Source organism: Anas platyrhynchos, chromosome 37, assembly GCF_047663525.1.
Source record: "Anas platyrhynchos isolate ZD024472 breed Pekin duck chromosome 37, IASCAAS_PekinDuck_T2T, whole genome shotgun sequence".
Classification (NCBI taxonomy): domain Eukaryota; kingdom Metazoa; phylum Chordata; class Aves; order Anseriformes; family Anatidae; genus Anas; species Anas platyrhynchos.
In genome coordinates, this window is record NC_092625.1 from 3,868,753 (window position 1) to 3,983,310 (window position 114,558).

General features: G+C 55.2%; 12 protein-coding genes and 4 long non-coding RNA genes across 24 annotated transcripts; 7 read left to right on the top strand and 9 right to left on the bottom strand.

Annotated features, from left to right (window-relative positions):
• Window positions 1–954: 954 nt before the first annotated feature.
• Window positions 955–8,658, bottom strand: TP53 (tumor protein p53). 2 transcript variants are annotated; one of them, XM_038171818.2, is made up of 11 exons: window positions 8,543–8,658; window positions 7,468–7,562; window positions 7,304–7,355; window positions 6,030–6,224; window positions 4,996–5,182; window positions 4,110–4,222; window positions 3,564–3,673; window positions 2,704–2,825; window positions 2,188–2,267; window positions 1,846–1,928; window positions 955–1,266 (listed from the first exon to the last, which is right to left on the bottom strand). In XM_038171818.2, exons 2-11 carry the CDS (start codon window positions 7,527–7,529, stop codon window positions 1,176–1,178), a joined length of 1,095 nt encoding a protein of 364 aa, XP_038027746.1. In that variant the 5' UTR covers window positions 7,530–7,562; window positions 8,543–8,658; the 3' UTR covers window positions 955–1,175. The 2 variants fall into 2 exon arrangements, with proteins under 2 accessions (XP_038027746.1, XP_038027745.1); XM_038171817.2 differs by having other exon boundaries at window positions 6,030–6,227.
• Window positions 8,659–10,800: 2,142 nt separating this feature from the next.
• Window positions 10,801–15,378, bottom strand: LOC140001079 (uncharacterized). The gene is made up of 7 exons (XM_072032219.1): window positions 13,709–15,378; window positions 13,393–13,454; window positions 12,876–13,029; window positions 12,194–12,680; window positions 11,893–12,017; window positions 11,471–11,582; window positions 10,801–11,257 (listed from the first exon to the last, which is right to left on the bottom strand). Exons 1-7 carry the CDS (start codon window positions 13,824–13,826, stop codon window positions 10,801–10,803), a joined length of 1,515 nt encoding a protein of 504 aa, XP_071888320.1. The 5' UTR covers window positions 13,827–15,378.
• Window positions 15,379–15,488: 110 nt separating this feature from the next.
• Window positions 15,489–19,601, top strand: LOC113840613 (uncharacterized). The gene is made up of 5 exons (XM_038171820.2): window positions 15,489–16,530; window positions 17,425–17,486; window positions 17,768–17,921; window positions 18,106–18,735; window positions 19,534–19,601. The coding sequence occupies exons 1-4, from the start codon at window positions 16,185–16,187 to the stop codon at window positions 18,672–18,674; spliced, it is 1,131 nt and encodes a 376-aa protein (XP_038027748.1). The 5' UTR covers window positions 15,489–16,184; the 3' UTR covers window positions 18,675–18,735; window positions 19,534–19,601.
• A 7,889-nt stretch (window positions 19,602–27,490) lies between these two features.
• On the bottom strand, window positions 27,491–31,737 carry LOC119714796 (uncharacterized). Of its 2 annotated transcripts, none has more exons than XM_072032282.1 (8): window positions 31,578–31,737; window positions 30,995–31,056; window positions 30,689–30,842; window positions 29,176–29,432; window positions 28,953–29,038; window positions 28,630–28,772; window positions 28,196–28,292; window positions 27,491–28,049 (listed from the first exon to the last, which is right to left on the bottom strand). In XM_072032282.1, the coding sequence occupies exons 3-8, from the start codon at window positions 30,759–30,761 to the stop codon at window positions 27,566–27,568; spliced, it is 1,140 nt and encodes a 379-aa protein (XP_071888383.1). In that variant the 5' UTR covers window positions 30,762–30,842; window positions 30,995–31,056; window positions 31,578–31,737; the 3' UTR covers window positions 27,491–27,565. The 2 variants fall into 2 exon arrangements, with proteins under 2 accessions (XP_071888383.1, XP_071888382.1); XM_072032281.1 differs by lacking the exon at window positions 31,578–31,737 and adding an exon at window positions 31,339–31,543 and having other exon boundaries at window positions 27,492–28,049.
• A 5,297-nt stretch (window positions 31,738–37,034) lies between these two features.
• LOC140001080 (uncharacterized) lies at window positions 37,035–40,428 on the bottom strand. The gene is made up of 8 exons (XM_072032220.1): window positions 39,937–40,428; window positions 39,593–39,654; window positions 39,157–39,310; window positions 38,717–38,973; window positions 38,423–38,508; window positions 38,100–38,242; window positions 37,665–37,761; window positions 37,035–37,518 (listed from the first exon to the last, which is right to left on the bottom strand). Exons 1-8 carry the CDS (start codon window positions 40,220–40,222, stop codon window positions 37,035–37,037), a joined length of 1,569 nt encoding a protein of 522 aa, XP_071888321.1. The 5' UTR covers window positions 40,223–40,428.
• Window positions 40,429–40,608: 180 nt separating this feature from the next.
• LOC119714795 (uncharacterized) lies at window positions 40,609–45,132 on the top strand. The gene is made up of 3 exons (XR_011806257.1): window positions 40,609–41,298; window positions 41,512–41,894; window positions 44,527–45,132. It is a non-coding gene; the product is annotated as an uncharacterized lncRNA (long non-coding RNA).
• Window positions 45,133–45,345: 213 nt separating this feature from the next.
• LOC113840538 (uncharacterized) lies at window positions 45,346–49,901 on the bottom strand. Of its 2 annotated transcripts, XM_072032308.1 has the most exons (8): window positions 49,487–49,691; window positions 49,139–49,200; window positions 48,833–48,986; window positions 47,175–47,431; window positions 46,952–47,037; window positions 46,629–46,771; window positions 46,195–46,291; window positions 45,346–46,048 (listed from the first exon to the last, which is right to left on the bottom strand). In XM_072032308.1, exons 1-8 carry the CDS (start codon window positions 49,599–49,601, stop codon window positions 45,565–45,567), a joined length of 1,398 nt encoding a protein of 465 aa, XP_071888409.1. In that variant the 5' UTR covers window positions 49,602–49,691; the 3' UTR covers window positions 45,346–45,564. The 2 variants fall into 2 exon arrangements, with proteins under 2 accessions (XP_071888409.1, XP_071888408.1); XM_072032307.1 differs by lacking the exon at window positions 49,487–49,691 and adding an exon at window positions 49,726–49,901 and having other exon boundaries at window positions 46,952–47,431.
• A 231-nt stretch (window positions 49,902–50,132) lies between these two features.
• Window positions 50,133–51,533, top strand: LOC113840539 (uncharacterized). Its single transcript, XR_011806265.1, has 3 exons — window positions 50,133–50,371; window positions 50,626–50,816; window positions 51,012–51,533. It is a non-coding gene; the product is annotated as an uncharacterized lncRNA (long non-coding RNA).
• A 1,653-nt stretch (window positions 51,534–53,186) lies between these two features.
• Window positions 53,187–58,770, bottom strand: LOC140001119 (uncharacterized). 2 transcript variants are annotated; one of them, XM_072032295.1, is made up of 10 exons: window positions 58,573–58,770; window positions 58,334–58,418; window positions 57,985–58,046; window positions 57,679–57,832; window positions 56,018–56,274; window positions 55,795–55,880; window positions 55,472–55,614; window positions 55,038–55,134; window positions 54,351–54,891; window positions 53,187–53,838 (listed from the first exon to the last, which is right to left on the bottom strand). In XM_072032295.1, the coding sequence occupies exons 1-9, from the start codon at window positions 58,618–58,620 to the stop codon at window positions 54,408–54,410; spliced, it is 1,416 nt and encodes a 471-aa protein (XP_071888396.1). In that variant the 5' UTR covers window positions 58,621–58,770; the 3' UTR covers window positions 53,187–53,838; window positions 54,351–54,407. The 2 variants fall into 2 exon arrangements, with proteins under 2 accessions (XP_071888396.1, XP_071888397.1); XM_072032296.1 differs by lacking the exon at window positions 58,334–58,418 and having other exon boundaries at window positions 58,573–58,656.
• Window positions 58,771–58,960: 190 nt separating this feature from the next.
• On the top strand, window positions 58,961–63,066 carry LOC140001120 (uncharacterized). Its single transcript, XR_011806260.1, has 4 exons — window positions 58,961–59,361; window positions 59,616–59,806; window positions 60,002–61,584; window positions 61,799–63,066. It is a non-coding gene; the product is annotated as an uncharacterized lncRNA (long non-coding RNA).
• Window positions 63,067–66,242: 3,176 nt separating this feature from the next.
• LOC106020682 (uncharacterized) lies at window positions 66,243–70,448 on the bottom strand. 3 transcript variants are annotated; one of them, XM_072032249.1, is made up of 8 exons: window positions 70,126–70,309; window positions 69,778–69,839; window positions 69,472–69,625; window positions 68,072–68,328; window positions 67,849–67,934; window positions 67,526–67,668; window positions 67,092–67,188; window positions 66,243–66,945 (listed from the first exon to the last, which is right to left on the bottom strand). In XM_072032249.1, the coding sequence occupies exons 1-8, from the start codon at window positions 70,238–70,240 to the stop codon at window positions 66,462–66,464; spliced, it is 1,398 nt and encodes a 465-aa protein (XP_071888350.1). In that variant the 5' UTR covers window positions 70,241–70,309; the 3' UTR covers window positions 66,243–66,461. The 3 variants fall into 3 exon arrangements, with proteins under 3 accessions (XP_071888350.1, XP_071888349.1, XP_071888348.1); XM_072032248.1 differs by lacking the exon at window positions 70,126–70,309 and adding an exon at window positions 70,365–70,448 and having other exon boundaries at window positions 67,849–68,328; XM_072032247.1 differs by lacking the exons at window positions 69,472–69,625; window positions 69,778–69,839; window positions 70,126–70,309 and having other exon boundaries at window positions 67,849–69,442.
• Window positions 70,449–71,477: 1,029 nt separating this feature from the next.
• On the top strand, window positions 71,478–75,500 carry LOC140001097 (uncharacterized). Its single transcript, XR_011806244.1, has 3 exons — window positions 71,478–71,741; window positions 71,937–73,414; window positions 73,629–75,500. It is a non-coding gene; the product is annotated as an uncharacterized lncRNA (long non-coding RNA).
• Window positions 75,501–77,371: 1,871 nt separating this feature from the next.
• LOC113840540 (uncharacterized) lies at window positions 77,372–82,453 on the bottom strand. Of its 2 annotated transcripts, none has more exons than XM_072032261.1 (9): window positions 82,355–82,453; window positions 81,881–81,942; window positions 81,575–81,728; window positions 79,906–80,162; window positions 79,683–79,768; window positions 79,360–79,502; window positions 78,926–79,022; window positions 78,239–78,779; window positions 77,372–77,736 (listed from the first exon to the last, which is right to left on the bottom strand). In XM_072032261.1, the coding sequence occupies exons 3-8, from the start codon at window positions 81,645–81,647 to the stop codon at window positions 78,296–78,298; spliced, it is 1,140 nt and encodes a 379-aa protein (XP_071888362.1). In that variant the 5' UTR covers window positions 81,648–81,728; window positions 81,881–81,942; window positions 82,355–82,453; the 3' UTR covers window positions 77,372–77,736; window positions 78,239–78,295. The 2 variants fall into 2 exon arrangements, with proteins under 2 accessions (XP_071888362.1, XP_071888361.1); XM_072032260.1 differs by lacking the exon at window positions 82,355–82,453 and adding an exon at window positions 82,116–82,322 and having other exon boundaries at window positions 77,373–77,736.
• Window positions 82,454–87,324: 4,871 nt separating this feature from the next.
• LOC113841461 (coiled-coil domain-containing protein 81-like) lies at window positions 87,325–91,333 on the bottom strand. The gene is made up of 7 exons (XM_072032246.1): window positions 91,125–91,333; window positions 90,774–90,835; window positions 90,468–90,621; window positions 88,802–89,058; window positions 88,579–88,664; window positions 87,822–88,398; window positions 87,325–87,675 (listed from the first exon to the last, which is right to left on the bottom strand). Exons 1-6 carry the CDS (start codon window positions 91,237–91,239, stop codon window positions 88,044–88,046), a joined length of 1,029 nt encoding a protein of 342 aa, XP_071888347.1. The 5' UTR covers window positions 91,240–91,333; the 3' UTR covers window positions 87,325–87,675; window positions 87,822–88,043.
• An 844-nt stretch (window positions 91,334–92,177) lies between these two features.
• LOC113840541 (uncharacterized) lies at window positions 92,178–102,416 on the top strand. The gene is made up of 11 exons (XM_038171811.2): window positions 92,178–94,884; window positions 95,139–95,200; window positions 95,564–95,717; window positions 95,913–96,169; window positions 96,314–96,399; window positions 96,576–96,700; window positions 97,011–97,122; window positions 97,335–97,977; window positions 100,896–100,987; window positions 101,158–101,454; window positions 101,971–102,416. Exons 1-8 carry the CDS (start codon window positions 94,767–94,769, stop codon window positions 97,789–97,791), a joined length of 1,371 nt encoding a protein of 456 aa, XP_038027739.2. The 5' UTR covers window positions 92,178–94,766; the 3' UTR covers window positions 97,792–97,977; window positions 100,896–100,987; window positions 101,158–101,454; window positions 101,971–102,416.
• A 4,992-nt stretch (window positions 102,417–107,408) lies between these two features.
• Window positions 107,409–111,528, top strand: LOC119714802 (alpha-1B-glycoprotein-like). 2 transcript variants are annotated; one of them, XM_038171813.2, is made up of 6 exons: window positions 107,650–107,817; window positions 108,628–108,669; window positions 109,425–109,721; window positions 109,994–110,335; window positions 110,908–111,012; window positions 111,085–111,528. In XM_038171813.2, exons 1-6 carry the CDS (start codon window positions 107,787–107,789, stop codon window positions 111,183–111,185), a joined length of 918 nt encoding a protein of 305 aa, XP_038027741.2. In that variant the 5' UTR covers window positions 107,650–107,786; the 3' UTR covers window positions 111,186–111,528. The 2 variants fall into 2 exon arrangements, with proteins under 2 accessions (XP_038027742.2, XP_038027741.2); XM_038171814.2 differs by lacking the exon at window positions 109,994–110,335 and having other exon boundaries at window positions 107,409–107,817.
• The last annotated feature ends 3,030 nt before the right edge of the window (window positions 111,529–114,558 follow it).

The following is a 114,558-nucleotide window of genomic DNA, read 5'->3' on the forward strand; positions in this document are numbered from 1 at the left end:
ACCCCCCCCCGACCCCCCCCACCCCCCCCGCAGGTCCCGGGGGGGGGATGGGTGCGGGGGGGCTGTGGGTGCCCCCCCCACGTCCCAAGGTCACCTCAAGGGGACCGAGGAATTTTCCAGGCTGAGCCTTGGCAGGAGCCGGCCCTTGGGGGGGGGGAAGAGAAGGGGGGGGACACATCCCAACCCCCCCCCCCATACTGAGACCTCCTCGTGCTCCTTAATCCCCCCCCCAAAAAATGGGATCCCTAAATTGCCCCCCCGCCACTACCCAAACCGGGGATGTCCCCAAGCTGCTCCCCCCTTGTGCTATTTACTGGGAGCCCCCCCCCCCCAAACTGGTACCAGACCCCGAACTGGGACCCCCCCCCAGTAATGGGGAGCCATAAAAGGACCCCCCCCCCCAAATAAAGTAACACATTCTGGGGGACCCTACCCCAGTTCACCCTCCCCTCCCCCCAGAGCCCTGTAATGGGGAACCCAAACTGGGACCCCCCCCCCCCCCCAAAATACCCTATAGTGGGGAACCCCAAACTGGGACCCCCCCCCCCAATGGGGAACCCCAAACTGCTCCCCACCCCAGGGGAACTGTAAACTGGGACCCCCCCCCCCAACTGGGCTCCCCCCAGTGGAGAACCCCTAAATGCCCCCACCCCCCCCCAGTACCCCATACTGGGACCCTACCCACATAACCCATACTGGGGAACCCAAACTGGGATCCCCCCAGTGGGGAACCCCAAAATGCCCCCACCCCCCCCGGGAACTGTAAATTGGGACCCCCCCCCCCAAAAATACCCTATACTGGGGGACCCCAAAATGGGATCCCCCCCATATCAGGGAACCCCAAACTGGGATCCCCCCAGTACCCCATACTGGGACAACTGGGGAGTCCCTCCCCATAACCCCATAGGGGGGACCCCAAATCCCCCCCCGCCCCCCCCGACAACCCCCCGGGGGGGCGGTACAAAAAGTTTTATTCTAAAAAAAATCCATCGCAAAGGGGCGGGGCTAACGCGAAGGGGGCGGGGCTTAAAAACGAAGGGGGCGTGGCTTAGCGCAGGGGCGTGAGGGGTGAATGGGGCCAGGGTGAATGGGGGGTTGGGGTGGGGGCGGGGCTTGGGGCGGCAGGGGGCGGGGCTAGGCGGGGCTTGGGGGCGTGGCCAGCACGGGGGGCGTGGTCAGTCGGAGTCCGGGGGCTCCCCCTTGAGCAGCAGCTTCTTCCCGGAGCGGGGCAGCGGCCCCTCCCCCCGCGGGCGGTGCCCCTTCGACCTGGGGGGGGGCGGAGGGGGGGGTCAGGGACCCCTACCCAAATTCCTACCAAATTTCTACCCCCCCCCGGCCCCCAAAAGTGACCCACGCGTCTCCAAAATGAGCCACAAGTCCAGGACCCCCCCATCTCCCCCCCGGAGGACCACCCCCCAGGGACCCCTGTGCCCACCCCCCCTAACCTGAAGGTATTGATGACCCCCCCCCCCCCTTCCTCCCCCCCCTACGGTGTTGCTGACCCCCCCCCCACTAACCCCTGTTTCTCCTCTCCCAAAAGGTGCCCCCCCCCCCCCCAACAGGGGACCTCAGCTCCCCCCCCCCAGTGTGTTGGTGACTCCCCCGCCAGGGAACCCCCTCCGCAAGGGTGCCCCCCCAAAAAAAAGACCCAAGTATCTGGGACCCCCCCCCCCCCCCCAAAAAAACCCAACTCTGTATTCCCCCCCAAGGACCACAGCGCCCCCCTGCAGGTACCCACGTCCCGTCCCCCCTCCCCCAAGGTGCCCATGTGCCCCCTCCCCAAGTGTGTGCCCCCCCTCCAGTGACCCAGCCGCCCCCCCTGCCCCCCCCCCTCCCCAAACTCACGGCCGTGGCGCCGCCCCCTCCTCGGCCATCTGCAGGGCGTCATTGATCTCCTTCAGCATCTCGTAGCGGCGGCGTCCACGCACCTTTGGGGGGGGGGCACACAGGGTCCGGGCTGGGGTCCAAACCCTGCCCCCAGCGACGCCCCCCACCCTTTAACTCCCCCCCAACCACCCCCCCAGGACCCCCCCCCCAGACCCTATCACCACAACCCCCCTCCTCCCCATCCTTCCCCCAACCCAGGAGCCTCAGTTACCCATGGGACCCCCGGGCTGCCCCCCCCCCGCTAATCCATGAGCCCCCCCCCCCAACCCAAACCACCCCCAGGACCCCCCCAGCCCCCACCTGCAGGCAGAAGATCTCGTTGTCGGGGTTCAGCACCCGCTTCTTGGGGGTCTCCGGGGCCTTGGTGGGGGGGGACAGGGCTGGGGGGGGGGCAGAAAGGGCTGGGACCGGTGCCAGGGGGGGCCCCATTGGCCTGGGGGGGGGCCCCAGTACCTGGGGAGGGTCCCCAAAGGCCAGGGGGGGGTCCCATTGCCCAGGGCAGGTCCCCACCGCCCCCTCCCTGCAGGCCCTGCCCCTCAAAGCCCCACCCCCGGGGCAACTTGACTCCACCCCCACCCCAATTAGCCCCGCCCCTTTCCACCTGACCACGCCCCCTCCCATAGCCCCGCCCCCCAAACCACCTGCATTGCTCCGCCCCCAGCACTTAGCCCCGCCCACACCTCCAACAAACCACGCCCCCTTTGCCTGGCCCCGCCCCCAGCCCTCCCCAGCCACCCAATCCCTGCCCTCCCATCGCTAGACCCCGCCCCCCACCCGCCAAAGCCCCGCCCCCCTCCACCAGACCCCGCCCCTCACCTCGCTTGGCCCCGCCCCCGGCCCCGCCCCTCTTGCGGAAGTTCTCCTCCTCGATCTTGCGGTCCCGGCCGGGGCAGGCGCACACCCGCACCTCAAAGCAGCGGCGCCCCAACAGCTGCCCCCTGTGCCCCCCAAAAATAGTGCCTGGGGGGGGGGCTCTGAGCACCTGGACCCCCCCCCGGGACCCCCAGCCCCCAGAACCCCCCAGAGACCCAGCCACGGACCCCCCCTCCCCTCCCAAGACCCCCAAATTCCTGCCCCTAAATCCCCCCCCAAAGTGGCATGAGGTTTTGGGGACCCCCCCATGAGCCCTCCCCCCCAATTGGACTCATGCAAGGACACCCCCCCAAAGACCCCCCCCAGTATACGGGGAACCACACAGCCCCCCCCCAAAAAACAGGCATTTTGGGGCATCCCCCTCAAACCCATCCATTTTGGGGGACCACCCCCAACCAGGCATTTTGGGACTCCCTCAAACCCCAGATATTTTGGGGTGACCCCCCAAACCCCATCTATTTTGGGGCACCCCCCGCAACCAGGCATTCTGGGGCTCCCTCAAACCCCAGATATTTTGGGGTGACCCCCCCCCAAGCCCCATCTATTGTGGGCCCCCCTCCCACCCAAACCAGGCATTTTGGGACTCCCCCCCAAACCCCATCTATTTTGGGGTTCCCCCAAACCCCAGATATTTTGGGGTGCCCCCCCTCAGACATTTTAGTGCTCCCCCCCTCAACCCCAAGCACTTTGGGGCTCCCCCCCCCAACTCAAACCCAGGCGTTTTGGGGCTCCCTTCCAAACCTCAGATATTTTGGGGTGACCCCCCAAACCCCAGATATTTTGGGGTGCCCCCCCCAACTCACCCCGGCCCCTCCAGCGTGATGATGGCGAGGATGGGGCGCCGGTTCATGCCCCCCATGCAGGAGCTGTTGCACATGAAGCTGTACAGCACCGTGGTGCAGTCCGAGCCCACCTGGGGGGGGGGACACAACAGCATCGGGGGGGGGTGAGTACACCCCAACCCCCCCCCCCAAAGCCCCCAAAGCCCCCCAACCCTGCCCTAAGCCCCCCAACCCTGCCCCAAGCACCCCAACCCTGCCCTGAGCTTCCCAAACCCACCCTGAGCACCCCCCCCACAAAAAAAAAAAAAAAAAAGGAGCATCCCATAAATTGCCCCCCACCCAAGAAACACCCCAAAACACCCCAAATCCTGCACTCCCCCCCCGAGCTGCCGCCCCCCCCCTCCAGCCCCCCAAAAAGCCCCCCAAGAACCTCCAGATGCCCCCGGGGGTGGCAGAGGGGAGGCCCAGGGAGGGGTTATTTGGGATGGGGGGGGCGTTTGGGAGGTGGTGGGGGGGTTTGGGGGTGCCTGGGGGGGTTTTTTGGGGGCGGGGGGGGTTTGGGGGTACCTCGGGGGGCTCGTAGGGCACGGCGACGCTGTGGCGCTTGGTGGTCTCGTCGTCGTGGTACCGCGCCTGGGGGTTCCCCTCCACCCGGATCAGGTGCTGGGCGGGGGCCAGGCCTGGAGGGGGGGGGGCGGGGGGGGGGCATCAGCCCACAGCCCCCCCCCATAGCACCAATTACCCCAACTTCTCCCCCTAAAGCCCCCCACCCGGTCCCAATTCCCCCAGTATCTCCCCCTGGGATCCCCCCCCCCCAGTGACCCTGCAGGACCCCATCACCCCCAGACCCAGTTCCCTCAATGCCCCCCCCCAAACCTCCTTCATCCCCACCCCCATTCTCCCAAGGACCCCCCCCCAATCATCCCCAAACCCAATTCCCCCCCCAATTTCTCCCTGCCCCCCCAATCACTCCCATAGCCCCCCCATTCCCCCCCAATTTCCCCCATGCCCCCCCCAAATCACCCCCAGACCCAACTCCCCCCATGCCCCCACCCCCCCATTTCCCCAAGGCCCCCCCCAATCACCCCCAAACCCAACTCCCCCCATACCCCTGCCCCCCCCGACCCCCCCAACCCCCCCAAGGACCCCCATAATCCCAATTTCCCCCATACCCCCCCCAAAGACCCCCCCCAATTTCCCCCATACCCCCCCAAAGAACCCCCCCCAATTTCCCCCATACCCCCCCAAAGAACCCCCCCAATCACCCCCAAACCCAACTCCCCCCATACCCCTGCCCCCCCCCGACCCCCCCAACCCCCCCAAGGACCCCCATAATCCCAATTTCCCCCATACCCCCCCCAATCACCCCCCCAATCACCCCCAAACCCAACTCCCCCCATACCCCTGCCCCCCTCCTGACCCCCCCAGCCCCCCCGTGCCCCCCCCAACTCACCATCGGTGCCCTCCCCATTTCGCTCGTGGTGGGGGCAGCGCCGCACCACCTCGGCCACGTGCTCCGACTTCTTGTAGACGGCCACGGCGCGCAGCACGGCCCCCGGGGGGGGCGCGGCCCCCACCCGCACCTGCACCGGGCAGGGCTTGGCCAGGCGGCAGTACAGCTTGTTCAGCACCGGTGAGTACTGGGGGGGGGGGGCACGGGGGGGGGGGCACGGAGTCACCCCCAGGACCCTGCCAAGGCGTGTCCGTGGCCCCCCCAGAACCTGCTAGAACCCCCCCCCTAAATAACTGAGACCCCCCCCGAAATAATAGGGACCCCCCCCCCCGGTGCATAAGGACCCTAAAAATATAGGGACCCAGCTAGGACCCCCCCCCCCAATTAATGGGCCCCCCCCAAGACCCCTGAAGACTGCCCCTCCCAAACCCATTTGGGACCCCCCCAACCTTTATGGGGTCTCCCCCAATGACTTGGGACCCCACTCAGGACCCCCCCCCCAAACAACTCCAGCCCCCCCCAGGCCCCTCCCCACCTCCCTCCTCCCTCCCCATTTCACCCCTCCCGCTGACCGGGACCCCTTTATGGGGTCTCCTGGATGACCCCACAACCCCATAAACCCCCCCCAAAAGATCTTGCCCCTCCCTGTACCCCACCCAAACAACTCCAGCCCCCCCCAAACAACTCCAGCCCCCCCCAGCCCCCCCCCACCTCCCACCTCCCTCCCCATTTCATCCCTCCCACTGACCGGGACCCCTTGTGGGACCCTTATGGGGCCTCCTGGGTGACCCCACAACCTCCCCCAAAGATGCTGCCCCCCCCGTGCCCGCCCCCCCTACAACTCCAACCCCCCCCCAAACAACTCCAGCCCCCCCCAGGACCCCCCCACCTCCCACCTCCCTCCCCATTTCCCCCCTCCCACTGATTAGGACCCCCTGTGGGACCCTTATGGGGTCTCCTGGGTGACCCCACAACCCCGTAACTTCCCCCAAAAAAATCCTGCCCCCCCCCTTGTGCCCCCCCCAGCCACGTACGGTGCAGGTGACGGATTTGGCGGTGCCGGTCTCCTGGAAGCCCAGCTGGAAGTCGTAGTGGCCCCCGTAGTCCTCAGTGGATGGCACCATGGAGGACGGGGACGCCCGGGGGGGCTCGGGGGGAGCCGCCGGGGGGGGCTCGGTGCTGGGGGGGGGCCCGGGAGGGGGCTCGCTCGGCTCCAGGGGGCACAGGTCCTGCTGGGGAGGGGGGCAGGGGGCAGCCTTGGGGGCACCCCAATGGCAGGGGACCTCGTGGGGAGGCCCGGGTCCCTTTTTGGGGTCATTCAGGACCCTTTTGGGGCACCCAGGTCCCCTTTTGGGGTCATTCAGGACCCATTTGTGTGCCAGGGTCCCTTTTCTGGGGACACCCATGTCCCTTTTGGGGTCATTCAGTACCCTTATTGGGGTCACCCAGGTCCCTTTTGGGGTCACCCAGGTCCCCTTTTCGGGACTTCCAAGCCCCTTTTTGGGGTCATCCAGGTCCCTTCTGGGGTCATTTTGGGGACAGCTAGGAGCCAGGGTTCCTTTTGGGGGACACCCAGATCCCCTTCTGGGGTCATCCAGGACGCTTTTGGGGCACCCAGGTCCCTTTTTGGGATCATTCAGGACCCATTTGGGTGCCAGGGTCCCTTTCTTGGGGACATCCAAGCCCCTTTTTGGGGACACCAAGGTTTCTTTTGGGGGACACCCAGATCCCCTTCTGGGGTCATCCAGGACCCTTTTGGGGCACCCAGGTCCCTTTTTTGGGACATCCAAGCCCCTTTCTGGGGTCATCCAGGCCCCTTTTGCGGACAACTAGGTGTCAGGGTCTCTTTTTGGGGTCATCCAGGTCCCTTCTGGGGATGCTCAGGTCCCTTTTGGGGACACCCAGGTCCCTTCTGGGGTCATTTTGGGGACAGCTAGGTGCCAGGGTTCCTTTTGGGGAACACCCAGATCCCCTTCTGGGGTCATCCAGGACCCTTTTGGGGCACTCAGGTCCCTTTCTGGGGTCATTCAGGACCTGTTTGGGTGCCAGGGTCCTTTTTTTGGGGACAACCAAGTCCCTTTTTGGGGTCATCTGCGACCCTTTTGGGGACACCCAGTTCCCTTCTGGGGTCATTTTGGGGACAGCCGGGTGCCTTGGCCCCTTTTGGGAAGAACCCACAACCCCGGCTTCTTTTTTTTTGGGGGGGACCCCTGGAAATCCAGGACCCCATTGGGGTCACCCAGGTGCTGGGGTCCTTTGGGGACACCGGGACCCCCCCTTGGGGACACCAGGACCCCTCCCCACTTACCACAGCCAGCGGATCGTCAGGGGGGGACAGCGAGTGCATGTTATCAGGCAGCCTGGGGGGGGGGGTGGGGGGACAATAAGGTCACCGGGTGGCGCCCCCCCCTCCCTGTCACCCCCCCCCCGTGTCCCTGTCACCCCCCCGTGCCCCCCCCTGCCCCCACTCACATGTTCCAGAGCTCGAGGAAGATTTCGGGGGGCTCCAGCAGCGGCTCCAGCTCCTCCGCCATGGGGGCGGTCCCCGGGGGGGGCACTGGGGTCCCCTACGGGGCGGGGGGGGGACACAGAGGGGACGGCGCTGTCACTGGGGGGGGACATCTGGGGGTCCCCTGTAATGGGGGGGGCACCCAGATCGCCTTGGGGGGGGGGCATCTGGGTCTTTGGGGGGAAATTTGGGGGAGGGGGGAGCCTCAAGGCCCTCCCCTTCCCAGTTATGGCTGCACAAATGGGGGGGGCTGACCAGTATGGGCCAGTTTGGGCCCCCCCCAGCCCTGCGGGGGGGTGGGAGCAGCTGGACCCCATAAAGGGACCCCAAAAGGACCCACCCCATACACAGGACCCCATGGGGACCCCTCCCCATACGAGGGCCCCAAAAGGACCCCCCCCAAAGAGGGACCCCAAAGAGACCCCCCCACAAAAAGGGACCCCAAAGAGGGACCCCATGGGAACCTCCCCCCAAACAGGGATCCCAAAAGGACCCCCCCCTATTGAGGAGACCCTAAAGAGACCCCCCCCACCCAAACAGGGACCCCAAAGAGACTCCCCCATAGAACGACCCCAAAAGGTCCCCCCCACACAGAGACCCCAAAAGGACCCCCCCCACAGAGGGACCCCGGCTGTGAGGACCCCAAAAGGTCCCTGTTGCCCCCCCCCCCCAAAATACCCCCTTGCACCCCCCCCAACCAACCCAGGAGCCCCCGCAACCCCCCCCCCAGCCCAAGGCCCCCCCAAAAAACCTCCAGGAGGGGCTGTGGGGGGGTCCCCCCAACCCCCCAGCATCTCACAGCCCCCCCCAACCCCCCCTCCCCACCCCCACCCCCCCACTCCCGGCCCCCCCCAAAAACCACAGGCCTGGGGGGGGGGAGGGGGGCTCAATACAGGGCCCCTGCAGCGCCCCCCGCGCCCGGGACCCCCCCAGGGGGGGTGCCCCGAGGTTCCCCGTGCCCCCCCCGAGCCCCCACCCCCCCGGCACCCCCCCAGCCCCCCCCCCGAGCCCCCTCCGGGCCCCCCCGGCCCCCGCCACCTCCGTTCACGGCGCCGCCGCCTCCGCTCCACGCGCTGGGGATTCCCCTGCCCTCAGCAGGCGCCGCCCTGAAGCCGCGCCCGCCATCTTGGGTGAGGGCAAAGGGCCGGGCAGCGCTGGGAGATACCAAGTGGGGGGGGGGAGGGGTTCCCCTTTTAATTAATAGTCATTAATAAGGGCGCAGAGAGTCCTTATTACACTGCCGCTCCCAGCCGTACACTGCCGCTCCCAGCCGTGGCCGGGTTTGCTTCCCTAGCCCTGTTGCGGGATACTGGGAGCACTGGGGGATACTGGGAGCACTGTGGACTCCCCCCCCCCCCCCCCCGCCCGGCCCTGAGGTGTCCCAGTGCCACCAGTAACGGGTTTCAGGGAGTGCTGGAGGGAACTGGGAGCCCCCCTCAAGCATCCCTGTGGGATCCCAGTTACACCAGCACAGTGGGTTAGGGGTACTGGGAGCACTGGGGTCTCTCTCACACATCTCTTGAGAGTCCCAGTCACACCAGTAAGGGGGTTTGGGTGCTGCTGGGGGGCACTGGACTTGCCCCTGTCCGTCTTCCTGGGGTTCCAGTTGCACCATTAGGAGTGTTTGAGGGCACTGGGAGCACTGGGGTCCCCCTCACTCATCCTTTCACTGTACCAGTCACACCAGTAGGTGGGTCTGGGGGCTCCTGGGGGGCATGGGGGACACCCTTATCCTTCAATTTGGGGGTGCCCCCCACTGCCACCCCCTTGCCATGTCACCCCAATGTGGACCGCAAGACTTTGGATGGTGAAACTGGGAGCCTTGGACCCTTAAGATGGGGCCTGGACGCTAAAAGGTTTGGGGTACTAAAAATGAGGGTCTGGGCCCTTAAAACGTGGCTGTGGGTGCTCAGACAAACACTTTGAAATCCCAAACCAAAAACTGGGACTGTGGACCCCACCATGGTGCTTTGGGGCCCTGAAATGAGGATTTGGGTCCTACAATGAGCCCTTGCTCCCTCAGAGGTCCCATTATACCCTAAAAATGAGGCCATGCCTGCTTCAAAGAGGGCTTGGGGCTTACTGTGGAGATTCACCCCCAGAAATGGGACTCTGTGCCCTAAAGAGAGGGGCTTGGGCCCTGAAGAGAGGGGTTTGGCCCTGAAGAGAAGGGCTTGGGCCCTGAATAACAGGGTTTTTTGCCCTGAAGAGAACAGTTTGGGCCCTAAAGAGAAGGTCTTGGGCCCGAAAAAGAAGGGCTTCGGCCCTAAAAATTGGGGCTTAGGCCCTGAAGAGAGGGGTTTGGGCCCAAAAGGGAGGGATTTGGGCCTGAAGGAGAAGAAGGGTTTGGGCCCTAAAGAGAAGCTTCTGGGCCTTCGAGAGAAGGGTATCAGCCCTCAAAAAGGGCTTTGTGCCCTGAAGAATGTGTTTTTTTATCCTGAAGGGAAGGGTTTGGGCCCTAAAGAGAAGAAGGGCTTGGGCTTTAAAGATCAGGGTTTGGGCCTCAGAGAGGCCCAAACTCTGCCCTTTGGGCAGTTTGGGGTTCGGACCCATAAAGGAAGCTTTGTACTCTTACAATGGGGTGGTGGACACTCAAATGTGGCTTTGAGTTCAAAAACGAAGGCTTTGGGCCCTCAGAAAGGAGCTTGGGGCATTAAAAACGATGCTTTAGGTGAGTGCTATGGGGCCGCTGCCCAGAGCAGCCTAAGTACTGGTATGCCATCAGCACCGCTCAGGGCACAAATCCGGAATTGCACCACAAGGGCCTCTGTGACGAAGATTAACCCTAATTAATTATCCCTGCCAGGGTGAAATAAATAAACTGCACCACACAAGTCCCATTCCTGCCCCTTCAGCATCTGCAGCCGCCTGCCCCAAGTCAGCCGGATGCAAATCCTTGTTAGTAAGCACTGCCTTGTCATGTCCCTTGTCAGTGGACAGAGGGCAGCATGTCCCACGGCCTCTGGCCTCTGTCTTTCTGCTCCCTGGCATAACAGCCTGGACCTGGGCACCTGGAGAGTGATCCCTGTGCCGTGGGTTGGGAACCAGCTCCTGCTGGATGCCCCAGAGCTCCATCCTGCCCGAGCGTGCTTCAGCTGCGCAGCACGTACCTGCAGCTGTGTCCTGAATCTTTCTCATCTCGGCTCCAACAGCCTTTGATCTTTGCTCAGACATGGAAACTGCTACTAAAACCAGCAAGGAGGTTTTCTCCTCTCTCTTTGTGTCCATTTGTGACGTGTCTGTGCCGTGTAGTACTGGAAATGAATTTGAACACACACCCCAATTGTTTTTGGGTTTTACTTTTTGAGATACTGCTTCCATAGTTCCAAGATCTCAGCTTGTGTGGGGGGTCTGTCCTCTCCCAGGCGCCTTGCTCTTGACGGTTCGGACACCAACGTCTTGGATGTACCGTCCAGGGTGGGCAGCAGCAGGGAGGTGTTATAGCGAGGCCTCCGGGGCAGGCTCTCCTCAGAACTCGGTGATGATACGACGATTGTAGGGAGTCTCTTTGCAGCTGGAGGTCTCAAAGGGAAAGGCAGCTTCTTGGAGCTTGTCTTTGTTGGAATCTTTGGCAGTCCACCAGCATGGAGGACTGTGTCCACTCCTCGCTCTTCTCCAGTGAGCCCCGGAGTTGTCGCTGCCCACACTCGGTCCATCCCTCGTGTTCCGTTTCTGGCTGTGAGTTTGTCCTGGTCTTGGCTGGCCAAAGGCTGTTTTTTGGCAGGAGGCAGCCCTGGGATTGCTGGCAGCTGGCTGAAAACACATCAAAAATGACTGCATGAGCACACGATGGCACTGGGGCCGCATCCTGCACCCTGAAAACGTGACCCTGCTTGCATACCACCGGCCCCATCCACCCCTCCGGGTGCTGCTTTCAGCACTGCGGGGCACCCCCAGCCCGCAGTGTTTGGGCTGGGCGAGGGGCTCCCTGCTGGGGAGAAGACAACCGTGAGCCTCTGGCCTCACCTGATCCCAGATTCCTTCTTGTCCTCCTGTGCTGTTTCCTTCAGCCTTTGGAGCTCGTGTTTCGGGATACTCGCGCGCACGGTGAAAGGCATGTCGAGCAATCCCCCTGAGGCTGGAAAGGACGGACATGGTCAGAAGTGGGGTGCTGCTGCTGCCGACATCGGTCCCAGGGGGGTGCATAGGGTCTAGGATCCCCATCCTCCTGCCTTCCCCATGCACAGGCACTGTGGCCACTTCCCATCCCAGGGCTCAGTTTTGGGGAAGCCACCAAGAAAGATGTGGGGACAACAGGCTGTGCCCAGCTGGCGGGCAGAGTTGTGGCGCAGGCTGGAGCCTTGGGAGCACCCACACCAGGGCATGAGCCCACTGGATCCCAACACTGGGCCACCCGTGCCACGGGAAGGAGCCGGCCGCTGCTTTACCTTTCTTGCCCTGGCTGAGAGGTGGCAAGACCCCGTCCTTCTTCTTTTTCTCCTTCCCAGGGAGTTTCTCTGGGGCCTTGGATGATTTCCTGTATGACGATTTGGGCACCAACTCCACTGCAAACCTGCACGCAAGGAGAGGACCCTGGTGTGACATTCGGCACGAGCTGCCCTTTCTGCTCTCTGTCGTCGCCTGCTCATGGGCACGTTTTCACATTCCATAGAGGCTGCTTTTGGCCAAATGGTACCAAAAAGGAGCTGAGCAGCTGCACTGAGCAGCCGACTTTGCAAATATACTTACTCGGGGAAGATGACGACACGGCCAGAGGATGTCAGGGAGGCTATGACTGCCAGCCGGGACACCACGGTGTCCATCAGCTGCGGGACCTGCAGGGGGGAGAACAGAGGTGGGAGAATATCCCTGGTGGGGGGGATCCCAAGATCCCAGAGCGGGCAGGACCGTCCCTTTGGCCTGGCCTGAGCCATTCCGACATGCTTTCGGATTGCCTGGAGCAAAACAAAGCCCCTCACCTTCAAAACGGCATTCTGAAGGTCCTCCTTTCCACACAGCATCTCCAGGACATCGTAGTAGAATTTCATCTCCACCCTGGTGCCTTCTATGAGGAGCACGCCCAGGTCCCTCAGGACGAGGGCGACGTTCTCCCCCTCCCGCAGGCACTGGGAGATGAGGGCCATGGTGCCTCGCATGCAGCTCTCAGCTTTCTGCCAGGACACGCAGGCGTCCGCCGCCACCTCGGCACGTCTCAGGGGCTCCAGCTTCTTGTGGGCTGGAAAACCACACGGGATGGATGTTGTTAGGCACCCGGCAGCCTTTCATGCATCTCCCCCACGTGCTGCTTGTTGCAGCCATCCCCCCAAATGCCCCAGCTTTGGGCTGGCTCTGTGGCTTGGCTTTTGAGCACGCAGGCCATGCCCCACATGCCCCGGCCGTGCAGCCAGCAAGGTTTCATCCAGCACCTTACCTGGCAGGCTGCCGTTGCTGTCCTCAAGGTGGTGCGTGTTTATGAGGTTCGTGGCCAGGTGAAACACCGGCCACTGGAAAATCATCGCCTTGTCCCCAGCTTGGATCCGTTTCTGGATTATATCGAAGGAGCCCAGAGTGGGGATTCGGACACCCTGCGAGTGGAAGGGAAGGGGCAAAGGGTGAGGACAGGCCGGAGGAAGAGCTGGAGGTGGCCCCATTCCAGTCCTTTCCCTCCCCTTGCCCTTCCGAAAACGCTCTGCTGCAGTCAAGGCAGAAGCAGCCTGAGGGGACCCAGGGGCCTCCAATGACTGGGATCGGCCCTGAGACACGACACCACCTACCACAAGGGATACCGTGCCTGCGTGGTGCCTGTCAGCCCCTCGGTGGGGACTTTTGGGGTGAGTTCCCTGCTTTCCGGGGAGGGGAAGGGTCACTACAGCCCGTGGCCCCGAGCTGTGGGGACTCCCCTGACTTGGAGAAGCCAAGCAGAGAAGTTGGACTCGGCGCCGACCCACCTTGTATTGCAGGAGCTGCTGCAGCACGTAGTTGGCCACCGCATTCCAGACGTCTGTTTGCTCTGGAAAGCAAAGGAAAACCTGGTCACAGTGTGTCTGGTGGTCCCACACCTCCAGCAGCACCCCGAGACCCGATGTTTGGTGCCTGCTCACGCTGGGTCTGGTGGTCCCACAGCTCCAGCAGCATCCCCAGAGCCGGGGTTCGGTGGCAGATGAAAAGCCCCAGCGGAGACACCCCGCCATGGCTCCGCCACTGGGTCTCGCCCAAGGAAAGCCCCAAATGTGGTTGCCAACACTACTCCTGTGGTACCCGTACCTTTGGCGGTGATGTTGGGCATCAGGCACCTGCGCTGCATGCCGTCCCACAGTTCTACCCGGGACGACTTAATGCAGGAGGGCTTCCTCTCCTTGGCAGAGGTCGCGCTCAGGCTCATCTCTGCACTCGTCCTCTGAACGATCCAGAGTGCAGGAGCCCGCGCCCACGTCCCCTTTTATACTCTAGCCAGGCTGTGTCATGCCATTGTGACACGGCCACCGCTCTATTGTGACACGGCCACCGCTCTATTGTGACACAGCCACTGCTCTATTGTGACACGGCCACTGCTCTGCTGACCAGGGAGATGTGGGTCGTGAGGCGCCAGTACCTCCCAGTCCATACCAGGCCTTCTGTAATCATGGATCAAGAAGTTTCGAGGCCCCTGGATCTTTCTCAGATAACCTCTGACGACCTTAATGTTGCGTCCTGTTAATAGAAGAGGGCGCGATGGTGGGTGGAGAAGTGTGCTTTGGGTGGCTCTGTCCTTCTGTGGATCTCCACGTGCAACCTTTAAGCTGGTCAAGGAGTAAATAGCATACCTACGGGCACAGTAACACGGCCATACCTCGCTGTTTTGGGCCACCTCACTTGATGTGGGGTTGCTGTATGATGGGGAGGACTGGTTTTGGGAGGAGCACGAATACTGCAGCCAACTCAGCGGTCTGGTCCCGTGTGTACAGAGCTCCTTCTATCACGGTGAAACCACTGAGGTCTGGGGGACTGGAACTCACCACATGTCTGCTAGGAAATACCTAGCCTTCACTTGGGCTTTTGACCCCATTTCCACAGCATTCTCCTGGAGAAACTGGCAGCTCGAGGCCTGGACGGGTGTACGCTTTGTTGGGTTAAAAACTGGGCCCAAAGAGTCGTGGTGAATGGGGTTAAATCCAGCTGGAGGCCGGTCACTGGTGCTGGCCCCCAGGCATCAGTACTGGAACCACCAGCAGTGTTTTTTGCTCCTGGGCTCTGCCAGGCCCACCCAAAAAGCCCTTCTCTTCCCAACACGCCTCCAAAGCTGCAAACAAACCCTCTCCCCTCCGGCCACGAGCAGCCTCCTGCTTTGTTAGGCCTTCCCCACGCTGACAGGAGACGTGGCCTGCTGTGTCTGCGTGTCAGCAGAAGGGGGGACAACGCTGCAAAAGGGGGGACTTGTGTCTAAGGGCTGCAGGGAACGCAGCCACTCCATCGAGCAGCACCAAGGGGGCTCCCAACAGCCCCACTGCCCCCCAAACTCTGCCTTCCTACAAGGAGACAGCACCCAGCAAGGACTCAAATGTGAATCTACAGCATCTCCCTGCCACTGCCTCAAAGGAGGCTGGAGCAGGGTAGGGATCATTCCAGTGATTCTATGGTTCAAAACATTGCTTTGGTCTGAAAACTTACCATTTGAGACCAAAAGTAGGGCTTTTGACCCCCAAAGTGAAGCTTTAGACAATAAAAAGAACCTTTGGGCTGCGAAAATGGGGTCTCAGGTCCTAATAGGACTTCGGGTGTACAGATGAGGCTTTTGAGTCTAAAAATGAGACTTTGGATAATAAAGTGATTGGGTTCAAAAAAAAAAATGATGTTTTGGACATAAAAAGCTGGGGCTTTGAACATGCACATGAGGTTTTGGTTCACATATATGAGACTTTGTGTGCTAAAAATGGAAGTTTGGAAAAATAGAACAGGCTTTGGATGCTAATGTTGGTCTTGACCCTGAAAATGAGTCTTTAGACAGTAAAATGAGGCTTTGTACTGGCCGATTGATGGTTTTAACCTTAATATTGAAGCTTTGGACTTATCAAATGAGCATCTAGGCCCTAAAAACATGACTTTAAGTAAAGAAAACATGGCTCTGGCCCCTAAAAATGAGGCTTTAGTTACAAACAGATGACACTCTGGTGCCTAAATTGAGGATTTGGATAACAAAAATGAGACTTCAGACTCTAAAATGAAGCTGTGAGCATAACACTGAGCTTGGATTCTCAGTGGAGGCTCTGGACACCGAAAATGAGGCTTTGAATTCCAAAACCGGAGCTTTGGACCCTCCAAAAGTGGCTGTGGGGTCAAGGAATGAGGCTCTGCATCCTAAACATCAGGCTTTGGACTGAGCAAATGAGGATTTGAGCCCTAGCCTTGAGGCTTTGGAAACTGAAAATGAGGCTCTGGACTCTAAAAGCAAAAGTTCACATGCTGGTGAAGTCCTCGTGAGTGACCTGCCCCTTCTTCCCAAGGCCATAAACCCGCTTTTTCTTCCCGAGCTCTAGCCAGAGCTAGAGTGTCAGAGCCTGATGTTTTGGGCCTGAGGGCCAAAAGCCTAATGTTTTGGTCTGAAACCCTCCATTTATGGCACAAGGCCTCCAACTGTTCAACCCCTCCTGTTGAACTCCCAAGGCCTAACGCAAAGTACCTAGAGCCTCATTTTGGGTTAAAACACCAGTACTGAAAGGTCAACGCCTTTATTTAGAGAACAGGCCGTTTCATAATCTGCTCCATGAGCTGCCCTGGCACCAAGAGCAGACTGACAGGCCTGCAGCTCCCCGGACCCTCCTTCTGCCCCTTCTTTTGGATGGGCGTCACATTTGCTAGCTGCCACTCAGCTGGGACCTCCCTAAAACAGCCCGCCCTGGGCTACTTCTTCCTCCATTCCCTTCCTCAGTCCATGTCCTGGCGGCCATGCCAGGGGCCTGCAGAAATGGGGGAGCCGAGGTGGGAGGCAGCAGAATTAGGGAGCCTTTTGGAGCCCCTCTGGCCTGGCCTTCGGAGTGCGGAGCTTCGTTTTGGGGCCCAGAGTCCCACTGGGGAGTCGGAGCCCTCCTTGCGGCAACCATGCACTGCTTGTGAGTACCCAAATGGTTTGGGCTGAAACCCTCCTTTCTATGGCCCAAGCTCTCCTTTAAGTGTTTAAACCCCACACTGCAGTGCCAAAGCCTGCTTTGTAGTATCTAGAGTCTCAGCACCAGTGTGGAAAGCCAAAAGCCTCATTTTGAGAGTGGAAAGCAGCCATATAATGGCCAAGGCTGCCTTTTTCGATTCCAAAGCCTCTCCTGCTGCTTCAGAGCATATTAGAGGGGCCAACTTCTCTTTCGCAACCTCCAAAACCCCATTCTTTGTGTCAAAAGCTTCAATGTTGTGGACCGACAGCTGATTTCTAGGGTCAGCATCCTCTGCTGAAGTGTCCAAAACCTGATTTTTGGGCATGCTCTGCCGTTACTTAGTGCAGACGCTCGTTTTTTTTTGCTGGTGGGGATGTGATTGGTAGTCGTGGCAGCAATGGCTATGTCTCAGTGGAGTGGTGGCCATGTCACAGTGGCCCTGTGATACGGCCTGGCTGGGGCACAGAAGGGGAGGTGGGCGCCGGGGTCCCGCACTCTGGATTGTCCGGAGGACGAGCGTAGGCATGAGCCGGCGTGTGACCTTTGCTGACGACGTGAAACCCGCCTACATGAGGCGGACCAAGATAGATTTCTGGGATGGGATGAAGCATGGATCCTCGATGCCCAAAATCACTGCCAGAGGTATGGGCACCCCCGGCACAGCAGCGGCGCGGCTGATGTGCATTTGGGGCTTTCCATCGGGGTTGACCCAGCTCTGTGGTCATCTCTGGGGGGTCTCCGTTTGGGGCTGGAGATGTGACGGCTCTTTTCCTCTGCCACCAAAATGTGGGGCTGGGGGTGCCGGAAGGCTGGCAGCCACCAGACACAGAGCGTGACCTGATTTTCTTTGCCTTCCAGATCAAAAATCTGTCTGGGATGCAGTGTCAGCCTACATCCGGGACCACCTCCAGCTGCGCCAGGTGGGTTGGCACCCACGTCACCCTTTTTCCCCTCCTCAAAAGTAGACAACTCACCCCAAAAGGCCTCACCAAGAGACCAATAGGTATCGCATAAGTGCGGTGCTGCTTGTGGTAGGCGGTGTGGTATCTCAGGGCTGACCCCAGTTGCTGAAAGCCCCTGGGTCCCTAAGCCTGGCTCCCAACAGTGGGAAGGGCAGAGCAGGACCCCGGATGGGACCATCTCCGGCTCTTATTCCAGCTGATCCTTAACCTTCGGCCCTTCTGTTCTCTTCCACTTGCAGGGTGTCCATATTCCTGCCCTTGGCTCCTTTGATGTTGTTACCAAATGTGTCAAGGTTCGGAATGAGACAATAATTTTCCCGATGCATGTGTTTTACCTGGCCAGGAACCTTATAGTTTCTCACAACCTCACGGACAATAAGGAATACCTGCCAGGTAAGAGGGTGCAGGAATCCCTTGCTGCATGGATCTCAGGTGCTTCTCAGAAGCAAAGCATCCCCTGCACAGAGCAGGTCCCAAACCGAAGCCTTTCTGGGTGACGACTGCCATGAGCAGCACCTGGGGAACACGTGGAAGGGCCGCTGGTGACCGACTCCATCCCTCTCGTGTCGTTTTCCAGGCCATAAGGAGCTGGAGCCCCTCCAATTCCCTGAGGTGGCTGCAGCTGCCTCCATGTCCTGGAAGACGGTGGAGAGCTGCATCCGAAGCACCACGTCCCTCATCTCTCACAGCCTGGGGAAGGGGGAGAACATCGCCCTCGTCCTGAGGGATGTAGGGGTGCTCCTCATCGAAGGCACAAAGGTGCAAATGAAATTCTATTACGAATTTCTGGAGATGTTGGCTGGGAAGGAGAACCTTCACAAGGTGATGTTTTATTTTCCCCACGACCTGGGCAGCCTCACAAGGGGGCAGCAGCAATGCTTGCCCTTGGCCCACCAAGACCTCTCGGGTTGGAGCTCTTGGCCAGCCTCTTGGCCAGCCTCTTGGCCAGCCTCTCAGCTGCTAAAACCGAGGCCCGAGTCTTTCTGGTCGCTGATGAAAGAACCTCAGAAGAAAGTGCTGTCAGCACACAGCAAGAAGTGCCCCCAGCCGCTGCCAACCATATGTGAGGCGCCCATGTCACTGCAGCCCCATCCACCAAAGGGCAGACCAGGGATCTCCAGGACGGAGAGGCCCTGGCCACACTGATCAGGGCTGCCGTGCCCTGAGGAAGTCGTTCCTGATCGTTCCTCTGCAGGTGGCAGGACAGGTATGGAACTCAAAGAACCATAGGATCTTTTAGGTCCCAGTAAACGATGTCTGGAAGTACCAGCTCTCCACGTTTTTTGAATACGTTAAGGGATGGTGACTCAACAACATCCCCGGGCAGCTGTTCCAATGCCCTACAAGGCTTTCAGTGAAGAAATATTTCCTAATATCCAACCTTCACCTCCCCTGGTGCAACTTGAGGCCATTTCCTTGGCCTGCTGCCTGTTGTGTGGGAGAAGAGACCGATCCCTACCCTGCTCCAGCCTCCTTTGAGGCAGTGGCAGGGAGACGCTGTAGATTCACATTTGAGTCCTTGCTGGGTGCTGTCTCCTTGTAGGAAGGCAGAGTTTGGGGGGCAGTGGGGCTGTTGGGAGCCCCCTTGGTGCTGCTCGATGGAGTGGCTGCGTTCCCTGCAGCCCTTAGACACAAGTCCCCCCTTTTGCAGCGTTGTCCCCCCTTCTGCTGACACGCAGACACAGCAGGCCACATCTCCTGTCAGCATGGGGAAGGCCTAACAAAGCAGGAGGCTGCTCGTGGCCGGAGGGGAGAGGGTTTGTTTGCAGCTGGGTGCTGCTTTGGAGGCGTGTTGGGAAGAGAAGGGCTTTTTGGGTGGGCCTGGCAGAGCCCAGGAGCAAAACCCTGCTGCTGGCCTGGCTCTGGTGATGGGATAAAGAGAGGGAGGGAAATGGCGGCCCTGCCCTCGGTGTTGTGGCCTGGAGCCATCCCCGGGGTCTGCGTGTGGGCAAAGAGCTCCAAAAAGTGGCAGTGCTGACTCAGAGGAGTCTCTCTTGTTTTGCAGAAACCCATCAGTCTTTGGACCACGAGGAAGGAGATGGTGGAAATTATAAAGAATGTCCTGTGAAAGATGCTTGAGGTCTCCTTTGTTCACGATGCAGTCTCACTGGGATCAGGATGAAGTTTCCCATCGGGGCTGTGGCTCTGCCATCAGCCCAAACCATGCTGGGATCAGGGCCATTGCAGGGAGGTGAGGATGGCGTGGAAGCCCTGCTCTCCTCCATCCCAGCCTGGCATCTCTAGCACGTCGGGGACCCTGCGTACGCCCCCCGTGCCTGACCCAGGAGGGCTGAGGTTGGTTGGTGGGAGGCCAGGGGTGATCCCACTGGGACCGACAAGTGGTGGCTGCTCTGTGGATCCCTGTGATGAGAGAGGAAAAGGATCCTGATGGGCATATTACTTCATGAGATCCTGGGGACAATGGATCTGGGTGTGAAATGTCAGTTCTGCCGATTTTTTTCTGGTGTGGTGACTTAGGAAGTGAGCTCTTAGTTGTTCTGCTTCCTATTTTCAGTGTGGTTTTTGGCTTAGGGTCAGACCAGGGCTATTTCAATCCAGACTAGAGAGGGAAACAAATTTAAAGTCTGTGTAAGAATGATACGTCTCAGACAAAACTGCACTTTAGGAATTTAAAAGTCTCTGTCCTGCCTCCATTCAGACTTCTTTCTGCAGCATTATACGTGGAGGTTAAACGAAGGGATGTGCACCTCCACACATGCTCTCCCTCTTATGGAGGCTGTCACGTCCAGATGCTCTGCAGGCGGAGGCAGCTTTCAGCAGAAATCACTGGTCAGATCAAAACCCAGCCCAGACGACCACAGCCTTCATGGCGCTCGTTCAGGGCTGGGCTCAGGACCCTGCTGACCCAAGGCACTCGGATCACTCTCCAGGTGCCCAGGTCCTGGCTGTTATGCCAGGGAGCAGAAAGAGAGAGGCCAGAGGCCGTGGGACATGCTGCCCTCTCTCCAGCGGGAGAGGGAAGTTGGCTGGGGAGAGGTGGAGATGCTGGCAGCTGGGCGATCCCTGCAGCTCTCAGCAGGGCTCTTGTGTTCAGTTTGGAGGCTGCTGGTGGTTGAGGTCCGGAGATCGCTTGCTTTTTTCACATTAGCAAAAAAAAGGCACCAAACCAAACCAAAAAACATAGTGCTGGCAAGTTTGCTCTATTTATTTGGCTTTAATTTTTATTTCCATTTTCCCCAAAGAGCTATTTTAATCGGGACATGACATTATAAACAAAGATTTGCATCCGGCTGACTTGGGGCAGGCGGCTGCAGATGCCAAAGGGGTAGGAATGAGAATTGTGTGGTGCAGTTTCGCATTTATTTCACCCTGGGAGGCATAATTAATTAGGGTTAATTTTCATCAGAGCTGCCCTTGTGGTGCCATTCCGCATTTGTGCCCGCAGCAGTGCTGATGGCACACTGCTGCTTTGGCTGCTCTGAGCAGCAGTCTCATGGCACTCACCTAAAGCACCATTTTTAATGCCCCAAGCCCCTTCTGAGGGCACAAAGCCTTTGTTTTTGAAACCAAAGCCACATTTGAGTGTCTGCATCCCCATTGTAAGAGCCCAAAGCTTCCGTTAAGGGTCCAAACCCCAAACTGCTTTTGAGAGCCCAGTACACTGCCTTTAAGATCAAAGCATCTGCTTTAGTATCCAAAACCTCAAGTTAGGATCCAGATCCTGCTTTTTATGGCCCAAAGACTAATTTTTTAGATCAGGGTTATTTCCAGTCTCCTATACCTCATTTTGGGGTCCAAAACTTCCTTCAGAGGGCTTCCACCATCAGTTTTAGAGCCTCCTGCGCCCTATTTAGGCCCCAAACCCTTCTCTTTAGGGCCCAAATCCTTCTCTTTAGAGCCTGAACCCTTTCCTTCAGTGTCAAAACCCTTCTCTTGAGGGCAAAAAAAAAATAAAAAAAAATCTTCAGGGCACAAAACCCTTACTTGAGACCTCTAACCCTTCTCCTTAGGGCCCAGGCACTTCCCTTTAGGGCCCAGGCCGTTCTCTTTAGGCCCCAAATCCTTCTTCTCCTTAGGGCCCAAATCCTTTTTCTAGTCAGGGCACAAAGCCTTCTCTTTAGGGACCAAACCTTTCTCTTTAGAGCCCAAGCCCTTCTTCTCTTTTGGGCTCAAACCCTTCTCTTTCGAGCCCACACCCTCTCTTTAGGCCCCAAACCCTTCTTCTCCTTAGGCCCCAAACCCTACTTCTCCTTAGGCCGCAAACCCCTCACTTCAGGGCCCAAACCCTTCTTTTTCAGGCCCAAACCCCTCCCTTCAGGCCCAACACCTCTCTTTGGGGCCCAAACCCCTCTCTTTAGGCCCAAACCCCTCTCTTTAGGCCCAAACCCACTCCTTCAGGCCCAAAACCTCTCTTTAGGCCCCAAAACCCTCTCTTTAGGCCCCAAACCCTTCTTTTTCAGGCCCAAAACCCTCTCTTCAGGCCCCAAACCCCTCTCTTTAGGCCCAAACCCCTCCCTTCAGGCCCAAAACCTCTCTTTAGGCCCCAAACCCCTCTCTTTAGGGCTCAAACCCCACTTTTTCCGGCCCAAACCCTTCTGCTTTTTAAGCCCCACACCCTCTCTTTAAGGCCCAAACCCTTCTTCTCCTTAGGCCCCAAACCCCTCTCCTTAGCCCCCAAACCCCTCAAATTTAGGCCCCAAGCCCGTCTCTTCAGGGCCTAAGCCCTGGTCTGTCGGCTCCAAGGGTGGATTGTTCAGAGGACGAGCGCAGGGATGAGCCTGAACGCGACCTCTGCCAAGGAGAGGAAACCCTCCTGCATGAAGCCGACCCGGGTAGAGCTGTGGGACGGCATGCAGCGCAGGTGCCTGATGCCCAACATCACCGCCAAAGGGACGGGCACAGCTGGGCACAGCCTTTTGTCCCCACATCTCGGTGGCTTCCCCAAAACTGAGCCCTGGGGTGGGAAATGGCCACGGTGCCTGAGCAGGAGGATGGGGATCCGAAACCCTCTGCACCCCCCTGGGACCGATGTCGGCAGCAGCAGCACCCCACTTCTGACCATGTCCGTCCTTTCCAGCCTCAGGGGGATTGCTCGACATGCCTTTCACCGTGCGCGCGAGCATCCCGAAACACGAGCTCCCAAGGCTGAAGGAAACCAAAGCACAGGAGAACAAGAAGGAATCCGGGATCAGGTGAGGCCGGAGGCTCACGGTTGTCTTCTCCCCAGCAGGGAGCCCCTCGCCCAGCCCCAAACACTCCGGGCTGGGGCCACCCCAAATTGCTGAAAGCAGCACCCGGAGGGGTGGATGGGGCCCGTGGTGTGCAAGCAGGGTCACGTTTTCAGGGTGTGGGATGCGGCCCCAGTGCCATCGTGTGCTCATGCAGACATTTTTGATGTGTTTTCAGCCAGCTGCCAGCAATCCCGGGGCTGCCTCTTGCCAAAAACCAGCCTTTGGCCAGCCAAGACCAGGACAAACTCACAGCCTGAAGCGGAACACCAGGGATGGACAAAATGGGGCCATCGACATCTCAGGGGGTCCCAGGAGAAGAATGAAGAGTGGACATTCTGCCCACCCTGGACAGCACATCCGAGACGCTGGAACCCAAACCGGCCAGAGCAAGGCGCCTGGAACAGGAGAGACCCCCCACAGAATCCGAGATTTTGGAAATTTGGAAGCGTTACCTCAAGAAGCAAAACCCAAAAAGGATTGGGGTGCGTGTCCGAGTTCGCTTGCTTTTTGCACATTAGCAATAAAAGGCACCAAACCAAACCCAAAACCGTAGTGCTGGCAAGTTTGCTCTATTTATTTGGCTTTAATTTTTGCTTTCATTTTCCCCAAAGTGCTGTTTTAATCGGGACATGACATTAAAAACAAGGATTTGCACCCGGCTGACTTGGGGCAGGCGGCTGCAGATGCCAAAGGGGCAGGAATGGGACTTGGGCCGTGCAGTTTGTTATTTATTTCCCCCTGGGAGGCATAATTAATTTTATAATTAATTTATAATTAATTAATGTAATAAGTTAATTTTCCTCAGAGCTGCCCTTGTGGTGCCATTCCGCATTTGGGCTTTGGCTGCTCTGAGCCGCAGTCCCATCGCACGCACCTAAAGCACCATTTTTAGTGCCCCAAGCCCCTTTTGGGGGCCCAAAGCCTTCATTTTGGAACCCAAAAGCCACATTTGAGTGTCCACCACCCCATTATAAGAGCCCAAAGCTTCCTTTCGGGGTCCGAACCCCAAACTGCTTTTGAGAGCTCAAGGCACTGGTTTTAAGATCCAAGCGTCTGTTTTACGATCCAAAACATCAAATTAGGATCCAGATCCTGCTTTTTATGGTCCAAAGACTAATTTTTTAGATCAGGGTTATTTCCAGTCTCCTATACCTCATTTCGGGGTCCAAAACTTCCTTCAGAGGGTTTCCACTATTAATTTTAGAGCCTCACGCCTCCTATTTAGGGCCCAAACCCTTCCCTTTAGGGCCCAAATCCTACTCTTTAGGACCCAAATCCCTCCCTTTTGGGCCCAAATCCCTCCCTTTTGGGCCCAAACCCCTCTCTTCAGGGCCTAAGCCCCGATTTTTAGGGCCCAAGCCCTTCTTTTTCGGGCCCCAGACCTTCTCTTTAGGGCCCAAACCGTTCCCTTCAGGGCAAAACGAAAAAATGATTCTTCAGGGCCCAAATTTCCCCCCAAAGACCCAGATGCCCCCCACCCAAGGCGATCTGGGTGCCCCCCCCATTACAGGGGACCCCCAGGTGTCCCCCCCCAGTGACAGCGCCGTCCCCTCTGTGTGTGTGTCCCTCCCCCTGTAGGGGACCCCAGTCCTGGTGTCCCCAAGGGGGGGGTCCCGGTGTCCCCGAAGGACCCCAGCACCTGGGTGACCCCAATGGGGTCCCGGATTTCCAGGGGTCCCCCTCAAAAAAAACGCAGCCGGGGTTGTGGGTTCTTCCCAAAAGGGGCCAAGGCACCCGGCTGTCCCCAAAATGACCCCAAAAGGGACCTGGATGACCCCAAAAAGGGGCTTGGATGTCCCCAAAAAGGGACCTGGTTATCTCCAAAAAGGGGCCCTGACACCCAGCTGTCCCCAAAAGGGACCTAGATGACCCCAAAAAGGACCTGGGTGTCCCCAAAAAGGGACCCTGGCACCCAAACCGGTCCTGAATGACCCCAAAAAGGGACCTGGGTCCACAAAAGGGTCCTGAATGACCCCCAAAAGGGACCTGGGTGCCCCAAAAGGGTCCTGGATGACCCCAAAAAGCTGGGCTTCCAGGAGACCGGCACCTCCAAAACCGTCACCTGCACCGTACGTGGCCGGGGGGGGCACAGGGGAGTGGGCAGGATTTTTTTGGAGGGAGTTACGGTGTTGTGGGGTCACCCAGGAGGCCCCATAAGGGTCCCACAAGGGGTCCTGGTCAAGACTGCTTTCCGAGAGATCCCAGCCAAACTGGGGTTTTAGCCCCCCAAAAAAGGCATTAGGCCCCCAAAATTGTCGGTTTATCCCCAAAATGAAGCATTAGGGACCTGGGTGACCCCAAAAGGGACCTGGGTTCCACAAAAGGGTTCTGAATGACCCCAAAAAGGGGCTTGGATGTCCCAAAAAGGGGACCCTGGCACCCAAAAGGGACCTGCGTGCCCCAAAAGGGTCCTGAATGACCCCAAAAAGGGACCTGGGTGCCCCAAAAGGGACCTGGGTGCCCCAAAAGGCGCCTGAATGACCCCAAAAAGGGACCTGGGTGCCCCAAAAGGGTCCTGGATGACCCCAAAAAGGGGCTTGGATGTCCCAAAAAGGGGACCCTGGCACCCAAAAGGGACCTGGGTGACCCCAAAAGGAACCTGGGTGCCCCAAAAGGGACCTGGGTGACCCCAAAAGGCGCCTGAATGACCCCAAAAAGGGACCTGGGTGGCCCCAAAAGAAACCTGGGTGACCCCAAAAGGCGCCTGAATGAACCCAAAAAGGGACCTGGGTGCCCCAAAAGGTGCCTGAATGACCCCAAAAAGGGACCCGGGCCTCCCCACGAGGTCCCCTGCCACTGGGGTGCCCCCAAGGCTGCCCCCTGCCCCCCTCCCCAGCAGGACCTGTGCCCCCTGGAGCCGAGCGAGCCCCCCCCCGAACCCCCCCCCCCCCCCACTGGCCTCCCCCCCTCCAACAGCTCCCCACGAGCCCCCCCCATGGTGCAGGCCTACAGGGGCCACAACCACCTCAGCTGGGGCTTCGAGGGGACCGGCACCCCCAAAACCATCACCTGCACCATAAGTGGCCGGCCGGGGGGCACAAGGGGGGGGGGGGCAGGATTTTTTTGGGGGGGGTTACGGGGTTGTGGGGTCACCTCAAGGAATTTCAGCTTCCATCCTTGAATCAGCTGAACACCCAAACTGAAGTATTAGGCCCGCCATATTGGGGGGTTAGGCCTGAAAATGAGGCATTATCCCCCAAAACTGGGGGTTTAATCCCCAAAATGAGGCATTAGGTCCCCAAAATTGTCGGTTTACCCCCAAAATGAAGCATTAGGCCCCCTAAACTGGGGGGTTTAGCCCCCAAAATGAGGCATTAGGCCCGCCATATTGGGGGTTTTAGTCCCATAATGAGGCATTACGCTCCCTAAATGGGGGGATTTAATCCCCAAAATGAGGCATTAGGACCCCAAAACTGGGGGGTTTAGCCTGAAAATGAGGCATTAGGCCCCCAAAATTGGGGGTTTAGGCCCAAAATGACACATTAGGCCTCCAAAACTGGGGGGTTAGGCCTGAAAAGGAGGCATTAGGCCTCCAAAACTGGGGAATTTAACCTGAAAATGAGGCATTAGGTCCCCAAAATTGTCGGTTTACCCCCAAAATGAAGCATTAGGCCCCCAAAACTGGGGGGTTTAGCCCCCAAAATAAAGGGGGGGGGGGGGGAGGGGATGAGAACCTCATGATCCGGAATAAAGAAATTTATGGCACTTAGGCAAATTTTTGGTAATGTATGAGAAACAAAAAAGCAAGATGTCTTCAGATCTGAATAACTCACCGTTTTTTTTTTAATTTTCTTTTGCTTTTTCAAGGTCCTTTTAACCACCCAGCTGGAACTGGAATTAGGCAAAGCCTACACTTTGCAGTGGAGCTAAAAGCCTGCCACCATCCCGGGTGGCAAAGCTGAGCCAAAATTCCTCACGTTCGCGAATTTTTCCCTTCTCCTCCCTCAAAATACTTTGCACTATTAAAATTTATTAGTTATAATCCCTTGGTTTGACGTTTTTTCCTTGTTCTGAGCTGTGGAATTCTGCCAAGCTGGGGCGTGGCAGGAGGAGGGGACTGCAAAGGACCTCAGGGACTCCAAACTTACAAGGAGCCTTGGGCCCCACTTTTTGGGAGGTGCTGATGGTTTTGGGGGCTTTGAACCTGTCTGGAAAGCAACCTTCACCCCCCTCCTCACGAACGAGCCTCGTAAATAAAAACAAAAACTCAACAGTTTTTTTGGGATTCCATCGTGTTTTCCTCCACCTCCTTCCTGAGGCAATCGTGTCAGGAAGAACGATGGAAATCTGCGAAGAAAAAGAGAAAAAAATAAGTTTTTAGATTTTTTTTGGCCTTCTTTACCCTCATGGACAGGCTTCAAGCCCTGACACCGATGTCAGGGCCACCGTTTCCCTTGTTTTTCACCTCATATTTTCCCCAGGCCCTGGTCAGCAGCGGGGTTTTGCTCCTAAATTCTGCTAAGCCTGCACAAAAAAAGCCTTTCTTTTCCCAAAAAGCCTTGAAAGCAGCACCCAGCTACAAAAAAACCACCCTCTCCTCTGTGGCCAAGAGCTTTTTGAGGCCTTCCAAACCCTAAAAAACATGGCCTGGTGTTGTCTGTGCGCCAACAGAAGAGAGAAATTTGGGCATTTGAGTCTAGTGCTGGAGGAGACAAAGGTTTGGGGTGGATTGAGCCAACCCGTGGCTCAAAACTGAGATCCCTTTGGAGAGACCCCGCTGTCCCCAAAAAACTCTGCTTCCCTACAAGGCTTGAGCCCCCCAAAATGATGCTGATGTGGATCACCCACCTCTTTTTGCCAACTCCGATGGCCTCCTCGCTAGGTCTGGCGATCAAAGCCCGGGTTTTAGGGTGGCCGGGGCCACAAAACGGAGAGCCCCGGCCCAGTTTTCGGCGGTTTGGGTTGGGCTGACACGGGTCTTCTGGGCACGGGTGCCACCGGGCGGGTGCTCTTGGTGCCGTTCATGGATAACATGTTCTTCTGAGGTTCCTTTAGCATTGTCCAGAAGGTCTCAGGCCTGTTCCTTAACCTTTCTGCCCCCTCTTTTCCCGGGGGCTGCAGCCTGTAGACGTTGTAGGGGGGCTCCTCGGGGAGGCTGGCCTCCGAGCTGGCCGGGGACAACACGCTTATCACAGGGAAGGACAGCTCTGGGGGTCCCGGGGGCCGGGGGGGCTTTTTGGCTGCCGGGTTTTCCCCCACGCAGGGGGGAAACATCCCCACTGCTCTTCCTGCTCTCTGCCTCGAGGCTCCGGGTGTCTTTGCCTGTCCCGTTTTGCCTTTGGGTGACGATTTTTCGGCCTTGCGAGGAGTCCCCGGGATGGCCGGCAGCCTGATGGAAGAACCAAGAATCCAGGATGGTTTTGGGGTCGCATCCTGCACCCCCCACCCCCTCATGCAGCGCTGGATGCTGCAGCCCTGAAATTTGGGGGGGCTCCCGACGGCCTCATCCCACCCATTTGGAGCCCCCAGCCTCACCTCAAGGGAGCCTTCCCTGCCTTCTGCGCCTCCCCCTTCAGGGCTGCTTCTTCTGTCGACCCCGTGGGGGCAAGGGAAGGAAGCCCGAGACCTTTGCCTAAAATTTGGGAAGGAGAGGTGTTAGAAGAACATTTCCGTGATGCCGCCGTCCCCGGGGACACGCCGGGTGCTGAGGCTGCTCCCCGAGACCCTCCTTGGCACCAGCCCTCGCCCAGCTCCTTTCTAAGCCTCAATATTTTTTTTTTGGGGCCGAGTTCTGGGAGAAAGGAGCTGGCTACGGCCAATTTTAGGGGGTGTCTTGATCCCCGTCCTCCTGCAGCGCCCAGGGCCGGGCACATCAGGCACCTCGCACCCGGGGGCTCCGTTTTGGAGGCGCGGTGACAAGATGTGGTGCAAGGCAGAGCTTTTGGGTGCTCCACGATGGGTTTTCTCACCAGGAGTCGGTTCCCCGTCCCTTCGAAGGGAACCAGCAGCTGCTTTTCTTCCCCCAGCTTGGCCAAGAAGAGGAAAAGCCCCTTCTTTCTTCTCCTTGGAGTGCTCCTGGGGCGTTTTTTTGGGCATGCTCTCCATCTCAAACCTGGCAAAAGAAGACCTCAGCGTGACCCCAGGGCGCGCCACAATCACCCCATTTCCACGTTGCCATCAAAGCCCCATCCCCAAATTCCTTCCTGGACTTTGCAATGGGCTCGTCCAGCAAAGAAGCACCCATGGGTGCAAGGAGAACCCGAGCAGCGGCCACAGCCACAAAAATACTCACTCGGGGAAGACGATGACACGGCCAGAGAAGGTCAGGGAGGCCAAGGGTGCCCCCCGGGACACCACCACGTCCATCAGCTGGGGGACCTGCAAGGAGATGGCAAATGTCCTCTGGCCTCGGTCGTGGCCAAAAACTCCAACCCAAAAGGTCTCGGTGGGCCAAGGGCAAGCGTTGCTACCCCTTTGTGAGGCTGCCCAGGCCGTGGGGAAAACAAAACCCTCACCTTGAAAAAGGCTTTTTGAAGGTTCTCCTTCCCGGACAGCTTCTGCAGGAAGTCGGAATAGAATTTCATTTCCACCCTCGTGCCTTCGATGAGGAGCACCCCCACGTCCCTCAGGACCAGGGCGATGTTCTCCCCCTTCCCCACGCAGCGAGAGATGAGGGACGTGGTGCCCTGGATGCAGCTCTCCACCCTCTGCGAGGACAGGCAGATTTGGGCGGCCACCTCGGGGTAGTGGAGGGGCTCCAGCTCCTTGTGGCCTGGAAAACGACACGAGAGGGATGGGGGCGGTCACCAGCAGCCCTTCCCCGTGGCAGGCGTCACCCAAAAAGGCTTCGGTTTGGGACCTTGTGGTGGGTTTTGGATAGAAAAGGTTTGGCAGCAGGGGGGCACGGGGAGGGGGGTGCTGTGAGAGGGATCTAGAAGCTGCCCCGTGTTGGGGAAGGGTCCTGCTGCTGGCCAGAGCCTGGGCAGTAAGCGAGGTTTTTTGTGCCTCTGGGAGAGCAGATTAGAGAGAGAGAAAAAAAAAAAACACACACAAAAAAAAAAAACAAACAAACAAAAACACAAACAAACAAACAAACAAGCAAAAAAAAAAACACAAACAAACCACCAAAAAAACACCAAACCAAAAAAAAACCCCACAAACCAATAAAAAACAAAACAAAAAAAAAAACACAAACATACAAAAAAACAACAAAACAAACAACAAAACAAAACAATCACAAACCAACAAAAAATACAAAACAACAACAACAAAAAAAAAACACAACAAAACCAACAAAAACAAAACAAAACCACAAACAAAAAAACACAAACAAAAAAAAAGAAAAACAAAAAACAACAACAAAAAAAACAAACTAACAAACAAAACACAAACAAACTTAGAAAACAAAACAAAACAAAAACAAAACAAACAAACAAAACAAACAAACAAAACAAAACAAAAAAAAAAACACAACAACAACAAAAAAGAAAACACAAACAAACAAACAAACAAACAAAACCTGCTGGGGGATGGCAGCTGGGGGAGCGAGGGGTGAGGAACAGCCTCACAGACCCCCAGGGCAGTGAAGGAGGAGGGGGAGAAGCCCCCCTGCAGCCTGTAGGGGGGTCCCTGGTGGAGCAGAGCTGTCCCCCTGCACCCATGGGTGCCACACGGAGCAGATCTCCGCGCTGCAGCCCCTGCAGAGGAGCCCACGCAGGAGGAGGGCGTCTGGGGGGAGCTGCTGCCTGTGGGGGACCCAGGATGGAGCAGTTTGGGACGGGGGGGGGACCCCGTGGGACGGAGCCGTGTGGGAGCTAATCCTTATCTCAACTTTGAGCCCTTTTCACATCTTTTCTCCCCTCTTTGAGGAGGGGGAGTGAGAAAGGGGCTGTGGTTGAGCTCAGCCGCCCACCCGAGTCAAACCACCACGGTCCTGCTCCATGCAGGGGATGCTTTGATTTATTTTTTGGGGGGGAAACACCTGATATTGAGGGAGGGGGTCAGCAGGGGATTAACCCCCTGCCCTACCTGGCAGGTACTCCTTGTTGGCGGTGAGGCTGTGGGTGACGACGAGGTTCCTGGCCAGGCGGAACGTGGGCATCTGCAAAATCAGGGTCTTGTTCCCGTCCTTCACCAATTTGGGGACAACGTCGAAGGAGCCGAGGGCAGGAATTCGGACGCCCTGGAAATGGCAGAGAAAAGAAAGAAAAATGGTTAAGGATCAGACGTCACACCGCCTACCACAACCGCGCTTGTGCGATGCCTGTGGGGCTTTTTGGGGTGAGTTTCCTGCTTTTCAGGAGGGGAACGAGGGGGACGGGGGTGCCAACCCACCTGGTGCAGCAGGAGGTGTTCGTGGATGTAGGCTGACACCGCATCCCAGACGCTTATTTTCTCTGAAAGGCAAAAAAAAATCTGGTCACACACCGCCTCTCGTGGCTACCACCCTTCCATCACCCCAAAACCCGCGTTGCATAAAGATCCATCACATCCCCGACCCCAAAAAACAGAGACCCTACCACACAGAGCCAGGTCTCCCCGCCACGAGAAGACCCAAATTTAGGCGCCTACCAAAACCCACGTTACATAAAGATCCATCACATCCCCAACCCCAAAAAGAGACCTCCACACAGAGCCAGGTCTCCCCGCCACAAAAAGCCCCAAATTTCGGCACCTACCCTTGGAGGTGATGCTGGGCGTGAGGCACGGGACCTTCATCCCATCCCAGAAGCGGACGGGGGTCCGCCTCACGTTGGGCAGCACCTCGTCGGCAAAAGTGACGCGTTTTTGCATCCTTGCGCTCGCTCTCCGGATATTTCTCCAGAGATGAAGGGTCCCTGCGCCACCCCCCACCCCTTTTATACCCTGCCACCGCCCCCCGCCCCATTGTGACACGGCTAATGAGGTCATCACTTACGTCATAACTGCCAACAGGGCCACCGTCACCATGACTGTAATACACCATAAATGTTTGCCCCTCCCTTTAGTGACCAAACCCCTCCTTTTAGGGCCCAAACCACTCCCTTCAGGGCCTAAAGCCCTCCCTTCAGGCCCAAACCCCTCCCGTCAGGCCCAAACCCCTCTCTTTAGGCCCAAACCCCTCCCTTCAGGCCCAAATCCTCTCTTTAGGCCCCAAACCCCTCTCTTTAGGGCTCAAACCCCACTTTTTCCGGCCCAAACCCTTCTGCTTTTTAAGCCACACACCCTCTCCTTAAGGCCCAAACCCTTCTTCTCCTTAGGCCCCAAACCCCTCTCTTTAGGCCCCAAACCCTTCTTTTTCAGGCCCAAAGCCCTCTCTTCAGGCCCCAAACCCCTCTCCTTAGCCCCCAAACCCCTCAAATTTAGGCCCCAAGCCCGTCTCTTCAGGGCCTAAGCCCTGGTCTGTCGGCTCCAAGGGTGGATTGTTCAGAGGACGAGCGCAGGGATGAGCCTGAACGCGACCTCTGCCAAGGAGAGGAAACCCTCCTGCATGAAGCCGACCCGGGTAGAGCTGTGGGACGGCATGCAGCGCAGGTGCCTGATGCCCAACATCACCGCCAAAGGGACGGGCACAGCTGGGCACAGCCTTTTGTCCCCACATCTCGGTGGCTTCCCCAAAACTGAGCCCTGGGGTGGGAAGTGGCCACGGTGCCTGAGCAGGAGGATGGGGATCCGAAACCCTCTGCACCCCCCTGGGACCGATGTCGGCAGCAGCAGCACCCCACTTCTGACCATGTCCGTCCTTTCCAGCCTCAGGGGGATTGCTCGACATGCCTTTCACCGTGCGCGCGAGCATCCCGAAACACGAGCTCCCAAGGCTGAAGGAAACAAAAGCACAGGAGGACAAGAAGGAATCCGGGATCAGGTGAGGCCGGAGGCTCACGGTTGTCTTCTCCCCAGCAGGGAGCCCCTCGCCCAGCCCCAAACACTCCGGGCTGGGGCCACCCCAAATTGCTGAAAGCAGCACCCGGAGGGGTGGATGGGGCCCGTGGTGTGCAAGCAGGGTCACGTTTTCAGGGTGCGGGATGCGGCCCCAGTGCCATCGTGTGCTCATGAAGACATTTTTGATGTGTTTTCAGCCAGCTGCCAGCAATCCCGGGGCTGCCTCTTGCCAAAAACCAGCCTTTGGCCAGCCAAGACCAGGACAAACTCACAGCCTGAAGCGGAACACCAGGGATGGACAAAATGGGGCCATCAACATCTCAGGGGGTCCCAGGAGAAGAATGAAGAGAGGACATTCTGCCCACCCTGGACAGCACATCCGAGATGCTGGAACCCAAACCGGCCAGAGCAAGGCGCCTGGAACAGGAGAGACCCCCCACAGAATCCGAGATTTTGGAAATTTGGAAGCGTTACCTCAAGAAGCAAAACCCAAAAAGGATTGGGGTGCGTGTCCGAGTTCGCTTGCTTTTTGCACATTAGCAATAAAAGGCACCAAACCAAACCCAAAACTGTAGTGCTGGCAAGTTTGCTCTATTTATTTGGCTTTAATTTTTGCTTTCATTTTCCCCAAAGTGCTGTTTTAATCGGGACATGACATTAAAAACAAGGATTTGCACCCGGCTGACTTGGGGCAGGCGGCTGCAGATGCCAAAGGGGCAGGAATGGGACTTGGGCCGTGCAGTTTGTTATTTATTTCCCCCTGGGAGGCATAATTAATTTTATAATTAATTAATAATTAATTAATGTAATAAGTTAATTTTCCTCAGAGCTGCCCTTGTGGTGCCATTCCGCATTTGGGCTTTGGCTGCTCTGAGCCGCAGTCCCATCGCACGCACCTAAAGCACCATTTTTAGTGCCCCAAGCCCCTTTTGGGGGCCCAAAGCCTTCATTTTGGAACCCAAAAGCCACATTTGAGTGTCCACCACCCCATTATAAGAGCCCAAAGCTTCCTTTCGGGGTCCGAACCCCAAACTGCTTTTGAGAGCTCAAGGCACTGGTTTTAAGATCCAAGCGTCTGTTTTACGATCCAAAACATCAAATTAGGATCCAGATCCTGCTTTTTATGGTCCAAAGACTAATTTTTTAGATCAGGGTTATTTCCAGTCTCCTATACCTCATTTCGGGGTCCAAAACTTCCTTCAGAGGGTTTCCACTATTAATTTTAGAGCCTCACGCCTCCTATTTAGGGCCCAAATCCCTCCCTTTTGGGCCCAAATCCCTCCCTTTTGGGCCCAATCCCCTCTCTTCAGGGCCTAAGCCCCGATTTTTAGGGCCCAAGCCCTTCTTTTTCGGGCCCCAGACCTTCTCTTTAGGGCCCAAACCGTTCCCTTCAGGGCAAAACGAAAAAACGATTCTTCATGGCCCAAATTTCCCCCCCAAAGACCCAGATGCCCCCCCCCCCCAAGGCGATCTGGGTGCCCCCCCCATTACAGGAGACCCCCAGGTGTCCCCCCCCCAGTGACAGCGCCGTCCCCTCTGTGTGTGTCCCCCCCCCTGTAGGGGACCCCAGTCCTGGTGTCCCCAAGGGGGGGGTCCCGGTGTCCCCAAAGGACCCCAGCACCTGGGTGACCCCAATGGGGTCCCGGATTTCCAGGGGTCCCCCCCAAAAAAAAAGAAGCCGGGGTTGTGGGTTCTTCCCAAAAGGGGCCAAGGCACCCGGCTGTCCCCAGAATGACCCCAAAAGGGACCTGGATGACCCCAAAAAGGGGCTTGGATGTCCCCAAAAGGGACCTGGGTGTCCCCAAAAAGGGGCCCTGGCACCCAGCTGTCCCCAAAAGGGACCTAGATGACCCCAAAAAGGACCTGGGTGTCCCGAAAAAAGGGACCCTGGCACCCAAACAGGTCCTGAATGACCCCAAAAAGGGACCTGGGTGCCCCAAAAGGGTCCTGGATGACCCCAAAAAGCTGGGCTTCCAGGAGACCGGCACCTCCAAAACCGTCACCTGCACCGTACGTGGCCGGGGGGGGGGCACAGGGGAGGGGGCAGGATTTTTTTGGGGGAAGTTACGGGGTTGTGGGGTCACCCAGGAGGCCCCATAAGGGTCCCACAAGGGGTCCTGGTCAAGACTGCTTTCCGAGAGATCCCAGCCAAACTGGGGTTTTAGCCCCCAAAAAAAGGCATTAGGCCCCCAAAATTGTCGGTTTATCCCCAAAATGAAGCATTAGGGACCTGGGTGACCCCAAAAGGGACCTGGGTTCCACAAAAGGGTTCCGAATGACCCCAAAAAGGGGCTTGGATGTCCCAAAAAGGGGACCCTGGCACCCAAAAGGGACCTGAATGACCCCAAAAAGGGACCTGGGTGCCCCAAAAGGCTCCTGAATGACCCCAAAAAGGGACCCGGGCCTCCCCACGAGGTCCCCTGCCACTGGGGTGCCCCCAAGGCTGCCCCCAGCCTCCCTCCCCAGCAGGACCTGTGCCCCCTGGAGCCGAGCGAGCCCCCCCCCGAACACCCCCCCCCCACTGCCCCCCCCCCCCCCAACAGCTCCCCCCGAGCCCCCCCCATGGTGCAGGCCTACAGGGGCCACAACCACCTCAGCTGGGGCTTCGAGGGGACCGGCACCCCCAAAACCATCACCTGCACCATAAGTGGCCGGGGGGGGGCACAAGGGGGGGGGCAGGATTTTTTTGGGGGGGTTACGGGGTTGTGGGGTCACTCCAAGGAATTTCAGCTTCCATCCTTGAATCAGCTGAACACCCAAACTGAAGTATTAGGCCCGCCATATTGGGGGGTTAGGCCTGAAAATGAGGCATTATCCCCCAAAATTGGGGGTTTAATCCCCAAAATGAGGCATTAGGTCCCCAAAACTGGGGGGTTTAGTCCCCAAAATGAGGCATTAGGCCCGCCATATTGGGGGTTTTAGTCCCATAAATGAGGCATTAGGCTCCCTAAATGGGGGGATTTAATCCCCAAAATGAGGCATTAGGACCCCAAAACTGGGGGGTTTAGTCCCCAAAATGAAGCATTAGGCCCGCCATATTGGGGGTTTTAGTCCCATAAATGAGGCATTAGGCTCCCTAAATGGGGGGATTTCATCCCCAAAATGAGGCATTAGGACCGCAAAACTGGGGGGTTGAGCCTGAAAATGAGGCATTAGGCCCCCCAAATTGGGGGTTTAGGCCCAAAATGACACATTAGGCCTCCAAAACTGGGGGGTTAGGCCTGAAAAGGAGGCATTAGGTCCCCAAAATTGTCGGTTTACCCCCAAAATGAAGCATTAGGCCCCCAAAACTGGGGGGTTTAGCCCCCAAAATAAAGAGGGGGGGGGGGAGGGGATGAGAACCTCATGATCCGGAATAAAGAAATTTATGGCACTTAGGCAAATTTTTGGTAATGTATGAGAAACAAAAAAGCAAGATGTCTTCAGATCTGAATAACTCACCGTTTTTTTTTTAATTTTCTTTTGCTTTTTCAAGGTCCTTTTAACCACCCAGCTGGAACTGGAATTAGGCAAAGCCTACACTTTGCAGTGGAGCTAAAAGCCTGCCACCATCGCGGGTGGCAAAGCTGAGCCAGAATTCCTCACGTTCGCGAATTTTTCCCTTCTCCTCCCTCAAAATACTTTGCACTATTAAAATTTATTAGTTATAATCCCTTGGTTTGACGTTTTTTCCTTGTTCTGAGCTGTGGAATTCTGCCAAGCTGGGGCGTGGCAGGAGGAGGGGACTGCAAAGGACCTCAGGGACTCCAAACTTACAAGGAGCCTTGGGCCCCACTTTTTGGGAGGTGCTGATGGTTTTGGGGGCTTTGAACCTGTCTGGAAAGCAACCTTCACCCCCCTCCTCACGAACGAGCCTCGTAAATAAAAACAAAAACTCAACAGTTTTTTTGGGATTCCATCGTGTTTTCCTCCACCTCCTTCCTGAGGCAATCGTGTCAGGAAGAACGATGGAGATCTGCGAAGAAACAGAGAAAAAAATAAGTTTTTAGATTTTTTTTGGCCTTCTTTACCCTCATGCACAGGCTTCAAGTCCTGACACCGATGCCAGGGCTGCCGTTTCCCTCGTTTTTCACCTCATATTTTCCCCAGGCCCTGGCCAGCAGCAGGGTTTTGCTCCTAAATTCTGCTAGGCCCGCACAAAAAAAGCCTTTCTTTTCCCAAAAAGCCTTGAAAGCAGCACCCAGCTACAAAAAAAACACCCTCTCCTCTGTGGCCAAGAGCTTTTTGAGGCCTTCCAAACCCTAAAAAACATGGCCTGGTGTTGTCTGTGCGCCAACAGAAGAGAGAAATTTGGGCATTTGAGTCTAGTGCTGGAGGAGACAAAGGTTTGGGTTGGACTGAGCCAACCCGTGGCTCAAAACTGAGATCCCTTTGGAGAGACCCCGCTGTCCCCAAAAAACTCTGCTTCCCTACAAGGCTTGAGCCCCCCAAAATGATGCTGATGTGGATCACCCACCTCTTTTTGCCAACTCCGATGGCCTCCTCGCTAGGTCTGGCGATCAAAGCCCGGGTTTTAGGGTGGCCGGGGCCACAAAACGGAGAGCCCCGGCCCAGTTTTCGGCGGTTTGGGTTGGGCTGACACGGGTCTTCTGGGCACGGGTGCCACCGGGCGGGTGCTCTTGGTGCCGTTCATGGATAACACCTTCTTCTGAGGTTCCTTTAGCATTGTCCAGAAGGTCTCAGGCCTGTTCCTTAACCTTTCTGCCCCCTCTTTTCCCGGGGGCTGCAGCCTGTAGACGTTGTAGGGGGGCTCCTCGGGGAGGCTGGCCTCCGAGCTGGCCGGGGACAACACGCTTATCACAGGGAAGGACAGCTCTGGGGGTCCCGGGGGCCGGGGGGGCTTTTTGGCTGCCGGGTTTTCCCCCACGCAGGGGGGAAACATCCCCACTGCTCTTCCTGCTCTCTGCCTCGAGGCTCCGGGTGTCTTTGCCTGTCCCGTTTTGCCTTTGGGTGACGATTTTTCGGCCTTGCGAGGAGTCCCCGGGATGGCCGGCAGCCTGATGGAAGAACCAAGAATCCAGGATGGTTTTGGGGTCGCATCCTGCACCCCCCACCCCCTCATGCAGCGCTGGATGCTGCAGCCCTGAAATTTGGGGGGGCTCCCGACGGCCTCATCCCACCCATTTGGAGCCCCCAGCCTCACCTCAAGGGAGCCTTCCCTGCCTTCTGCGCCTCCCCCTTCAGGGCTGCTTCTTCTGTCGACCCCGTGGGGGCAAGGGAAGGAAGCCCGAGACCTTTGCCTAAAATTTGGGAAGGAGAGGTGTTAGAAGAACATTTCCGTGATGCCGCCGTCCCCGGGGACACGCCGGGTGCTGAGGCTGCTCCCCGAGACCCTCCTTGGCACCAGCCCTCGCCCGGCTCCTTTCTAAGCCTCAATATTTTTTTTTGGGGGGCCGAGTTCTGGGAGAAAGGAGCTGGCTACGGCCAATTTTAGGGGGTGTCTTGATCCCCGTCCTCCTGCAGCGCCCAGGGCCGGGCACATCAGGCACCTCGCACCCGGGGGCTCCGTTTTGGAGGCGCGGTGACAAGATGTGGTGCAAGGCAGAGCTTTTGGGTGCTCCACGATGGGTTTTCTCACCAGGACTCAGTTTCCCGTCCCTTCGAAGGGAACCAGCAGCTGCTTTTCTTCCCCCAGCTTGGCCGAGAAGAGGAAAAGCCCCTTCTTTCTTCTCCTTGGAGTGCTCCTGGGGCGTTTTTTTGGGCATGCTCTCCATCTCAAACCTGGCAAAAGAAGACCTCAGCGTGACCCCAGGGCGCGCCACAATCACCCCATTTCCACGTTGCCATCAAAGCCCCATCCCCAAATTCCTTCCTGGACTTTGCAATGGGCTCGTCCAGCAAAGAAGCACCCATGGGTGCAAGGAGAACCCGAGCAGCGGCCACAGCCACAAAAATACTCACTCGGGGAAGACGATGACACGGCCAGAGAAGGTCAGGGAGGCCAAGGGTGACACCCGGGACACCACCACCTCCATCAGCTGGGGGACCTGCAGGGGAGGAGCAAGGAGATGGCAAATGTCCTCTGCCTGGCCTCCACTCGGCCCTGGAGGAGCCCAGGGCAGCGGGAGCCGGCAGGACGGCAGCTCTTGGCCACCCCAAGAGCTCCAACCCGAGAGGTCTCGGTGGGCCAAGGGCAAGCATCGCTGCTGCCCCCGTGTGAGGCTGCCCAGGCCGTGGGGAAAACAAAACCCTCACCTTGAAAAGAGCCTTCTGAAGGTTCTCCTTCCCGGACAGCTTCTCCAGGAATTTGTAATAGAATTTCATCTGCACTCTTGTGCCTTCAATAACGAGCACCCCCACGTCCTTCAGGACCAGGGCGATGTTCTCCCCCTTCCCCACGCAGCGAGAGATGAGGGACGTGGTGCTCTGGATGCAGCTCTCCACTCTCTGCGAGGACATGAGGACGTTGGCGGCCACCTCGGGGTACTGGAGGGGCTCCAGCTCCTTGTGGCCTGGAAAACGACACGAGAGGGATGGGGGTGGTCACCAGCAGCCCTTCCCCGTGTTCCCCAGTGCTGCTCATGGCAGTCGTCACCCAGAAAGGCTTCGGTTTGGGACCTGCTCCGTGCAGGCGACGCTTTGCTTCTGAGCAGCACCTGAGATCCATGCAGCAAGGGATTCCTGCACCCTCTTACCTGGCAGGTACTCCTTGTCGGCTGTGAGGTTGTGGGCGACGACGAGGTTCCTGGCCAGGCGGAACGTGGGCCACTGCACCGTCAGGGACTTGTTCCCATCCTCGACCCGTTTGGAAACGACGTCAAAGCAGCCAAGAGTGGGAATTCGGACGCCCTGCAAGTGGCAGAGAACGGAAGGGCCGAAGGTTAAGGATCAGCTGGAATAAGAGCCGGAGATGGTCCCATCCGGGGTCCTGCTCTGCCCTTCCCGCTGTTGGGAGCCAGGCTGAGGGGACCCAGGGGCTTCCAGCGACCGGGGTCAGCCCTGAGATACCACACCGCCTACCAGAAGCAACACCGCACTTGTGCGATACCTATTGGTCCCTCGGTGGGGCTTTTTGGGGTGAGTTTCCTGCTTTTCAGGAGGGGAACGAGGGGGACGGGGGTGCCAACCCACCTGGTGCAGCAGGAGGTGTTCGTGGATGTAGGCTGACACCGCATCCCAGACGCTTATTTTCTCTGAAAGGCAAAAAAAAATCTGGTCACACACCGCCTCTCGTGGCTACCACCCTTCCATCACCCCAAAACCCGCGTTGCATAAAGATCCATCACATCCCCGACCCCAAAAAACAGAGACCCTACCACACAGAGCCAGGTCTCCCCGCCACGAGAAGACCCAAATTTAGGCGCCTACCAAAACCCACGTTACATAAAGATCCATCACATCCCCAACCCCAAAAAGAGACCTCCACACAGAGCCAGGTCTCCCCGCCACAAAAAGCCCCAAATTTCGGCACCTACCCTTGGAGGTGATGCTGGGCGTGAGGCACGGGACCTTCATCCCATCCCAGAAGCGGACGGGGGTCCGCCTCACGGTGGGCAGCACCTCGTCGGCAAAAGTGACGCGTTTTTGCATCCTTGCGCTCGCTCTCGGGAGATTTCTCCAGAGATGAAGGGCCCCGGCGCCACCCCCCCCTTTTATACCCTGCCACTGCCCCCCCTGCCCCATTGTGACACGGCTAATGAGGTCATCACTTACGTCATAACTGCCAACAGGGCCACCGTCACCATGACTGTAATACACCATAAATGTTTGCCCCTCCCTTTAGTGACCAAACCCCTCCTTTTAGGGCCCAAACCACTCCCTTCAGAGCCTAAAGCCCTCCCTTCAGGCCCAAACCCCTCCCGTCAGGCCCAAACCCCTCTCTTTAGGCCCCAAACCCCTCTCTTTAGGCCCAAACCCCTCTCTTTAGGGCTCAAACCCCACTTTTTCCATCCCAAACCCTTCTCTTTGAGACCCAAACCCTGCTCTTTGGGGCCCAAATCCTCCTTAGGGCCCGAACCCCTCCCTTTAGTGACCAAACCCCTCCTTTTAGGGCCCAAACCACTCCCTTCAGAGCCTAAAGCCCTCCCTTCAGGCCCAAACCCCTCCAGTCAGGCCCAAACCCCTCTCCTTAGGCCCCAAACCCCTCTCTTTAGGGCTCAAACCCCACTTTTTCCATCCCAAACCCTTCTCTTTGAGACCCAAACCCTGCTCTTTGGGGCCCAAATCCTCCTTAGGGCCCAAACCCCTCCCGTCAGGCCCAAACCCCTCTCTTTAGGCCCCAAACCCCTCTCTTTAGGCCCAAACCCCTCTCCTTAGCCCCCAAACCCCTCAAATTTAGGCCCCAAGCCCGTCTCTTCAGGGCCTAAGCCCTGGTCTGTCGGCTCCAAGGGTGGATTGTTCAGAGGACGAGCGCAGGGATGAGCCTGAACGCGACCTCTGCCAAGGAGAGGAAACCCTCCTGCATGAAGCCGACCCGGGTAGAGCTGTGGGACGGCATGCAGCGCAGGTGCCTGATGCCCAACATCACCGCCAAAGGGACGGGCACAGCTGGGCACAGCCTTTTGTCCCCACATCTCGGTGGCTTCCCCAAAACTGAGCCCTGGGGTGGGAAGTGGCCACGGTGCCTGAGCAGGAGGATGGGGGTCCGAGACCCTCTGCACCCCCCTGGGACCGATGTCGGCAGCAGCAGCACCCCACTTCTGACCATGTCTGTCCTTTCCAGCCTCAGGGGGATTGCTCGACATGCCTTTCACCGTGCGCGTGAGCATCCCGAAACACGAGCTCCCAAGGCTGAAGGAAACCAAAGCACAGGAGAACAAGAAGGAATCCGGGATCAGGTGAGGCCGGAGGCTCACGGTTGTCTTCTCCCCAGCAGGGAGCCCCTCGCCCAGCCCAAACACTGCGGGCTGGGGGTGCCCCGCAGTGCTGAAAGCAGCACCCGGAGGGGTGGATGGGGCCCGTGGTGTGCAAGCAGGGTCACGTTTTCAGGGTGCGGGATGCGGCCCCAGTGCCATCGTGTGCTCATGCAGTCTTTTTTGATGTGTTTTCAGCCAGCTGCCAGCAATCCCGGGGCTGCCTCTTGCCAAAAACCAGCCTTTGGCCAGCCAAGAGCAGGACAAACTCACAGCCTGAAGCGGAACACCAGGGATGGACAAAATGGGGCCATCGACATCTCAGGGGGTCCCAGGAGAAGAATGAAGAGTGGACATTCTGCCCACCCTGGACAGCACATCCGAGACGCTGGAACCCAAACCGGCCAGAGCAAGGCGCCTGGAACAGGAGAGACCCCCCACAGAATCCGAGATTTTGGAAATTTGGAAGCGTTACCTCAAGAAGCAAAACCCAAAAAGGATTGGGGTGCGTGTCCGAGTTCGCTTGCTTTTTGCACATTAGCAATAAAAGGCACCAAACCAAACCCAAAACTGTAGTGCTGGTAAGTTTGCTCTATTTATTTGGCTTTAATTTTTGCTTTCATTTTCCCCAAAGTGCTGTTTTAATCGGGACATGACATTAAAAACAAGGATTTGCACCCGGCTGACTTGGGGCAGGCGGCTGCAGATGCCAAAGGGGCAGGAATGGGACTTGGGCCGTGCAGTTTGTTATTTATTTCCCCCTGGGAGGCATAATTAATTTTATAATTAATTTATAATTAATTAATGTAATAAGTTAATTTTCCTCAGAGCTGCCCTTGTGGTGCCATTCCGCATTTGGGCTTTGGCTGCTCTGAGCCGCAGTCCCATCGCACGCACCTAAAGCACCATTTTTAGTGCCCCAAGCCCCTTTTGGGGGCCCAAAGCCTTCATTTTGGAACCCAAAAGCCACATTTGAGTGTCCACCACCCCATTACAAGAGCCCAAAGCTTCCTTTCGGGGTCCGAACCCCAAACTGCTTTTGAGAGCTCAAGGCACTGGTTTTAAGATCCAAGCGTCTGTTTTACGATCCAAAACATCAAATTAGGATCCAGATCCTGCTTTTTATGGTCCAAAGACTAATTTTTTAGATCAGGGTTATTTCCAGTCTCCTATACCTCATTTCGGGGTCCAAAACTTCCTTCAGAGGGTTTCCACTATTAATTTTAGAGCCTCACGCCTCCTATTTAGGGCCCAAACCCTTCCCTTTAGGGCCCAAACCCTTCCCTTTAGGGCCCAAATCCTACTCTTTTGGGCCCAAATCCCTCCCTTTTGGGCCCTAACCCCTCTCTTCAGGGCCTAAGCCCCGATTTTTAGGGCCCAAGCCCTTCTTTTTCGGGCCCCAGACCTTCTCTTTAGGGCCCAAACCGTTCCCTTCAGGGCAAAACGAAAAAACGATTCTTCATGGCCCAAATTTCCCCCCAAAGACCCAGATGCCCCCCCCCCAAGGCGATCTGGGTGCCCCCCCCATTACAGGGGACCCCCAGGTGTCCCCCCCCCAGTGACAGCGCCGTCCCCTCTGTGTGTGTCCCCCCCCCTGTAGGGGACCCCGGTCCTGGTGTCCCCAAGGGGGGGGTCCCGGTGTCCCCAAAGGACCCCAGCACCTGGGTGACCCCAATGGGGTCCTGGATTTCCAGGGGTTTTAGCCCCCCCCAAAAAAGCAGCCGGGGTTGTGGGTTCTTCCCAAAAGGGGCCAAGGCACGTGGCTGTCCCCAAAATGACCCCAAAAGGGACCTGGATGACCCCAAAAGGGTCCTGGATGACCCCAAAAAGGGGCTTGCATGTCCCAAAAAGGGGACCCTGGCACCCAAAAGGGACCTGGGTGACCCCAAAAGGGACCTGGGTGCCCCAAAAGGCGCCTGAATGACCCCAAAAAGGGACCTGGGTGCCCCAAAAGGGTCCTGGATGACCCCAAAAAAGGGCTTGGATGTCCCAGAAAGGGGACCCTGGCACCCAAAAGGGACCTGGGTGACCCCAAAAGGGACCTGGGTGCCCCAAAAGGGACCTGAATGACCCCAAAAAGGGACCTGGGTGCCCCAAAAGGCGCCTGAATGACCCTAAAAAGAGACCCGGGCCTCCCCACGAGGTCCCCTGCCATTGGGGTGCCCCCAAGTCTGCCCCCTGCCCCCTCCAACAGCTCCCCCCGAGCCCCCCGCATGGTGCAGGCCTACAGGGGCCACAACCACCTCAGCTGGGGCTTCGAGGGGACCGGCACCCCCAAAACCATCACCTGCACCATAAGTGGCCGGGGGGGGGCACAAAAGGGGGGGGGGGGCAGGATATTTTTGGGGGGGTTACGGGGTTGTGGGGTCACCTCAAGGAATTTCAGCTTCCATCGTTGAATCAGCTGAACACCCAAACTGAAGTATTAGGCCCGCCATATTGGGGGGTTAGGCCTGAAAATGAGGCATTATCCCCCAAAATTGGGGGTTTAATCCCCCAAATGAGGCATTAGGTCCCCAAAATTGTCGGTTTACCCCCAAAATGAAGCATTAGGCCCCCTAAACTGGGGGGTTTAGACCCCAAAATGAGGCATTAGGCCTGCAATATTGGCGGTTTTAGTCCCCATAATGAGGCATTAGGACCCCAAAATTGTTGGTTTATCCCCAAAATGAAGCATTAGGCCCCCAAAACGGGGGGGTTTTAGCCCCATAAATGAGGCATTAGGCCCGCCATATTGGGGGTTTTAGTCCCATAAATGAGGCATTAGGCTCCCTAAATGGGGGGATTTAATCCCCAAAATGAGGCATTAGGACCCCAAAACTGGGGGGTTTAGCCTGAAAATGAGGCATTAGGCCCCCCAAATTGGGGGTTTAGGCCCAAAATGACACATTAGGCCTCCAAAACTGGGGGGTTAGGCCTGAAAAGGAGGCATTAGGCCTCCAAAACTGGGGGATTTAACCTGAAAATGAGGCATTAGGTCCCCAAAATTGTCGGTTTACCCCCAAAATGAAGCATTAGGCCCACAAAACTGGGGGGTTTAGCCCCCAAAATAAAGAGGGGGGGGGGGAGGGGATGAGAACCTCATGATCCGGAATAAAGAAATTTATGGCACTTAGGCAAAGTTTTGGTAATGTATGAGAAACAAAAAAGCAAGATGTCTTCAGATCTGAATAACTCACCGTTTTTTTTTTAATTTTCTTTTGCTTTTTCAAGGTCCTTTTAACCACCCAGCTGGAACTGGAATTAGGCAAAGCCTACACTTTGCAGTGGAGCTAAAAGCCTGCCACCATCGCGGGTGGCAAAGCTGAGCCAGAATTCCTCACGTTCGCGAATTTTTCCCTTCTCCTCCCTCAAAATACTTTGCACTATTAAAATTTATTAGTTATAATCCCTTGGTTTGACGTTTTTTCCTTGTTCTGAGCTGTGGAATTCTGCCAAGCTGGGGCGTGGCAGGAGGAGGGGACTGCAAAGGACCTCAGGGACTCCAAACTTACAAGGAGCCTTGGGCCCCACTTTTTGGGAGGTGCTGATGGTTTTGGGGGCTTTGAACCTGTCTGGAAAGCAACCTTCACCCCCCTCCTCACGAACGAGCCTCGTAAATAAAAACAAAAACTCAACAGTTTTTTTGGGATTCCATCGTGTTTTCCTCCACCTCCTTCCTGAGGCAATCGTGTCAGGAAGAACGATGGAAATCTGCGAAGAAAAAGAGAAAAAAATAAGTTTTTAGATTTTTTTTGGCCTTCTTTACCCTCATGGACAGGCTTCAAGCCCTGACACCGATGTCAGGGCCACCGTTTCCCTTGTTTTTCACCTCATATTTTCCCCAGGCCCTGGCCAGCAGCAGGGTTTTGCTCCTAAATTCTGCTAGGCCCGCACAAAAAAAGCCTTTCTTTTCCCAAAAAGCCTTGAAAGCAGCACCCAGCTACAAAAAAACCACCCTCTCCTCTGTGGCCAAGAGCTTTTTGAGGCCTTCCAAACCCTAAAAAACATGGCCTGGTGTTGTCTGTGCGCCAACAGAAGAGAGAAATTTGGGCATTTGAGTCTAGTGCTGGAGGAGACAAAGGTTTGGGTTGGACTGAGCCAACCCGTGGCTCAAAACTGAGATCCCTTTGGAAAGACCCCGCTGTCCCCAAAAAACTCTGCTTCCCTACAAGGCTTGAGCCCCCCAAAATGATGCTGATGTGGATCACCCACCTCTTTTTGCCAACTCCGATGGCCTCCTCGCTGGGTCGGGCACTCAAAGCCCGAAGTTTAGGGTGGCCGGGGCCACAAAACGGAGAGCCCCGGCCCAGTTTTTGGCGGTTTGGGTTGGGCTGACACGGGTTTTCGGGGCGCGGGTGCCACCGGGCGGGTGCTGTTGGTGCCGTTCACGGATAATGCCTTCTTCTGAGGTTCTTTTAGCACCGTCCAGAAGGTTTCGGGCCTGTTTTTTAACTTTTCTGCCCCCTCTTTTCCCGGGGGCTGCAGCCTGTAGACGTTGTAGGGGGGCTCCTCGGGGAGGCTGGCCTCCGAGCTGGCCGGTGATGAGACGCTTATCACAGGGAAGGACAGCTCTGTGGGTCCCGGGGGCCGGGGGGGCTTTTTGGCTGCCGGGTTTTCCCCCACGCAGGGGGGAAACATCCCCGCTCCTCTTCCTGCTCTCTGCCTCGAGGCTCCGGGTGTCTTTGCCTGTCCCATTTTGCCTTTGGGTGACGATTTTTCGGCCTTGCGAGGAGTCCCCGGGATGGCCGGCAGCCTGATGGAAAAAACAAGAATCCAGGATGGTTTTGGGGTCGCATCCTGCACCCCCCACCCCCTCATGCAGCGCTGGATGCTGCAGCCCTGAAATTTGGGGGGGCTCCCGGTGGCCTCATCCCACCCATTTGGAGCCCCCAGCCTCACCTCAAGGGAGCCTTCCCTGCCTTCTGCGCCTCCCCCTTCAGGGCTGCTTCTTCTGTCGACCCCGTGGGGGCAAGGGAAGGAAGCCCGAGACCTTTGCCTAAAATTTGGGAAGGAGAGGTGTTAGAAGAACATTTCCGTGATGCCGCCGTCCCCGGGGACACGCCGGGTGCTGAGGCTGCTCCCCGAGACCCTCCTTGGCACCAGCCCTCGCCCAGCTCCTTTCTAAGCCTCAATATTTTTTTTTTGGGGCCGAGTTCTGGGAGAAAGGAGCTGGCTACGGCCAATTTTAGGGGGTGTCTTGATCCCCGTCCTCCTGCAGCGCCCAGGGCCGGGCACATCAGGCACCTCGCACCCGGGGGCTCCGTTTTGGAGGCGCGGTGACAAGATGTGGTGCAAGGCAGAGCTTTTGGGTGCTCCACGATGGGTTTTCTCACCAGGAGTCGGTTCCCCGTCCCTTCGAAGGGAACCAGCAGCTGCTTTTCTTCCCCCAGCTTGGCCAAGAAGAGGAAAAGCCCCTTCTTTCTTCTCCTTGGAGTGCTCCTGGGGCGTTTTTTTGGGCATGCTCTCCATCTCAAACCTGGCAAAAGAAGACCTCAGCGTGACCCCAGGGCGCGCCACAATCACCCCATTTCCACGTTGCCATCAAAGCCCCATCCCCAAATTCCTTCCTGGACTTTGCAATGGGCTCGTCCAGCAAAGAAGCACCCATGGGTGCAAGGAGAACCCGAGCAGCGGCCACAGCCACAAAAATACTCACTCGGGGAAGACGATGACACGGCCAGAGAAGGTCAGGGAGGCCAAGGGTGCCCCCCGGGACACCACCACGTCCATCAGCTGGGGGACCTGCAAGGAGATGGCAAATGTCCTCTGGCCTCGGTCGTGGCCAAAAACTCCAACCCAAAAGGTCTCGGTGGGCCAAGGGCAAGCGTTGCTACCCCTTTGTGAGGCTGCCCAGGCCGTGGGGAAAACAAAACCCTCACCTTGAAAAAGGCTTTTTGAAGGTTCTCCTTCCCGGACAGCTTCTGCAGGAAGTCGGAATAGAATTTCATTTCCACCCTCGTGCCTTCGATGAGGAGCACCCCCACGTCCCTCAGGACCAGGGCGATGTTCTCCCCCTTCCCCACGCAGCGAGAGATGAGGGACGTGGTGCCCTGGATGCAGCTCTCCACCCTCTGCGAGGACAGGCAGATTTGGGCGGCCACCTCGGGGTAGTGGAGGGGCTCCAGCTCCTTGTGGCCTGGAAAACGACACGAGAGGGATGGGGGCGGTCACCAGCAGCCCTTCCCCGTGGCAGGCGTCACCCAAAAAGGCTTCGGTTTGGGACCTTGTGGTGGGTTTTGGATAGAAAAGGTTTGGCAGCAGGGGGGCACGGGGAGGGGGGTGCTGTGAGAGGGATCTAGAAGCTGCCCCGTGTTGGGGAAGGGTCCTGCTGCTGGCCAGAGCCTGGGCAGTAAGCGAGGTTTTTTGTGCCTCTGGGAGAGCAGATTGGAGACAGAGAAAAAAAAAACACAAACAAACAAACAAACAAACAAACAATCACAAACAAACCAACAACAACAAAAAAAAACACACAAACAAACCAATAAAAAACAAAACAAAACCAAAACAAAAAAACAAAAACAAAAACAAAACAAAACACAAACGAACATACAAAAAAAACTACAAAAAAACTAAAACAAAACAAAACAATCACAAACCAAGCAACAAAAAAACAAACAAACAACAAAAAAAAAAGAAAAACAAAAAACAAAAAAAAACAAGCAACAAAACAAGCAACAAAAAAAACAAAAAAAGCAACAACAACAAAAAAACACAAACAAACCAACAAAAACAATACAAAACAAAAAAATACAAACAAGACAACAAAAAAACAAACAAACAAAACACAAACAAACAAAAAGAAAATCAAAAACAAAAAAACAAAAAACAAAAAACAAAACAGAAACAAAAAAAAACACAAACAAAAAACACAGAAACAAACCAAGAAAAAAAAACAAAACAAAAACAAAACAAACAAACAAACAAAACAAACAAACAAAACAAAACAAAAACACAAAAAAACAAAACAAAAACACAAAAAACAACAGCAACAACAACAAAACACAAACAAAGAAACGAACAAACAAAACCTGCTGGGGGATGGCAGCTGGGGGAGCGAGGGGTGAGGAACAGCCTCACAGACACCCAGGGCAGTGAAGGAGGAGGGGGAGAAGCCCCCCTGCAGCCTGTAGGGGGGTCCCTGGTGGAGCAGAGCTGTCCCCCTGCACCCATGGGTGCCACACGGAGCAGATCTCCGCGCTGCAGCCCCTGCAGAGGAGCCCACGCAGGAGGAGGGCGTCTGGGGGGAGCTGCTGCCTGTGGGGGACCCAGGATGGAGCAGTTTGGGACGGGGGGGGGACCCCGTGGGACGGAGCCGTGTGGGAGCTAATCCTTATCTCAACTTTGAGCCCTTTTCACATCTTTTCTCCCCTCTTTGAGGAGGGGGAGTGAGAAAGGGGCTGTGGTTGAGCTCAGCCGCCCACCCGAGTCAAACCACCACGGTCCTGCTCCATGCAGGGGATGCTTTGATTTATTTTTTGGGGGGGAAACACCTGATATTGAGGGAGGGGGTCAGCAGGGGATTAACCCCCTGCCCTACCTGGCAGGTACTCCTTGTTGGCGGTGAGGCTGTGGGTGACGACGAGGTTCCTGGCCAGGCGGAACGTGGGCATCTGCAAAATCAGGGTCTTGTTCCCGTCCTTCACCAATTTGGGGACAACGTCGAAGGAGCCGAGGGCAGGAATTCGGACGCCCTGGAAATGGCAGAGAAAAGAAAGAAAAATGGTTAAGGATCAGACGTCACACCGCCTACCACAACCGCGCTTGTGCGATGCCTGTGGGGCTTTTTGGGGTGAGTTTCCTGCTTTTCAGGAGGGGAACGAGGGGGACGGGGGTGCCAACCCACCTGGTGCAGCAGGAGGTGTTCGTGGATGTAGGCTGACACCGCATCCCAGACGCTTATTTTCTCTGAAAGGCAAAAAAAAATCTGGTCACACACCGCCTCTCGTGGCTACCACCCTTCCATCACCCCAAAACCCGCGTTGCATAAAGATCCATCACATCCCCGACCCCAAAAAACAGAGACCCTACCACACAGAGCCAGGTCTCCCCCCCACAAAAAGCCCCACCCAAATTTAGGCGCCTACCAAAACCCGCGTTACATAAAGATCCATCACATCCCCGACCCCAAAAAGAGACCTCCACACAGAGCCAGGTCTCCCCGCCACAAAAAGCCCCAAATTTCGGCACCTACCCTTGGAGGTGATGCTGGGCGTGAGGCACGGGACCTTCATCCCATCCCAGAAGTGGACGGGGGTCCGCCTCACGTTGGGCAGCACCTCGTCGGCAAAAGTGACGCGTTTTTGCATCCTTGCGCTCGCTCTCCGGATATTTCTCCAGAGATGAAGGGTCCCTGCGCCACCCCCCACCCCTTTTATACCCTGCCACCGCCCCCCGCCCCATTGTGACACGGCTAATGAGGTCATCACTTACGTCATAACTGCCAACAGGGCCACCGTCACCATGACTGTAATACACCATAAATGTTTGCCCCTCCCTTTAGTGACCAAACCCCTCCTTTTAGGGCCCAAACCACTCCCTTCAGGGCCTAAAGCCCTCCCTTCAGGCCCAAACCCCTCCCGTCAGGCCCAAACCCCTCTCTTCAGGCCCCAAACCCCTCTCTTTAGGCCCAAACCCCTCCCTTCAGGCCCAAAGCCTCTCTTTAGGCCCCAAACCCCTCTCTTTAGGGCTCAAACCCCACTTTTTCCGGCCCAAACCCTTCTGCTTTTTAAGCCCCACACCCTCTCTTTAAGGCCCAAACCCTTCTTCTCCTTAGGCCCCAAACCCCTCTCTTTAGGCCCCAAACCCTTCTTTTTCAGGCCCAAAACCCTCTCTTCAGGCCCCAAACCCCTCTCCTTAGCCCCCAAACCCCTCAAATTTAGGCCCCAAGCCCGTCTCTTCAGGGCCTAAGCCCTGGTCTGTCGGCTCCAAGGGTGGATTGTTCAGAGGACGAGCGCAGGGATGAGCCTGAACGCGACCTCTGCCAAGGAGAGGAAACCCTCCTGCATGAAGCCGACCCGGGTAGAGCTGTGGGACGGCATGCAGCGCAGGTGCCTGATGCCCAACATCACCGCCAAAGGTACGGGTACCACAGGAGTAGTGTTGGCAACCACATTTGGGGCTTTCCTTGGGCGAGACCCAGTGCCGGAGCCATGGCGGGGTGTCTCTGCTGGGGCTTTTCATCTGCCACCGAACCCCGGCTCTGGGGGTGCTGCTGGAGCTGTGGGACCACGAGACCCAGCGTGAGCAGGCACCAAACATCGGGTCTCGGGGTGCTGCTGGAGGTGTGGGACCACCAGACACACTGTGACCAGATTTTCCTTTGCTTTCCAGAGCAAACAGATGTCTGGAATGTGGTGGCCACTCGCAGGGCATCCGAATCCCCACTCTGGGCTCCTTTGACATAATCCAAAACCAGATCCAAGCTGGGGACAAGGCGATGACTTTGCAGTGGCCAGTGTTTCACCTGGCCACGAACCTCATAAACATGCACCACCTTGAGGACAGCAACGGCAGCCTGCCAGGTAAGGCGGTGGATGAAACCTTGCTGGCTGCACGGCCGGGGCATGTGGGGCATGGCCTCCGTGCTCAAAAGCCAAGCCACGGAGCCAGCCCAAAGCTGGGGCAATTCGAGTGATGGCTGCAACGAGCAGCACGTGGGGGAAACGCGTGAAGGGCCGCCGGGTGACTAACGCCATCCCTCCCATGTACTTTTCCAGCCCACAAGAAGCTGGAGCCCCTGAGACGGGAGCACCCGCCTGGCACCGCAGCCGCAGCACGGCCTCAGCAATTCCTGTCCCCGCCGGCGCCTCGCCGCAGCCCAGGCAGCCCAGAGCTCCTTCAGCCCATCCAGGAGGCCTAAACACCGTGCTAGACCTGAGAGCCAGGCCCGACGCCAGCGGCCACCAGCAGTGCCTGGAAGACCTGCCCGCCTGCCACCAGCCCGGCCTCCGCGGCCCCCACGGCCCCCATGCCTGGCACAATAACATGGGAAGGCACGGGACGGGCCACCAGCAGTGCCTGGAAGACCTGCCCGCCTGCCACCAGCCCGGCCTCCGCGGCCCCCACGGCCCCCATGCCTGGCACAATAACATGGGAAGGCACGGGACGGGCCACCAGCAGTGCCTGGAAGACCTGCCCGCCTGCCACCAGCCTGGCCTCCGCGGCCCCCACGGCCCCCATGCCTGGCACAATAACAGCAAACCCCTCTCTTTATGGCCCAAAACCCTCTCTTTAGGGCCCAAACCCTGCTCTTTGAGGCCCAAACCCCTCTCTTTAGGCCCAAACCCCTCCCTTCGGGCCCAAAACCTCTCTTTAGGCCCCAAACCCCACTCTTTAGGCCCCAAACCCTTCTTTTTCAGGCCCCAAACCCTCTCTTCAGGCCCCAAACCCCTCTCTTTAGGGCTCAAACCCCACTTTTTCCGGCCCAAACCCTTCTGCTTTTTAAGCTCCACACCCTCTCTTTAAGGCCCAAACCCTTCTGCTTTTTAAGCCCCACACCCTCTCTTTAAGGCCCAAACCCTTCTTCTCCTTAGGCCCCAAACCCCTCTCTTTAGGCCCCAAACCCTTCTTTTTCAGGCCCCACACCCTCTCTTTAAGGCCCAAACCCTTCTTCTCCTTAGGCCCCAAACCCCTCTCTTTAGGCCCCAAACCCTTCTTTTTCAGGCCCAAAACCCTCTCTTCAGGCCCCAAACCCCTCTCCTTAGCCCCCAAACCCCTCTCTTTAGGCCCCAAGCCCTTCTCTTCAGGGTTTTAGTCCCCAATATGAAGCATCAGGCCCGCCAAATTGGGGGTTTTAGTCCCCAAAATGAGGCATTAGGCCCCCAGAATTGTCGGTTTATCCCCAAAATGAAGCATTAGACCCCCAAAACTGGGGGGTTTAGCCCCAAAATGAGGCATTAGGCCCCCCTAAATGGGAAGTTTTAATCCCCAAAATGAGGCATTAGGCCTCCAAAACTGGGGGGTTAGGCCTGAAAAGGAGGCATTAGGTCCCCAAAATTGTTGGTTTACCCCCAAAATGAAGCATTAGACCCCCAAAACTGTGGGGTTTAGCCCCAAAATGAGGCATTAGGCCCCCCTAAATGGGAAGTTTTAATCCCCAAAATGAGGCATTAGGCCCCCAAAATTGGGGGGTTTAGTCCCCATAATGAGGCATTAGGCCTCAAAAACTGGAGGTTTTAGTCCCCAAAATGAGGCATTAGGCCTCCAAAACTGGGGGGTTAGGCCTGAAAAGGAGGTATTAGGCCGCCATATTGGGGGTTTTAGTCCCATGAATGAGGCATTAGGCTCCCTAAATGGGAGATTTTAGTCCCCAAAATGAGGCATTAGGCCCGCCAAATTGGGGCTTTAGCCCCCAAATGAGGCATTAGGCCCCCAAAATTGGGGGTTTAGCCCCCAAAATGAAGCATTAGGCCTCTAAAACTGGGGGGTTAGGCCTGAAAAGGGGGCATTAGGCCGCCATATTGGGGGTTTTAGTCCCCAAAATGAGGCATTAGGTCCCCAAAACTGGAGGTTTTAGTCCCCAAAATGAGGCATTAAGTCCCCAGAATTGTCGGTTTACCCCCAAAATGAGGTATTAGGTCTCCAAAACTGGGGGGTGAGGCCTGAAAAGGAGGCATTAGGCCCGCCACATTGGGGGTTTTAGTCCCCATAATGAGGCATTAGGACCCCAAAACTGGGGGGTTTAGCCTGAAAATGAGGCATTAGGCCCCCCAAATTGGGGGTTTAGGCCCAAAATGACACATTAGGCCTCCAAAACTGGGGGGTTAGGCCTGAAAAGGAGGCATTAGGCCTCCAAAACTGGGGGATTTAACCTGAAAATGAGGCATTAGGTCCCCAAAATTGTCGGTTTACCCCCAAAATGAAGCATTAGGCCCCCAAAACTGGGGGGTTTAGCCCCCAAAATAAAGGGGGGGGGAGGGGATGAGAACCTCATGATCCGGAATAAAGAAATTTACGGCATTTAGGCAAATTTTTGGTAATGTATGAGAAACAAAAAAGCAAGATGTCTTCAGATCTGAATAACTCACCGTTTTTTTTTTTTTAAATTTCTTTTGCTTTTTCAAGGTCCTTTTAACCACCCAGCTGGAACTGGAATTAGGCAAAGCCTACACTTTGCAGTGGAGCTAAAAGCCTGCCACCATCCCGGGTGGCAAAGCTGAGCCAAAATTCCTCACGTTCGCGAATTTTTCCCTTCTCCTCCCTCAAAATACTTTGCACTATTAAAATTTATTAGTTATAATCCCTTGGTTTGACGTTTTTTCCTTGTTCTGAGCTGTGGAATTCTGCCAAGCTGGGGCGTGGCAGGAGGAGGGGACTGCAAAGGACCTCAGGGACTCCAAACTTACAAGGAGCCTTGGGCCCCACTTTTTGGGAGGTGCTGATGGTTTTGGGGGCTTTGAACCTGTCTGGAAAGCAACCTTCACCCCCCTCCTCACGAACGAGCCTCGTAAATAAAAACAAAAACTCAACAGTTTTTTTGGGATTCCATCGTGTTTTCCTCCACCTCCTTCCTGAGGCAATCGTGTCAGGAAGAACGATGGAGATCTGCGAAGAAACAGAGAAAAAAATCACTTTTTAGATTTTTTTTTAGCCTTCTATACCCTCATGCACAGGCTGGGGATGGTTTCAAATCCTGACAGTGATGTCACGGCCACCATTTCCCTCGTTTTTCACCTCATATTTTCCCCAGGCCCTGGCCAGCAGCGGGGTTTTGCTCCTAAATTCTGCTAGGCCTGCACAAAAAAAGCCTTTCTTTTCCCAAAAAGCCTTGAAAGCAGCACCCAGCTACAAAAAAAACACCCTCTCCTCTGTGGCCAAGAGCTTTTTGAGGCCTTCCAAACCCTAAAAAACATGGCCTGGTGTTGTCTGTGCGCCAACAGAAGAGAGAAATTTGGGGATTTGAGTCTAGTGCTGGAGGAGACAAAGGTTTGGGTTGGACTGAGCCAACCCGTGGCTCAAAACTGAGATCCCTTTGGAGAGACCCCGCTGTCCCCAAAAAACTCTGCTTCCCTACAAGGCTTGAGCCCCCCAAAATGATGCTGATGTGGATCACCCACCTCTTTTTGCCAACTCTGATGGCCTCCTCGCTGGGTCGGGCGCTCAAAGCCCGAAGTTTAGGGTGGCCGGGGCCACAAAACGGAGAGCCCCGGCCCAGTTTTTGGCGGTTTGGGTTGGGCTGACACGGGTTTTCGGGGCGCGGGTGCCACCGGGCGGGTGCTGTTGGTGCCGTTCACGGATAACGCCTTCTTCTGAGGTTCTTTTAGCACCGTCCAGAAGGTTTCGGGCCTGTTTTTTAACCTTTCTGCCCCCTCTTTTCCCGGGGGCTGCAGCCTGTAGACGTTGTAGGGGGGCTCCTCGGGGAGGCTGGCCTCCGAGCTGGCCGGTGATGAGACGCTTATCACGGGGAAGGACAGCTCTGTGGGTCCCGGGGGCCGGGGGGGCTTTTTGGCTGCCGGGTTTTCCCCCACGCAGGGGGGAAACATCCCCACTGCTCTTCCTGCTCTCTGCCTCGAGGCTCCGGGTGTCTTTGCCTGTCCCGTTTTGCCTTTGGGTGACGATTTTTCGGCCTTGCGAGGAGTCCCCGGGATGGCCGGCAGCCTGATGGAAGAACCAAGAATCCAGGATGGTTTTGGGGTCGCATCCTGCACCCCCCACCCCCTCATGCAGCGCTGGATGCTGCAGCCCTGAAATTTGGGGGGGCTCCCGGCGGCCTCATCCCACCCATTTGGAGCCCCCAGCCTCACCTCAAGGGAGCCTTCCCTGCCTTCTGCGCCTCCCCCTTCAGGGCTGCTTCTTCTGTCGACCCCGTGGGGGCAAGGGAAGGAAGCCCGAGACCTTTGCCTAAAATTTGGGAAGGAGAGGTGTTAGAAGAACATTTCCGTGATGCCGCCGTCCCCGGGGACACGCCGGGTGCTGAGGCTGCTCCCCGAGACCCTCCTTGGCACCAGCCCTCGCCCGGCTCCTTTCTAAGCCTCAATATTTTTTTTGGGGGGCCGAGTTCTGGGAGAAAGGAGCTGGCTACGGCCAATTTTAGGGGGTGTCTTGATCCCCGTCCTCCTGCAGCGCCCAGGGCCGAGCACATCAGGCACCTCGCACTCGGGGGCTCCGTTTTGGAGGCGCGGTGACAAGATGTGGTGCAAGGCAGAGCTTTTGGGTGCTCCACGATGGGTTTTCTCACCAGGACTCAGTTTCCCGTCCCTTCGAAGGGAACCAGCAGCTGCTTTTCTTCCCCCAGCTTGGCCGAGAAGAGGAAAAGCCCCTTCTTTCTTCTCCTTGGAGTGCTCCTGGGGCGTTTTTTTGGGCATGCTCTCCATCTCAAACCTGGCAAAAGAAGACCTCAGCGTGACCCCAGGGCGCGCCACAATCACCCCATTTCCACGTTGCCATCAAAGCCCCATCCCCAAATTCCTTCCTGGACTTTGCAATGGGCTCGTCCAGCAAAGAAGCACCCATGGGTGCAAGGAGAACCCGAGCAGCGGCCACAGCCACAAAAATACTCACTCGGGGAAGACGATGACACGGCCAGAGAAGGTCAGGGAGGCCAAGGGTGCCCCCCGGGACACCACCACGTCCATCAGCTGGGGGACCTGCAAGGAGATGGCAAATGTCCTCTGGCCTCGGTCGTGGCCAAAAACTCCAACCCAAAAGGTCTCGGTGGGCCAAGGGCAAGAGTTGCTACCCCTTTGTGAGGCTGCCCAGGCCGTGGGGAAAACAAAACCCTCACCTTGAAAAAGGCTTTTTGAAGGTTCTCCTTCCCGGACACCTTCTGCAGGAATTCGGAATAGAATTTCATTTCCACCCTCATGCCTTCGATGAGGAGCACCCCCACGTCCCTCAGGACCAGGGCGATGTTCTCCCCCTTCCCCACGCAGCGAGAGATGAGGGACGTGGTGCCCTGGATGCAGCTCTCCACCCTCTGCGAGGACAGGCAGATTTGGGCGGCCACCTCGGGGTAGTGGAGGGGCTCCAGCTCCTTGTGGCCTGGAAAACGACACGAGAGGGATGGGGGCGGTCACCAGCAGCCCTTCCCCGTGGCAGGCGTCACCCAAAAAGGCTTCGGTTTGGGACCTTGTGGTGGGTTTTGCATAGAAAAGGTTTGGCAGCAGGGGGGCACGGGGAGGGGGGTGCTGTGAGAGGGATCTAGAAGCTGCCCCGTGTTGGGGAAGGGTCCTGCTGCTGGCCAGAGCCTGGGCAGTAAGCGAGGTTTTTTGTGCCTCTGGGAGAGCAGATTGGAGACAGAGAAAAAAAAAACACAAACAAACAAACAAACAAACAAACAATCACAAACAAACCAACAACAACAAAAAAAAACACACAAACAAACCAATAAAAAACAAAACAAAACCAAAACAAAAAAACAAAAACAAAAACAAAACAAAACACAAACGAAAATACAAAAAAAACTACAAAAAAACTAAAACAAAACAAAACAATCACAAACCAAGCAACAAAAAAACAAACAAACAACAACAAAAAAAAAAGAAAAACAAAAAACAAAAAAAAAACAAGCAACAAAACAAGCAACAAAAAAAACAAAAAAAGCAACAACAACAAAAAAACACAAACAAACCAACAAAAACAATACAAAACAAAAAAATACAAACAAGACAACAAAAAAACAAACAAACAAAACACAAACAAACAAAAAGAAAAACAAAAACAAAAAAACAAAAAACAAAAAACAAAACAGAAACAAAAAAAAACACAAACAAAAAACACAGAAACAAACCAAGAAAAAAAAACAAAACAAAAACAAAACAAACAAACAAACAAAACAAACAAACAAAACAAAACAAAAACACAAAAAACAAAACAAAAACACAAAAAACAACAGCAACAACAACAAAACACAAACAAAGAAACGAACAAACAAAACCTGCTGGGGGATGGCAGCTGGGGGAGCGAGGGGTGAGGAACAGCCTCACAGACCCCCAGGGCAGTGAAGGAGGAGGGGGAGAAGCCCCCCTGCAGCCTGTAGGGGGGTCCCTGGTGGAGCAGAGCTGTCCCCCTGCACCCATGGGTGCCACACGGAGCAGATCTCCGCGCTGCAGCCCCTGCAGAGGAGCCCACGCAGGAGGAGGGCGTCTGGGGGGAACTGCTGCCTGTGGGGGACCCAGGATGGAGCAGTTTGGGACGGGGGGGGGACCCCGTGGGACGGAGCCGTGTGGGAGCTAATCCTTATCTCAACTTTGAGCCCTTTTCACATCTTTTCTCCCCTCTTTGAGGAGGGGGAGTGAGAAAGGGGCTGTGGTTGAGCTCAGCCGCCCACCCGAGTCAAACCACCACGGTCCTGCTCCATGCAGGGGATGCTTTGATTTATTTTTTGGGGGGGAAACACCTGATATTGAGGGAGGGGGTCAGCAGGGGATTAACCCCCTGCCCTACCTGGCAGGTACTCCTTGTTGGCGGTGAGGCTGTGGGTGACGACGAGGTTCCTGGCCAGGCGGAACGTGGGCATCTGCAAAATCAGGGTCTTGTTCCCGTCCTTCACCAATTTGGGGACAACGTCGAAGGAGCCGAGGGCAGGAATTCGGACGCCCTGGAAATGGCAGAGAAAAGAAAGAAAAATGGTTAAGGATCAGACGTCACACCGCCTACCACAACCGCGCTTGTGCGATGCCTGTGGGGCTTTTTGGGGTGAGTTTCCTGCTTTTCAGGAGGGGAACGAGGGGGACGGGGGTGCCAACCCACCTGGTGCAGCAGGAGGTGTTCGTGGATGTAGGCTGACACCGCATCCCAGACGCTTATTTTCTCTGAAAGGCAAAAAAAAATCTGGTCACACACCGCCTCTCGTGGCTACCACCCTTCCATCACCCCAAAACCCGCGTTGCATAAAGATCCATCACATCCCCGACCCCAAAAAACAGAGACCCTACCACACAGAGCCAGGTCTCCCCCCCACAAAAAGCCCCACCCAAATTTAGGCGCCTACCAAAACCCACGTTACATAAAGATCCATCACATCCCCGAACCCCAAAAAGAGACCTCCACACAGAGCCAGGTCTCCCCGCCACAAAAAGCCCCAAATTTCGGCACCTACCCTTGGAGGTGATGCTGGGCGTGAGGCACGGGACCTTCATCCCATCCCAGAAGCGGACGGGGGTCCGCCTCACGTTGGGCAGCACCTCGTCGGCAAAAGTGACGCGTTTTTGCATCCTTGCGCTCGCTCTCCGGATATTTCTCCAGAGATGAAGGGTCCCTGCGCCACCCCTCACCCCTTTTATACCCTGCCACCGCCCCCCGCCCCATTGTGACACGGCTAATGAGGTCATCACTTACGTCATAACTGCCAACAGGGCCACCGTCACCATGACTGTAATACACCATAAATGTTTGCCCCTCCCTTTAGTAGCCAAACCCCTCCTTTTAGGGCCCAAACCACTCCCTTCAGGGCCTAAAGCCCTCCCTTCAGGCCCAAACCCCTCCCGTCAGGCCCAAACCCCTCTCTTTAGGCCCCAAACCCCTCTCTTTAGGCCCAAACCCCTCTCTTTAGGCCCAAACCCCTCCCTTCAGGCCCCAAACCTCTCTTTAGGCCCCAAACCCCTCTCTTTAGGCCCCAAACCCTTCTTTTTCAGGCCCAAAACCCTCTCTTCAGGCCCCAAACCCCTCTCTTTAGGCCCAAACCCCTCCCTTCAGGCCCAAAGCCTCTCTTTAGGCCCCAAACCCCTCTCTTTAGGGCTCAAACCCCACTTTTTCCGGCCCAAACCCTTCTGCTTTTTAAGCCACACACCCTCTCCTTAAGGCCCAAACCCTTCTTCTCCTTAGGCCCCAAACCCCTCTCTTTAGGCCCCAAACCCTTCTTTTTCAGGCCCAAAGCCCTCTCTTCAGGCCCCAAACCCCTCTCCTTAGCCCCCAAACCCCTCAAATTTAGGCCCCAAGCCCGTCTCTTCAGGGCCTAAGCCCTGGTCTGTCGGCTCCAAGGGTGGATTGTTCAGAGGACGAGCGCAGGGATGAGCCTGAACGCGACCTCTGCCAAGGAGAGGAAACCCTCCTGCATGAAGCCGACCCGGGTAGAGCTGTGGGACGGCATGCAGCGCAGGTGCCTGATGCCCAACATCACCGCCAAAGGTACGGGTACCACAGGAGTAGTGTTGGCAACCACATTTGGGGCTTTCCTTGGGCGAGACCCAGTGGCGGAGCCATGACGGGGTGTCTCCGCTGGGGCTTTTCATCTGCCACCGAACCCCGGCTCTGGGGGTGCTGCTGGAGCTGTGGGACCACGAGACCCAGCGTGAGCAGGCACCAAACATCGGGTCTCGGGGTGCTGCTGGAGGTGTGGGACCACCAGACACACTGTGACCAGATTTTCCTTTGCTTTCCAGAGCAAACAGATGTCTGGAATGTGGTGGCCACTCGCAGGGCATCCGAATCCCCACTCTGGGCTCCTTTGACATAATCCAAAACCAGATCCAAGCTGGGGACAAGGCGATGACTTTGCAGTGGCCAGTGTTTCACCTGGCCACGAACCTCATAAACATGCACCACCTTGAGGACAGCAACGGCAGCCTGCCAGGTAAGGCGGTGGATGAAACCTTGCTGGCTGCACGGCCGGGGCATGTGGGGCATGGCCTCCGTGCTCAAAAGCCAAGCCACGGAGCCAGCCCAAAGCTGGGGCAATTCGGGTGATGGCTGCAACGAGCAGCACGTGGGGGAAACGCGTGAAGGGCCGCCGGGTGACTAACGCCATCCCTCCCATGTACTTTTCCAGCCCACAAGAAGCTGGAGCCCCTGAGACGGGAGCACCCGCCTGGCACCGCAGCCGCAGCACGGCCTCAGCAATTCCTGTCCCCGCCGGCGCCTCGCCGCAGCCCAGGCAGCCCAGAGCTCCTTCAGCCCATCCAGGAGGCCTAAACACCGTGCTAGACCTGAGAGCCAGGCCCGACGCCAGCGGCCACCAGCAGTGCCTGGAAGACCTGCCCGCCTGCCACCAGCCCGGCCTCCGCGGCCCCCACGGCCCCCATGCCTGGCACAATAACATGGGAAGGCACGGGACGGGCCACCAGCAGTGCCTGGAAGACCTGCCCGCCTGCCACCAGCCCGGCCTCCGCGGCCCCCACGGCCCCCATGCCTGGCACAATAACATGGGAAGGCACGGGACGGGCCACCAGCAGTGCCTGGAAGACCTGCCCGCCTGCCACCAGCCCGGCCTCCGCGGCCACCACGGCCCCCATGCCTGGCACAATAACATGGGAAGGCACAGGACGGGCCACCAGCAGTGCCTGGAAGACCTGCCCGCCTGCCACCAGCCCGGCCTCCGCGGCCACCACGGCCCCCATGCCTGGCACAATAACAGCAAACCCCTCTCTTTAGGGCCCAAAACCCTCTCTTTAGGGCCCAAACCCTGCTCTTTGAGGCCCAAACCCCTCTCTTTGGGGCCCAAACCCCTCTCTTTAGGCCCAAACCCCTCTCTTTAGGCCCAAACCCCTCCCTTCAGGCCCAAAACCTCTCTTTAGGCCCCAAACCCCTCTCTTTAGGCTCAAAACCCTTCTTTTTCAGGCCCAAAACCCTCTCTTCAGGTCCCAAACCCCTCTCTTTAGGCCCAAACCCCTCCCTTCAGGCCCAAAGCCTCTCTTTAGGCCCCAAACCCCTCTCTTTAGGGCTCAAACCCCACTTTTTCCGGCCCAAACCCTTCTGCTTTTTAAGCCCCACACCCTCTCTTTAAGGCCCAAACCCTTCTTCTCCTTAGGCCCCAAACCCCTCTCTTTAGGCCCCAAACCCTTCTTTTTCAGGCCCCAAACCCTCTCTTCAGGCCCCAAAACCCTCTCCTTAGCCCCCAAACCCCTCAAATTTAGGCCCCAAGCCCGTCTCTTCAGGGCCTAAGCCCTGGTCTGTCGGCTCCAAGAGTGGATTGTTCAGAGGACGAGCGCAGGGATGAGCCTGAACGCGACCTCTGCCAAGGAGAGGAAACCCTCCTGCATGAAGCCGACCCGGGTAGAGCTGTGGGACGGCATGCAGCGCAGGTGCCTGATGCCCAACATCACCGCCAAAGGGACGGGCACAGCTGGGCACAGCCTTTTGTCCCCACATCTCGGTGGCTTCCCCAAAACTGAGCCCTGGGGTGGGAAATGGCCACGGTGCCTGAGCAGGAGGATGGGGGTCGGAGACCCTATGCACCCCCCTGGGACCAATGTCGGCAGCAGCAGCACCCCACTTCTGACCATGTCCGTCCTTTCCAGCCTCAGGGGGATTGCTCGACATGCCTTTCACCGTGCGCGCGAGCATCCCGAAACACGAGCTCCAAAGGCTGAAGGAAACCAAAGCACAGGAGAACAAGAAGGAATCTGGGATCAGGTGAGGCCGGAGGCTCACGGTTGTCTTCTCCCCAGCAGGGAACCCCTCGCCCAGCCCCAAACACTCCGGGCTGGGGCCACCCCAAATTGCTGAAAGCAGCACCCGGAGGGGTGGATGGGGCCCGTGGTGTGCAAGCAGGGTCATGTTTTCAGGGTGCGGGATGCGGCCCCAGTGCCATCGTGTGCTCATGCAGACATTTTTGATGTGTTTTCAGCCAGCTGCCAGCAATCCCGGGGCTGCCTCTTGCCAAAAACCAGCCTTTGGCCAGCCAAGAGCAGGACAAACTCACAGCCTGAAGCGGAACACCAGGGATGGACAAAATGGGGCCATCGACATCTCAGGGGGTCCCAGGAGAAGAATGAAGAGTGGACATTCTGCCCACCCTGGACAGCACATCCGAGACGCTGGAACCCAAACCGGCCAGAGCAAGGCGCCTGGAACAGGAGAGACCCCCCACAGAATCCGAGATTTTGGAAATTTGGAAGCGTTGCCTCAAGAAGCAAAACCCAAAAAGGATTGGGGTGCGTGTCCGAGTTCGCTTGCTTTTTGCACATTAGCAATAAAAGGCACCAAACCAAACCCAAAACCGTAGTGCTGGCAAGTTTGCTCTATTTATTTGGCTTTAATTTTTGCTTTCATTTTCCCCAAAGTGCTGTTTTAATCGGGACATGACATTAAAAACAAGGATTTGCACCCGGCTGACTTGGGGCAGGCGGCTGCAGATGCCAAAGGGGCAGGAATGGGACTTGGGCCGTGCAGTTTGTTATTTATTTCCCCCTGGGAGGCATAATTAATTTTATAATTAATTTATAATTAATTAATGTAATAAGTTAATTTTCCTCAGAGCTGCCCTTGTGGTGCCATTCCGCATTTGGGCTTTGGCTGCTCTGAGCCGCAGTCCCATCGCACGCACCTAAAGCACCATTTTTAGTGCCCCAAGCCCCTTTTGGGGGCCCAAAGCCTTCATTTTGGAACCCAAAAGCCACATTTGAGTGTCCACCACCCCATTATAAGAGCCCAAAGCTTCCTTTCGGGGTCCGAACCCCAAACTGCTTTTGAGAGCTCAAGGCACTGGTTTTAAGATCCAAGCGTCTGTTTTACGATCCAAAACATCAAATTAGGATCCAGATCCTGCTTTTTATGGTCCAAAGACTAATTTTTTAGATCAGGGTTATTTCCAGTCTCCTATACCTCATTTCGGGGTCCAAAACTTCCTTCAGAGGGTTTCCACTATTAATTTTAGAGCCTCACGCCTCCTATTTAGGGCCCAAACCCTTCCCTTTAGGGCCCAAACCCTTCCCTTTAGGGCCCAAATCCTACTCTTTAGGACCCAAATCCCTCCCTTTTGGGCCCAATCCCCTCTCTTCAGGGCCTAAGCCCCGATTTTTAGGGCCCAAGCCCTTCTTTTTCGGGCCCCAGACCTTCTCTTTAGGGCCCAAACCGTTCCCTTCAGGGCAAAACGAAAAAACGATTCTTCAGGGCCCAAATTTCCCCCCAGAGACCCAGATGCCCCCCCCAAGGCGATCTGGGTGCCCCCCCCATTACAGGGGACCCCCAGGTGTCCCCCCCCAGTGACAGCGCCGTCCCCTCTGTGTGTGTCCCCCCCCCTGTAGGGGACCCCAGTCCTGGTGTCCCCAAGGGGGGGGTCCCGGTGTCCCCAAAGGACCCCAGCACCTGGGTGACCCCAATGGGGTCCCGGATTTCCAGGGGTCCCCCCCCAAAAAAAGCAGCCGGGGTTGTGGGTTCTTCCCAAAAGGGGCCAAGGCACCCGGCTGTCCCCAAAATGACCCCAAAAGGGACCTGGATGACCCCAAAAAGGGGCTTGGATGTCCCCAAAAAGGGACCTGGGTATCCCCAAAAAGGGGCCCTGACACCCAGCTGTCCCCAAAAGGGACCTAGATGACCCCAAAAAGGACCTGGGTGTCCCGAAAAAAGGGAACCTGGCACCCAAATGGGTCCTGAATGACCCCAAAAAGGGACCTGGGTCCACAAAAGGGTCCTGAATGACCCCCAAAAGGGACCTGGGTGCCCCAAAAGCATCCTGGATGACCCCAAAAAGCTGGGCTTCCAGGAGACCGGCACTTCCAAAACCGTCACCTGCACCGTACGTGGCCGGGGGGGGCACAGGGGAGGGGGCAGGATTTTTTGGGGGGGAGTTACGGGGTTGTGGGGTCACCCAGGAGGCCCCATAAGGGTCCCACAAGGGGTCCTGGTCAAGACTGCTTTCCGAGAGATCCCAGCCAAACTGGGGTTTTAGCCCCCAAAATGAGGCATTAGGCCCCCAGAATTGTCGGTTTATCCCCAAAATGAAGCATTGGGGACCTGGGTGACCCCAAAAGGGACCTGGGTTCCACAAAAGGGTTCTGAATGACCCCAAAAAGGGGCTTGGATGTCCCAAAAAGGCGACCCTGGCACCCAAAAGGGACCTGGATGACCCCAAAAGGGACGTGCGTGCCCCAAAAGGGTCCTGAATGACCCCAAAAAGGGACCTGGGTGCCCCAAAAGGAGCCTGAATGACCCCAAAAAGGGACCTGGGTGCCCCGAAAGGGTCCTGGATGACCCCAAAAAGGGGTTGGATGTCCCAAAAAGGCGACCCTGGCACCCAAAAGGGACCTGGGTGACCCCAAAAGGGACCTGGGTGCCCCAAAAAGGGACCTGGGTGCCCCAAAAGGGTCCTGAATGACCCCAAAAAGGCGCCTGAATGACCCCAAAAAGGGACCTGGGTGCCCCAAAAGGGACCTGGGTGACCCCAAAAGGCGCCTGAATGACCCCAAAAAGGGACCCGGGCCTCCCCACGAGGTCCCCTGCCACTGGGGTGCCCCCAAGGCTGCCCCCTGTCCCCCTCCCCAGCAGGACCTGTGCCCCCTGGAGCTGAGCGAGCCCCCCCCCGAACCCCCCCCCCCAACACTGACCCCCCTCCCCTTTAACAGCTCCCCCCGAGCCCCCCCCATGGTGCCGGCCTACAGGGGCCACAACCACCTCAGCTGGGGCTTCGAGGGGACCGGCACCCCCAAAACCATCACCTGCACCATAAGTGGCCGGCCGGGGGGGGCACAAGGGAGGGGGCAGGATTTTTTGGGGGGGGTTACGGGGTTGTGGGGTCACTTCAAGGAATTTCAGCTTCCATCCTTGAATCAGCTGAACACCCAAACTGAAGTATTAGGCCCGCCATATTGGGGGGTTAGGCCTGAAAATGAGGCATTATCCCCCAAAATTGGGGGTTTAATCCCCAAAATGAGGCATTAGGTCCCCAAAATTGTCGGTTTACCCCCAAAATGAAGCATTAGGCCCCCTAAACTGGGGGGTTTAGCCCCCAAAATGAGGCATTAGGCCCGCAATATTGGGGGTTTTAGTCCCCATAATGAGGCATTAGGACCCCAAAATTCATAGAATCATAGAATCATAGATTATCCCCAAAATGAAGCATTAGGCCCCCAAAACGGGGGGGTTTTAGCCCCATAAATGAGGCATTAGGCCTGCCATATTGGGGGTTTTAGTCCCATAAATGAGGCATTAGGCTCCCTAAATGGGGGGATTTAATCCCCAAAATGAGGCATTAGGCCTCCAAAACTGGGGGGTTTAGCCTGAAAATGAGGCATTAGGTCCCCAAAATTGTCGGTTTACCCCCAAAATGAAGCATTAGGCCCCCAAAACTGGGGGGTTTAGCCCCCAAAATAAAGAGGGGGGGGGGGAGGGGATGAGAACCTCATGATCCGGAATAAAGAAATTTATGGCACTTAGGCAAAGTTTTGGTAATGTATGAGAAACAAAAAAGCAAGATGTCTTCAGATCTGAATAACTCACCGTTTTTTTTTTAATTTTCTTTTGCTTTTTCAAGGTCCTTTTAACCACCCAGCTGGAACTGGAATTAGGCAAAGCCTACACTTTGCAGTGGAGCTAAAAGCCTGCCACCATCCCGGGTAGCAAAGCTGAGCCAAAATTCCTCACGTTCGCGAATTTTTCCCTTCTCCTCCCTCAAAATACTTTGCACTATTAAAATTTATTAGTTATAATCCCTTGGTTTGACGTTTTTTCCTTGTTCTGAGCTGTGGAATTCTGCCAAGCTGGGGCGTGGCAGGAGGAGGGGACTGCAAAGGACCTCAGGGACTCCAAACTTACAAGGAGCCTTGGGCCCCACTTTTTGGGAGGTGCTGATGGTTTTGGGGGCTTTGAACCTGTCTGGAAAGCAACCTTCACCCCCCTCCTCACGAACGAGCCTCGTAAATAAAAACAAAAACTCAACAGTTTTTTTGGGATTCCATCGTGTTTTCCTCCACCTCCTTCCTGAGGCAATCGTGTCAGGAAGAACGATGGAAATCTGCGAAGAAACAGAGAAAAAAATCACTTTTTAGATTTTTTTTTAGCCTTCTATACCCTCATGCACAGGCTTCAAGTCCTGACACCGATGTCAGGGCCACCGTTTCCCTTGTTTTTCACCTCATATTTTCCCCAGGCCCTGGCCAGCAGCGGGGTTTTGCTCCTAAATTCTGCTAGGCCCGCACAAAAAAAGCCTTTCTTTTCCCAAAAAGCCTTGAAAGCAGCACCCAGCTACAAAAAAAACACCCTCTCCTCTGTGGCCAAGAGCTTTTTGAGGCCTTCCAAACCCTAAAAAACGTGGACTGCTGTTGTCTGTGCGCCAACAGAAGAGAGAAATTTGGGCATTTGAGTCTAGTTCTGGAGGAGACAAAGGTTTGGGGTGGACTGAGCCAACCCGTGGCTCAAAACTGAGATCCCTTTGGAAAGACCCCGCTGTCCCCAAAAAACTCTGCTTCCCTACAAGGCTTGAGCCCCCCAAAATGATGCTGATGTGGATCACCCACCTCTTTTTGCCAACTCCGATGGCCTCCTCGCTGGGTCGGGCACTCAAAGCCCGAAGTTTAGGGTGGCCGGGGCCACAAAACGGAGAGCCCCGGCCCAGTTTTTGGCGGTTTGGGTTGGGCTGACACGGGTTTTCGGGGCGCGGGTGCCACCGGGCGGGTGCTGTTGGTGCCGTTCACGGATAACGCCTTCTTCTGAGGTTCTTTTAGCACCGTCCAGAAGGTTTCGGGCCTGTTTTTTAACCTTTCTGCCCCCTCTTTTCCCGGGGGCTGCAGCCTGTAGACGTTGTAGGGGGGCTCCTCGGGGAGGCTGGCCTCCGAGCTGGCCGGTGATGAGACGCTTATCACGGGGAAGGACAGCTCTGTGGGTCCCGGGGGCCGGGGGGGCTTTTTGGCTGCCGGGTTTTCCCCCACGCAGGGGGGAAACATCCCCGCTCCTCTTCCTGCTCTCTGCCTCGAGGCTCCGGGTGTCTTTGCCTGTCCCGTTTTGCCTTTGGGTGACGATTTTTCGGCCTTGCGAGGAGTCCCCGGGATGGCCGGCAGCCTGATGGAAGAACCAAGAATCCAGGATGGTTTTGGGGTCGCATCCTGCACCCCCCACCCCCTCATGCAGCGCTGGATGCTGCAGCCCTGAAATTTGGGGGGGCTCCCGGCGGCCTCATCCCACCCATTTGGAGCCCCCAGCCTCACCTCAAGGGAGCCTTCCCTGCCTTCTGCGCCTCCCCCTTCAGGGCTGCTTCTTCTGTCGACCCCGTGGGGGCAAGGGAAGGAAGCCCGAGACCTTTGCCTAAAATTTGGGAAGGAGAGGTGTTAGAAGAACATTTCCGTGATGCCGCCGTCCCCGGGGACACGCCGGGTGCTGAGGCTGCTCCCCGAGACCCTCCTTGGCACCAGCCCTCGCCCGGCTCCTTTCTAAGCCTCAATATTTTTTTGGGGGGGCCGAGTTCTGGGAGAAAGGAGCTGGCTACGGCCAATTTTAGGGGGTGTCTTGATCCCCGTCCTCCTGCAGCGCCCAGGGCCGGGCACATCAGGCACCTCGCACCCGGGGGCTCCGTTTTGGAGGCGCGGTGACAAGATGTGGTGCAAGGCAGAGCTTTTGGGTGCTCCACGATGGGTTTTCTCACCAGGAGTCAGTTTCCCGTCCCTTCGAAGGGAACCAGCAGCTGCTTTTCTTCCCCCAGCTTGGCCGAGAAGAGGAAAAGCCCCTTCTTTCTTCTCCTTGGAGTGCTCCTGGGGCGTTTTTTTGGGCATGCTCTCCATCTCAAACCTGGCAAAAGAAGACCTCAGCGTGACCCCAGGGCGCGCCACAATCACCCCATTTCCACGTTGCCATCAAAGCCCCATCCCCAAATTCCTTCCTGGACTTTGCAATGGGCTCGTCCAGCAAAGAAGCACCCATGGGTGCAAGGAGAACCCGAGCAGCGGCCACAGCCACAAATATACTCACTCGGGGAAGACGATGACACGGCCAGAGAAGGTCAGGGAGGCCAAGGGTGCCCCCCGGGACACCACCACGTCCATCAGCTGGGGGACCTGCAAGGAGATGGCAAATGTCCTCTGGCCTCGGTCGTGGCCAAAAACTCCAACCCAAAAGGTCTCGGTGGGCCAAGGGCAAGCGTTGCTACCCCTTTGTGAGGCTGCCCAGGCCGTGGGGAAAACAAAACCCTCACCTTGAAAAAGGCTTTTTGAAGGTTCTCCTTCCCGGACAGCTTCTGCAGGAAGTCGGAATAGAATTTCATTTCCACCCTCGTGCCTTCGATGAGGAGCACCCCCACGTCCCTCAGGACCAGGGCGATGTTCTCCCCCTTCCCCACGCAGCGAGAGATGAGGGACGTGGTGCCCTGGATGCAGCTCTCCACCCTCTGCGAGGACAGGCAGATTTGGGCGGCCACCTCGGGGTAGTGGAGGGGCTCCAGCTCCTTGTGGCCTGGAAAACGACACGAGAGGGATGGGGGCGGTCACCAGCAGCCCTTCCCCGTGGCAGGCGTCACCCAAAAAGGCTTCGGTTTGGGACCTTGTGGTGGGTTTTGGATAGAAAAGGTTTGGCAGCAGGGGGGCACGGGGAGGGGGGTGCTGTGAGAGGGATCTAGAAGCTGCCCCGTGTTGGGGAAGGGTCCTGCTGCTGGCCAGAGCCTGGGCAGTAAGCGAGGTTTTTTGTGCCTCTGGGAGAGCAGATTGGAGACAGAGAAAATAAAAAACTGAAAACAAACAAACAAACAAACCAAAACAAAACAAAACACAAACAAACCACCACCACCACCACCAACAAAAAAAAAACAAACAAACCAAAAAACCCACAAACAAACCAACCAACCAAACAAAAAAAAAAAACAAAACAAAACACAAACAAACCAACAAAAACAAAACAAAACAAACAAACAAACAACAAAAACAAAAACAAACAAAAAAACACAAACAAAAAACACACAAACAAACCAACAAAAAAAACAAAAAACAAAAACAAAACAAAAACAAAACAAAGAAACAAACAAACAAAACAAAACAAAACACAAAAACAACAACAACAACAAAACACAAACAAACAAACAAACAAACAAAATCTGCTGGGGGATGGCAGCTGGGGGAGCGAGGGGTGAGGAACAGCCTCACAGACACCCAGGGCAGTGAAGGAGGAGGGGGAGAAGCCCCCCTGCAGCCTGTAGGGGGGTCCCTGGTGGAGCAGAGCTGTCCCCCTGCACCCATGGGTGCCACACGGAGCAGATCTCCGCGCTGCAGCCCCTGCAGAGGAGCCCACGCAGGAGGAGGGCGTCTGGGGGGAGCTGCTGCCTGTGGGGGACCCAGGATGGAGCAGTTTGGGACGGGGGGGGGACCCCGTGGGACGGAGCCGTGTGGGAGCTAATCCTTATCTCAACTTTGAGCCCTTTTCACATCTTTTCTCCCCTCTTTGAGGAGGGGGAGTGAGAAAGGGGCTGTGGTTGAGCTCAGCCGCCCACCCGAGTCAAACCACCACGGTCCTGCTCCATGCAGGGGATGCTTTGATTTATTTTTTTGGGGGGAAACACCTGATATTGAGGGAGGGGGTCAGCAGGGGATTAACCCCCTGCCCTACCTGGCAGGTACTCCTTGTTGGCGGTGAGGCTGTGGGTGACGACGAGGTTCCTGGCCAGGCGGAACGTGGGCATCTGCAAAATCAGGGTCTTGTTCCCGTCCTTCACCAATTTGGGGACAACGTCGAAGGAGCCGAGGGCAGGAATTCGGACGCCCTGGAAATGGCAGAGAAAAGAAAGAAAAATGGTTAAGGATCAGACGTCACACCGCCTACCACAACCGCGCTTGTGCGATGCCTGTGGGGCTTTTTGGGGTGAGTTTCCTGCTTTTCAGGAGGGGAACGAGGGGGACGGGGGTGCCAACCCACCTGGTGCAGCAGGAGGTGTTCGTGGATGTAGGCTGACACCGCATCCCAGACGCTTATTTTCTCTGAAAGGCAAAAAAAAATCTGGTCACACACCGCCTCTCGTGGCTACCACCCTTCCATCACCCCAAAACCCGCGTTGCATAAAGATCCATCACATCCCCGACCCCAAAAAACAGAGACCCTACCACACAGAGCCAGGTCTCCCCCCCACAAAAAGCCCCACCCAAATTTAGGCGCCTACCAAAACCCACGTTACATAAAGATCCATCACATCCCCAACCCCAAAAAGAGACCTCCACACAGAGCCAGGTCTCCGCGCCACAAAAAGCCCCAAATTTCGGCACCTACCCTTGGAGGTGATGCTGGGCGTGAGGCACGGGACCTTCATCCCATCCCAGAAGTGGACAGGGGTCCGCCTCACGTTGGGCAGCACCTCGTCGGCAAAAGTGACGCGTTTTTGCATCCTTGCGCTCGCTCTCCGGATATTTCTCCAGAGATGAAGGGTCCCTGCGCCACCCCCCACCCCTTTTATACCCTGCCACCGCCCCCCGCCCCATTGTGACACGGCTAATGAGGTCATCACTTACGTCATAACTGCCAACAGGGCCACCGTCACCATGACTGTAATACACCATAAATGTTTGCCCCTCCCTTTAGTAGCCAAACCCCTCCTTTTAGGGCCCAAACCACTCCCTTCAGGGCCTAAAGCCCTCCCTTCAGGCCCAAACCCCTCCCGTCAGGCCCAAACCCCACTCTTTAGGCCCCAAACCCCTCTCTTTAGGCCCAAACCCCTCTCTTTAGGCCCAAACCCCTCCCTTCAGGCCCCAAACCTCTCTTTAGGCCCCAAACCCCTCTCTTTAGGCCCCAAACCCTTCTTTTTCAGGCCCAAAACCCTCTCTTCAGGCCCCAAACCCCTCTCTTTAGGCCCAAACCCCTCTCTTTAGGCCCAAACCCACTCCTTCAGGCCCAAAACCTCTCTTTAGGCCCCAAAACCCTCTCTTTAGGCCCCAAACCCTTCTTTTTCAGGCCCAAAACCCTCTCTTCAGGCCCCAAACCCCTCTCTTTAGGCCCAAACCCCTCCCTTCAGGCCCAAAACCTCTCTTTAGGCCCCAAACCCCTCTCTTTAGGGCTCAAACCCCACTTTTTCCGGCCCAAACCCTTCTGCTTTTTAAGCCCCACACCCTCTCCTTAAGGCCCAAACCCTTCTTCTCCTTAGGCCCCAAACCCCTCTCTTTAGGCCCCAAACCCTTCTTTTTCAGGCCCAAAGCCCTCTCTTCAGGCCCCAAACCCCTCTCCTTAGCCCCCAAACCCCTCAAATTTAGGCCCCAAGCCCGTCTCTTCAGGGCCTAAGCCCTGGTCTGTCGGCTCCAAGGGTGGATTGTTCGGAGGACGAGCGCAGGGATGAGCCTGAACGCGACCTCTGCCAAGGAGAGGAAACCCTCCTGCATGAAGCCGACCCGGGTAGAGCTGTGGGACGGCATGCAGCGCAGGTGCCTGATGCCCAACATCACCGCCAAAGGGACGGGTACCACAGGAGTAGTGTTGGCAACCACATTTGGGGCTTTCCTTGGGCGAGACCCAGTGGCGGAGCCATGACGGGGTGTCTCCGCTGGGGCTTTTCATCTGCCACCGAACCCCGGCTCTGGGGATGCTGCTGGAGCTGTGGGACCACCAGACCCAGCGTGAGCAGGCACCAAACATCGGGTCTCGGGGTGCTGCAGGAGCTGTGGGACCACCAGACACACTGTGACCAGATTTTCCTTTGCTTTCCAGAGCAAACAGATGTCTGGAATGTGGTGGCCACTCGCAGGGCATCCGAATCCCCACTCTGGGCTCCTTTGACATAATCCAAAACCAGATCCAAGCTGGGGACAAGGCGATGACTTTGCAGTGGCCAGTGTTTCACCTGGCCACGAACCTCATAAACACGCACCACCTTGAGGACAGCAACGGCAGCCTGCCAGGTAAGGCGGTGGATGAAACCTTGCTGGCTGCACGGCCGGGGCATGTGGGGCATGGCCTCCGTGCTCAAAAGCCAAGCCACGGAGCCAGCCCAAAGCTGGGGCAATTCGGGTGATGGCTGCAACGAGCAGCACGTGGGGGAAATGCGTGAAGGGCCGCCGGGTGACTAACGCCATCCTTCCCATGTACTTTTCCAGCCCACAAGAAGCTGGAGCCCCTGAGACGGGAGCACCCGCCTGGCACCGCAGCCGCAGCACGGCCTCAGCAATTCCTGTCCCCGCCGGCGCCTCGCCGCAGCCCAGGCAGCCCAGAGCTCCTTCAGCCGATCCAGGAGGCCTAAACACCGTGCTAGACCTGAGAGCCAGGCCCGACGCCAGCGGCCACCAGCAGTGCCTGGAAGACCTGCCCGCCTGCCACCAGCCCGGCCTCCGCGGCCCCCACGGCCCCCATGCCTGGCACAATAACATGGGAAGGCACGGGACGGGCCACCAGCAGTGCCTGGAAGACCTGCCCGCCTGCCACCAGCCCGGCCTCCGCGGCCCCCACGGCCCCCATGCCTGGCACAATAACATGGGAAGGCACGGGACGGGCCACCAGCAGTGCCTGGAAGACCTGCCCGCCTGCCACCAGCCCGGCCTCCGCGGCCCCCACGGCCCCCATGCCTGGCACAATAACAGCAAACCCCTCTCTTTAGGGCCCAAAACCCTCTCTTTAGGGCCCAAACCCTGCTCTTTGAGGCCCAAACCCCTCTCTTTGGGGCCCAAACCCTTCTCTTTAGGCCCAAACCCCTCTCTTTAGGCCCAAACCCCTCCCTTCAGGCCCAAAACCTCTCTTTAGGCCCCAAACCCCTCTCTTTAGGCTCAAAACCCTTCTTTTTCAGGCCCAAAACCCTCTCTTCAGGTCCCAAACCCCTCTCTTTAGGCCCAAACCCCTCCCTTCAGGCCCAAAGCCTCTCTTTAGGCCCCAAACCCCTCTCTTTAGGGCTCAAACCCCACTTTTTCCGGCCCAAACCCTTCTGCTTTTTAAGCCCCACACCCTCTCTTTAAGGCCCAAACCCTTCTTCTCCTTAGGCCCCAAACCCCTCTCTTTAGGCCCCAAACCCTTCTTTTTCAGGCCCCAAACCCTCTCTTCAGGCCCCAAACCCCTCTCCTTAGCCCCCAAACCCCTCAAATTTAGGCCCCAAGCCCGTCTCTTCAGGGCCTAAGCCCTGGTCTGTCGGCTCCAAGAGTGGATTGTTCAGAGGACGAGCGCAGGGATGAGCCTGAACGCGACCTCTGCCAAGGAGAGGAAACCCTCCTGCATGAAGCCGACCCGGGTAGAGCTGTGGGACGGCATGCAGCGCAGGTGCCTGATGCCCAACATCACCGCCAAAGGGACGGGCACAGCTGGGCACAGCCTTTTGTCCCCACATCTCGGTGGCTTCCCCAAAACTGAGCCCTGGGGTGGGAAATGGCCACGGTGCCTGAGCAGGAGGATGGGGGTCGGAGACCCTATGCACCCCCCTGGGACCGATGTCGGCAGCAGCAGCACCCCACTTCTGACCATGTCCGTCCTTTCCAGCCTCAGGGGGATTGCTCGACATGCCTTTCACCGTGCGCGCGAGTATCCCGAAACACGAGCTCCAAAGGCTGAAGGAAACCAAAGCACAGGAGAACAAGAAGGAATCTGGGATCAGGTGAGGCCGGAGGCTCACGGTTGTCTTCTCCCCAGCAGGGAGCCCCTCGCCCAGCCCCAAACACTCCGGGCTGGGGCCACCCCAAATTGCTGAAAGCAGCACCCGGAGGGGTGGATGGGGCCCGTGGTGTGCAAGCAGGGTCATGTTTTCAGGGTGCGGGATGCGGCCCCAGTGCCATCGTGTGCTCATGCAGTCTTTTTTGATGTGTTTTCAGCCAGCTGCCAGCAATCCCGGGGCTGCCTCTTGCCAAAAACCAGCCTTTGGCCAGCCAAGAGCAGGACAAACTCACAGCCTGAAGCGGAACACCAGGGATGGACAAAATGGGGCCATCGACATCTCAGGGGGTCCCAGGAGAAGAATGAAGAGTGGACATTCTGCCCACCCTGGACAGCACATCCGAGACGCTGGAACCCAAACCGGCCAGAGCAAGGCGCCTGGAACAGGAGAGACCCCCCACAGAATCCAAGATTTTGGAAATTTGGAAGCGTTGCCTCAAGAAGCAAAACCCAAAAAGGATTGGGGTGCGTGTCCGAGTTCGCTTGCTTTTTGCACATTAGCAATAAAAGGCACCAAACCAAACCCAAAACCGTAGTGCTGGCAAGTTTGCTCTATTTATTTGGCTTTAATTTTTGCTTTCATTTTCCCCAAAGTGCTGTTTTAATCGGGACATGACATTAAAAACAAGGATTTGCACCCGGCTGACTTGGGGCAGGCGGCTGCAGATGCCAAAGGGGCAGGAATGGGACTTGGGCCGTGCAGTTTGTTATTTATTTCCCCCTGGGAGGCATAATTAATTTTATAATTAATTTATAATTAATTAATGTAATAAGTTAATTTTCCTCAGAGCTGCCCTTGTGGTGCCATTCCGCATTTGGGCTTTGGCTGCTCTGAGCCGCAGTCCCATCGCACGCACCTAAAGCACCATTTTTAGTGCCCCAAGCCCCTTTTGGGGGCCCAAAGCCTTCATTTTGGAACCCAAAAGCCACATTTGAGTGTCCACCACCCCATTATAAGAGCCCAAAGCTTCCTTTCGGGGTCCGAACCCCAAACTGCTTTTGAGAGCTCAAGGCACTGGTTTTAAGATCCAAGCGTCTGTTTTACGATCCAAAACATCAAATTAGGATCCAGATCCTGCTTTTTATGGTCCAAAGACTAATTTTTTAGATCAGGGTTATTTCCAGTCTCCTATACCTCATTTTGGGGTCCAAAACTTCCTTCAGAGGGTTTCCACTATTAATTTTAGAGCCTCACGCCTCCTATTTAGGGCCCAAACCCTTCCCTTTAGGGCCCAAACCCTTCCCTTTAGGGCCCAAATCCTACTCTTTAGGACCCAAATCCCTCCCTTTTGGGCCCAATCCCCTCTCTTCAGGGCCTAAGCCCCGATTTTTAGGGCCCAAGCCCTTCTTTTTCGGGCCCCAGACCTTCTCTTTAGGGCCCAAACCGTTCCCTTCAGGGCAAAACGAAAAAACGATTCTTCAGGGCCCAAATTTCCCCCCAGAGACCCAGATGCCCCCCCCAAGGCGATCTGGGTGCCCCCCCCATTACAGGGGACCCCCAGGTGTCCCCCCCCCAGTGACAGCGCCGTCCCCTCTGTGTGTGTCCCCCCCCCTGTAGGGGACCCCAGTCCTGGTGTCCCCAAGGGGGGGGTCCCGGTGTCCCCAAAGGACCCCAGCACCTGGGTGACCCCAATGGGGTCCCGGATTTCCAGGGGTCCCCCCCCAAAAAAAGCAGCCGGGGTTGTGGGTTCTTCCCAAAAGGGGCCAAGGCACCCGGCTGTCCCCAAAATGACCCCAAAAGGGACCTGGATGACCCCAAAAAGGGGCTTGGATGTCCCCAAAAAGGGACCTGGGTATCCCCAAAAAGGGGCCCTGACACCCAGCTGTCCCCAAAAGGGACCTAGATGACCCCAAAAAGGACCTGTGTGTCCCGAAAAAAGGGAACCTGGCACCCAAATGGGTCCTGAATGACCCCAAAAAGGGACCTGGGTCCACAAAAGGGTCCTGAATGACCCCCAAAAGGGACCTGGGTGCCCCAAAAGCATCCTGGATGACCCCAAAAAGCTGGGCTTCCAGGAGACCGGCACTTCCAAAACCGTCACCTGCACCGTACGTGGCCGGGGGGGGCACAGGGGAGGGGGCAGGATTTTTTTGGGGGAAGTTACGGGGTTGTGGGGTCACCCAGGAGGCCCCATAAGGGTCCCACAAGGGGTCCTGGTCAAGACTGCTTTCCGAGAGATCCCAGCCAAACTGGGGTTTTAGCCCCCAAAATGAGGCATTAGGCCCCCAGAATTGTCGGTTTATCCCCAAAATGAAGCATTGGGGACCTGGGTGACCCCAAAAGGGACCTGGGTTCCACAAAAGGGTTCTGAATGACCCCAAAAAGGGGCTTGGATGTCCCAAAAAGGCGACCCTGGCACCCAAAAGGGACCTGGATGACTCCAAAAGGGACGTGCGTGCCCCAAAAGGGTCCTGAATGACCCCAAAAAGGGACCTGGGTGCCCCAAAAGGCGCCTGAATGACCCCAAAAAGGGACCTGGGTGCCCCGAAAGGGTCCTGGATGACCCCAAAAAGGGGTTGGATGTCCCAAAAAGGCGACCCTGGCACCCAAAAGGGACCTGGGTGACCCCAAAAGGGACCTGGGTGCCCCAAAAAGGGACCTGGGTGCCCCAAAAGGGTCCTGAATGACCCCAAAAAGGCGCCTGAATGACCCCAAAAAGGGACCTGGGTGCCCCAAAAGGGACCTGGGTGACCCCAAAAGGCGCCTGAATGACCCCAAAAAGGGACCCGGGCCTCCCCACGAGGTCCCCTGCCACTGGGGTGCCCCCAAGGCTGCCCCCTGTCCCCCTCCCCAGCAGGACCTGTGCCCCCTGGAGCTGAGCGAGCCCCCCCCCGAACCCCCCCCCCCAACACTGACCCCCCCCCCTTTAACAGCTCCCCCCGAGCCCCCCCCCCATGGTGCCGGCCTACAGGGGCCACAACCACCTCAGCTGGGGCTTCGAGGGGACCGGCACCCCCAAAACCATCACCTGCACCATAAGTGGCCAGCCGGGGGGGGCACAAGGGAGGGGGCAGGATTTTTTGGGGGGGGTTACGGGGTTGTGGGGTCACTTCAAGGAATTTCAGCTTCCATCCTTGAATCAGCTGAACACCCAAACTGAAGTATTAGGCCCGCCATATTGGGGGGTTAGGCCTGAAAATGAGGCATTATCCCCCAAAATTGGGGGTTTAATCCCCAAAATGAGGCATTAGGTCCCCAAAATTGTCGGTTTACCCCCAAAATGAAGCATTAGGCCCCCTAAACTGGGGGGTTTAGCCCCCAAAATGAGGCATTAGGCCCGCAATATTGGGGGTTTTAGTCCCCATAATGAGGCATTAGGACCCCAAAATTCATAGAATCATAGAATCATAGATTATCCCCAAAATGAAGCATTAGGCCCCCAAAACGGGGGGGTTTTAGCCCCATAAATGAGGCATTAGGCCTGCCATATTGGGGGTTTTAGTCCCATAAATGAGGCACTAGGCTCCCTAAATGGGGGGATTTAATCCCCAAAATGAGGCATTAGGCCTCCAAAACTGGGGGGTTTAGCCTGAAAATGAGGCATTAGGTCCCCAAAATTGTCGGTTTACCCCCAAAATGAAGCATTAGGCCCCCAAAACTGGGGGGTTTAGCCCCCAAAATAAAGAGGGGGGGGGGGAGGGGATGAGAACCTCATGATCCGGAATAAAGAAATTTATGGCACTTAGGCAAAGTTTTGGTAATGTATGAGAAACAAAAAAGCAAGATGTCTTCAGATCTGAATAACTCACCGTTTTTTTTTTAATTTTCTTTTGCTTTTTCAAGGTCCTTTTAACCACCCAGCTGGAACTGGAATTAGGCAAAGCCTACACTTTGCAGTGGAGCTAAAAGCCTGCCACCATCCCGGGTAGCAAAGCTGAGCCAAAATTCCTCACGTTCGCGAATTTTTCCCTTCTCCTCCCTCAAAATACTTTGCACTATTAAAATTTATTAGTTATAATCCCTTGGTTTGACGTTTTTTCCTTGTTCTGAGCTGTGGAATTCTGCCAAGCTGGGGCGTGGCAGGAGGAGGGGACTGCAAAGGACCTCAGGGACTCCAAACTTACAAGGAGCCTTGGGCCCCACTTTTTGGGAGGTGCTGATGGTTTTGGGGGGGCTTTGAACCTGTCTGGAAAGCAACCTTCACCCCCCTCCTCACGAACGAGCCTCGTAAATAAAAACAAAAACTCAACAGTTTTTTTGGGATTCCATCGTGTTTTCCTCCACCTCCTTCCTGAGGCAATCGTGTCAGGAAGAACGATGGAAATCTGCGAAGAAACAGAGAAAAAAATCACTTTTTAGATTTTTTTTTAGCCTTCTATACCCTCATGCACAGGCTTCAAGTCCTGACACCGATGTCAGGGCCACCGTTTCCCTTGTTTTTCACCTCATATTTTCCCCAGGCCCTGGCCAGCAGCGGGGTTTTGCTCCTAAATTCTGCTAGGCCCGCACAAAAAAAGCCTTTCTTTTCCCAAAAAGCCTTGAAAGCAGCACCCAGCTACAAAAAAAACACCCTCTCCTCTGTGGCCAAGAGCTTTTTGAGGCCTTCCAAACCCTAAAAAACGTGGACTGCTGTTGTCTGTGCGCCAACAGAAGAGAGAAATTTGGGCATTTGAGTCTAGTTCTGGAGGAGACAAAGGTTTGGGTTGGACTGAGCCAACCCGTGGCTCAAAACTGAGATCCCTTTGGAAAGACCCCGCTGTCCCCAAAAAACTCTGCTTCCCTACAAGGCTTGAGCCCCCCAAAATGATGCTGATGTGGATCACCCACCTCTTTTTGCCAACTCCGATGGCCTCCTCGCTGGGTCGGGCGCTCAAAGCCCGAAGTTTAGGGTGGCCGGGGCCACAAAACGGAGAGCCCCGGCCCAGTTTTTGGCGGTTTGGGTTGGGCTGACACGGGTTTTCGGGGCGCGGGTGCCACCGGGCGGGTGCTGTTGGTGCCGTTCACGGATAACGCCTTCTTCTGAGGTTCTTTTAGCACCGTCCAGAAGGTTTCGGGCCTGTTTTTTAACCTTTCTGCCCCCTCTTTTCCCGGGGGCTGCAGCCTGTAGACGTTGTAGGGGGGCTCCTCGGGGAGGCTGGCCTCCGAGCTGGCCGGTGATGAGACGCTTATCACGGGGAAGGACAGCTCTGGGGGTCCCGGGGGCCGGGGGGGCTTTTTGGCTGCCGGGTTTTCCCCCACGCAGGGGGGAAACATCCCCGCTCCTCTTCCTGCTCTCTGCCTCCAGGCTCCGGGTGTCTTTGCCTGTCCTGTTTTGCCTTTGGGTGACGATTTTTCGGCCTTGCGAGGAGTCCCCGGGATGGCCGGCAGCCTGATGGAAGAACCAAGAATCCAGGATGGTTTTGGGGTCGCATCCTGCACCCCCCACCCCCTCATGCAGCGCTGGATGCTGCAGCCCTGAAATTTGGGGGGGCTCCCGGCGGCCTCATCCCACCCATTTGGAGCCCCCAGCCTCACCTCAAGGGAGCCTTCCCTGCCTTCTGCGCCTCCCCCTTCAGGGCTGCTTCTTCTGTCGACGCCGTGGGGGCAAGGGAAGGAAGCCCGAGACCTTTGCCTAAAATTTGGGAAGGAGAGGTGTTAGAAGAACATTTCCGTGATGCCGCCGTCCCCGGGGACACGCCGGGTGCTGAGGCTGCTCCCCGAGACCCTCCTTGGCACCAGCCCTCGCCCGGCTCCTTTCTAAGCCTCAATATTTTTTTGGGGGGGCCGAGTTCTGGGAGAAAGGAGCTGGCTACGGCCAATTTTAGGGGGTGTCTTGATCCCCGTCCTCCTGCAGCGCCCAGGGCCGGGCACATCAGGCACCTCGCACCCGGGGGCTCCGTTTTGGAGGCGCGGTGACAAGATGTGGTGCAAGGCAGAGCTTTTGGGTGCTCCACGATGGGTTTTCTCACCAGGACTCAGTTTCCCGTCCCTTCGAAGGGAACCAGCAGCTGCTTTTCTTCCCCCAGCTTGGCCGAGAAGAGGAAAAGCCCCTTCTTTCTTCTCCTTGGAGTGCTCCTGGGGCGTTTTTTTGGGCATGCTCTCCATCTCAAACCTGGCAAAAGAAGACCTCAGCGTGACCCCAGGGCGCGCCACAATCACCCCATTTCCACGTTGCCATCAAAGCCCCATCCCCAAATTCCTTCCTGGACTTTGCAATGGGCTCGTCCAGCAAAGAAGCACCCATGGGTGCAAGGAGAACCCGAGCAGCGGCCACAGCCACAAATATACTCACTCGGGGAAGACGATGACACGGCCAGAGAAGGTCAGGGAGGCCAAGGGTGCCCCCCGGGACACCACCACGTCCATCAGCTGGGGGACCTGCAAGGAGATGGCAAATGTCCTCTGGCCTCGGTCGTGGCCAAAAACTCCAACCCAAAAGGTCTCGGTGGGCCAAGGGCAAGCGTTGCTACCCCTTTGTGAGGCTGCCCAGGCCGTGGGGAAAACAAAACCCTCACCTTGAAAAAGGCTTTTTGAAGGTTCTCCTTCCCGGACACCTTCTGCAGGAATTCGGAATAGAATTTCATTTCCACCCTCGTGCCTTCGATGAGGAGCACCCCCACGTCCCTCAGGACCAGGGCGATGTTCTCCCCCTTCCCCACGCAGCGAGAGATGAGGGACGTGGTGCCCTGGATGCAGCTCTCCACCCTCTGCGAGGACAGGCAGATTTGGGCGGCCACCTCGGGGTAGTGGAGGGGCTCCAGCTCCTTGTGGCCTGGAAAACGACACGAGAGGGATGGGGGCGGTCACCAGCAGCCCTTCCCCGTGGCAGGCGTCACCCAAAAAGGCTTCGGTTTGGGACCTTGTGGTGGGTTTTGGATAGAAAAGGTTTGGCAGCAGGGGGGCACGGGGAGGGGGGTGCTGTGAGAGGGATCTAGAAGCTGCCCCGTGTTGGGGAAGGGTCCTGCTGCTGGCCAGAGCCTGGGCAGTAAGCGAGGTTTTTTGTGCCTCTGGGAGAGCAGATTGGAGACAGAGAAAAAAAAAAACACAAAAAAACAAACAAACAAACAAACCAAAACAAACAAAAAAACACAAACAAACAAAAAAACAAACCAAAAAAAACACCACAAACAAACCAATAAAAAACAAACCAAAACCAAAACAAAAAAAAACAAAAACAAAAACAAAACAAAACAAAACAAACATACAAAAAACAACAAAAACAAAACAAAACAAAACAATAAAAAACAAGCAATAAAAAAACAAACAACAAAAATATAAACAAAAACAAAAACAAAACAAAAAAAACAAGCAACAAAACAAGCAACAAAAAAAGAAAAAAGCAACAACAACAAAAAAACACAAACAAACCAACAAAAACAAAACAAAACAAAACAGGAAAACACAAACAAAACAACAAAACAACAAAACAACAAACAAACAAAAAAACACAAACAAAAAGAAAAACAAACAACAACAACAAAAAATAAAAAACAAAAACAACAACAAAAACAAAAAACAAAAAAAACACAAACAAAAAACACAGAAACAAACCAAGAAAAAAAAAACAAAACAAAACCAAAACAAACAAACAAAACAAACAAACTAAACAAAACAAAACAAAAAACCACAAAAACAACAACAACAAAACACAAACAAACAAACAAACAAACAAAACCTGCTGGGGGATGGCAGCTGGGGGAGCGAGGGGTGAGGAACAGCCTCACAGACCCCCAGGGCAGTGAAGGAGGAGGGGGAGAAGCCCCCCTGCAGCCTGTAGGGGGGTCCCTGGTGGAGCAGAGCTGTCCCCCTGCACCCATGGGTGCCACACGGAGCAGATCTCCGCGCTGCAGCCCCTGCAGAGGAGCCCACGCAGGAGGAGGGCGTCTGGGGGGAGCTGCTGCCTGTGGGGGACCCAGGATGGAGCAGTTTGGGACGGGGGGGGGACCCCGTGGGACGGAGCCGTGTGGGAGCTAATCCTTATCTCAACTTTGAGCCCTTTTCACATCTTTTCTCCCCTCTTTGAGGAGGGGGAGTGAGAAAGGGGCTGTGGTTGAGCTCAGCCGCCCACCCGAGTCAAACCACCACAGTCCTGCTCCATGCAGGGGATGCTTTGATTTATTTTTGGGGGGGGAAACACCTGATATTGAGGGAGGGGGTCAGCAGGGGATTAACCCCCTGCCCTACCTGGCAGGTACTCCTTGTTGGCGGTGAGGCTGTGGGTGACGACGAGGTTCCTGGCCAGGCGGAACGTGGGCATCTGCAAAATCAGGGTCTTGTTCCCGTCCTTCACCAATTTGGGGACAACGTCGAAGGAGCCGAGGGCAGGAATTCGGACGCCCTGGAAATGGCAGAGAAAAGAAAGAAAAATGGTTAAGGATCAGACGTCACACCGCCTACCACAACCGCGCTTGTGCGATGCCTGTGGGGCTTTTTGGGGTGAGTTTCCTGCTTTTCAGGAGGGGAACGAGGGGGACGGGGGTGCCAACCCACCTGGTGCAGCAGGAGGTGTTCGTGGATGTAGGCTGACACCGCATCCCAGACGCTTATTTTCTCTGAAAGGCAAAAAAAAATCTGGTCACACACCGCCTCTCGTGGCTACCACCCTTCCATCACCCCAAAACCCGCGTTGCATAAAGATCCATCACATCCCCGACCCCAAAAAAAAGAGACCTCCACACAGAGCCAGGTCTCCCCGCCACAAAAAGCCCCAAATTTCGGCACCTACCCTTGGAGGTGATGCTGGGCGTGAGGCACGGGACCTTCATCCCATCCCAGAAGCGGACGGGGGTCCGCCTCACGTTGGGCAGCACCTCGTCGGCAAAAGTGACGCGTTTTTGCATCCTTGCGCTCGCTCTCCGGATATTTCTCCAGAGATGAAGGGCCCCGGCGCCACCCCCCACCCCTTTTATACCCTGCTACTGCCCCCTGCCCCATTGTGACACGGCTAATGAGGTCATCACTTACGTCATAACTGCCAACAGGGCCACCGTCACCATGACTGTAATACACCATAAATGTTTGCCCCTCCCTTTAGTGACCAAACCCCTCCTTTTAGGGCCCAAACCATTCCCTTCAGGGCCTAAAGCCCTCCCTTCAGGCCCAAACCCCTCCCGTCAGGCCCAAACCCCACTCTTTAGGCCCCAAACCCCTCTCTTTAGGCCCAAACCCCTCTCTTTAGGCCCAAACCCCTCCCTTCAGGCCCAAAACCTCTCTTTAGGCCCCAAACCCCTCTCTTTAGGCCCCAAACCCTTCTTTGTCAGGCCCAAAACCCTCTCTTCAGGCCCCAAACCCCTCTCTTTAGGCCCAAACCCCTCCCTTCAGGCCCAAAACCTCTCTTTAGGCCCCAAACCCCTCTCTTTAGGGCTCAAACCCTACTGTTTCCGGCCCAAACCCTTCTGCTTTTTAAGCCCCACACCCTCTCTTTAGGCCCCAAACCCTTCTTCTCCTTAGGCCCCAAACCCCTCTCTTTAGGCCCCAAACCCTTCTTTTTCAGGCCCAAAAACCTCTCTTCAGGCCCCAAACCCCTCTCCTTAGCCCCCAAACCCCTCAAATTTAGGCCCCAAGCCCGTCTCTTCAGGGCCTAAGCCCTGGTCTGTCGGCTCCAAGGGTGGATTGTTCAGAGGACGAGCGCAGGGATGAGCCTGAACGCGACCTCTGCCAAGGAGAGGAAACCCTCCTGCATGAAGCCGACCCGGGTAGAGCTGTGGGACGGCATGCAGCGCAGGTGCCTGATGCCCAACATCACCGCCAAAGGGACGGGCACAGCTGGGCACAGCCTTTTGTCCCCACATCTCGGTGGCTTCCCCAAAACTGAGCCCTGGGGTGGGAAGTGGCCACGGTGCCTGAGCAGGAGGATGGGGATCCTAGACCCTCTGCACCCCCCTGGGACCGATGTCGGCAGCAGCAGCACCCCACTTCTGACCATGTCCGTCCTTTCCAGCCTCAGGGGGATTGCTCGACATGCCTTTCACCTTTTTCTTTTTCGGGCCCCAGACCTTCTCTTTAGGGCCCAAACCGTTCCCTTCAGGGCAAAACGAAAAAACGATTCTTCAGGGCCCAAATTTCCCCCCAAAGACCCAGATGCCCCCCCCCCAAGGCGATCTGGGTGCCCCCCCCATTACAGGGGACCCCCAGGTGTCCCCCCCCCAGTGACAGCGCCGTCCCCTCTGTGTGTGTCCCCCCCCCTGTAGGGGACCCCAGTCCTGGTGTCCCCAAGGGGGGGGTCCCGGTGTCCCCAAAGGACCCCAGCACCTGGGTGACCCCAATGGGGTCCCGGATTTCCAGGGGTCCCCCCCCAAAAAAAGCAGCCGGGGTTGTGGGTTCTTCCCAAAAGGGGCCAAGGCACCCGGCTGTCCCCAAAATGACCCCAAAAGGGACCTGGATGACCCCAAAAAGGGGCTTGGATGTCCCCAAAAAGGGACCTGGGTATCCCCAAAAAGGGGCCCTGACACCCAGCTGTCCCCAAAAGGGACCTAGATGACCCCAAAAAGGGGCCCTGGCACCCAGCTGTCCCCAAAAGGGACCTAGATGACCCCAAAAAGGACCTGGGTGTCCCGAAAAAAGGGACCCTGGCACCCAAACAGGTCCTGAATGACCCCAAAAAGGGACCTGGGTGCCCCAAAAGGGTCCTGGATGACCCCAAAAAGCTGGGCTTCCAGGAGACCGGCACCTCCAAAACCGTCACCTGCACCGTACGTGGCCGGGGGGGGCACAGGGGAGGGGGCAGGATTTTTTTGGAGGGAGTTACGGGGTTGTGGGGTCACCCAGGAGGCCCCATAAGGGTCCCACAAGGGGTCCTGGTCAAGACTGCTTTCCGAGAGATCCCAGCCAAACTGGGGTTTTAGCCCCCAAAAAAAGGCATTAGGCCCCCAAAATTGTCGGTTTATCCCCAAAATGAAGCATTAGGGACCTGGGTAACCCCAAAAGGGACCTGGGTTCCACAAAAGGGTTCTGAATGACCCCAAAAAGGGGCTTGGATGTCCCAAAAAGGCGACCCTGGCACCCAAAAGGGACCTGGATGACCCCAAAAGGGACCTGCGTGCCCCAAAAGGGTCCTGAATGACCCCAAAAATGGACCTTGGTGCCCCAAAAGTGACCTGGGTGCCCCAAAAGGCGCCTGAATGGCCCCAAAAAGGGGTTGGATGTCCCAAAAAGGCGACCCTGGCACCCAAAAGGGGCCTGGGTGACCCCAAAAGGGACCTGGGTGCCCCAAAAGAGACCTGGGTGCCCCAAAAGGCGCCTGAATGACCCCAAAAAGGGGTTGGATGTCCCAAAAAGGCGACCCTGGCACCCAAAAGGGACCTGGGTGACCCCAAAAGGGACCTGGGTGCCCCAAAAGAGACCTGGGTGCCCCAAAAGGGTCCCGAATGACCCCAAAAAGGGACCTGGGTGCCCCAAAAGGGTCCTGAATGACCCCAAAAAGGCGCCTGAATGACCCCAAAAAGGGACCTGGGTGCCCCAAAAGGCGCCTGAATGATCCCAAAAAGGGACCTGGGTGCCCCAAAAGGGACCTGGGTGACCCCAAAAGGCGCCTGAATGACCCCAAAAAGGGACCTGGGTGCCCCAAAAGGCACCTGAATGACCCCAAAAAGGGACCTGGGTGCCCCAAAAGGCGCCTGAATGACCCCAAAAAGGGACCCGGGCCTCCCCACGAGGTCCCCTGCCACTGGGGTGCCCCCAAGGCTGCCCCCTGCCCCCCTCCCCAGCAGGACCTGTGCCCCCTGGAGCCGAGCGAGCCCCCCCCCGAACACCCCCCCCCCAACACTGAGCCCCCCCCCCTCCAACAGCTCCCCCCGAGCCCCCCCCATGGTGCAGGCCTACAGGGGCCACAACCACCTCAGCTGGGGCTTCGAGGGGACCGGCACCCCCAAAACCATCACCTGCACCATAAGTGGCCGGGGGGGGGCACAAGGGGGGGGGGGGCAGGATTTTTTTGGGGGGGTTACGGGGTTGTGGGGTCACTTCAAGGAATTTCAGCTTCCATCCTTGAATCAGCTGAACACCCAAACTGAAGTATTAGGCCCGCCATATTGGGGGGTTAGGCCTGAAAATGAGGCATTATCCCCCAAAATTGGGGGTTTAGTCCCCAAAATGAGGCATTAGGTCCCCAAAATTGGGGGGTTTAGACCCCAAAATGAGGCATTAGGCCCGCCATATTGGGGGTTTTAGTCCCATAAATGAGGCATTAGGCTCCCTAAATGGGGGGATTTCATCCCCAAAATGAGGCATTAGGACCCCAAAACTGGGGGGTTTAGTCCCCAAAATGAGGCATTAGGCCCACCATATTGGGGTTTTAGTCCCATAAATGAGGCATTAGGCTCCCTAAATGGGGGGATTTCATCCCCAAAATGAGGCATTAGGACCCCAAAACTGGGGGGTTTAGCCTGAAAATGAGGCATTAGGCCCCCCAAATTGGGGGTTTAGGCCCAAAATGACACAATAGGCCTCCAAAACTGGGGGGTTAGGCCTGAAAAGGAGGCATTAGGCCTCCAAAACTGGGGGATTTAACCTGAAAATGAGGCATTAGGTCCCCAAAATTGTCGGTTTACCCCCAAAATGAAGCATTAGGCCCCCAAAACTGGGGGGTTTAGCCCTAAAATAAAGGGGGGGGGAGGGGATGAGAACCTCATGATCCGGAATAAAGAAATTTATGGCACTTAGGCAAAGTTTTGGTAATGTATGAGAAACAAAAAAGCAAGATGTCTTCAGATCTGAATAACTCACCGTTTTTTTTTTTTTAATTTTCTTTTGCTTTTTCAAGGTGATTTTAACCACCCAGCTGGAACTGGAATTAGGCAAAGCCTACACTTTGCAGTGGAGCTAAAAGCCTGCCACCATCGCGGGTGGCAAAGCTGAGCCAAAATTCCTCACGTTCGCGAATTTTTCCCTTCTCCTCCCTTTGCACTATTAAAATTTATTAGTTATAATCCCTTGGTTTGACGTTTTTTCCTTGTTCTGAGCTGTGGAATTCTGCCAAGCTGGGGCGTGGCAGGAGGAGGGGACTGCAAAGGACCTCAGGGACTCCAAACTTACAAGGAGCCTTGGGCCCCACTTTTTGGGAGGTGCTGATGGTTTTGGGGGCTTTGAACCTGTCTGGAAAGCAACCTTCACCCCCCTCCTCACGAACGAGCCTCGTAAATAAAAACAAAAACTCAACAGTTTTTTTGGGATTCCATCGTGTTTTCCTCCACCTCCTTCCTGAGGCAATCGTGTCAAGAAGAACGATGGAGATCTGCGAAGAAACAGAGAAAAAAATCACTTTTTAGATTTTTTTTTAGCCTTCTATACCCTCATGCACAGGCTGGGGATGGTTTCAAATCCTGACACCGATGTCAGGGCCACCGTTTCCCTTGTTTTTCACCTCATATTTTCCCCAGGCCCTGGTCAGCAGCGGGGTTTTGCTCCTAAATTCTGCTAAGCCTGCACAAAAAAAGCCTTTCTTTTCCCAAAAAGCCTTGAAAGCAGCACCCAGCTACAAAAAAAACACCCTCTCCTCTGTGGCCAAGAGCTTTTTGAGGCCTTCCAAACCCTAAAAAACATGGCCTGGTGTTGTCTGTGCGCCAACAGAAGAGAGAAATTTGGGCATTTGAGTCTAGTGCTGGAGGAGACAAAGGTTTTGGGGTGGATTGAGCCAACCCGTGGCTCAAAACTGAGATCCCTTTGGAAAGACCCCGCTGTCCCCAAAAAACTCTGCTTCCCTACAAGGCTTGAGCCCCCCAAAATGATGCTGATGTGGATCACCCACCTCTTTTTGCCAACTCCGATGGCCTCCTCGCTGGGTCGGGCGCTCAAAGCCCGAAGTTTAGGGTGGCCGGGGCCACAAAACGGAGAGCCCCGGCCCAGTTTTTGGCGGTTTGGGTTGGGCTGACACGGGTTTTCGGGGCGCGGGTGCCACCGGGCGGGTGCTCTTGGTGCCGTTCACGGATAACGCCTTCTTCTGAGGTTCTTTTAGCACCGTCCAGAAGGTTTCAGGCCTGTTCCTTAACCTTTCTGCCCCCTCTTTTCCCGGGGGCTGCAGCCTGTAGACGTTGTAGGGGGGCTCCTCGGGGAGGCTGGCCTCCGAGCTGGCCGGTGATGAGACGCTTATCACGGGGAAGGACAGCTCTGTGGGTCCCGGGGGCCGGGGGGGCTTTTTGGCTGCCGGGTTTTCCCCCACGCAGGGGGGAAACATCCCCGCTCCTCTTCCTGCTCTCTGCCTCCAGGCTCCGGGTGTCTTTGCCTGTCCCGTTTTGCCTTTGGGTGACGATTTTTCGGCCTTGCGAGGAGTCCCCGGGATGGCCGGCAGCCTGATGGAAAAAACAAGAATCCAGGATGGTTTTGGGGTCGCATCCTGCACCCCCCACCCCCTCATGCAGCGCTGGATGCTGCAGCCCTGAAATTTGGGGGGGCTCCCGGCGGCCTCATCCCACCCATTTGGAGCCCCCAGCCTCACCTCAAGGGAGCCTTCCCTGCCTTCTGCGCCTCCCCCTTCAGGGCTGCTTCTTCTGTCGACCCCGTGGGGGCAAGGGAAGGAAGCCCGAGACCTTTGCCTAAAATTTGGGAAGGAGAGGTGTTAGAAGAACATTTCCGTGATGCCGCCGTCCCCGGGGACACGCCGGGTGCTGAGGCTGCTCCCCGAGACCCTCCTTGGCACCAGCCCTCGCCCGGCTCCTTTCTAAGCCTCAATATTTTTTTGGGGGGGCCGAGTTCTGGGAGAAAGGAGCTGGCTACGGCCAATTTTAGGGGGTGTCTTGATCCCCGTCCTCCTGCAGCGCCCAGGGCCGGGCACATCAGGCACCTCGCACCCGGGGGCTCCGTTTTGGAGGCGCGGTGACAAGATGTGGTGCAAGGCAGAGCTTTTGGGTGCTCCACGATGGGTTTTCTCACCAGGAGTCAGTTTCCCGTCCCTTCGAAGGGAACCAGCAGCTGCTTTTCTTCCCCCAGCTTGGCCGAGAAGAGGAAAAGCCCCTTCTTTCTTCTCCTTGGAGTGCTCCTGGGGCGTTTTTTTGGGCATGCTCTCCATCTCAAACCTGGCAAAAGAAGACCTCAGCGTGACCCCAGGGCGCGCCACAATCACCCCATTTCCACGTTGCCATCAAAGCCCCATCCCCAAATTCCTTCCTGGACTTTGCAATGGGCTCGTCCAGCAAAGAAGCACCCATGGGTGCAAGGAGAACCCGAGCAGCGGCCACAGCCACAAATATACTCACTCGGGGAAGACGATGACACGGCCAGAGAAGGTCAGGGAGGCCAAGGGTGCCCCCCGGGACACCACCACGTCCATCAGCTGGGGGACCTGCAAGGAGATGGCAAATGTCCTCTGGCCTCGGTCGTGGCCAAAAACTCCAACCCAAAAGGTCTCGGTGGGCCAAGGGCAAGCGTTGCTACCCCTTTGTGAGGCTGCCCAGGCCGTGGGGAAAACAAAACCCTCACCTTGAAAAAGGCTTTTTGAAGGTTCTCCTTCCCGGACACCTTCTGCAGGAATTCGGAATAGAATTTCATTTCCACCCTCGTGCCTTCGATGAGGAGCACCCCCACGTCCCTCAGGACCAGGGCGATGTTCTCCCCCTTCCCCACGCAGCGAGAGATGAGGGACGTGGTGCCCTGGATGCAGCTCTCCACCCTCTGCGAGGACAGGCAGATTTGGGCGGCCACCTCGGGGTAGTGGAGGGGCTCCAGCTCCTTGTGGCCTGGAAAACGACACGAGAGGGATGGGGGCGGTCACCAGCAGCCCTTCCCCGTGGCAGGCGTCACCCAAAAAGGCTTCGGTTTGGGACCTTGTGGTGGGTTTTGGATAGAAAAGGTTTGGCAGCAGGGGGGCACGGGGAGGGGGGTGCTGTGAGAGGGATCTAGAAGCTGCCCCGTGTTGGGGAAGGGTCCTGCTGCTGGCCAGAGCCTGGGCAGTAAGCGAGGTTTTTTGTGCCTCTGGGAGAGCAGATTGGAGACAGAGAAAAAAAAAACACAAACAAACAAACAAACAAACAAACAAACAATCACAAACAAACCAACAACAACAAAAAAACACACAAACAAACAATAAAAAACAAACCAAAAGCAAAACAAAAAACAAAAACAAAAACAAAACAAAACACAAACGAACATACAAAAAAACAACAAAAAATCTAAAACAAAACAAAACAATCACAAACCAAGCAACAAAAAAACAAACAACAAAAAAACAAAAACAAAAACAAAAACAAAACAAAAAAAAACAAGCAACAAAACAAGCAACAAAAAAAGAAAAAAAGCAACAACAAAAAAACACAAACAAACCAACAAAAACAAAACAAAACAAAACAAAAAAACACAAACAAAACAACAAAACAACAAAACAACAAACAAACAAAAAACACAAACAAACAAAAAGAAAAACAAACAACAACAACAAAAAACAAAAAACAAAAACAACAACAAAAACAAAAAACAAAAAAAAACCACAAACAAAAAACACAGAAACAAACCAAGAAACAAAAAAACAAAACAAAACCATAACAAGCAAACAAACAAAACAAACAAACAAAACAAAACAAAACAAAAAACCACAAAAACAACAACAACAAAACACAAACAAACAAACAAACAAACAAAACCTGCTGGGGGATGGCAGCTGGGGGAGCGAGGGGTGAGGAACAGCCTCACAGACCCCCAGGGCAGTGAAGGAGGAGGGGGAGAAGCCCCCCTGCAGCCTGTAGCGGGGTCCCTGGTGGAGCAGAGCTGTCCCCCTGCACCCATGGGTGCCACACGGAGCAGATCTCCGCGCTGCAGCCCCTGCAGAGGAGCCCACGCAGGAGGAGGGCGTCTGGGGGGAGCTGCTGCCTGTGGGGGACCCAGGATGGAGCAGTTTGGGACGGGGGGGGGACCCCGTGGGACGGAGCCGTGTGGGAGCTAATCCTTATCTCAACTTTGAGCCCTTTTCACATCTTTTCTCCCCTCTTTGAGGAGGGGGAGTGAGAAAGGGGCTGTGGTTGAGCTCAGCCGCCCACCCGAGTCAAACCACCACAGTCCTGCTCCATGCAGGGGATGCTTTGATTTATTTTTGGGAGGGGAAACACCTGATATTGAGGGAGGGGGTCAGCAGGGGATTAACCCCCTGCCCTACCTGGCAGGTACTCCTTGTTGGCGGTGAGGCTGTGGGTGACGACGAGGTTCCTGGCCAGGCGGAACGTGGGCATCTGCAAAATCAGGGTCTTGTTCCCGTCCTTCACCAATTTGGGGACAACGTCGAAGGAGCCGAGGGCAGGAATTCGGACGCCCTGGAAATGGCAGAGAAAAGAAAGAAAAATGGTTAAGGATCAGACGTCACACCGCCTACCACAACCGCGCTTGTGCGATGCCTGTGGGGCTTTTTGGGGTGAGTTTCCTGCTTTTCAGGAGGGGAACGAGGGGGACGGGGGTGCCAACCCACCTGGTGCAGCAGGAGGTGTTCGTGGATGTAGGCTGACACCGCATCCCAGACGCTTATTTTCTCTGAAAGGCAAAAAAAAATCTGGTCACACACCGCCTCTCGTGGCTACCACCCTTCCATCACCCCAAAACCCGCGTTGCATAAAGATCCATCACATCCCCGACCCCAAAAAACAGAGACCCTACCACACAGAGCCAGGTCTCCCCCCCACAAAAAGCCCCACCCAAATTTAGGCGCCTACCAAAACCCGCGTTACATAAAGATCCATCACATCCCCGACCCCAAAAAAAAGAGACCTCCACACAGAGCCAGGTCTCCGCGCCACAAAAAGCCCCAAATTTCGGCACCTACCCTTGGAGGTGATGCTGGGCGTGAGGCACGGGACCTTCATCCCATCCCAGAAGTGGACAGGGGTCCGCCTCACGTTGGGCAGCACCTCGTCGGCAAAAGTGACGCGTTTTTGCATCCTTGCGCTCGCTCTCCGGATATTTCTCCAGAGATGAAGGGTCCCTGCGCCACCCCTCACCCCTTTTATACCCTGCCACCGCCCCCCACCCCATTGTGACACGGCTAATGAGGTCATCACTTACGTCATAACTGCCAACAGGGCCACCGTCACCATGACTGTAATACACCATAAATGTTTGCCCCTCCCTTTAGTGACCAAACCCCTCCTTTTAGGGCCCAAACCACTCCCTTCAGGGCCTAAAGCCCTCCCTTCAGGCCCAAACCCCTCCCGTCAGGCCCAAACCCCACTCTTTAGGCCCCAAACCCCTCTCTTTAGGCCCAAACCCCTCTCTTTAGGCCCCAAACCCTTCTTTTTCAGGCCCAAAACCCTCTCTTCAGGCCCCAAACCCCTCTCTTTAGGCCCAAACCCCTCCCTTCAGGCCCAAAGCCTCTCTTTAGGCCCCAAACCCTTCTTTTTCAGGCCCCAAACCCTCTCTTCAGGCCCCAAACCCCTCTCTTTAGGCCCAAACCCCTCTCTTTAGGCCCAAACCCCTCCCTTCAGGCCCAAATCCTCTCTTTAGGCCCCAAACCCCTCTCTTTAGGGCTCAAACCCCACTTTTTCCGGCCCAAACCCTTCTGCTTTTTAAGCCCCACACCCTCTCTTTAAGGCCCAAACCCTTCTTCTCCTTAGGCCCCAAACCCCTCTCTTTAGGCCCCAAACCCTTCTTTTTCAGGCCCAAAACCCTCTCTTCAGGCCCCAAACCCCTCTCTTTAGGCCCCATACCTTTCTCTTCAGGCCCCAAACCCCTCTCTTTAGGGCCCCAAACCCTCTCTTTAGGGCCCAAACCCTTCTCTTTGAGACCCAAACCCTGCTCTTTGGGGCCCAAATCCTCCTTAGGGCCCAAAACCCTCTTTTTAGGGCCCAAACCCTTCTCTTTCAGGCCGCAAACCCCTCTCTTTAGGGCCCAGACCCTCTCTTTAGGCCCCAAGCCCTTCTCTTCAGGGCCTAAGCCCCGGTCTGTAGGCTCCAAGCGTGGATTGTTCAGAGGATGAGCGCAGGGATGTTTTAGGGAGGTCCCAGCTGAGTGGCAGCTAGCAAATGTGACGCCTATCCAAAAGAAGGGGCAGAAGGAGGGTCCAGGGAGCTGCAGGCCTGTCAGTCTGCTCTTGGTGCCAGGGCAGCTCATGGAGCAGATTATGAAATGGCCTGTTCTCTAAATAAAGGCGTTGACCTTTCAGTACTGGTGTTTTAACCCAAAATGAGGCTCTAGGTACTTTGTGTTAGGCCCTGGGAGTTCAACAGGAGGGGTTGAACAGTTGGATGCCTTGTGCCATAAAAGGAGGGTTTCAGACCAAAACATTAGGCTTTTGGCCCTCAGGCCCAAAACATCAAGCTCTGACACTGTAGCTCTGGCTAGAGCTCGGGAAGAAAAAGCGGGTTTATGGCTTTGGGAAGAAGGGGCAGGTCACTCACGAGGACTTCACCAGCATGTGAACTTTCGCTTTTAGAGTCCAGAGCCTCATTTTCAGTTTCCAAAGCCTCAAAGCTAGGGCTCAAATCCTCATTTGCTCAGTCCAAAGCCTGATGTTTAGGACACAAAGCCTCATTCTTTGACCCCACAGCCCATTTTGGAGCGTCCAAAGCTCCAGTTTCAGGATTCAAAGCCTCATTTTCAGTGTCCAGAGCCTCCACTGAGAATCCAAGCTCAGTGTTATGCTCACAGCTTCATTTTAGAGTCTGAAGTCTCATTTTTGTTATCCAAATCCTCAATTTAGGCACCAGAGTGTCATCTGTTTGTAACTAAAGCCTCATTTTTAGGGGCCAGAGCCATGTTTTCTTTACTTAAAGTCATGTTTTTAGGGCCTAGATGCTCATTTGATAAGTCCAAAGCTTCAATATTAAGGCTAAAACCATCAATCGGCCAGTACAAAGCCTCATTTTACTGTCTAAAGACTCATTTTCAGGGTCAAGACCAACATTAGCATCCAAAGCCTGTTCTATTTTTCCAAACTTCCATTTTTAGCACACAAAGTCTCATATATGTGAACCAAAACCTCATGTGCATGTTCAAAGCCCCAGCTTTTTATGTCCAAAACATCATTATTTTTTTGAACCCAATCACTTTATTATCCAAAGTCTCATTTTTAGACTCAAAAGCCTCATCTGTACACCCGAAATCCTATCCTTAGGACCTGAGACCCCATTTTCGCAGCCCAAAGGTTCTTTTATCATCTAAAGCTTCACTTTGGGGGTCAAAAGCCCTACTTTTGGTCTCAAATGGTAAGTTTTCAGACCAAAGCAATGTTTTGAACCATAGAATCACTGGAATGATCCCTACCCTGCTCCAGCCTCCTTTGAGGCAGTGGCAGGGAGATGCTGTAGATTCACATTTGAGTCCTTGCTGGGTGCTGTCTCCTTGTAGGAAGGCAGAGTTTGGGGGGCAGTGGGGCTGTTGGGAGCCCCCTTGGTGCTGCTCGATGGAGTGGCTGCGTTCCCTGCAGCCCTTAGACACAAGTCCCCCCTTTTGCAGCGTTGTCCCCCCTTCTGCTGACACGCAGACACAGCAGGCCACGTCTCCTGTCAGCGTGGGGAAGGCCTAACAAAGCAGGAGGCTGCTCGTGGCCGGAGGGGAGAGGGTTTGTTTGCAGCTTTGGAGGCGTGTTGGGAAGAGAAGGGCTTTTTGGGTGGGCCTGGCAGAGCCCAGGAGCAAAAAACACTGCTGGTGGTTCCAGTACTGATGCCTGGGGGCCAGCACCAGTGACCGGCCTCCAGCTGGATTTAACCCCATTCACCACGACTCTTTGGGCCCAGTTTTTAACCCAACAAAGCGTACACCCGTCCAGGCCTCGAGCTGCCAGTTTCTCCAGGAGAATGCTGTGGAAATGGGGTCAAAAGCCCAAGTGAAGGTTAGGTATTTCCTAGCAGACATGTGGTGAGTTCCAGTCCCCCAGACCTCAGTGGTTTCACCGTGATAGAAGGAGCTCTGTACACACGGGACCAGACCGCTGAGTTGGCTGCAGTATTCGTGCTCCTCCCAAAACCAGTCCTCCCCATCATACAGCAACCCCACATCAAGTGAGGTGGCCCAAAACAGCGAGGTATGGCCGTGTTACTGTGCCCGTAGGTATGCTATTTACTCCTTGACCAGCTTAAAGGTTGCACGTGGAGATCCACAGAAGGACAGAGCCACCCAAAGCACACTTCTCCACCCACCATCGCGCCCTCTTCTATTAACAGGACGCAACATTAAGGTCGTCAGAGGTTATCTGAGAAAGATCCAGGGGCCTCGAAACTTCTTGATCCATGATTACAGAAGGCCTGGTATGGACTGGGAGGTACTGGCGCCTAACGACCCACATCTCCCTGGTCAGCAGAGCAGTGGCCGTGTCACAATAGAGCAGTGGCTGTGTCACAATAGAGCGGTGGCCGTGTCACAATAGAGCGGTGGCCGTGTCACAATGGCATGACACAGCCTGGCTAGAGTATAAAAGGGGACGTGGGCGCGGGCTCCTGCACTCTGGATCGTTCAGAGGACGAGTGCAGAGATGAGCCTGAACGCGACCTCTGCCAAGGAGAGGAAACCCTCCTGCATTAAGTCATCCCGGGTAGAGCTGTGGGACGGCATGCAGCGCAGGTGCCTGATGCCCAACATCACCGCCAAAGGTACGGGTACCACAGGAGTAGTGTTGGCAACCACATTTGGGGCTTTCCTTGGGCGAGACCCAGTGGCGGAGCCATCCCGGGGTGTCTCCGCTGGGGCTTTTCATCTGCCACCGAACCCCGGCTCTGGGGATGCTGCTGGAGCTGTGGGACCACCAGACCCAGCGTGAGCAGGCACCAAACATCGGGTCTCGGGGTGCTGCTGGAGGTGTGGGACCACCAGACACACTGTGACCAGGTTTTCCTTTGCTTTCCAGAGCAAACAGACGTCTGGAATGCGGTGGCCAACTACGTGCTGCAGCAGCTCCTGCAATACAAGGTGGGTCGGCGCCGAGTCCAACTTCTCTGCTTGGCTTCTCCAAGTCAGGGGAGTCCCCACAGCTCGGGGCCACGGGCTGTAGTGACCCTTCCCCTCCCCGGAAAGCAGGGAACTCACCCCAAAAGTCCCCACCGAGGGGCTGACAGGCACCACGCAGGCACGGTATCCCTTGTGGTAGGTGGTGTGGTGTCTCAGGGCCGATCCCAGTCATTGGAGGCCCCTGGGTCCCCTCAGGCTGCTTCTGCCTTGACTGCAGCAGAGCGTTTTCAGAAGGGCAAGGGGAGGGAAAGGACTGGAATGGGGCCACCTCCAGCTCTTCCTCCGGCCTGTCCTCACCCTTTGGCCCTTCCCTTCCACTCGCAGGGTGTCCGAATCCCCACTCTGGGCTCCTTCGATATAATCCAGAAACGGATCCAAGCTGGGGACAAGGCGATGATTTTCCAGTGGCCGGTGTTTCACCTGGCCACGAACCTCATAAACACACACCACCTTGAGGACAGCAACGGCAGCCTGCCAGGTAAGGTGCTGGATGAAACCTTGCTGGCTGCACGGCCGGGGCATGTGGGGCATGGCCTGCGTGCTCAAAAGCCAAGCCACGGAGCCAGCCCAAAGCTGGGGCATTTGGGGGGATGGCTGCAACAAGCAGCACGTGGGGGAGATGCATGAAAGGCTGCCGGGTGCCTAACAACATCCATCCCGTGTGGTTTTCCAGCCCACAAGAAGCTGGAGCCCCTGAGACGTGCCGAGGTGGCGGCGGACGCCTGCGTGTCCTGGCAGAAAGCTGAGAGCTGCATGCGAGGCACCATGGCCCTCATCTCCCAGTGCCTGCGGGAGGGGGAGAACGTCGCCCTCGTCCTGAGGGACCTGGGCGTGCTCCTCATAGAAGGCACCAGGGTGGAGATGAAATTCTACTACGACGTCCTGGAGATGCTGTGTGGCAAGGAGGACCTTCAGAATGCCGTTTTGAAGGTGAGGGGCTTTGTTTTGCTCCAGGCAATCCGAAAGCATGTCGGAATGGCTCAGGCCAGGCCAAAGGGACGGTCCTGCCCGCTCTGGGATCTTGGGATCCCCCCCACCAGGGATATTCTCCCACCTCTGTTCTCCCCCCTGCAGGTCCCGCAGCTGATGGACACCGTGGTGTCCCGGCTGGCAGTCATAGCCTCCCTGACATCCTCTGGCCGTGTCGTCATCTTCCCCGAGTAAGTATATTTGCAAAGTCGGCTGCTCAGTGCAGCTGCTCAGCTCCTTTTTGGTACCATTTGGCCAAAAGCAGCCTCTATGGAATGTGAAAACGTGCCCATGAGCAGGCGACGACAGAGAGCAGAAAGGGCAGCTCGTGCCGAATGTCACACCAGGGTCCTCTCCTTGCGTGCAGGTTTGCAGTGGAGTTGGTGCCCAAATCGTCATACAGGAAATCATCCAAGGCCCCAGAGAAACTCCCTGGGAAGGAGAAAAAGAAGAAGGACGGGGTCTTGCCACCTCTCAGCCAGGGCAAGAAAGGTAAAGCAGCGGCCGGCTCCTTCCCGTGGCACGGGTGGCCCAGTTTTGGGATCCAGTGGGCTCATGCCCTGGTGTGGGTGCTCCCAAGGCTCCAGCCTGCCCCAAAACTCTGCCCGCCAGCTGGGCACAGCCTGTTGTCCCCACATCTTTCTTGGTGGCTTCCCCAAAACTGAGCCCTGGGATGGGAAGTGGCCACAGTGCCTGTGCATGGGGAAGGCAGGAGGATGGGGATCCTAGACCCTATGCACCCCCCTGGGACCGATGTCGGCAGCAGCAGCACCCCACTTCTGACCATGTCCGTCCTTTCCAGCCTCAGGGGGATTGCTCGACATGCCTTTCACCGTGCGCGCGAGTATCCCGAAACACGAGCTCCAAAGGCTGAAGGAAACAGCACAGGAGGACAAGAAGGAATCTGGGATCAGGTGAGGCCGGAGGCTCACGGTTGTCTTCTTCGCAGCAGGGAGCCCCTCGCCCAGCCCAAACACTGCGGGCTGGGGGTGCCCCGCAGTGCTGAAAGCAGCACCTGGAGGGGTGGATGGGGTGGTGGTATGCAAGCAGGGTCACGTTTTCAGGGTGCAGGATGCGGCCCCAGTGCCATCGTGTGCTCATGCAGTCTTTTTTGATGTTTTTTCAGCCAGCTGCCAGCAATCCCAGGGCTGCCTCCTGTCAAGAACCAGCCTTTGGCCAGCCAAGACCAGGACAAACTCACAGCCAGAAATGGAACACGAGGGATGGACCGAGTGTGGGCAGCGACAACTCCGGGGCTCACTGGAGAAGAGCGAGGAGTGGACACAGTCCTCCATGCTGGTGGACTGCCAAAGATTCCAACAAAGACAAGCTCCAAGAAGCTGCCTTTCTCTTTGAGACCTCCAGCTGCAAAGAGACTCCCTACAATCGTCGTATCATCACCGAGTTCTGAGGAGAGCCTGCCCCGGAGGCCTCGCTATAACACCTCCCTGCTGTTGCCCACCCTGGACGGTACATCCAAGACGTTGGTGTCCGAACCGTCAAGAGCAAGGCGCCTGGGAGAGGACAGACCCCCCACACAAGCTGAGATCTTGGAACTATGGAAGCAGTATCTCAAAAAGTAAAACCCAAAAATGATTGACGTGCATGTCCAAGTTTATTTCCAGCACTACACAGCACAGACATGTCAGAAATGGACATGAAGAGAGAGGAGAAAACCTCCTTGCTGGTTTTAGTAGCAGTTTCCATGTCTGAGCAGAGATCAAAGGCTGTTGGAGCCGAGATGAGAAAGATTCAGGACACAGCTGCAGGTACGTGCTGCGCAGCTGAAGCACGCTCGGGCAGGACGGAGCTCTGGGGCATCCAGCAGGAGCTGGTTCCCAACCCACGGCACAGGGATCACTCTCCAGGTGCCCAGGTCCAGGCTGTTATGCCAGGGAGCAGAAAGAGAGAGGCCAGAGGCCGTGGGACATGCTGCCCTCTCTCCAGCGGGAGAGGGAAGTTGGCTGGGGAGAGGTGGAGATGCTGGCAGCTGGGCGATCCCTGCAGCTCTCAGCAGGGCTCTCGTGTTCAGTTTGGAGGCTGCTGGTGGTTGAGGTCCGGAGGTTGCTTGCTTTTTGCACATTAGCAAAACAAAGACACCAAACCAAACCAAAAACCATAGTGCTGGCAAGTTTGCTCTATTTGTTTTGCTCCCAGATTGCTTTAATTTTTATTTTCATTTTCCCCAAAGAGCTATTTTAATTGGGACATGACAAGGCAGCGCTTATAAACAAGGATTTGCACCCGGCTGACTTGGGGCAGGCGGCTGCAGATGCTGAAGGGGCAGGAATGGGACTTGTGCCGTGCGGTTTGTTATTTATTTCACCCTGCGAGGGATAATTAATTAGAGTTAATTTTCGTCACAGCGGTCCTTGTGGTGTCATTCCATATTTGTGCTCGCAGCAGTGCTGATGGCACACTGCTGCTTTGGCTACCTCATTTTAGGGTCCAAAACATCCTTTTAAGGGCTTCCACCCTGTGTTTTAGAGTCTAATATCTCCTGTTTAGGGCCCAAACCCTTCTGTTTAGGTCCCAGAGCCTCAGTTTTTGGGGCTGTATTTCCACGGTAAGCCCCAAGCCCTCCTTCAAGGAGATACGGCCTCATTTTTGGGTGTAGTGAGACTTCTGAGGGAGCAAAGGCTAGTTGGCAGACCCTAAACCTCATTTCAGGGCCCCAAAGCACCATTTTGGGGTCCATACCCCATTTCTGGGGATCAGAGCTTTGGTTTGGCATTTCAGAGCTTCCCGTTGAGCATCCACAGCTTCATTTTTAAGGGCTCCAACCCTCAGTTCTAGGACCCAAAACCTCCTTTTAGGGTCCAGCACCCATCTTAAGGGTCCAAGCATCCAAAGTTTGGGGGTCTGCATTGGGGTGATGTGGCAAGGGGGTGGCAGCAGGGGGCAACCCCAGTGTGAAGGATGAATGGGGGGTGGTGGGAAATCTCCTTTGCACCACTTGTGTTTATTTTTTAAATTCCTTCTTCCTCTTTCATTTGCTTATTGAACATTTTTAACCTTGACCCATAACTTTTGTCAGTTCTGCTCTTTCTAGTCTCTTTTCTCATGGCAAGCATCGTGTGGGGCTTAGCTGCCAGCCAGGTCAGCCCACCACTGCTCCTCAGACTCTTCTCTAATCCTTGCAGCTGGCCAGAAACCCCAGATATTGATCTCTGTAAGCTTTTATTTGATTCATTTATCCTTCATCTCATCCTAGCCTGCAGCCCAGCTCATCTCCTCCTTTCTCCTCTCTTAGGACCCATGAGAACTTGCCTTCTCAAACCCTTAAACACTCCAGCAGCCCCATTTCTGTAAATTCAAGATACTGCTTCCTAGTGCTGATATCAGTCAATTGCTTGGCAATCATCAAATCACTTTAACAGAAGAAATAATCTCATCCAACATATGTTGTATGTAGCTAAAAGATAAGTTGCTTTTTGTAGATTTTTTTTCCAAAGGAAGCCTCAGCAGCACATGAATTTTCTTCAGATTCGTTGCAGTTGATACATAATTTTTATTTTTATTATTTTCAATTAAACCAGCAACCAAAAATCATCTCTCATTTCCAAAACCAAGGCCTTTCAATCTGTATTTAAAAATAATCCTCCAGATTTGATGTCATTTCTGCCTCTAGGACTTACTGGAGTCCAGCGGGTGACTGTGGCAGCTGTGTTGCTCTTCAAGAGACCTGGGCAGGCTGAAATCAATTTGGGCAATTGATTTGCTTTTTTTTCAGCTTGAATTTGAATGAATCCCCTAGCACAATTAAGGGTTAGGAACTCAAACATCAAAAAAGGGTGCTAAGGCCTGGTTTTGAAGGAACAAGTGCCATCAGTGCTTAAGAGGCTGGTCACTGGGTGAAGGTGTTTAGCCTTTGTGATAAAAAATTTGTCCCTGGGTTGGTCCTGGGCAGACATATGATGACACCTGAAGATGGGACATCTTGTTCATTGCCTAAAGTGGTAAATTTAGGTCATTTGAGATTATAGTTTAGGCATTTGGGGCTAGTGACCCATGCTGGCTTAGTAGCCCTCACAAATTCAACATCTGAACGTACCTGGGGATACGAGTCTGCATCGAGAAACATGGAACCAAGTAGCAGAGTGTGTAGAAGAAACCGAGCAATACAGATGGCTAAATTTGTCTGAGTGATGGTGTGTGAACACAAAGCTGACGGTGGGTGGGTAAATGGACAGATGGATGGTGGAGAAGGAGTGGTTGCTCATTAGGATGTTAAATTTCTGGTGGTCGCCCTATGGAGAGGGAGAAAACCTTGCACTAGGCAGGTGGAGTAGCTAGGAGAACAGATAGCCAAGCCCAGAACCCATCTCTGGATGGGATTGGGATTTCCCAAGGGAAATTTTCACAAAACACAAGAAATGGAGGATCAGGATCATGACCTGCAGTTGCCATGCCCTCTCCAGTGTCTGCAAAGGGACTGTGGCATAGTGCACTTGGTTTGCTCCGTGATCCATCCAGACTTTCCACACCACGGAACCATGAATATGTAGTGCTGGGGAGTGGCTGCCTTCTCAGCTGATTCCCCAAAGGGGCAGGACTTCATAGGGCCCGAAATATAAGCTGGTTGGGCGCCCATCTTTTTTTCTCCAAGACGGTTTTGGTCACGATGATGCAATACTTTCTCGCACAGCTGCTGTGTAAGTGGCTTATTTTCTTCCTTTTTTTGCAGTCTCCTGTGACTTGTCCTATCATCTCAAAGCCTTCAATACCCGTCTCTTACAGCTTTCCTCCAGGTGCTCCCACTTGCTGTATCCTCTGCTGGTAAGAACAATTTTACCTGTTGTGAGATGCGCTCCAACTAAACTGACTCTTTGGCAGTGGGGTGGAGTTGGATTGCATTTTGTGAAACAGAGAGGAAAGGGATGTGTCACTTTCCTTTTCCCCTTTGAAAATTCCCTCCCGTCCTCTAAATCCTTACCTTTCTTTCCCAGACCCCCTGCCAGTCCCTGTGCTCTCCACAGACCCCAGTTATGATGTCTACTACGAAGGGGAACGCGTTGCTTTCATATGCACGGCTCCGACGATGAAGAGCGTAGATGGATTTCGGTTCTTCAATCGAAGTGGGGACCAAGTCTACAAACGTACTTCCTACTCTCACACAATTGCCTGGTTCCAGCTCACAGCTGCAAAAGCGTCTGCCATGGAGTACACGTGCATGTACTGGGTGAAGGATGCTGGACGAGAAATTCTTTCCAATAGGAGCCTTCCTCTTTCAATCAACGTTCAGGGTACGTGGGTCTTGTGTTGCCTCTAGATGATGTTGCTTCGAGTCTCTGCCTTCTCACAAGCTCCTTTTGTGCTCCTGGGTTTCTCTGAGCAGTCAGGAATAGGGTAGCCTAACAGCTCTGTCACCTCCAAGGGGTCTCACAGCGCTGAGCCTCCCCAAGCCTTTCCTTACGGTTTGGGGTGCATCACGTGCCTTCCTCTTTAGTCGTGTGAGTACTTATTTTCTGCACTTTGGTGAATACAAAGAAACTGAGTTGCTCAGAATTCTTATCTCTGAGGTCTGTGGGTCTGTGCTTCTCTTCTCATAGTTCAAGACATGTAGAAAAAAGAGTGATGAATGACTCACACAAGAGCTGATCGTTAGTAAAAAGTTCTGTATTTGTCCCAGTAATATTCTAGAGAATTAACTTGTCTACTCCCTTTGTCAAATCTGAAGCATGACATTGGAAAAAATAATGGGTTTTGTGCACAAATCCTTATGTCAATAGGTAGCAGGTTTTGTTTGCTCTCCCCCCCAGATGCTCCAGTGGCCCCGGTTTTGTCCCTGGATCCTCAGCAGCCAGTCTACAGATACGGGAACAATGTCAAGCTCCTCTGCACCGTCCCCTTTTCTTCATTCTACATCAGGGAATTCCAGTACTATGGAGACTTTGGACTTGCAATCTCCATCCCAGTTGTGAAACTGCAAAACTACAGCTACAACCTGCAAATCACAGGAAGGGAGGTCTCCGGGTCTTACAGTTGTGCCTATTTTGTATTTAAGTCTGGACGTGCTGTTCGCTCCGAGAGCAGCCCCTGGGTCAATGTCTATGTGAAACGTGAGTTTTCCATCCCTTCCACACTAAAACCTCTAATAACTACTGACCTATCATTGGGTAATTTATTCTGTGTGTGCCTGCCTATGAATTCATTCGTGTCATCTGTCTCTGTGTCCATCACTAAATGAGCTTATTGCCACGTCTAACCATGCTCTCATCAACAACAAATACAAGAAATACTGGGGAAAAAAATCTCAGTGAAAAGAGTCTCATCACCTTACATGGCTTTTCTGATGAGACCGTGGCTTTCTAGGACCTCCTTATAGACCTTCTTTCTTTTATCCTCCATCCCTCCAAGATCTGGGTAGCTATAGGTGGGCTTGCTCGTTGTAAGAGTCTTCATGGTAAAGTCACCACTGGTTCCTTCCCAGGCCAGATAATCGGCTGGGTTCGAGAGATCCTTGTTGGTGGCTCGTTCTTTACCATCAATGGCCTCATCTTTTTCTTCTCCCACCGCCTCAAGAAGAAAAGAGGTAAATATTTAATTTTTATTGCACCACACTAATTCTTTTGATCCCGGGACTTCATTTTCTTTGCCAAAAAAAAATAAAAATCCTTCATTTTGAGTGTTACTTTACCTTCCTTTCTGGGGAGGGTGTTCTGGACAGAGCTTGAACAGGATCACTGCTCACCCTCCTCTCTTGTTTGAACCCCAAACTGATTTCCCTTAGAGGTCCAAGAATACAGAGAAGCAATTTTTGATGCTGTTACTTCCCTCATTTACAGATCTGGAAGAAGGATTCAGGATGGACTAACAAGATGAGTTAGAAGAAGAACCCTTAAAGGTTTTACTCTGTTTTGCCAAGGCAATCCGTTCCGTTGGGCCCTGCCTGATTCCTCATTGTCTGCCTCAGTGTCCTGAAGAGACAGAAGCAGTGAACTGGAAGTACCTGACTACTCCTCTCCTCTGTGCACAACCCCATGCCTTGAGTCTTACCAATTAAAGCTGGTTGTTGTATTTAGGTCTTGTGTGTTTCATGGGAAGGTGTTTCTTTCCATCCTCCTTCCTGAAGTGTGTGTATTTGTGTGTGCTTGTGCACAGCCTCGGGGTCATGGCAGAGAAAATCTCTGGGTTTTAGGGTTGTGACTATTTTGCATTTCAGTCTAGACGTGCTGTTGGCTCAGAGAAGAGCCTCTGGGTTGATTTGTGCATCTGCTCTATCCCACACCTAACCCACAATTAAACCTGGTTTTTGCTTGCCTCTGAAATTCAGCCTCATTTCTGAATTTTCACAGCACCTCCTCTGTGGATGAGCGTGGTGTTAACCAGGCCTGCCCCGTGGGGCTGAGTTTCCCTTCCTCCAAGAAGACACAAGGCACTGTCCCCTGGGCATTGCCTTGCTGCTTTGACCTCAGCCATCGCTCACAAGGATGCAGTCGGCTGTTGCTTCTTCCAGGCAACCCCGTGGCACCTCCTCGAGGTCTTCCCAGCCCCAGGAGGTGATCGAGGAGTCCTTTTGGCCAAGGCGAGGAGGAGCAGGGTATTTCTGTGTGAATACTTAAGGTTTGCCCACGCAAAGTCAAGTGAGCCAGGTGAGAACCCCAAACTCCTCGAGGAGCAGCAGATCTTAACCCATGGATCCAGCTGGCAAAGGAATGATTTGGATATATAAGAGCTTTTTCTTTTCCACCTTATTTCAGGAGGGCTTCAGGAAAAGGGGAGCTGTGGGCTCCCAAGCTTCCACTCCACGCCAGGCTTCAAAGACACGGTGGCCAAAGAAAGATTTTTCTTCAGCATCTCCCACTGCCATAGCTGCAAACCAAGGCAAGACAAAACCTTGCAGAAAGGACCTGCTGAACTTACCACGAAGGCAGCAGTCAGTTTGCCCTGTGCTTGGAGTCACTCTGACCATCCGTCCTGATTTCACCTGGGATTGAGTTAATTTTCCTCCCAGTAGCTGGAACAGCGCTTGGGATCTGGCATCGCTGGGTGGGTAGTGAGCAATTGCACTGTGCATCACTTGCTTCCTATATTCCTTTATCATTATTATTTTTTCCCTTCCTTTTTGCCCTTTTAAACTGTCTTTATCTCAAACCAAAAGCTATTATTTTTTTTTCCTTTATTTTGTTTTTTTCTGTTCTGTCCTCCGTCCCTCTGTGGTGGGAGGGAAGTGAGCGAACAGCTGTGTGGTGCTGGGTTAAGCCACAACACTAATCCTTAAAAAGTTTTATCTTGTATCACTCTGCTTCTGTCTCTTTCCTGACAGCCTCGGCTAGCTAGAGACTTAGCACGCTCCATCTGTGTCACTGGACAATGCCCTGTTCTTAATTTAATTTAATTTAATTTAATTTAATTTTATTTATTTTATTTTATTTCATTTCATTTTCTTCTCTTCTCTTCTCTTCTCTTCTCTTCTCTTCTCTTCTCTTCTCTTCTCTTCTCTTCTCTTCTCTTCTCTTCTCTTCTCTTATTATTTTAATTTATTTTTTATTTTTTTATTTTAAACCATTCCTGCAGCTGGGGAAGGCGAAGCTGGGATTTAACCCTGTGATGTCCCCTGAGCTCAGCCTGGGGAAACACAAGTGTTAGAGAGCAGCACTAGAGCCCGGTGAGTTCTCATCTTCCTCTGAGTTATTATTATGTGTGGGGGTGATGATGATATGGGGGAGATGATGAGGGTGTTATGGGGGAGATGAGGATGCTACGGGGGAGATGAGGATGTTATGGGGGAGATGAGGATGTTATGGGGGAGATGAGGATGTTATGGGGGAGATGACAATGCCATCAGCTCAGGCACAACAGCATGCTGCTACACGTTAAAACTCTGCTTGATTTCAAATCTCCCTCTTTACAAATGCTGCTAATTTTTGGCCTTCCAGCTATTCCAGTGTGCGGTGGAACGCTGCACGGCGTGAGGAAACAACGTCCTAGCTGCTGCTTGAGGTTATCATGGGGGGACCCAGGTTGGAGCAGTTTGCTCCTGACGGATGGGAAGAAGATTTCCATGGGAAGAAGAGCCCCCACAGGATCAGTTTGGTAAGGAGGCATCCCCTGAGAGGGACCCCACGTTGGAGGCGATGATGACGTGCTCTGCGCTGACCACAGCAGGTGATGAAGTTTTCTGTGATAACCACAGCCCCAATTCCCCATTCCCCTGAGCTACTCGGGGTGAAGAAGTAGAAGTGGGTGCTGGGGAAGTGGGGAGGGTGTTTTCAGTTTGCTTTTTTTACTTTCACAGTACTCCATTCTGTTGCAATCAGTTACACTGATCTCCCTACGCTGAGTCTGTTCTGCCCGTAATGATGATTGTTGAGTGATTTCCCTGTTCTTATCTCAACCCTTGAGCCCTTTTTCATTGTATTTTCTCCCCCTTCCCCCTTGAGGAGGAGCGAGAGAAGGGTTGTGATGGCCTTTGGCTGCCTGTTGGTGTGAAACCACAGCAGAAGGTGCAGAAGACCTGTTCCCTCGACCTTACAGTTCTTGCTTATGTCCCAGAGGTCTGACCTCAGTTCGAGGACTGTGAGTGTTAGTCACAAGTAGCTCTGTCTTTGAGGAACTGGAATTAACCTATCTGGTTTCAAGCTTTAAATGCAGATTAAAAAAAAAATAAAAAAATAAAAAAAATAAATTGTGCAAAAGCTTGTTGTGCAGCTAGGGGCTGGCACAGGATGGAGTTGTGGGACTTTTGTGGGACTTAGAGCTGATTTCTTATCTCTCGTCCACCCTGAGAAAAAACAGAAGTCGCAGTGCAAGAAAACTTCTGGTTTTCATTACTGTTCTTCTTCTGTGTTGTTTTTGTTGTTTTTTTTAAAAGTGTCAGAGGGCTGGAGTTTGTGCTGATGCAAGCAACACAACAGCCTGTTCTCTGCCAGCAAATTAATGAGTCATACAGGGAGAGAGCTCTGTATCAAGGCAGCTCCTGCAAGCTGAGTTTACCCATCCCTCAAATGTCTGATCCAGTATGCGTGCACCAAGTGGTCCCAAGGACAGGGATTTCTGCTCTGATCCCTGGTGAACAAGGCTATCTTCCTATAAATTGTATGCCTAACTTCCTTCCCAGGCCTTTCTGCACTCTCTGAACACACAAAAAGAATGATGAGCTCACTGTGCACACTCTCTCCTCCTGATTTGTCGTTTTCTGATCCAAGGGGAACAGAAATGTGGACATTTGGACCTGTACCTGCAGCTTCAGCATCACAGAGCCAAAGGGTGGTGGACCACACACGTGCACCAACACCATAATCAGTGGGTTCAGAGCAGTCTGGTCTGTGAAGAGCAAAGCCATCAGGATTACAGGTAAGCTACGCATCAGTAGGGCTCTCTCTCCACTGTCCTGGACAGCTCTGTTCTTCCATCTCACCTCTCTCTATCCACAGATACTTTCCTCCAGGTCTCAGGCCTTCCATTAACCTGAATTTAACGAAGCACAATGACAGCAGCATTCATTTTTCTTGAAAAACCTTGTTCTGAGGTCACCAGGCTTAGTTCTCTTTACAGATGCTTTTCAAGACCTAGATATGTGTCATTGAAACCTAGGTGGTTAAAAGAGGAAGGAAGAACAGAACCCTAAAGGTATCTATTTGCTTTTCTTTTTCACCATCCAGTCCCACGCTTGGTCTGAACATTTTGTCTGGAGTCACAGGGGAGGGCTGCCACCTCTTCCTCTTCCACAGCTCCTGTAAACAAGGCAGTGATTGTTTCACTTCTGCAGGGAAGATCCTGAGACCACCATCGCTCAGCACTAATGACCCAGCACTGTAGGAAAATGGCATGGGGACCTGTACCTGTGGCTACAGAGGAGATAAGTGGAGGTGCAGTGGATTTGGTCCTTCCTCAGCAGTGTTGTGAAGGGTAACTTCCAGCTTTTCCCCTCGAGGGCCTCCTTTTGCTTTCCTGGGAGTGGATACTACTCCAACGGTGATAAGTGGAGGCCACCCCTTACATCTCACCTGCATTCCCTTAAAATGCTTCCTATTGTGGAAAATAAATGGTCAAGGCCATCACCGTGTTTCATCCCTGCTCCTGTCTCCCCAGTGCAGGACAATTTCAGTCACCCTCCTCATCCTCAGGGTCTTCCTAAGCCAACACTCACAGACTGGTTGAAGTTTGAAGGGTCCTCTGGAGGTCATCTTGTCCACCCCCCTGCATGGAACAAGAGCAAGGGATCTTGCTCCTCTTGCTCCGCTTGTCACCTATCATGAGGAAAATGTCCAAGGCAGGAGACAGTAGATAAAAGCCACCTTCTGTCCCCCAACCTAAGGAATTGATGAGGTAGACTACGGTTCGTGGGGCAAAGAGAGTGCCCAAAGGAAGGACTGAGAGCACATAGGGAGAAATGCCATCTAAAAACATGATGACAACACAGAAAAACACAGAATTAGGGTGTAGTTCCCTCACGATTCTCGGATGTGGTTCGTGGCTTCCATTTATTTCTGCAGCACTTCCTCTTCCTCCCCCCGTGAGCCCCAGGCTCAAGTCAGACCGATGGAGAGAGCAGCACGGAGCAACCAGACAGCGCGTCCCGCTCCCGGGCAGCCCAGCTCAGAGCCCTCAGCACCCCCTGGACCGCACTGACATGATTGCCCCCCGCCTCGTGATCTTCCTCAGTGAGTCCCCATGTGTCCACTTTGCCTTTTCTCTTCTCTTCTCTTTTCTCTTCTCTTCTCTTCTCTTCTCTTCTCTTCTCTTCTCTTCTCTTCTCTTCTCTTCTCTTCTCTTCTCTTCTCTTCTCTTCTCTTCTCTTCTCTTCTCTTCTCTTCTCTTCTCTTCTCTTCTCTTCTCTTCTCTTCTCTTCTCTTCTCTTCTCTTCTCTTCTCTTCTCTTCTCTTCTCTTCTCTTCTCTTCTCTTCTCTTCTCTTCTCTTCTCTTTTTCTCTTCTCTCTCCTTCCTCCTTTTCTCTCTTTTATTCACCTCACTTTTCTTTTCCCTTTCTTTTGCCTCTAGACCTTCTTCTCCTTTATATCCTTTCCAGCTTCTTTCATTTTCTGCCCTCATCTTTTATTTTTTCCTCTTTTCTGACTTTCAATCCAATCTTGTTTCCTTTCTTTCACCTCCCTCTATATACCAGTCTTCCTTTCCTTCTCCCCCCTATACTTTATTCCCTTCCCTTCCCTTCCCTTCCCTTCCCTTCCCTTCCCTTCCCTTCCCTTCCCTTCCCTTCCCTTCCCTTCCCTTCCCTTCCCTTCCCTTCCCTTCCCTTCCCTTCCCTTCCCTTCCCTTCCCTTCCCTTCCCTTCCCTTCCCTTCCCTTCCCTTCCCTTCCCTTCCCTTCCCTTCCCTTCCCTTCCCTTCCCTTCCCTTCCCTTCCCTTCCCTTCCCTTCCCTTCCCTTCCCCTCCCCTATTAGATGTCCCCACCATGTAATTCCCATTCCTCACTTTGCTCTCACACTCAGACCTTCTCCCCTCTTCTCTTCCAGCCACCGTGCATCTCGTGCCCTGCCAGATGGTCTCCAAGGAAGGTAACTCCTCTGGGGTCTCCTTAAACAGGGGCTGAGCTGCTGGGGGCACGGCTGGATTTGGGGTCCCACAGGCGTGACTTTCTGGGGGACCCTCAGCCTCATTCCCCCTCCCCATAAGAGCCCAGTGGTGAAATTGGGTGCTGGGGCTTTTTCTTTATCTCACTTTGTTGAAGTCCTGCCTCGTGTCAGCACCCTGCTGATGAGTGGAAACCCCTCGAGACCCAACCCCTTCCCGGCCCTCTCCTTCCCACACCTGCTCCTCCCAGTTTGGGTGTGGGACGATGGTATTTTGGTAGGGTTTGGTGGAGGCCAAACGCTTTTTTCCAATGACTGCTGCGGAGGAGCATCAGCGATGGGTTTTACCCTTCTCCCTTAGCCTTTTCAACCCCCCTTCCCCATTTCCTATTTTCATAAATTACCAAGTTGCAGAAAAAAAATAATAATAATTTGCTTGAAAGGACATGAAGGACATTATGGCTGGCATGACAAAGCTGCCCAGGGTGTGGGAAGGGTTTTTGCAGTCTCCTTTCTTTCATCACTTCCCTCAGCAGGATGCAACCTTGTGCTGAATCACAAGGAGATAAAATGAGTCATAGCCCAGAGACATTTCTGCTTTATGAGGTCCCCTCTGTGCTTTATTGTATTCCTTGAAATGCAAGCCAGTTTCTTTTATTTGCGTGGAGTTAGTCCCTCCTGCCTCTGCTCCTTGCACCTCACCTCTGTCCCCCCTGCCTGTTTCCCTCTCTATCCACCAGCCGCAGTCCCTGCCCCGACCCTCTGGGTGCTGCAGGGACAGAAGGAATATTTCTTCGGAGATGTTGTCACGCTGGTGTGCACCACTCCCCGCAACATCACTGGGAGGCTGATGTACCAAATTTTTGGCGACGGTGGCTGGGCAAATTCAGGATTTAGCTCGACGAATAACTACACGTTTGAGTTCGTCCTCTCCCGAATGCAAAACAGGGGGCCACATCTCTGCAGATATTCCATCGGGCAAGGTCCGAAGCAGCTCACATCCCCAACCAGTGCAGAACTGGTGATCAAGATTGGAGGTGAGCTGTGTGATTTCTTTATCTTGCTCTCTGCTTTATCGCTCCTCTCTGAGAACTGTTCAGATGCCCAAACGTGGGGATCAGCTACAGCTCCTCACCTGGAAGTCTCCCAATAGGACTGGTGGGCTTTGTGGTTTAACCCAGCCCATCCCCCAAATCTGGAGACCTGTTTGTGCTGTCCTTATTGCTATGTCTCCATTTATTCCTCCCCTTTTACGTCTCCATTTATTCCTCCCCTTTTACGTCTCCATTTATTCCTCCCCTTTTCTCAGACCACCCTCCCCAGCCCCTGCTGATGGTGGAGTCCCCGCAGGGAGAGGTGATGGCAGGAGAACTCCTAAGCATCATCTGTAAGGCCCCTGGAAATGTCACCATACGGAGGTTTCACTTCTACAGGGATGGCCAAGAGGTCCTCCCTGTGGCAGAAGGCTCCGAGGACAATGCAGCAGATCATGGGGGCAGTTTAAGGACTTCCATGGTCCTGCAATTCCCACGTGCTGGTCCCCAACACAATGGAAACTTTACCTGCAAGTATGAGGAAAAAAAGCCTGAGAGGTGGATCCCCTCCTTCACAAGCCAAGCCGTGTCTATCAGTGTAAATCCCCCAAAGAAAGGTGAGCTGGCCATCCATCCACTCACCTAATGATCTGTCACTCCATCCATCCATCCACCCATCCATCCAGTTACCAACCCATTAAACTCTCCCTCTCTCCATCTGTCCATCCGTCTGTCCCTCCCTCTCTCCACTTTTCCCTGAAACTATTCAATTTCAGTCCCTGTACATTCCTCTCCAAACTAGCTGATTCTTGCACCAGGCAGCTGCTCTATCCATCCTTCCACCCATGACGTAGCCCCCCCAGCCTTTCACCCACCTCTCCCTCCCTCTCAGCCCTTCCATCACCCCAACCACTCCAAACAAGTATCAAGCATCCCTCTGTCCACCCTTATGGCTCAGCAGCCTCTCCTTGGCCTCCTGAGCCATCGTTCTGAATTTTCTGAGTGCCTCCTGCAGAGCCAAGCAAGCGGGGAAGGTATTTGGGTGTTTGGCACTCAGGACCTGAGCAGAATGCCTGGAGAAGGACGGGTAGGGAAAGGGAAAGAGAGAGGGTGGCAGAACGATGCTCACATCCTCCCCGAGCATGCATGAACTGTGTCTGCATCTCCTAACCTGTCCTCCCTCTTGCAGGCAAGAGCTGCTTCTTTCTTCTACGGCTCCTGGTTGTGGGTGGCTGCTTCCTCACCATCAACAGCCTCATCCTCCTCTTCTTCTGGGCCCGGGGGAGAAGCAAAGGTACACCCTGAGCTGAGAGGGGAATTGCCCCACTTTCGGGCTCCCCACCACCCACCTCACTCCTTCCCGCAGATGCTTCGTTTCTGTGTGGAGCCAGCCCTGCTGGGATCTCCCAGCTGGACGCCAGATCCCCATACACCCTTCAGGAGGATAATAAGTACGAGGAACACTAAGGAGAGGAAGGTGCTGTGGGCGATTCCACCCCCTAAAGATGCTCCCTGCTGAAGACATCCCAAAAGACTGGTGTGCAGCCAAACGAGTGCTCAGCTGTGGGAAAAGAAAGCAAGAATCGGTTCCTGGGAGGACGAAAGAAGTAGAAAAGGGACATTTCACGTGGTAAAGGGGAGGGAGGAGACACCAGCGTTGTTGGGAAGGGTGGTTGTGAAAGAGAAAATGAAGGAAGACCAGGAATAAAAATGGAAATTGTGAGAAAAAAAAAAAAATAAGAGTGATAAAGGGTGAGAAAAGAAATGGAGAGAAAAAATGAAATGGAGTGAAAAAATGAAAGCATGGACAGAGGCTGAGACAGAGTGAGAGAGGGATGGGGAAGAAAAGGGATGCCAGGAGCATCCAGGAGGGCACAACAGTGGGAAGAGCAGGTTGGAGAGGCGAAGGAGAAGAAAAAAGGTGGAAGGAGAGTCCCCAAAGCAGCACGAGCCCTCGTGTGTGTCATTAACTGGATGGCCACCACTGTCACCTCGCCTGGGTTGTCCCGGTGTGTTAGGGCATCCAGGGAGGGGTGGGAGAGCTGCTGCAGGTGGGGTGGGTGACTGGGGGCTCTGGCGTTTGGGATTTTGGAGGGGAATGTCCCATATCCCATATATGTGGGAGCTGTGGGGCTGCAGTAGGAGGATGCTGGAAATGCAGAGACTGGGAACCAGAAAATGTGGGGGTGGCATTTGAGCCCCTGGGGGTGGCATATGGGGAACCAGGGGGATATTGGGGTGGGGCATTAAGGAGTGAATGGTGGATATTTGGGGCATGTGTGGGGCTGTGGGATATGAGGCTGGAGGAACCACTCTCTCCTGTCCTCTGCAGCCTTATCTCCACCTCGCAGCCTTCCTTCCACTCCAGCCTCTTTCTGCCATGCCTTCAGCCCTTGGCAGCCAGCAGTGGATGAGGAAGCATCGATAGAGGGCAGGGAGCGTGCTGCCCGTAACCCATGGGTTTTGTGTATTTGTCCCAAACCCATCGCTTGGCTTTGGCAGTTTCTCTCCTCCTTCCTTCCCTTTCTCCCTCTTGGGAAGATGGAAAGGGACTGATGAGAAGTGGCTGATGGAGTCGCCGAGCCTCTCTCCATCGTATTTGAAAAGTCCTGGCAGTCGGATGAGTCCCTGGTGACTGGAAAAAAAAAAAAAAAGGAAACATCACTCCTTTTTTAAAAAAGGGTAGAAAGGAGGACCTGGGGAACTACAGACGGGCGAGCCTCGCCTCTGTGCCCGGCAAGATCATGGAAAATCCTCCTGGAAGCAATGCCAAGGCACATGCAGGACAAAGAGGTGATCCAAGACAGCCAAGTCTGAAGATGACACCAAGCTGTGCAGTGCCTGCACCAGAAGGAAGGGATGACCCCCAAAGGGCCCTGGACAAGCTGGAGATTTGGGCCCACGTGAACCTAATGGGGTTCAACGAGGCCAAGGGTCTGGTGGGTGAAAAGCTCGACATGAGCCAGCAGCGAGTGCTCAAAGTGCCGAGGTCCAGGCTTCCTTTGCTCCACCCCATCCGTGCTTTCTCCTAATTACCCAGCGCCAACCACAACTAATTAGGAGGGAGGAGGCTTCCCTTAAACTCCGTTGGGTGTTGGGGCACTGTTTGAGGGCTGCTTGCAGGCTGGGGGCCCTTCCCCAAATTTCTTCCAGCCCTCCCAAACCCTTCTGTCTGTCCCTGCATGCCCTTCCTCTGCCTGTCCCCAGATCCTCTGCCCACCCCACAAAGCCCCCTCCTTTCTCCAACCCCTTGCACCCCCAGGACATACATCTCCTAGCTCAGGGGCTTTGCCTGTCTCCTCCAGGGATTTTCCCCTGGTTCCCCTCCCTCTGGCAGTTGCTCAGAACACTTGGTGTGACCTCCCTTCGTCACAGCTCAGCAGGAAACCCTTGAATGAGAAGGAGTCAGCAAAACTGCAGCAGGAAAAGAAACTGAACTCTGTTATGGTAATTGATGTGCATAATTTGCGTAACAATTGCTTGCTTTACGAGTTTGTGTCTGCATGTGCTTCATCTGGGGCTTTGCCTGTGGGATACGACCCCTGGACCTGCAGTGGTCCTTGTCCTCCAAGGTGGGCTGATGTGGCTCCCCCCCCCCATCCCCAACAGGGCTAGGGGAGAGAATCGTATGGGCAAAAAAATAACCTTTTTTTTTTTTTAGATAAACTCACGGGTTGTATAAAGGCCGTTTAATAAGTGAAGCAAAGCTGTGCACACAAGCAAAGCCACCGAATTTTGTTCCTTCTCTGCTTCTGATGGTAGACAGATGTCCAGCCACTCCTTGGGATGCTTGGGTGCTCTCTTCACATTTCTACAATCTCTGGGGTTTTGCAGCTACATCTTAGGGACGTGGTTTGCAGGTACACTTGGCATGGCTAGGTTAACGATTTGACTTGATCTTGGAGGTCTTTTCCAACCCAAATGATTCTATGATTTCTATCATTCTATGATTTCTATGATTTTTATGATTCTATGATTCTATTTCGATGATTCTGGTATTTCTACATTTCTATGATTTCTACGATTCTTTGATTCCTGTGGTGATGGCTTCAAGGATGCAAGAGGAGCAGAGCAAGTGATGCCTTGGGCTGAGCCTCTGCTGCTGAGCTGGGCTCCTGGGACACAGGGAGCTTATGGCAAGCAAGCAGAGCTGCAGAGAGTGCCACCCCACCACCTTCTTACCCTGCTTATTCCTCTTGGAGAGGCTATAACCACCCACTGCAGCACACCAGTGTCCTGGTTTCAGCTGGGATAGAGCTAGCTTTCTTCCTAGCAGCTGCCCTATGTTAGGGCAGCAGAGGAAAGAGGGTGTGGAGTTCGTTTCTAGGGCAGAGAGTTAAATTCAGGAAGGAAGCATGGGGCTGGGACTTGTTAGCGGGCTGGGGAGCATTAGGAGGTCTTTGAGAAAAAAAATGGGCAAGTAGTGCAGAGCTCACAAGCTATGGCAAATCCCCAGAAGACTCCCCCAGCAATAAAGATGTCTTTGCTCATCTATGACTGTTGTCTTTGCTACTAGCAGGCAAAAGGGGACATGCTTCTCCAAAGACTTGCAGCCTCCTTGCCTCTTTCCAGTGTAATCCAGTTTCAGAGCGCATCCCTTCATGGCTTCATCATCAGTGGTGGCCCTCAGGGAAGCCACTAACGTGGAGGTTTGTGCCTGCCTTCTTCAGAGGCTTCTTCAATCTTCCTTCAGCAGCTGCAGTTCAGGAACTTGGCACCAGAGAGTGCATGAAAATGCACAATGCCTTAACAAGATAACCTCTGCATACCTTAGCCTCGTTCTGCTCTTGTGGGGTTGATTAGAGAGAAACCAGGACTATAGTCTAACTGAGAAGATTTC

Excerpts from the sequence above, each read along its gene's own strand:
- TP53 (XM_038171817.2), bottom strand. The coding sequence starts at position 7,529 with ATGGCGGAGGAGCTGGAGCCGCTGCTGGAGCCCCCCGAAATCTTCCTC. Across the intron at positions 4,223-4,995 it reads AAATGGGGAGGGCACCGATG|GCCTGGCCCCCGCCCAGCAC; the intron begins GTGAGTTGGGGG and ends CCCCCCCTCCAG. Across the intron at positions 2,826-3,563 it reads ATCACGCTGGAGGGGCCGGG|GGGGCAGCTGTTGGGGCGCC; the intron begins GTGAGTTGGGGG and ends TGGGGGGCACAG.
- LOC140001079 (XM_072032219.1), bottom strand. The coding sequence starts at position 13,826 with ATGAGCCTGAGCGCGACCTCTGCCAAGGAGAGGAAGCCCTCCTGCATT. Across the intron at positions 13,030-13,392 it reads AGCAGCTCCTGCAATACAAG|GGTGTCCGAATCCCCACTCT; the intron begins GTGGGTCGGCGC and ends TTCCACTCGCAG. Across the intron at positions 12,681-12,875 it reads CAGCAACGGCAGCCTGCCAG|CCCACAAGAAGCTGGAGCCC; the intron begins GTAAGGTGCTGG and ends GTGGTTTTCCAG.
- LOC113840613 (XM_038171820.2), top strand. The coding sequence starts at position 16,185 with ATGAGCTGCCCTGGCACCAAGAGCAGACTGACAGGCCTGCAGCTCCCC. Across the intron at positions 17,487-17,767 it reads ACCACCTCCAGCTGCGCCAG|GGTGTCCATATTCCTGCCCT; the intron begins GTGGGTTGGCAC and ends TTCCACTTGCAG. Across the intron at positions 17,922-18,105 it reads CAATAAGGAATACCTGCCAG|GCCATAAGGAGCTGGAGCCC; the intron begins GTAAGAGGGTGC and ends GTCGTTTTCCAG.
- LOC119714796 (XM_072032281.1), bottom strand. The coding sequence starts at position 31,453 with ATGCAAAAACGCGTCACTTTTGCCGACGAGGTGCTGCCCAACGTGAGG. Across the intron at positions 29,433-30,688 it reads CAACAAGGAGTACCTGCCAG|GCCACAAGGAGCTGGAGCCC; the intron begins GTAGGGCAGGGG and ends GTCGTTTTCCAG. Across the intron at positions 28,773-28,952 it reads CGTGTCATCGTCTTCCCCGA|GTTTGAGATGGAGAGCATGC; the intron begins GTGAGTATTTTT and ends TTCTTTTGCCAG.
- LOC140001080 (XM_072032220.1), bottom strand. The coding sequence starts at position 40,222 with ATGGTGTATTACAGTCATGGTGACGGTGGCCCTGTTGGCAGTTATGAC. Across the intron at positions 39,655-39,936 it reads GCCCAGCATCACCTCCAAGG|AGAAAATAAGCGTCTGGGAT; the intron begins GTAGGTGCCGAA and ends TTTGCCTTTCAG. Across the intron at positions 38,243-38,422 it reads CGTGTCATCGTCTTCCCCGA|GTTTGAGATGGAGAGCATGC; the intron begins GTGAGTATTTTT and ends TTCTTTTGCCAG.
- LOC113840538 (XM_072032307.1), bottom strand. The coding sequence starts at position 49,757 with ATGGTGACGGTGGCCCTGTTGGCAGTTATGAC. Across the intron at positions 49,201-49,725 it reads GCCCTGTTGGCAGTTATGAC|AGAAAATAAGCGTCTGGGAT; the intron begins GTAAGTGATGAC and ends TTTGCCTTTCAG. Across the intron at positions 46,772-46,951 it reads CGTGTCATCGTCTTCCCCGA|GTTTGAGATGGAGAGCATGC; the intron begins GTGAGTATTTTT and ends TTCTTTTGCCAG.
- LOC140001119 (XM_072032295.1), bottom strand. The coding sequence starts at position 58,620 with ATGGTGTATTACAGTCATGGTGACGGTGGCCCTGTTGGCAGTTATGAC. Across the intron at positions 58,419-58,572 it reads GCCCTGTTGGCAGTTATGAC|GTGCTGCCCAACGTGAGGCG; the intron begins GTAAGTGATGAC and ends TTTGCCGACGAG. Across the intron at positions 55,135-55,471 it reads GGACGGGAAACTGAGTCCTG|GCAAAGGTCTCGGGCTTCCT; the intron begins GTGAGAAAACCC and ends CCCAAATTTTAG.
- LOC106020682 (XM_072032247.1), bottom strand. The coding sequence starts at position 69,104 with ATGGGTGCAGGGGGACAGCTCTGCTCCACCAGGGACCCCCCTACAGGC. Across the intron at positions 67,669-67,848 it reads CGTGTCATCGTCTTCCCCGA|GTTTGAGATGGAGAGCATGC; the intron begins GTGAGTATATTT and ends TTCTTTTGCCAG. Across the intron at positions 66,946-67,091 it reads GCAGGGAAGGCTCCCTTGAG|GCTGCCGGCCATCCCGGGGA; the intron begins GTGAGGCTGGGG and ends TTCTTCCATCAG.
- LOC113840540 (XM_072032260.1), bottom strand. The coding sequence starts at position 82,230 with ATGCAAAAACGCGTCACTTTTGCCGACGAGGTGCTGCCCAACGTGAGG. Across the intron at positions 79,769-79,905 it reads TTCAAAAAGCCTTTTTCAAG|GTCCCCCAGCTGATGGACGT; the intron begins GTGAGGGTTTTG and ends ATCTCCTTGCAG. Across the intron at positions 79,023-79,359 it reads GGACGGGAAACTGAGTCCTG|GCAAAGGTCTCGGGCTTCCT; the intron begins GTGAGAAAACCC and ends CCCAAATTTTAG.
- LOC113841461 (XM_072032246.1), bottom strand. The coding sequence starts at position 91,239 with ATGCAAAAACGCGTCACTTTTGCCGACGAGGTGCTGCCCAACGTGAGG. Across the intron at positions 90,836-91,124 it reads GCCCAGCATCACCTCCAAGG|AGAAAATAAGCGTCTGGGAT; the intron begins GTAGGTGCCGAA and ends TTTGCCTTTCAG. Across the intron at positions 90,622-90,773 it reads AACACCTCCTGCTGCACCAG|GGCGTCCGAATTCCTGCCCT; the intron begins GTGGGTTGGCAC and ends TGCCATTTCCAG.
- LOC113840541 (XM_038171811.2), top strand. The coding sequence starts at position 94,767 with ATGAGCCTGAACGCGACCTCTGCCAAGGAGAGGAAACCCTCCTGCATT. Across the intron at positions 96,170-96,313 it reads TTCAGAATGCCGTTTTGAAG|GTCCCGCAGCTGATGGACAC; the intron begins GTGAGGGGCTTT and ends TCCCCCCTGCAG. Across the intron at positions 96,701-97,010 it reads TCTCAGCCAGGGCAAGAAAG|CCTCAGGGGGATTGCTCGAC; the intron begins GTAAAGCAGCGG and ends CGTCCTTTCCAG.
- LOC119714802 (XM_038171813.2), top strand. The coding sequence starts at position 107,787 with ATGATTGCCCCCCGCCTCGTGATCTTCCTCA. Across the intron at positions 109,722-109,993 it reads ACTGGTGATCAAGATTGGAG|ACCACCCTCCCCAGCCCCTG; the intron begins GTGAGCTGTGTG and ends CCCTTTTCTCAG. Across the intron at positions 111,013-111,084 it reads GGCCCGGGGGAGAAGCAAAG|ATGCTTCGTTTCTGTGTGGA; the intron begins GTACACCCTGAG and ends TCCTTCCCGCAG.